The 143283-nt window shown below is 46.5% G+C and overlaps 8 protein-coding genes across 9 annotated transcripts; 5 read left to right on the plus strand and 3 right to left on the minus strand.

The window, feature by feature from the left end:
- The first annotated feature begins 2018 nt into the window (after positions 1 to 2018).
- On the plus strand, positions 2019 to 7104 carry LOC112889441 (UPF0061 protein AZOSEA38000). Its single transcript, XM_025956081.1, is given in 9 exon segments — positions 2019 to 2302; positions 2305 to 2453; positions 2564 to 2673; positions 3677 to 3733; positions 3816 to 4115; positions 4916 to 5163; positions 5264 to 5570; positions 5658 to 5931; positions 6478 to 7104. Coding segments are annotated over 9 exon segments (1881 nt in total). The 5' UTR covers positions 2019 to 2121; the 3' UTR covers positions 6733 to 7104.
- Positions 7105 to 9609: 2505 nt separating this feature from the next.
- LOC112890178 (chlorophyll a-b binding protein 1B-21, chloroplastic) lies at positions 9610 to 10933 on the minus strand. Its single transcript, XM_025957056.1, has 4 exons — positions 10679 to 10933; positions 10498 to 10600; positions 10117 to 10405; positions 9610 to 10015 (listed from the first exon to the last, which is right to left on the minus strand). Exons 1-4 carry the CDS (start codon positions 10867 to 10869, stop codon positions 9864 to 9866), a joined length of 735 nt encoding a protein of 244 aa, XP_025812841.1. The 5' UTR covers positions 10870 to 10933; the 3' UTR covers positions 9610 to 9863.
- A 2620-nt stretch (positions 10934 to 13553) lies between these two features.
- On the plus strand, positions 13554 to 15248 carry LOC112891205. 2 transcript variants are annotated; one of them, XM_025958150.1, is made up of 2 exons: positions 13554 to 14172; positions 14478 to 15248. In XM_025958150.1, the coding sequence occupies exon 2, from the start codon at positions 14587 to 14589 to the stop codon at positions 15013 to 15015; it is 429 nt and encodes a 142-aa protein (XP_025813935.1). In that variant the 5' UTR covers positions 13554 to 14172; positions 14478 to 14586; the 3' UTR covers positions 15016 to 15248. The 2 variants fall into 2 exon arrangements, with proteins under 2 accessions (XP_025813935.1, XP_025813934.1); XM_025958149.1 differs by having other exon boundaries at positions 13555 to 14172; positions 14425 to 15248.
- Positions 15249 to 18079: 2831 nt separating this feature from the next.
- Positions 18080 to 22789, plus strand: LOC112888873 (beta-glucosidase 24-like). The gene is made up of 13 exons (XM_025955240.1): positions 18080 to 18270; positions 18359 to 18428; positions 19628 to 19686; positions 19769 to 19844; positions 20159 to 20236; positions 20308 to 20395; positions 20539 to 20794; positions 21236 to 21351; positions 21479 to 21696; positions 21785 to 21816; positions 22013 to 22115; positions 22195 to 22303; positions 22421 to 22789. Exons 1-13 carry the CDS (start codon positions 18136 to 18138, stop codon positions 22587 to 22589), a joined length of 1509 nt encoding a protein of 502 aa, XP_025811025.1. The 5' UTR covers positions 18080 to 18135; the 3' UTR covers positions 22590 to 22789.
- Positions 22790 to 23187: 398 nt separating this feature from the next.
- On the minus strand, positions 23188 to 26683 carry LOC112888872 (CDK5RAP3-like protein). Its single transcript, XM_025955239.1, has 9 exons — positions 26400 to 26683; positions 26136 to 26230; positions 25947 to 26041; positions 25714 to 25849; positions 25483 to 25632; positions 24862 to 25371; positions 24472 to 24680; positions 24159 to 24291; positions 23188 to 23557 (listed from the first exon to the last, which is right to left on the minus strand). The coding sequence occupies exons 1-9, from the start codon at positions 26593 to 26595 to the stop codon at positions 23417 to 23419; spliced, it is 1665 nt and encodes a 554-aa protein (XP_025811024.1). The 5' UTR covers positions 26596 to 26683; the 3' UTR covers positions 23188 to 23416.
- A 200-nt stretch (positions 26684 to 26883) lies between these two features.
- On the plus strand, positions 26884 to 27635 carry LOC112888874 (thioredoxin-like protein Clot). The gene is made up of 2 exons (XM_025955241.1): positions 26884 to 27117; positions 27210 to 27635. The coding sequence occupies exons 1-2, from the start codon at positions 26976 to 26978 to the stop codon at positions 27470 to 27472; spliced, it is 405 nt and encodes a 134-aa protein (XP_025811026.1). The 5' UTR covers positions 26884 to 26975; the 3' UTR covers positions 27473 to 27635.
- Positions 27636 to 31779: 4144 nt separating this feature from the next.
- LOC112891191 (60S ribosomal protein L31-like) lies at positions 31780 to 33921 on the minus strand. Its single transcript, XM_025958123.1, has 2 exons — positions 33756 to 33921; positions 31780 to 32296 (listed from the first exon to the last, which is right to left on the minus strand). Exons 1-2 carry the CDS (start codon positions 33848 to 33850, stop codon positions 32017 to 32019), a joined length of 375 nt encoding a protein of 124 aa, XP_025813908.1. The 5' UTR covers positions 33851 to 33921; the 3' UTR covers positions 31780 to 32016.
- Positions 33922 to 47324: 13403 nt separating this feature from the next.
- On the plus strand, positions 47325 to 59050 carry LOC112890101 (4-hydroxybenzoate polyprenyltransferase, mitochondrial-like). Its single transcript, XM_025956956.1, has 8 exons — positions 47325 to 47741; positions 56843 to 56978; positions 57133 to 57254; positions 58101 to 58170; positions 58253 to 58402; positions 58491 to 58626; positions 58724 to 58820; positions 58945 to 59050. The coding sequence occupies exons 1-8, from the start codon at positions 47374 to 47376 to the stop codon at positions 59012 to 59014; spliced, it is 1149 nt and encodes a 382-aa protein (XP_025812741.1). The 5' UTR covers positions 47325 to 47373; the 3' UTR covers positions 59015 to 59050.
- The last annotated feature ends 84233 nt before the right edge of the window (positions 59051 to 143283 follow it).

Below are 143283 nucleotides of genomic sequence, written 5' to 3' on the forward strand. Positions count from 1 at the left end.
ACCTTTGTTACAAGATGATTTGCCTATGTTACTAGAAGATTTTCCAGCTGATTCTTGTGATAAAGAGTTGTGTGTTGATAGTTCTATTAGTCATGTGCCACAACTTGTTGATAACTGTGATACTTTTTCTTTGGAACCTTACATTTTGGAGGAAAATAAATCTTTTCTTCCAATTACAAGTGCACAAGATGAACTGAAATTATTGTCTTCTTTAAATACTCTGGGTTATATTGGATTTGATGTTCTGTGCAATCTAAGTTGTTTGGAGGAGAGAATTTTTGCAAATTCTGACTTGTCATGGTTGTCTCATAATACGTATCACTTTATTGGTAAATATAACTTTAGAGGAGAATATATGGTACATCAAGTGTATATTTGTTCAAATCTAAAATATTCTTTAGTTGTGCATCAATGTGATCAAGTAGCAGGGTACAATACCACTAATCCTGTCATGTTAAGTTTCTCTAGTTTTATTTTAAAGAAACAGGTTCAATTCAAAGAAAGATAGCATTATTGGTTGTTACCTATGACATCTTCAACAATTACAGCCAAACCGCGGACAGTTTGCTTCCAAGAAGGGAAGAATAATGTGGGCATAATACGCACGGATACGACCATTCAAGAAGAACATACAGTGAGCTTGTTCCTATGCACTTTTACTAACTTTGATAATAGATTGCTACCTATGAAAATTATTATAGTTAGGAACAATAAAGAAGCCCAATAAGTATTTGGAGGGAGGCGTGGAGGAGGAGAATTCGGTCGTCCAAGCCAAGCGAGAGGCCACAACATATCAAATTCGACTCCAACTTGGAGACCTATACGAGGCCCACCCTAAAACAACGCCCTGGTCACATACGGAGTCCAAATTCAACGTTCTGCATATGTATGTATGGAAAGCTAAGGAGATAAGCTTTCCAATAGTACCGGTTCCACCTTATTATCATATCTGAGTTAATGGGAATCTTCGAAGCAAGTGAACGCCCAGAATCTATTAGGTGTTGCGCCGCCTATTCGTAGATTTTGTTCCAAATATACATACCTTGTACAAAATCTTCAAGCTTGATAAGAAATGTCTAATAAGAAAATTATCGAAATATAATTAAGTGAGATCATGTTTTGAAAAAATTTTATTGTAAAAAACTCAGCAGTGCAATTCAAATTTAATTTGGATACGTGACTTAGATTTATATTTTTATGTTCTAAATTTTTTACATGCAGGGTAATATCGTGCATGAGCGAGCTCTCCCAGGACTATTTCTTATACACGTGATTAATTAATAAAATAAATTATGTGGTTAGCTTGTTGAGCTGATGGCTCATTTAACCGTGCATGGAAAACCCATCTTGAGGTGATGATCGTCGATTTCAGCTCCAGTGGTGATGTATAACTAGGGATGGTAAAAGGTTTTAACTTTTAGGATAGATAATTTTGTGACCAGGTTTTAAAAAGATCAGACTCTAATTTTATAAATTTTAACCTAATAATATGATAATATATAAGATTCAAGTTAGATTTCTAAAAATAACAGTAGGAGCATGACCCGTTACCAGCCAGCCGTACGTATAATCCCACGCTGTGCAATGCAACAGACACATCATCGTGACTGCACTGACTGCAGGCCGTCAGGCGTGCCGTGGGCCGCGTGGCCCTCTCTGTCTGATAAGGGCCCATCTCGCGCGCGCTGGCAGGCCGTACCGAGTCGGCAGCCTGGCGTCTGGCGTCGGTCCGGCCCATGATGTGCGACGGGGGTAACGACGGAAGGGACGGGCCACGCCAGCGCCCAGCCCACCGACTGACGGTCCACCGAGAGAGAGAACGGGCACGACACGGTAACAATGGCACGTACGGAGCTCGCACGTTTGGCCACGTTCCTCTCCGCACGCCCCACGTGTGAACCCCAGGTCCAGCCCGCCGTCCTAAACCTACAAGGCGTGCCAGCCAGGCCAGGCCGCAGATCTTTCGAGCCGATCCACCACCCCTTCTCTTACGGCTCGGCCGGCCCGCGCCGCTTGCCCCACACACCAGCAGAGCAGAGCAGCACGGGGGATGGGGGATTGACCGACCCACCACCCGCCCCTCCGCCCCCGCAGGCCAAATACGCCGCGGCACGCGTCGCCATGCCGCCCCAGTTCCCCACCGCCCGCCGCCTCCTCACCAGGCAGCTCCCGCACCGCCTCCTCCCACCCCCTCCTCTCCCCTTCGCGCCCCCTCGCGCCCTCCGCCTCCCTCCGGCGCCGCAGCCGCTTCCCCGAGGTGCGCGCCTCCCCCCGCTGCTCCGCGGCATGGCCTCCGCCGCCGCCCCGCCCCCGCCCCCGCCCCCGGGTCACGGGCCGAGGCGCCGGCCGCCGAGGCCGCCCCGCGGCGGCTCGCGCTGGAGGAGCTCTCTTGGGACCACTCCTTCGTACGCGAGCTGCCCGGGGACCCGCGATCCGACACCGTCCCGCGGGAGGTCCGCCCCCTGGCTCCTCCTCCTTCCTTAACGCTCGCTGCTTGGTTCTCGTTTCCTTTGTATTTTGTTCGATTACCTGATCTACTGCCTGGCTTGGCTTGCCGCCGCAGGTCCTGCACTCCTGTTACTCCAAGGTGTCCCCCTCGGCCAAGGTGGACGACCCCAAGCTCGTGGCGTGGTCCGACGCCGTCGCCGACCTCCTCGATCTGGATCACAAAGAGTGAGTGAGCCTCGGATCCTTGTCGTTACACTTCTCGATGATAACTTGCTCCTGCGTGGCACTACGGGTGAGACCTGGCAAGTTAACGCACCAAATTGCCCCGCATTTTAGCACTCCAGATATCACCTGTGGACAGTGATTCCGGAAATGTGCCCTGATTACTTCCATGATGCCTTCATCTCTTCCGGAATCTAAATTCCAACTTCTTATATAGTAGTAAAATTAGCTGTCGGTTTGTAGCTATACTCAAATTGTGTCCTTAGTTTACTTTAAAACTTTAGTCGGCCTTTTTGAGAGCAACTAAGGACATCTCTTTGTTCAAAAGTAACCAGTTGAGCTCATAGTGACCAAAAGGTAAAACGTATGGGTAGAAAAGAAATTGGAAAAACATCCAAGGTACTATGAAGTTTTCACAATTTTCGTCTATCATAACTAAGGACCTGACAAGAGCTTATGTGCTATGGAATTGCCATTTTTTGAGAAAGAAAAAGTGTGGCTAGACTTTTGGGTCTTTGAACATATTAAAGGGCTCTTCATCTTATTTGCCAAACAAATTTTGTTCTTGACCACTTCATTCACTAGAAGAGATGCCATAATGCCAAAACTTTGCATGACATGGTGGTTTCTGTCATTTCACATATATGGTCGTTCCATACAGCATTGGGCCCACATAACATCTGCATGATCTTTGTTTATATTTTAGCAAGATATTCCAGTTAGCAGATTCCATTCTAGCAAGTATGATTAGGGTTAGCTGACTTATTACTCTTAAGGTCTGTGATAAGCATTTTAAAATATTGGCTATGAGTCCATTTGACCTACAATCTCTTTGCATTAATTATATTTACTTCAAACACTCAGGAGCTATTGAAATGTGGTTATTTTTTTCTCCTACCTTTTCTCTTGCTATCATCCAATTCTCAGTAATCTTTTTTTTTGTATCCTTGTTGATATTGGAGAATAGAAATTCATATTTGTTTATGTGCTTTGTTACGTATTTCAGGTTTGAAAGACCTGACTTTCCTCGGTTTTTCTCGGGGGCAACTCCACTGGTGGGAAGGTTTGTGATATCCTGCATATATCCTTAATATTTGGTTTTGAACAGCTAAGTAATCAACCTATTGATGTGGCTCAACCTGCAGTTTGCCCTACGCTCAGTGCTATGGAGGACATCAGTTTGGCGTATGGGCTGGTCAGTTGGGGGATGGTAGAGCGATAACTCTTGGGGAGGTTGTAAACTCTCGAGGTGAGAGGTGGGAGTTGCAGCTCAAGGGTTGTGGAAAGACTCCATACAGCAGATTTGCGGATGGTCTTGCTGTCCTACGCAGTAGCATCCGTGAATTCTTATGCAGCGAAGCTATGCATGGTCTAGGCATTCCTACAACACGTGCTCTCTGTCTAGTTGAAACCGGCAAATCAGTTGTCCGAGATATGTTTTATGAGTATGTCACGATATCTTCATTTTCTAATCTACACGGTTATATCATTTCTCATTGCTGTGCCCCAATTCTGTCAGGTAATTTTCAACTAATTTAGTCATAAATAGAAGGGGGAAAGGGATAAATGGCTGTAGGCGATCCAGGTTATTTTAAGCTGAACGAGGTAATGGTGACAGTGTTATCTGTAGCGTCCAAAGCATATGAATCAAGCCTACTTGAGCCTAGCTGATGAAAACAGTGGTTCAACTATTCAAGATCACTGTTACTTATTTATTTATTTCTGCTGCGGACATAGTGATTAAATTTCCCTGAATGACAGCATGCGTCATAATTTATTTGCTTGCTGCATGTACATTTGGCAGTATGTTGATTTCTGTTCTTCTTTTATTGTTGTTTACTATTCCTTTTTCTGTTCTTATTTACCTTGATATGATCAGGAAGCATGAAACTTCCCAGAATTTATTCATGAACACGGGGTGAACGGATGTAGTTTGTGGATTAGGTTATTTCATTTTATTTCTGCAAATGAGGCTGAGTCTCATGCATGCACATATCACCAGTTTGTGCTGTAGCCTGTAGGATTATGTTCCTTATAATTTTGTTTTATTTCTGCAAACATGGACGAGTTGATATGTTGTAAAGGGAATGTTGTGGTGTAGATAACTTTTTGCCAATACACTTCCACTATCTGCAATTTATAACTCTGAATGAAAGCAGTTAAAATAGTTTAAGGATCATTTCCTCTGTATACAGTGTACCTATTTAGATGCTTCTGGTGTTTAATCGTCATCTTACATACACAGTGGCAATGCAAAGGAAGAGCCAGGCGCAATTGTTTGTCGTGTAGCACCGTCCTTTTTACGTTTTGGTTCATACCAAATACATGCTTCAAGAGGCAAAGAGGATCTGGAAATTGTTCGTCGTTTGGCAGACTATACAATACATCATCACTATCCGCATCTTGAAAATATGAAGAAGAGTGAAGGTTTATCATTTGATGCAGCTATAGGAGATTCTCCAGCAATTGATCTTACATCCAATAAATATGCAGGCAAATATCTTCTTGTCATATTTTCTTTTCTTTCAGTATTCTCATCGATCATTTGGAGAACTAAACTTTCCTCACTTCACTTGCAATCTGTTTGTAACAGCCTGGGCAGTTGAGGTTGCAGAGAGGACTGCTTACTTGATAGCCAGGTGGCAAGGTGTTGGCTTCACCCATGGTGTACTCAACACTGACAACATGAGCGTGCTGGGCCTGACTATTGATTATGGACCATTTGGCTTTCTGGATGCCTTTGATCCTAGCTATACTCCAAATACCACTGACCTTCCTGGGAAGAGGTATTGTTTTGCAAATCAGCCTGATGTTGGTTTGTGGAATATTGCTCAGTTTACTGGACCGCTATCATCTGCTGAACTTATTAGCCAAGACGAGGCAAATTATATAATGGAGAGGTGAGTTTGTTCCTCCAATCTGAATTAACTATTTGCAGTTGACATCAACTACTTATTTGTGTGAACATTGATTTTTGTGTGTTGCAGGTACGGGACAAAGTTCATGGACGAGTACCAATCTATCATGACCAGAAAATTGGGCCTGACCAAGTATAATAAGCAGCTAATAAGTAAGCTGCTTAACAACTTGGCAGTTGATAAGGTTGACTATACCAACTTTTTCCGGCTTCTTTCGAACGTCAAAGCGGATCCTGGCATTCCAGAGAATGAGCTGCTTGTGCCACTGAAGGCTGCTCTCCTGGATATTGGGAAAGAAAGGAAGGAAGCATGGATTAGTTGGGTGCAGACTTATATTGAAGAGGTAGGTCACATATTATGTTCTGCTAATTTTTTTATCCGTATACACATTTTTTCTATGTTGGTATTTTTGTTGTCCTTGGTGCTTGGATGTGTTTTTGGAAATCGCTGCCATTTTGTGAAGTTGGAATGATCATTTGGAAACTGAAGTAACATGTCATGGTTCAGGCAGAAATTTGCACTGATTTTTGGCAGTTGCAGGCTTGCTGCCCTTGTGCTTCTGGAAGTTTACTTACATTTCCACTGCATGCATATGTTTTAAAGTCCGTCTAATATTGACCTATTTTGATTTTCTATGCTGTAGAATTGTCATTTGCATGAGGTCCAATGTCAAATAAGGTTTATTGTGTTCTATACTTGGTGCCAGACTTGAACATTACTACAGTTAATATTTGCCAGTATTTTTTATAATCTTGTATCGTTCACTTGATGTCTGTTAACATTTTTTTTATATCATATGACCCTGTGGTATCAATGTTCAGAGAAATGCATAGTGCAAGTGATTATCTTAACCTCTTCAGTCTAACGGGGTTATTCATTCTGTGTGTAGCTGGTGGAGAGTGGCATTCCTGATGAAGAAAGGAAAGCTGCGATGAACTCTGTAAATCCAAAGTATATTCTCCGCAACTATCTCTGCCAGTCGGCGATCGACGTGGCTGAGCAAGGTGATTATGAGGAGGTTCGCCGGCTGCTGAAAGTAATGCAACATCCGTATGATGAGCAGCCGGGGATGGAGAAATATGCACGGTTGCCGCCCGCCTGGGCATACAGACCGGGAGTGTGCATGCTGTCCTGCTCTTCGTGAACCCAGCATAAATGCCAGTGTTTTATCACCTTCTTTCCTGTATAGGGGATTCGGCTTTGTGCTATGATGTGTAAAGCATCACATGCTATTTCTACCGGTGATGCAAAGAGTGTAAGAAGCTTAGTTGCAAGTTCTGCACTATTTGTCATATTGTAAGATTAGCGAGGCTCGATCAGGAGTTGCCGTGAAGCTGAGCACCTGGCCTGTACCCAGTTTTTTGATATGTAATTTTCTGGTGCACGCCTCATTTCCTGTAGGGAAATGAAAATTCGGTGGTACAAGAGCCTGGCTCCTGTTTTTACCGTCAATCTGGCAGCGCTTGTCACATTGCCAAGTCGTTTTGCCATCTACCGTTTGTTCAGTTGGTTATTACAGTTTTGCTCCATTCTCAGATTCTGTCCGGAATTTTACCCGGCAGGATGAGGTACAGGCTTCTGAGGAACAAAGGAAATTATCTCGGCAAAAGTAATAGATAATCTTATGTAATTATATGTCATCTTGAGATGATTTCAAGATGACTTAATAGGTAGACAATCTCTAAAATAGATTATTATTTTTATTGTTTTATAGTAGTATCATTCCTTTAATTGTGGAATGAAAAAAGTAGTATGAAAAAGTAGTATGAAGATAATAACTCGTTCAACGGGGAGGTCTTTAATTTTAACATATGAGGTAATTGTTTGGCGAAGCAACCGTTCGAATCTCTCCTTGCCTTCCTCCCTCCATATCATCAAATATTCTAGATGGAACTGCACGACAGTGCATGAACTAAACTGTCTGCGAGATCGACATTGCTACTTTTCTCCAAACTATAAAATTATTATGTTCCGTGACACATAATGTTTAACTTTGTGCTATCTCCGTCCACTTGTTCTTGTTTGGATATTCCGCATCCTTTTTCCTTATTTATATACTCGGCCAATAGGGGTGGAAAATGGCTTGTGGATATCCAAATCCGTTAAAACGTGAAAGTGTTTTAAAAATGGTATTTTAAGGGGGATATATTCGAATTTGTTTTTTATGGTCTGAATTCGTATTTGTATTTGAAATAAATGTGGATCTGGATGGACATAGATATTATGCGTATTCGTATAGCATAAGCACCTCTCTAAACCATGCAATAAATATAATTTTTATATAGTCTGAAATAAATATATTTGCTGATGTAAAATACTTTCAAAATTTTATTTTATTGTTTTAAAATATCTTATATGATTTACTTATTTAATAATATTTATTTTTCTTTATTAAAATGTTTTTTTATAAAAAAATATTTTTAACAAATGATCTTTGTCAATTCATTTTATATTTAATCCAAGCATGCATGTGTTATGATGATTTTATTCTTCCAAAACTATTGATAGAACTATTGGTTAGCATTTGTCAAATACATACTATGTGATTCCTGGTGATCCATATAGCCCAACAAAATGTTGCGGCCTGTCAGTATGTAGAGTACGTCATAGAAACTTAGCATAGTGAGACTTGAAGAAAAAATATGGTTAATGCATGGTTTCTACAGAACTATAAAACTGCCGTATTTGTTCCCATTCCAATTTCTCCTACAAGATTATCCTTCGTCAAATGACAACTTTTTAAATATCACATGAAGTTTTTGATCTTAAGTGGCAATTTTGTTTGCCAAAGTTTCTATTTAACTCTAATTCCACTATTGACTGGATGCTTATACATTGAATAGATTGTGAAAGAACCATTTTTATGTCAAGATCAGAGAAAAACATCTCTGTTTTCATGCAAATTAATGTCCATGATTCTTACCACTAGGTTGTGCCATCCTGAGAACTTGTTCCCTACTAAGGATCTCGTAAAGGAAATATTAAGTTGTGTTGTGCTAAGGATATCTGCAACAGTTATATATATGTTTCTTTCGAACAATATTATATGAGTTAGGATACCGGGATTTCAGTGTCTGGTTACCCAGCCATATCTTCCAAAAATCTGGTCTGGGATTCTGAGTTAATCAACTTGAAGCAGCCCAAGTTAAGAAACTCCTCTTTCACTCTTATTAAACCCATCCAGAAATGTGAATCACCTGGTTCCTTATACACTTTCCTAACGGTTTCTTCTTAAGCTATTTATTCCCTAGCAGTTGCTGCCAAATTCCATCTTCATTATAGAGTCCTTTGCACCAGTCATTTTGGCTGCAGAGAATTTTCTTCTTGTCACCGAAACCTTATTTCCCGATCCTAGAGTTCGTCCAAAGTGGAGCTAGTAATGTGTCCAATCGGCTTGTATTATGGTTCCCATCAAGCAGTAATCTTTTGGACTTCACAGCATCCTCAACGAGCTGTTGGAGTTTATTCATGTCCTCAATTCTTTCAAACCTGTCACTATATAAACATTCCAACAAATCATGTGTGAGTTTAATTAGTTTCATCAAGATCGACAGAGGCATAGATCCACACCCTAGCTGAAAAATGCTTAGCGATGATCTCATCATTGTATAGAACACGAGCCAATGTCGACTTGCCAACGCCACCATTACCAAAAACTGCGAAGACCAACAAATCCTCCTCTCCTGTCTTGTTTCAGTACTACTAATTAGTTTGATAGCTGTTGGGTGCCTCTGTTTGTCTCTGCCATAGATTCTGGGTTCAGACTTCAGAGACCAAAGGGACTGTCCCCCACAGCTCCATGTGTCTGCAGCATATCTCATTCTGAGATCAAGGAAATCAAAGCTCCTCAAGCCTGAGATGGGAGAGAGTCTGTGCGTGCTTGACCCGTGGTTCGTGAAGCATTCTCACGTGCGGACGTGCTCGTGAGGTTAGAAGCACTTGATCAGAAAAGTCACAACAATGGAAGGCAAAGGAATTCGGCCCCAGAAAAGAGGTTTTGATCTTACCAAATCCAGTTTGGTTTTGGAGCAAAAGTTGGGTGGATTCACAAGAGTAACCGCTACTTAATCATAATAAGCTTTACATTACAGTATTACACAAGGGGTTCCCTCCCGGCCAGCCGGAAAGTCGCCGCCGTCGTTCGTTGTACAGTTGCTGCACGCACGCACGCAGGCAGTGCCCAGTAATCCACACACAGAAAACACCATCGATCCAGTACTCTCCCAGCGCAGCCCGTCCCGTCTCATCCTCTTGGCTCGCCGCCGTCGTCTAAGCTCAAGGGTAGATCGTTCTGGGGATGATGATGTCGCCGATGTTGTTGTGCCACGGGTCGGCGAGGTGGGTGGCCAGGTTCTCCAGCGGCCCCGTGCCGGGGTACGCCGACTGCTGCACGCAGAACCCCACGAACGCCAACATCGCCAGCCGGCCTGCTCATGCACGACGCCCAGATAATTCGCTAGTGTTCGCGGCACATCAGGTGCTTATTGGTTTCAGTACAATGAAGATCGAGGCCGGGAGGCTCGCTTACCGTTCTTGATCTCCTTGAGCTTGTACTCCTCGAACTTGACGGGGTCCTTGGAGAAGCCGAGCGGGTCGAAGGCGCCGCCGGGGTACTTCTTCTTCTCGGGGTCCTTCTCCATGGTGCGCTGGTGCTCGGCGAAGGCGATGGCCACGAACTCGATCACCAGGATGGTGGGCAGCGAGCCCCACGGCACCGGGTTGCCCAGGTACGTGGCCTGGCCGCCGGGGACGGCCGCCCACTCCTGCGCCTTCACCCAGTTGCCAAGGCCCAGCGCCTCCGGCACCAAGATCCCGGGCTGCGCAACCCAAACAAACAATTGCAGAGGTCAGCTAGCTGGTCCGTGCCACGGCGTCACCATGTTAGCAAGTAATCAGCTGGGCGGCGTACCACGGCGAGCATGGCCCAGCGGCAGTGGTAGACCTCGGACTCCTTGAACCGCTCGAAGTTCTCCGGCACGGTGGCGAGGCCGAGGGGGTCGAAGCCGAAGTCCCTGGGTAAATTAAAGGCATCGTCAGGTCAGAGAATCTGCAGAGCACGCCGCTCCTCGACGCCGCCGCCGCTAGCTTACCCGGGGGAGGAGCCGTCGAGGTGGGCGGGGCGGGGCTGGCCGGGCATCCACTCGGCGGACATGGTGACGCGGCCGGAGGTGGTGGCGTTGGCGCAGAACGGCAGCCGGCCGGAGCGCGACGACGGCGCCAGCAGGCTGGGCACGCCCACGGCGCTGCAGCTCCGGAGCCCGCTCGACGACGCCATCGCCATTGCTGCTGCTTCCGCTGATCCTGAGGCCGAGACGAGAGTAGGGAGGAGTGGCGGTTGAGAGCGGAGCAGAATCTGCGGCTGCTATTAAGAGCACCAGCGGCCGGAGACGAAGCGGGATGGGGGATATCCAAATGCCGCCCGCCATTGGCGGCGATATCTGTGTGACCGCGCGCCATTGGGCCACGTGGCAGCGGGGTATCTTTGGCCGTCCGACGTGGCACTGGCGCGGCCCTCCCAGAAGGAGCTGAAGCTCCGTGCTCGCAATCGCAATGGCTGGTCTCTCGGCGCCGTGAGCTGCGGGCCACATATCCGTGGCCTTGCTCACTGGAATATCAGCAGAGCAACTCAGTGCAAGTGTGCAACTAACTTTTATCCACCAATCCAAAAGGGGATCAGGTGGAAAGATATTTTTATTGCTCCCCAGGTTGTAAATTTTGCTCTAGTTGGGTGTTGTATTTCTTTTATTTGCAAATGTCTGAAACCGTGTTAGAAAGGTAAACTCTAGAACACCTTAATTGGAACTGATGATGAAACTATCATCAGCTTCTGGCAGGTTAACTGCGAGTCTGTGTCAAACCATCACCACTGATTTTTATATTTGTCGGTTCATATGCATGTGACATTTTTCAATCAAATATCTCTAGTTTTGACCATTTGGAGACAACTATTTTTGTTGTTTAGGCGGATGTGGCATCTTCTTCTGTAATAAAATAATTTTACGCTGGCAACCATGTTATAAGAATAAAACCCTAATTCACTGGTAAATGAGCAACGCTGTTTCCAAGTTTGCGCGTCGACACAGGTTTGGTTTGGATGCCAAGCGTTTGCAAGGTTTGGGAGCTCCTTTTTAATTCCCTATCTTTGAAGGAAAAACTTTGTCCCAAACAGGGCGGTTGTTCTGGTTGAGTCTTAACCCAGAGTTCCTGATCACGGAACGAGCACGCTTGCGTGCACCAAATGGTGAGGTGGATCCCTCCCTCCGAAGCAGAACAAGTGTGCTAGATGGTGTTGTGCCATTTGTCTACAAGCCCAAACAGGGCTTGCAAATTGTAAAGTTGCATTGCAAATTTGCAAGCCTGTACTTTTTCAGGCTTTTGGTTGGGTTGCAGATGCAAAAAAGTCCTCGAAATACGGTCGTCTCATACACTTGTAAGCTAAGCATCACCAGTATTACAATCTGCAACTGCGATGAGCAGCTTGCTCCGTGTGTTTTGGGACAGGGCCGTGCTGGATCTTCGCCACACATTTAAGCAAGCTCCAGATGCGCTGGGCTCGCCCCGTACCTGGGCCCAAACTGGCCATGTTCTTTCTCTATGCCGTCTCCCCACGCCAACTGATTTTTTGGGTGCTCATCTTTGGTTGTTAAAGCTGCCAGGCCCACATAATCTTAGAGTCACCAAAATTTCAAGAAAACAAAAGGCGATGCACAGACGAAAAAATAATGAACACCGAAACTTGTCCATGCTGTCCTTGCTGCATAGCATGAATTTTTTTTCTCACAATGATGCGGAGCATTTACTCTTGCTATGAATGCACTCCCTGTGTCATAAAAATTGTGGTCTGGGGATTGTACTGGACCACGTGCTAAACCCATATGTCCAAAAGTTTCCCTTCTGTGTATATTGTTTACTAATAATAGTAATATATTGTTTACTAATAATAGTAACAAGGGTGTTTGGTTTTACAAGAGCTTATTTTAAGTCCGTCACATCGGATGTTTGGATGCTAATTAAGAGTATTAAACATAAACTAATGATAAAAGGCTTATTCGCGAGATGAATCTATTAAGACTAATTAGTCCGTAATTAATCCAGTAAATATAGACTAATTATAGATTAATTAGGTTTAATAGATTCATCTCGTGAATAAGCCTCCGCTTGTGCAATTAGTTTTATAATTAGCTTATGTTTAATCTTTTTAATTCGTATTGAAACATTCAATGTGATATAGTTTAAAATAAGCTCCAGGAAACCAAACAGCCTCTAACTGGAGTCGGAAATTAAGGATTGTAATTTTGGTACACACCGACAACTACCGAGATCAGTTGAATAGTGCCCCATCTTGGAAATTAAAAGGGTTTCTTGGGGTAAGTAAATATTGATTTTACCTCCCTTTTACTACATTTTCTGATCCACCTATCTATCAATATATCCAAAAAAATAGTAATGACCAAAGGTGCATATAGATGCCATCTGTTTAAGAAGCATAAATTTTTGTAAGAGAGTAAGTGAGTAACTGACTAATATAGGCGTGTTATTTTTTATAGAAGCATCCTCCGTTGTTGGTGTTACTACAGCTCATTACAAAGTTTAGGTATCTTATAAACAGTAACACCATTGCGATTGGATCAGCTTCTACAACACATGTAAGAACACGTGTAAGCACTTATATTGATTCAGAAACACACCCGTCAACAACAAACGAACGAACACATTCAGTAGAAACTTTGAACTTGGAATAAAAAAAAAGAAGAGAAAATAATGACAGAGCGTTGAAACAGCCAGCCTTTGCGGTACTATGAAACATGCTGATGGATCTTGGCAGCAGCAGGTCATTACTAGCCCCAGGTTTGGTTGTTCCCCGGCTGTCAGTCTTGGGATCCTTGCTGCCCCTTCTCTCACCTTTCGATGTCCCCGAGAGCACCAGAAAAGATTAGAAGTGACCTTGTCACTACGCAGTACTGGTAAATGGTAATTAAAGCCGAGGCCTCCGTAATTATATATATGAATAAATTGGCATCTGTCAGGGGCTACTGCAGCAGCGCCCAGTGGGGGAGTGGAGTGCAGCTCACTCGTTTTCAACGGTTGGTAAACAAAGCGCAAAACTGAGCAACCGAGTGACAGCTCCACACAAAAGCAACTCCAGCAAGCAAGCCAGCACAGGCCCCTCCCTCCCTCACGGCCTCACCCTCTCCCCCCTCTCTCTCATCGCGTGGTGTGTACAGTGTCCTGCCGCTGCTGTCCCGGAGGGGAGCTCACAGCTACTGTTAGAGGGCAGCTCAAGCACCAAGGAGTCCAGCGCCCAGGCTCCATAGTCTCCGTACCCACAGCACCGCCTGCTCGTTCAAGAATCTTCCAGCTTTCCCCAAACAGCGCCAACCTTTGGCTATTGGCCTCTGCTTCCTGATCTGTGGTGGGCTCCCGGTGTCTCAATCTCGGTCCAAGATCAGTGCCAATCTATCTCAAGCACCCTTTTCCCCTTCGGTGCTAGCAAAAAAAATTTCCCATCTTTTGACCGCTGGAGCTTGGGGAAATGGGTTTTGCAGCAGCATGTTTCTTGAAGGGCATGCTAGCTTGATGCAAGGTCAGCTTCTTTCTATCTCCTCTATTGCTTAGTAAACCATTTGAATGGTTCTGCTCTAATCTGTTCCTAAAATTTCTGTGTTCTACTGGTGCATTCCCATCTGAGTTTAGAGATTTATTGGGGGTATTTGTTTCTTGAACTTATTGCTATGGATCTAAGTGTAACTCTGAGATTAATCTATCATCCATTCTTGAATATTCAATCATGTTCTAGTTGGGTTTTACAGTAGGTTCATTGATATTTCTCGTGCAGATTTCTAGATTGTTTTGGCTGCTCTAACCAGTGAGAAATTTTGTTTCAAAAAGGAAGCAACAAGACAAACTGAATAGGCCGCATCTAGATATCTTCATTCACAGCTTGTAGCTTCAGCTGTTGCCTGGTACACACATCTGGAGCCTCTGCTGAATTGAATCAATGGGTAGGGGGAGGGGCAGAGGGAGGAAGCAGCTCACCAATGGCAGGATCCATGAGGACAAGGGGAGCAGCGGTGAGGAGGTCGTCGTGCCTGCAAGGAAGAGGAGGGGGCGGCCCCAAAAGCGCGTCGCCGCCGAGAAGATCATTGAAGCGGAGGTGAAGAAACTGGAGGAGGCTGATGACGGCGATGAGGACTATGTGGTGGGAGCAGGGGATGGTGCCAAACTAAAGGGTTCCGCAGGGGTTGGTACCAACAAGAGGAACAGGGTGCCCAAGGAAGAAGAAGAAGAGGGTTCAAATCTTGACATGGAGGAGAACAGCTCCAGTACTCGGTCCAGCAATGATGAGTCGACCAGGTCCAATGGGTTCCGGCAATCTGGTAGCCGCCGGAAGAGCACGCCACGGCGGGCGGCGGAGGCGGGGTTATAGTTGAATTTGAATGGAATTGATTCTTGACTATCAATTAGGCAGCTGCTCTTCAATTTTGCCACCTTCATATTTTTAGTAGTAATCTTCAAATTTTTGTCATCTTGGTATTTGCTAGGTCCTGCATGAGTGTAAACATATAATGATTGCAAGTCATCAGAAGTTTTGCTGATGTTGAAGAAAATGTATGAACTACTGGAGTTCCACATCTAGTTGCTATATGCTACTGTATTATCCATGTCTTCTTCTCTTGTGGACAGGTTGAATAGTGAACTGATTGGTAAGCACCACGTTTTGCTTCACATCAGCAAACTGTGCTAGCATAATTCCTTACAACTTTGATTCGGCCAATGGGCCTTTTCATTGCCATTTTATCACAGTTATGATTGTTTGGTTGTATCATGGGTTCCTAGTTCTTACCAAATCAGGATATCATGAGTTTTGACTTAGCTTGCCCACCTATGCCAAGACCGGGATGTTTGTTCTGCTCACGGGTGAAGCAAGGATATCTTGGACTCATGGATTGTGTTTGTTTGTCATCCATTCTGGCTTGTAGCTGTAGAAGAGTGTCAACTCATGTATCTGCAGGACTGGAATTTCAGCTGGAGTCCTGCATGCAATCTCCTACCAATTGTTACTGTAAGTAAGTATGTAGTCCAGAACTACCTTAATGAAGCCCTTAGGCTTCAGGTGTTTGTGAACTAGCAATCCATGTCGTCTTGAAAGCTAATGATTCTGCAGTGATGATGTTGTCAAAGAATGTGGCGTTGCATTTTTGTCGCTGTTGCGTGCAGTATAATAACACAAGTATTTAGCTCCCTTCTGAATGCATCAACAGTGAAGCTAGGTAGCCACGAGCCCACAACCAACCTAATTCACCACCACTACTCAGTAGTGTCATTGTCGTCCAATAACTATGAAAGGGTTCAGACACCATGATAGTGTTTCCACTGAACTCTTGATGGCTTGACGAATGTGAAGGAACAAACCATCTGATCCTCGACTGCTTAGTTGGTTTAAGTGTAGAACATGTACATTGGTTCAGAACCATCTGGTTCATCAGGAACACAATGCATATATGAAACAAGAATGTTGTCTAAAGCATATGTACTTTTAAATGTAAAATAAGAGTACTGTTGCCCATCCAAACTTAGGATGTTATCGGCAAACCAAACTCTCCCATTGTCACTCGCCATTCTTGCACATGTCTGAATGTGTGTAACCACATGGTCACGTCAAGATTTGCCACAATCTGGAACTCGGCGAGTGGAGACAAAACTTTGCAACGCCATTTCAAGTTCCACTTGTCCAAAATGCGGTGCATCGTGCCGGATTTGGCAAGTACGATGTGCCTGAATCCACCCTTACCGTGGAAGTTGGCCGTCGCCAATGTGCTCAGGCGGACCCCCTACCTCCCCAAAATCAATGATACCCTTTAAGTTTCTTCCCTTTTTAGGAACGAAGAATGAAGAATAAGAGAGGAGGAAGAAGAGAAGGGAGACGAGCCCATTTTTTATTTGGCTGCTGGATTCGCTACTGAGTGTGCTGACGAGCAAATGTGGTATGGTTGGGGATGGATGGAGGGGCTCACTACTCCGGCAAGCCGTAGTGCCGTAGCATGCTTCGTGCTTCGTTGACCTGTTCTGGCTTTTTTTTGGATAGGTTTGAGTATATTATGATTTTTGGGAGATCATGGTGGATGGCGATGCAATTGGAGGCACGCACTTTCTGCCTCCCACATCGCCGATTCTAATGCTTGGGAATGTTGCTTGTGAGGCTTCACATCACTATCACTGCTCTGACCTCTAGAGACGTTCAGATTAAATATTCCTTTCTCTCTATCAAAAACTAGAATTCTAAGAATACGAATCAACAAATGAATCATTTTTGCCATGTCACCACTGTCACTGTATCTGTATTAGACTATTAGTTGGTGCATAAACCTTAAAGAGGTTGTCAACTTCTTTTCTCGGAGAAGAAACAATGACTGTTGGGCTGCTTTTTGTATGGTTCTGAAGCTAAGCCTCTTTGCTCTGGGTCTCCAAGCGTGATTATAAGCTACTACACTACAGGCTGAACAGCATCCAATTTTAGGCTCTCATGTTCTCTATATATAAGCTAATAGAGCCCGAGCACGAGATAGAAAGTAGGCCGTGACGCTAGTACTATTTTGTTTGCAAGTACTTAGTCCACAACCTAATTCAACTTGTATAGTAAAGCTGAGCAATTCCAAAGGCTTCCTCTCTAAGCCGGTAAGCCCTCGCGTACAAACTCATGAACAGAAGAAGAGACTAGGCTTCCCTCAAGACACTGATCAGCATTATAACAGCCTTTCAAGTGCATTAAGGGCACTCACTTTAATTTCCCTAGAACATTCACTAAAGAAATGAGTGGTTTTACGACTAAAATACACATATTTTCCTAAAAATAGAAAATAATACCAATCTTGATATCCAAGGGCATAATTATTTTTTTTAGATTGAGCCCCCCTGCATTATCCTCCAAGCGTTGCCACTCAAATTTCTTTTGATTTTCTATACAACCCACTTGGCCTCTTGCATGGCCTATCTGGGAGGCTAAACAAAGGCGTCAAAGCATCGGAAAAGGCGAAAGCTGGATTCTTTCCTCACCCCCCTCAATGCAATGGTCCTGTGCTAGTTTCCCTTTTCTACCACCGGAGATCTTTGAAGTTTTCTATGACTGTGAGCAATGCATTCCAAGCATGGATTGCACCCAACACCCCAAAAATAGTGTTTTCCCCTTCGAGTATGTACACATCTTTGTGCATACTTGAAAGTACACTTTTGCCTCTTAGATACACCTTCAGGCAAGCACCTGGAAATACAGCTGAGCCACTAAACAGCAGGCCGGCCGCGCGCCATTTGTCTAACGGAGTTCAGAAGACAAGGGTCACTCATAGATTATGCATCGACAAGACAAGGTCTTCGCTGGTCACTCGGTGGCACCACTGGAACCATTTGGTGAGACAGCTGGGCATGTGGATTTCCTGGTTTTTCTCTGCTACCAAACTGCCTCCCACAAGAACCAGACAGCCTATAAATAGAGCGCGCCCTGGCCGGTGAACAACACAGAGCTGGCCGGAGATGCACTGCAAGCGCAGCCATGCCTCGGCTAGCGCTTCTGCCCTTGCTCTTGCCTTTCTTCTTCGCGGTGCCAACCGCGAAGCCAGAGAAGATCATCTCAAGGAGCCAGTTCCCCAAGGGCTTCCTCTTCGGCACAGCGTCGTCGGCCTACCAGGTAAGTAGTTCTAGAAGCATCTAGAGACTACGCTGGAACAAGTGGTATGTGGTTTTGCTCCGATACGAGCTTTGGATGCTTGGTGCAGTATGAAGGAGCTGTGAGGGAGGGCGGCAGAGGGCCAAGCATCTGGGACACCTACACTCACACTCACCCAGGTCACTTGCTCCATTCAAAAGCTCTCTGCTCATGCGTTCTGCCTGCCCCTTGTCTAACACCGTCAAGCAAATGCATCGCCGATATATCATTAGGCCTATGCATAGCATGTTCAACAGGTCTCGCTTTAGGGAGCAAATGGTCATACAAGCTTGGTCTGAGACATGATTAAGCTACATCTAAATTTTAACTGCTTCCAGTTCGAGTGCCATAAAAAAAAATGGTACCAAACTAGAATCTGTGCATTGGAGGAAGAGCATGCAAATGACATGCCTGATAAAGTAACACTGTGACACCCCCCACAACAGTTTGCTTTTTTTTTTTATCGCATCTTCCCAGCTCTCACTCAAACTAACCATCAACAGGCTGATCACGAGACCATAAAAAACTGGGGCCCACATCACCTAAAACCCAAAACAGAATCTTAAATGAAAAAAATAACATACCTTGTCGCTCAACTTCCGAACAAACAAGCACAGACAATCTGTTGAAAATCAACTGGAGATAGCATAAAGTAACACAGCTTGATGGCACGATCAGCCTGTTTCCATAAATAATACCTAGTTTAACTGCTTCCCTGCCATATTGTATAAAATACGGCAAATCAAGCTAAGGAAACCTGATATACATACAAGCCTGATGTAAACAGATTTTTTTTTGGTCTTAACCATGAAATGTATAACATCATGCAAAAAGGGCATATGATTAAGCCTAGGAAATCACTTCATCAAATTGGTCAGTTGATCTGTTCAAAACTAGAATTAGCTCATTCAAGGCACGTTTTGGCTGTGCTTTCCAAACAACCCATGCTGATAGATCAGAACCTGTGAGGACCACCAATCTACCGGTCTACGACAAAAGCACATAGAAACAAAAGGTGCAAACAAAAAGATGAGGATCTGAAAAGGTGCAGTAGCTAGCTGTATGAACACTTTCAATTGCTCTACGTCGAACAACAAACAACACAAAGGAAAACGACTGGTCTATTTTAAGGTCAAAAGTTAACCCAATCCATGGATGTCTCATGTCTGTCAGAAGTCGAAAAGTCCAAACAGTTCACTATAGCAGCATGTTTCCGAAAACAATGCTCCGTCTAACTATCGAAGAAAAATCCTAAAGGGAGAACAGAGCAGCTTGTTTACGTCTGATCTACAGCCCAGTGAATGGTACATCGTTCTAAGCCCCAAAAGTTTGTCAACAGAGAAGATAGCAAATGGAAGCAACGGAGACATAGCAATCGATTCCTACCATCGTTATCAGGTATTAAGGAATAATGGCCATCCTATCTGCCCATCAGTTTTCATTTTCCCAGCATTTATCAGATGCCATTCACTGAATGCAGGAGGATGTCAAAATCATGAAGGATATAGGCTTTAAAGCCTATAGATTTTCTATTTCTTGGACAAGAATTCTGCCTAGTAAGTGCTGAATCTAGCCTATTCCCATGCACACAATGTTTCATATTCTCAGCAAATTGTTAAAGAATCTTGCTCGGCTGCTCTTGAGATTAAATAAAACCCAGATGTGCTGCAGGCACATAAATCCAACAACTTTGAACATATCCCAGCCAACCACTTTTAATTGTTGTTATTGTAAAATTTTGAAAACTTTTACTTTGATATGCAGCAAACACTAATGCAGTTCTAACAGAGCAGATCTAGATCAAAGAAAAAAAACATAGATTGATCCCAGCCTCTAGTTGATGAAATGATGGATGATGGCTTGGATGCAGATGGAAAACTGAGTGGAGGGATCAACATGGAAGGAATAAAATACTACGACAACCTCATTAACAAGCTAATTTCAGAAGGTAAATACTTGGAATATAAATAGTTAAAGACTTTATATCTCTTTTCATCTTAATGTATAAACAACATGCAGGAGTTGAACCATTTGTGACCCTTTTTCATTGGGATTCCCCACAAGCATTAGAACAGCAGTATGGTGGCTTCTTGAGCCAGCACATTATGTAAGTAAACTCGACGAATCAAGTCCTCTAACTAGTCCTCAACAGAGCCAAAACTGAGAATGCTATGATCAATGATAAGAATGCTATTGAAATCAAAGGAAAACTAAGAATCATGTCTTAATATGCTGAGTTATCATTACCAGGGAAGACTTCCGTGACTATGCCAACATATGCTTTAGGGAGTTTGGAGACAGGGTCAAGAACTGGATAACTTTCAATGAGCCTTGGAGTTTCAGTGTTGGTGGCTATTCCAGTGGTATATTAGCACCTGGCAGATGCTCCTCTTGGGAAAATTCAGGATGTAGCATTGGAGACTCTGGAAAGGAACCTTACATTGTAGCTCATAACCAACTTCTCGCTCACGCTGCAGCCGTTCAGGTGTACAGAGACAAATACCAGGTATAGATTCAGTTTCCTAATTGTGATTACTTCAGAAAAAACAAATCAAATATCTTACAAACTGCATTCTGGCATGCCAAAAGCATGTGTTTGTATTGTGACAAATCATATAATTCTGATTGAAGATTTTTACACACCTAAATGGTCTTCAAAAGTAGAACATATGACAGCAGATATTATAGAGAGCCATAAAGCCACAATATGCTGCTACAAACAAGAGATGGTAGTGCCAGGCATCTCCTAGAATCTAGAGTTCTACTTGATGATGGACAACAAAGCTAGCACATCAAAGGTGTCTAAGACAAGAGACAAGAATTTCTGAGGTTCAGCCAACTTGTTTAGACAGCTAACCACTGAAAACACTAGTACTCAATTAATCATCTTCATATACTTAGCCAGCTTCATAGTTTACGCTTACAACGAGAATCAATAATCATACAGGGGAAGCAAAAAGGAAAAATAGGAATTACTCTAGTCAGTAATTGGATGATTCCATACTCAAATTCCAAGAAAGACAAGGACGCTGCCAAGCGTGCACTGGAATTTATGTATGGCTGGTGAGTTTTTCTTCAAATTCTGTACTAGATAGACTTCAGCTTTCATCCTTGAAGTTTCCATAAAAACAAATCTGAAAAAGATTCTTGTAAAAAACTTATTTACATAATTCAGTGATAATTTGAACAGGTTCATGGATCCTTTAACTAAGGGAGATTACCCACTCAGTATGAAAACACTAGTTGGTAATAGATTACCAAGATTCACGAAACAACAGTCAAAGGCAATAAATGGATCGTTCGACTTCATCGGTCTCAACTACTATACAGCAAGATACATTCAGAACACCAACTATAGCAACAATAGAAACAAAAGCTATAATGCTGATTCACTGACCAATCAAACAGGTAATCAAGTAAGCCATATTATTTCTGTTCCACACTTACGTAACTTGGGTGAACTAAGAGTTTTCTCTACCTGTACTTTTAACAACAGTTGAAAGACATGGGACAGCTATTGGTCCAAAGGTATACCTTTCTCAAAAACAAAAATTATCATGCCTCATGTTTCATAATTGTGTAACTGGGTTGATGATAAAGGACTCATTTAAGATTATGTTCCACAGAGATGATAAAGAGTTGTTTTATAGATAACCAAGTCATTTCACATAGAAAACTAGAAAGTGATGCATAGGAATGAAAACAACAAAATATTTGTATCCAGGCTGGATCTCCTTGGCTCTACATCTATCCAAAAGGTATAGAAGAGCTCCTGCTATACACCAAGAAGACATACAACAATCCTACAATCTACATCACAGAAAATGGTACAACAGCCTAACCGCATTTTATAACAGCTTATCCAGGAAAACAGAGCAGTAACTGATAAACATACTCATGATGCAGGTGTTGATGAAATTAACAATGAAAACCTACCACTTCAAGAAGCCTTAGTTGACAATACCAGAATAGAATTCTACAGGCAACACCTATTCCACATTCAAAGAGCCCTCAAGTAAGTTTGATGCTTGATACTAGCAGATGCATAGATGAGTTGTTGATCACTGAATTTAAATTATGCTATAATTTAAGTATATGTACCAACATTAAAAGTACTTTTATGACATGGCAGGGAAGGAGCTGATGTACGAGGATATTTTGCATGGTCGCTATTTGACAATTTCGAGTGGATGGATGGTTATACTGTGAGATTTGGTATTAATTATATCGACTACAAGGATGGTTTGAAAAGATATCCAAAGCATTCCGGCAAATGGTTCCAGGATTTCCTTCATAAATAAAATTTTGCACCGTGCATGTCAAAAGTGTTTCTATGGAGAACCATCATCAGTGTAACATCCACATTTTGTTGTCTATCCAGCTTCCAGTTGTATAAGTGATTCTCATTAAGTCAAGATGAGATAGGTGATTGGATTGCAGTTTTTCTCGAACACGCAGGAGAGCTGCATATCAATATACTAAGAAGAGAGATTGGATTGCAGTTTCCCTGAGCATGCTAGTATTTCTACAATTCTACAGTAATACTAAAACAATGCATATACATAATCCACTGCAGTGCATTATCCTATTCAGAAAGTCGAAACTTAAAAAAAAACATACTCATCTTGACCACATAATGTCCTTCATCAATTACCATCATAAGCCATATTATATGTTGCACACAACAGATACATATCACTGAGGAACATCAACAATTCAAATCATTAAACTTAAGGCTGCACCAAGTGAAGCCTTGTAACTGGCAATTTTCAAGAAACAGATAGCATAGGATCTTTAATAATCCTAAAATTTGACAGTTCTGCTTTCCAACTGGCCCTGTATCAGGGGAAAAAAAGCACAACACTGACCAAGGTGTGGTGAACTTTTATAAAACATTGATTGAAACATCATTCGTTGAGAAATGAAACCTTTGGTAATCATACATTACTTTCTTCGTCGCTTAACTGTATCCATATGGTGAATCTGATAATTTAAGTCAAACTCATACATATGCATTTTCAGAAAATATCGAGCAACATGAGCAGGAAATCTAAATTTCAGAAGTATATACCACGAGATAATAACCTTACGATCTCAATCTTATTTGATCCAAGAACAAAAAATACAGTCATCCAGCTAATTGACTAACACTTGAGCTCAGCAAAGTATTGATCTCTCCAATTATATGCACCGGCCTGCCATCAAAAACAGATGATAGTGTTGCCTCACACAGCTTCTTTAGTTCTCTTGTTTTTGTAATTGCAGCCTCCTGTAAAATATATAGAATGGCAATAACTAGCAGGCTCAACCTTTAGCAAATTAAAATACATTTGTTGGCCACGTAAAGCACAAGGAGACCTATTAGTGTTTTCGTTCATTTATATAGCACATAATGGACTAATGGATAAATAATTTTGATTTGCACAGCCAACCATGAGCAAATATGAAATATAAGAAGTCATATTACAACACTAGGATGTTGTTTCTTAATCCAATTTAGGTCACAGCTTTTACAAGGATCAATATCAAGTGTTATTTCATGATGCTTTTAGTACGCTCAGAATAAAAGCATTGTGTAAAATGTGAAACTGGTTTCTGGACATAGTACTTGGTCAGCAATTACTCGGGGCACATCAGAAAGATATTAAGCCAAATGGAACAGCGAACAATGTGAAAATTCAGAAGTGGTCTTTTCCATCATCCACAAGCAAATGAACTGTCTTGTGGTGTGTTTGGGCAGCATAAAGTTCGCTAGCAAATAGCCAGGATATTTGCCTCATCCATCAGATAAACAACATTTTACAGTGTGTCAGCAAGTACCAAACAAGCATTGTGCTCTAGTTAATTAATCCAAGGAAAAAATCACTTACTTGCTTCGGCCATGATGACGACAGCGCATTCTGCAGCTCCATGCGCTTAACGGATAAATCACCTAAACCTTCCCGTAGTTTTACCTCATGATGCTTCTTCTCTTCTAAAGTAGAAACTAATCTGTCTAGAAACCTTGTAGAGAGGAAACAAAGAATATTCATTTAAAGAAAATGTAGAAACTAGAAACATAATGCACTTATTGTGGAAAAACTGCTGTAACATGCAAGTCTTTAAGTCCCTGAGAAATCACCACTGTAGTAGACTAGAAGTATTGAAAGACATAAGCAAGTGTGAAGCTTCATAATCTTTTACCTTTTAGAGTTAAGGATCATTATAAGGTCAAGAGTCTTCTGGTTAGTGAGCAATGAGATTGCTGAAGAAACCTCTACAAGCATATTCTCCAAACTATCAGGAGCATACTGCTGGAGAACAAAAGGTGAGACAGCTTGCACTTGATGCTGTAGAGATGATGTATCACCATTCCTCATCTCCCCTAAGCGTTGAGTCAAAAATGATTTTACCTGTTTCAGTTATTATAAATAAATGAGCTACAGCACTATGGTAAAGAGGATGCATCGGGGAAACAATCTCATACAACAACAATACTTGTCAAATACTGAATTTCTAAAAGACAACATCAGTATTCATTATAGCCAAGAAAAAACTTCAAAACAAGAAGGCTTCAAAATGATGAAAACACACCTCAAGTAAATCATCTAGAATATCATTCCTGTATTCCTTCTCCAGCAAACGACTTCTATCTTCAGATAAAATTGGAGCATTCTGAATATTAGCATTATGATGCACACTTTCTTCAGAATCATCAGCGGTGATGTCCCAGCAAATCCCAGACCCAGATGAAGAAAGACCCTCTTTGTTCAAAGATGGGTTGTCCGAGACACTAACATTATAATTTTCAGAACCTGCCAGCTCTATGTTAGCATCAATGATTTCATATGATCCAAAACCGTCACCAGATTCTTCAACTGGTTGTTCAACAGCACCAATATCCCAATCAATTTCATTGGCATCCACAGAAATGTCCCAATCAATATCTTCTGCAGGAACATTGGAGTCAATTTGTTCCACAGACCCATGAGATTTCAATGCCTCCCCAGTAGAACTTTCGACCTCATTATATACTGAGACATTGAGAGAAGGAGGACTTTCCTGCAACTTTTTCAGATTGTGCAGCACAGAATCACAATTTCCCTGAGGTTTAGAAGAACAAAGTGGTTAAAATAACCATAAAGTTTCTAGCAGAAACTTTTTTGTTTACCAGTAGTAACTGATACTGTATGTTCTACATAGTCCTGAGCCTACCTTGTCCTCAGAATGGCAGTCTCTAACAAAAGCTGTGTAGTGCTCAATGGCCTTTGAGACAGGGTCACTGTTCAGCACTTCCAAGATTTTGCTAAATGTAGATGGAAGTGTCTTTGCAGACTCTATTAGTTCTTCCCGCACATTTACTCCCTGCAGATGAAAGTATGATGTGGTGAGCAACTTAATGGAAAGACACATCCCACTCAGTGCCATTCAGATAGAGAAACTGACCTGCAAACCAAGCTCCTGGCAAGCTTCTACATATCTAGTAGCTGACATAGCTGCGAGACGCTTAATGTCAGCCTCCCTTCGATCGAGCTCAGCAAGCTGCTGCTGAGTCTTCTGCATCTGCTTTCTCTGGTATGGACTTGGGACAGACAAAAGATCAAGTTAAAATTTAGCTGTGGCCACAGTGGGTCAGGCATAGTAGCCAAGCCAAGAACAAGGAAGAAGAGAAGTCGTACATGTCGTAGTTCACATTCTGAACCATGATCTGTGCCGCCTCTCCAAGGAAGACATGGTCCTTCTCGTAAGCTTTCACAATGGACTCCCATTCACCCTATGCATAGCAATTGTATTAAAGCGTATGCCAGTCTCCGGTGGCATATGAAGGTGCAACTGCCTCGTAAAAGATAAGAGAAGCAAACTCGTACCGCGGATCCCGTCAGGCGGCCAAATATGTTGCGGCTCTCCGTGTTGGAGTCCAGTAGGATGCTGTATATCTTCTTCGCTTCAAGATACCCGATTTCTAAACCAGGAAAACGAAGCACAGGCAAACAATTACACTCCACGTACAGAGAAACTAGAGAATCAAGCTGAAGCTGGGGGCGGAGGGGTGATTGGGCGAGGGTTTAAAAGCGCGACGAATCGAATTCGCCGAATCTCTACGCCGGTCGGGAGGAGTAGATTTCAGTTACCTTCGGGCTCGAGGCCGAGGAGCGAGGGGTGCAGGTCCCGTGGAAGGGACGGGAAGGCCGCGGCGATCCGGGCGCGGATGCCGGCGAGGCGCTTCCGCCAGTCCTGCGGCACCCGCTTGCGGTCGACGAGCCACTCCTGGAGGCGGCCGAAGGCGATGTCGATGGGGAGGTTGCGGATCTCCGACGGGTCGTGCATCGCGGCGGCCGCGCGGCAGGCGGATCGCCACCGGAGCCGATCAGGGGGGCGGCGAGAGTGATGGACTCCGTTGGACTCGGGGGCGCAGGCCTCGCAGTCCGCGTGGTGGTGGCTGTGCGGGGCTGTTTGTTGGGCTTGAGTACGTGTTGGGCTGGTTCAGCCCACCGGACCGGGCCCAAACCACCCTCGATTCCGGCTCGCGTACGCGACACGCGGATGGGGGAAGCGGGCCCCACCCGGCAGCGTGCGAGAACACCGGGAGAGGAATCACGGCACGCACCCCCGTAAGGGACGAAGATAAAAGCCGGCGGCGGCCGTCCTCTTCCTCCGTCTCCCAATCTGCTGCTCTGCTCTGCTACTCGACCAGCCGGGGCGGCGAGATGACGGTGGAGAAGGTGGACGCGACGCTGGCCGACTTCGGCGCCCACTTCGAGCGCCTCTTCGCGTCCCCCGACGGCAAGGTGAAGCTGCTGCTCTTCCTGGCGGACCGCGAGCCCGGCTCCTCCCTCACCTGGTGCCCCGGTAAGAGGAACTCACCCACCCTCGCCTGTAAGATTCTCTTCCCCGGCGGTAGTTCGCCGTGCTCACCGCCGTTCGTGGTGCGCCGCCCGCAGATTGCAACGTGGCGGAGCCGGTGATCTACGAGCGGCTGGAGGCCCTGCGGGGCCGGGACGCGGTGCTCCTGCGCGCCTACGTGGGTGACAAGCCCACGTGGCGCGACCCGGCGCACCCGTGGAGGGTGGACCCCAGGTTCGCGCTCACGGGCGTCCCGACGCTGATCCGCTGGGAGGGCGGCGCCGCCGCCGCCCGCCTCGGGGACGAAGAGGCGCACCTCAAGGACAAGGTCGACGCCCTCCTCGGGGCCGGCGGCAACTGACGGATCAGGCTTCCCGTTTGGGATCCATCTGCCCAATCGAGCTGGGATCCGGCTATAGTTCAGTTCATGTATGAGGGAGGAACCTGTTCGTTTCAAAAAAAAAACAGAGGCTGGGAAATAATAATCAAGATATAATAATAATTACGAGTGACTTTCCGATTGATGAGCAAGATTGCTCCACAATTCTCACTTTCTCAGCATATATAATTTCTAAGAATTTACAGGGTGTATGAATTCAGTCAAAAAATGGCAAAGTGCGTATGAATTTACAGAATGAAGTCCTTCAGACTTGCACAATCGCTGTTCTGTTGTGCAAACTAGTCGACGACAAGAGCGACGAGCATTGTAAAACAGCAACATACATTTAGTTGCCAACTTAAGTGATCGTGTATAAACAACAGTTAATTGTGATTGGAGGGGGAAACCACTACTAGTGCCAAGGAAAATGGAAGATGCTTTATTAATGCGAATTGTTTTTTCATGACATGGACAATAGTTCATCTCCTCGCAAATCTGACCACGCATATGCAGTCTCCAACAACAAAACTTGTTAGTCACCCAACCCTAGGGATTTGGACAACTGCACGTTTTCATAGTCGCAGCTAGTGTTGCAATTCACAAAGATCCTAACACGATTGCAGCAGTAGTCATAAGTAACAATGGCATCCTTGGGCGTGTAAATCACAGCGTCAACATAAGTATTCTCTTTCAGAATCACAGCCTTTGCTTCCCTGCGCTTCTTTCCCAGCAGCTCAGGGCCTCAGGCCATGCCTTCTTGCCACCTTCAGATGCAAAAGTTTCGGAGTATTAATAAATGCAGCATCTTTTTTTATTTGTCACTGTAATGTCAAAATGAAATGGATAATTTTGTCAATGTTGAAGAAACATGAAACCAAAGTCTTACGGCAATAAGGATATGAAGGATCCTGGACCCAGCACACCGATTCAACATGGTATGACATGGTTCCTATGGAGTAGCTTTTCTTGTGTTCATGCAGTGGATGTGGGGTGAAACTTATTTATACTCAAAATTTTGTGACGGTTAAATGTTACACGATGGTCAATTGGTCAGTAACACAAAGGATCCAAGCCAGTTAATTATGAAATTAATTCAGATTCAATACAAATCTACTGAATCTCCTTAATATAATGCATATCCTTGATTATGATGTAAATGACGCATTACGTTATTACTACAACTTTTTTATGCCATATAAACAATAAATAATTATATTATGTTTTCAAGTTAGTAAAAATTTTAACCTTTCCTAAAATAAAAAAAATAAATATTGTTCTCAGCATTAACTTTGACATTAGTGTTTTTTTTCTAATATTTAGTGCATAGTTAGAAACATATGCAAATTTCAATAGATTGTTTAGGCAACAAATAATAGCCAAAACAAATAGGATTAATTAATGCACTAAGAGAACATATATCGTCAGGGTGGAGGAAAAATCCGTTGTAAAATTTTTTAGGTAACACATAGATAGAAATCAACCATCTTCTGTTGTTTGATTTTAGTATATTTTATTCGAACCCTCTACAAACAAAGTATATTTAGCACATTATTGAAACATATGCATGAACAAAAAAAGTAAAATAAAAGCATAATTTAAACTCTTTATACATAGTCCATATATGTACACATTGAATCGCTTGGATAGGAAGCATACTGAAATAAATGTGATTTGCATATTATCCAAGGTTTTTCTATACAACTATTCTCATAAACTTTTTAAAAAATAACGTTAATTATGTGGTCATTAAGTTGCACATTGAATGCCGTCGGTTGGTTTATCTAAAAACAGTAGCGATATATTCATTTGATGTTTTATCTGTGTTCAACTATTTATTTTGAAATGGTTCACTATTGAAAATATCGCCACAAGACTAACACCTGTATTTTTTTTCCTAGATGTAAAATAGTTTTATTTCAAATCTCTGCCCAGCAATTAGCAAGGAACACCTGAGTTCATGACAGACCTTCCTAACTAAGATAGTGAATAGGAATTGCCATGCTCATATGACATCCAATGGGGGGCATCCCAGCCACATCGACACCCTTGCATGGAGGCCCATCATCAAGGCGTCTCGGCAGCTTTCACTAGAGCCACATCACCCAAAATATTATTCTTTGCTAGGTACATAAGAGAGAGATTGGTGGGAACATGAGCTCCGCTCCCAAAAGAGGGAGCCAAATATGACGCAATGGGTTTGGGAAGCATTGAACTCCTTGTATTGTAGTTGTAGGGGCCGCACCTTTGTTTATATGAACTAGAAAAAGCTCCAAGCGTGGCTTTCAAGTTATTGGTCTCATCCTTGACAATTCGGTTAATCTATTTCTAATTAGGTTATAACAAATCTTGATCATCTACAATGACAAACCAAATCATATGAGGATAAGATCTCATGTACATCTAGATGTTTCTGTTAACACCAAAAACGAAAGAATAATGCACTGCCTCAAAGTAGTATTCCGTCGCGCTAGCAGCTACCACCGTGAAGCCATCCATCTAGTCTAGTCCCAGCAGGGTAATGAGTAGGGTCGGTACGTAGCGCACGCAATACCTATAGCAGTAGTCAGTAGAGGATTCAAGATAGCAAGTCTGCACTTATTAGCTGCCGCTATTTTACGGGCATATAATTGCTTATCATGTTAAGCTGATACTACTTATGTTCATGGTTCAAGTGACAACAGAGATGGTTCAAATGGCAATAAGAATTTTAAGATTGATGATTTAGACGATGATAAAGAAGGATGGGATAACAAATAGTGTTCTTCCTCGATGTTATGAAAGCCTAATGTCGATATGTATCCGTGCACCATCTTTATATCTGTTATCTATGCTTCTTTTGTGACCTCTTGTATGAAGTAGAAATGCTGTGAATAAAAACAGCCACCAGTAGCGACGTAAAATTGCAGAGTGAAGAATGCTTTATTAAGAGATGATTCTTTTGCGCGGCCTGGCAACAGTTTATTCCATTAGCAGATACCGCCTACAGGTACATGCATGTGCATCTGCAACCCTCAGCCAAGTAACCTGCGCATCATCCAACCATTGGGACTTGGAACACCGTGGAATTATCATAGTCACAGCCAGCATCGCAGTTCATAAGGAGCCTAACACGATTGCAGCAGTAGTCATCAGTAACAACGGCATCTGGCGGAGCATAGACCACAGCACTGACATGAGGATTCTCTTTCTGAATCACAGCTTTTGCTTCCATGCCCTTCTTTCCCACCAGCTCAGGCCAGGCCAACTTACTGCCTCCTACAAATGTACAAGTTTTGGAGGATTAAGACATGGAACGAGCTCAATACGGCACTGCGTGATATCGAATCGAAATGAAAACAAAGTCTTACGGCACTTGGCGTTGGAAGGATGATTGGGCTGGCAGACCCATTCAGGATGGTACGACATGGTTGCAAGTTTTTCTTGTGCAAAGTATTGTGGAAGATGTGGAGTGAAACCATATTTATACTGAAAAAATGCTGTGAATTGTTAATGCTGCATGAAGGACTCAAATGGAATTTACGAGATTATATATTCAAATTTCAATACAAATGCAGGAGATCGTACTGATAGGATGCCGGAGTAAACGAGAATCATGTTATAAATGCCATATATGAGCCAATCAATTACCTTGTGCGGTTTTAATGTTGCAGAATTTGTTTTGCCCCATAACTAAGAATAAACACGTTTATCTTAGGACTAGTGTTTTTAGTTATATTTAGCAGACGATCAAGTATGCTGATATAAATGAATTAATTGTACCATTAATAATATCCAACACAAATATGATGAATACGATTAAGATAATACATATCTGCTGCACGGACGCATATGACACACCAAACCATAATTTAGAATTCAGATGCCACGCGTATGTTGTGAAGCAAGTATCTTATGTTTTTGTCTTAGAAGACTTATTTTGCCTGCTGTACAAAAAATGTACCTTACCATCCTTCCCGTTGTCAATTTTGACAAGTACTTTGCCATTGGACGCTTCAGATGCCCGCTTGTTGAGATCCCATGGATCGTTGCATCTGTTCTGCTGCCCATAGCCTTGAGTGCAAATGCACACGTTCTTCCACGATTTCAGGGGTGACATCCTCTTGAATCTTGATAAACACACTCTCGATAGTTATTACCGCATCAGGTAAATGTGTATTTTGGAGACTGGACACCAAACACAAATATTACTGAACGGGGCAGTATCGCGTTGGCAAGTGTCTGTTGATAAAGCAAGCGCAAATCCACTACCTCCTAACAAAACAAGGGGAAAAGAGTTCGCACTCATCGAATTCAAATGGAAACGGGACATGATTCATGATATTCATCAGACATCTAGCATAGCTGCACAAACGATCTGGATCCACAAACCGCCCAGGTATCTTGAAGAGTTCAATACCAAGCCGAGAAAGCGATGGAGACATCAAGAGACACCGCACGTTTCCTCATAAGGATATTGAACATAGTGCTAACAAACTCAAAAACACCAAAATTTGCTTTCATAGAGGCAGGCAGGTACACGGGCAGATCTACTCATCGTCCTCGACAAGCTTGGTGCCCAGGCCCTTTAGCCCCTCCGGGGGGATCTCGGCGACAGTGACAAGAGAGTAGAGCTCCTCCTTGGCATCTTCCTCATCGTTCCTCTTGCGTGCAATCCTGACACGGACGCGCCTTGGCACACTGCGGATACCACTGCTCCAGATGTGCTTGTTGAGCTTCACATCGACCCTGACATCTGTGGTGCCCATCGCCTTCTGCGCAAACTTCCTGATCTCCTTGATGGCGTTGGGGGCCTTCTTCTTGAAGGTGCTGCAGCAAATCAGGTGAGCTGTCAGTTACTGATCAATTATCATATACGGACCAGAAAAACATCATAAAACAGGAGTGGCAAGCATGGAGAACAAAACTGAAGTGAAGCAACACGACCATGAAAAAACATGCAGATCAAAGCATCAAATTGAACAAGACACTGGACTAATACATCCAATGGTTGTAGGCACCAAACTCGATCGTTTGTGCACTGCTAAAGTATTGTGCAAACAACCATAAACAGATCAAGTAAAAGGACAAACTAATCATCCAGGAAACAGGAGCACAAACAGCAGCATGTCATATTATACAACACATAATAGAGCTTCAAAACATGATTCACAAGGCACCACAAGAGAATGTGACCAAAAATAAAATGGAAAACAAAAAGAAGGCATCAAATTAGAGACATTTCCTGCCCAAATGGAACACATGGTAGCATTTGAAGTAGCAACACGTGTAACGATGAGCAGATTCCACTCTGCCGGGCATGTAACTGTGCACAGCCACAAGATTTAAAAGACAGGCACCTGACTATACCCGGAAACCATACATTACAACAAGGAGCTACAACGTAATCAGAGTGCTAGTCCAATTGCAGCTACTAGTCCAAGATATAAAGATCAACCAAAGGAAATGTGCAGCCAAACAAGCTTGGCTTGCATCAACCAACCTCCAGGTGATCTATTCCCATCCATGAATATGCCATCACAAGCACAAAAGCAAGATTCACTCATGAGAGGAACAATTCATTTGTTGAGGAGCGAAAGTGGTCATGTGAACTTTTACATATTAATTTCTCAGGCTCCATGTTGAGACCTGCAACACACTCATGCACAGACTCTGATCTGTAAACCTATCTTAATTGCACTAGCCTTGCCAAATTGACATCTGGAGCAAAACTGAGCAGACAACATCATAAATAAACCACGTCAATTAAGCACGAACATAGAACACAAGGCAGCCATAGTAATGAAGGCACAAACTGCAGCCATTTGTCTTCCTAACGATGCAACAAGTAACGGGGCAAACACAGCACGCAGGGAGTTAGAGAGATTTCCTGCCCAAATGTAGCACATGGTAGCATTTGAAGACGCAACACGCGTAACGATGAGCAGATTCCGTTGTCCCGGGTAATGTAGCGTGCACAGCCACAAGATTGAAAGGCAGGCACTGGACTATACCCGGGGGCTGTAGTTGCTGAACAAACAAGAAGCTACCACACGATCAGAGAACTAGACAATTGCAGCGCGCCAGCCCAAAACGTACAGATCAATCACAAGGAAATGCGAGATCACACATGTTGAACACGACTACAAGACCCGGAGCCCAGCGCCCCACCGAGCGATTCGTTCCCATCCGAAAATCTACCGCCACGAGCAAGATCCGTTCACAGCCAGCATCGGGAAGCTCAGGAGGATGGAAGAGGCGAGAAGCACGGAGGTGTTGGCAACCATACCATCCGTGGAGGCGCTTGTGGAGGTTGATGGTGTACTCGCGGGTGATCACCTCGTCCTTCCTGGCCCCGCCAGGGCGCTGCTTCTTCTCCGACATCGCTGCCCTCCCTCCCTGCTCCCTCCGGCGGCGGCTGTAGATTAAGAAACCCTAGGTTTAGCCCCGCGAGGTCTTGCTGGATCGCGTCGTTATATTAGCGCTGAGCTTTCGCATTGGGCCGAGCCGCTCCGCCTTGGTTCCAGCGTTTGGAGGCCCACTAGTCGAGCAGTCAATTGCGGGTGAGCTCACCTCGTTGCGGACGCTATCTACGTTTTCCTTTTGTGGAAGCGTAGAACTAGTCTTACGTGTACGCTCCAGAAAAGCGCATTTTGATCATTTTTCTTTCCACCCTCGCCGCGCATTGTTTAGTCCATACAAAGACTGCATCAATGCTGGAACGGACCAGCATTGTCCTTGTTAGGTTTACATTCCAATGGCCAGTTGAAGAACAAGGTGGCATGGCATGCTTTTGCTAAATTTTCAAATTGTCTCACTATTTCGTGGCTAAAACCACAATTGCCACACATGGTAAATATCATGGCTTTGCTCTTTTTTCTTTGCATAAAATCTGTCAGTGTTAGTTTTGGCAGCAGTTAGCAAGCTGGCGAGAAATACCAGGGCAATGAATGCCGTGCAAGGTTGGGCTCACCAAAAATTGCTCTTAATCCATGGGCATCTCGCAACCCATATGGGTCAACGTTGAATTTTGTGTTAGACCAGCTTGGGTGTTTATTCAAACAAACTCTAAGAATATGACTCTTACATGACAAGAGAATATGGGCGATGAGTTGGTGTGAAATTGGGTAAGTCAAATTGGCCACATGGACACAGATGGCCAAGTTATTTTGAAACACCATTTCTATTTTTTCTTCTTAAAGGAACAGGCATGAACAGGCTTAAAACTCTATCCTGGAGAACAACTTATGCTCCCAAATAATATTATTTAATAGAAAATTGTATTTTAGGTGTATGAGTTTTGTTCTTTTAAAAAAAATATAGTACCTTGGCATTTGAAATACCGATCACGACCTATTGGCATTGCATATGCCAAAGATGCAAATTTGTTTTTTTTTTTTTGCAGTTTTCTCAATTCGTACCATCTAAAGTACAAGTTTTCCATTAAGGGAGAATATAGTTGTCATAAAGCATCTCATATATGCATTTATTGTCTACGGCAAACTTTGTCATGGAAAGCTGTAATCCGCAGAACTCACCCTGACACGTCATTTGGCTATATTATGGTCTTGCTCAAGAGTAAAACTCCTTTGGTTTTGATAGGTCTGGAAATTTTGCGTAAGGATGGGCTGTAACTTTGGTAAATCAGTCTATATGACTTTGGTCCTGTGAGGCCTAGCGCAACATTTTTCAAAGCTGAAGGGAATTTAGCTATAAGCTATTGGCCGCCACAACAGTCGCTAAACCCTACCTAGCAGTAGCTGAAAAGCTGAATTGATTTACAAATTACGACAGCAGGTTGAAAATCTCGAGAAATGCAAGGAATCCTGCCGTTGAATTCAAACGCGCCATGCATGGTGCACATAATTGATCAAAGCATTCCACAAAACTCAAAAAAGAAAAAGTTAAGTTGGTCCAAGCAGAGTGTATGTGCATCTACTCCCGGAAAATCCGGATCGATCAGAGCTTGTGGCCTACTGTTTCAGGTCTGGTCTCTTCTTGTATTGCTGTCTTGCAGACTTGCAGCCCAGCTACCTTGTCTCTGTTGATATCAAAGTGACAGTGTTTGGGTGAAGCATATGCATTTGGCATGGCTATATATTCCTTTTGAGGTTGAGGTAGGTTCCATAGCTCCAACATACTGCCTACATGATCCAAAACTGCAACGAGATTCCGCCTATCTGTAGTCTTGGATGCATTAGACCACCAATGAACTTCTGTCACCACTCATTTGGATGGCAAAGATTCACTTCAACAGTATGGTCATTGCCTGACAGGAATATACTAGTACTATTCAAGTGTCAAGGTAACTAACCAGATTTACTCTAAGCAATACATAGCGTTACCATTGGTACTATTGTCTCCTTTTCTCTATAAATAGCCACTGGCCGTGCGAGGATGCACACACAAGTCTGTCAGTACTCTCTAGTCACCTTCCGCCTTCTCGATCTAGCCATGAAGCTTTGGAGGTCTTCCCTTTTCTCATACCCACAAGGGCACCCTAGTCGACTGCCAATTAAGAGGTTGAATATGATGGTCCTCTGTGATCTCTGAACTCTTGGATGACGCTATCCCAAATGAGCTTTTGGTTGAGCCTACAATCTTTTCCTGCCATGTAACATTGGGCGCTTCTTCATCTTCTTTATGGAGGATGGGGAAATCCTTATGTTAGTGATTGTCAGGCTATTGGCCTTGCAAGGCCAAGGTTCTGGCTTGCTGCATGGCAGGCAGTGCTGCTGATCCATGATGATAGGCTCACCCCTTATGTTGACTATCCCTTCTGAGCTTGTAAAAAGTTTCGTTTAAGAGTTTGAACTCTCTCTCTCTCTCTCTCTCTCTCTCTCTCATTCATTTGTAGTGAACTAGTGATTTGATTCCCTCAAGGTAGTAAATCTGGTCATGTTAATATTTATGCCCTTTTTCTGCACAATTCTATAATAATAGATCTTGGTTTTGAGACGTTCTTGCAACTATTGGTTCTTCTTTGCCGATCACGATTTTATCAACGTGAAATTCAACAGGCATACTCTGAAAATCTCGAGGGTGTTGCTGAAATGCTCTGTATGCATCTACAATGTGTGATACCCACTGATGTTCCTTGTTTCTTTTTCATCATGAGCTTTACAGTGTTTCTTAGCAATCTCTAAAGAGCCATGCTTAGTCACGTTATGCCCCCCATTCATACAAAAAATAAAAGAACATTGCGTGACTTTTTTTTCAACTGACAAAAAAAGCCTAAAACTCTCATTACAGAGAAGGCTTGTATTGTTAGAGGATGATGCAGAGGAGATTTTTGCCTTTCTCCACATGGAGATCTGAATTCTAGTCATGGTTGTGGATTAGATGATTTTTGCAACAATGCAGATGGGCAACATATAGTTTCTTAAGTGGAACAACCATGATCGATGAAAAGTATCTTACCGTTCTTTGATGTTGTTAATTGTTAACATTTCTCTGCAAGTGGTACGGTTCTAATTCTAGTTATGATTTTGCGATAATCACGGGCACTATCCAGAAACGGATAAATTCTTGATCAGGACAACCATATCTATATTCTCAATTTACAGCAGGTTCTTCTGTTCATATATCAATTGTCAGTTAAGTAATGAGATAGCTTGGTGAAGTCAGTAGTCGCTTAATATGTGTCATTCGCTTGCCTGATTAAACTATCATTTCAGACGCTCTACCGTTATGAACGTCTGATCATAACACTCTCTCTTGGAAGCTGTTCATAATACAAAATTACATAGTTCTAACTTATCATAACATATTGTTGTAGTTTGTTGACTTGAAGCGACAGCTGGTTCCGCTGTCTTTGGATACCAATTATCAGGTAAAGAATGGAGTTATGAGAAGCCATTTTGAATATCAATGACCAATGGCTTAATTTGTGGCATTCGGTTGCCTGAAACCAGCACTATAGTTGTTCCACGCCACATATGCTACGAGAAAAAGCCCAATTTAAACTAACTGTTTACTATAAACCTAGCATTGGTATCCCTTGATTTTGAAACTGGAGCATATCACCCGACTTGATCAATCACTTTTGCTCATGATAAATAAAAATGTAAAAAAAAATAAAATGCCAGAAAGCAGAAACGATAACAGCGTAATTCAAACAAATGGGTATATTGATTAATTTCCAACTTTCACCTCCGCTCCTCCCCTCTTTACAGGTGGAAATTAACATAGACGGGGGAGAAACGGCAAGGCAAATCAAATGAATAGATCAATCAACATGGCCAAATAATCCAGATTAAACCCAAATTAAGGTACATGTATATATATAAAACATGAATAGAACTGAACCGCAGCCATGCGCATGCTTCCTCCTCCTCGATCCTCTAGCAGTTTATTACTGGAGGTAGTAGGCGAAGAAGGAGAGCACGGAGGCGCCGAGCACCGCGCCGACGGCCGGGAAGGCGGCCGAGGAGGCGCTGGTGGGCGCGGGCGCCGGGGCGTCGGCGGCGAGGGCCACGGTGGCCGAGGCGGCGGCCACAAGGACGGCGCAGGCGACCTTCTTCATCTCCATCTACCACGGCTTGCCGAGGATCGCTAGCTGTCGTCGGTCGGAGAAGGGCTGATTGATTAGCAAGCCTGATCAAGGACGATCACACTTGCTAATATTCCTGCCGCGCCCTTGCTTGCAGCTAGCTTGCCTGGGGGGAGGAGGGCAGGGGGGCGGGGTGGGCTCTTATAGCTTGGATTGGTTGGAGGAGACGAGGGGTAGGTAGGTGGTGGGGTGGCCGCCATGTGGGGGAAGGAGCGACGTGCGGGCATGTGCGATGAGTGGACGGGAGGTTTGTTGGGGACGAACTGCAGCTGTTCCAACGGAACGAGTCCCTCCTCTCCTTGGACGCGTTTGACTGTGTATCTCCTCTTGGCGCGTGAGATTAGTGGGCCTAATTCATCATAGGAAACTGGAAGCTAATTTGGGAGCTAGTAGCTGGCCCGTACTACCATGGCAGTTGATCTCTCGCTGTAGTTGAAGGTTTCAGAAGTCAGAATGCTGGTACTGCCACGCGGCATCAACCACTGCCCCAAAATCGAGTAGTAGACGATGATCGGAAAAAAATGGCAGTAATAAAAAGATCTAGAACAATCGTGTCATGACGTGAGGCACTCGACAGACTTGGAATTTGCTGGACCAGTTGCCATGCATTCGTGTTTCTCTGATCCTCTTTTCTTACAAGAAAGTATTGTAATTTAACTGGATTTTGCAACATATGGAAGCCGGCCTCATGGTTCCCAAGGCTGGCAAAGAGGATGTTGACAACTTGTCGATGCCGTTTGTCCTTGCTGGCCTGCAAAGCCGCAAGCACAAAACCAGTTCAACGACGACCCTGCTCAATCAATGGTAATGACGCTGGCCATCTGTTGGCATCTCCATTTGTCTCATGGTTTCTTTGTGAGGCCAAATTCTTCAATGTTGTGGCTCTAGTTTACAATTTTGTTTTCTCTCAACTACGGTGCCGTCACCCAAGGTATGTACAAGACAACTGGTTTGGGAAAGGGGGGTAAGGAAACTCATCAAGCTGAAATTAATTAAAGTTTCAAATAAACCATCAAGTTTACAGACAAATCAAAGCAAAAATGGAACGGCCGTCAACGATGTTCGATTAGTCCTGATCAGGCAGGCAACGCAAGCTCTGGAGTCGGCAGCCATTCGCCATCATGAGGAGTTGAGGACAACCCATGCCATTTGCTAGCTTGCCACCCGGTCGAAGGTCGGGGGGGTTAGTACGCGTGCAGCCTGAAGCAGCAGCAGGCTCCGTTCACGCATGTGCAGCAGGTGGTGCCGACGAAACACATCCGTGATCCGTACGCTCGGTTGCAATGTTAAACACTCGGCTTAACCGACCAATTAGCACCATGCATACGCTACTAATCATCCTGACAGCTAGCTAGCTAGAGAGCGATTCTTTTGTGCATGGCATGACGGCAGGCAGGAGACAGACAGGATAAACTACCAGTACTCTTATCTCTATCTCTTACAAAGCTAGTACGTACAGATTCGAGTAAGGGATCCCTGCTTGTAATAAGCTTGAATGCTCTTGCAAGTTTGGAAAGAAGAGGGAGAAGAAAGGGAAAAAAAAGCCTCTTTACGACGCACAATACTACCACTTGGTAGTGTGTATAATAGAAAAGATCCAACCATCCATTAGAAGGGGTAAGATTGTTATTAGTAATTTAATATAAATTAAGGATAATTTTTTGTAATTCTGTCTATTGCAACCATTTTTGGCATATTGGAACACTTTTAGGCTAGTGGTGTAGGGGTGAAATTTTGTAGTGAAATGATTTGAACATATTACTCTTATACTATCTATACTACCTAGATATACTACCTCATACTACTAATCAGAGCCTGTTTAGATCACGCCGTAAAGGCAAAATTTTTTGCAAAAACGGCGTTTTTGTCTTTACGCATCTAAACGGACCGGCGCATTTTTTTTTTCATTTGAACCCCGTAAACGCAAAATTTTTTTGCGACGGAATCTTGCCAATTTGAAGTACTAAATAAAGTCTATTTACAAAACTTTTTCAAAGATGGGTTGTAAATCGCGAGACGAATCTAATGATGCTAATCAATCCATGATTAAACAATAATTAGCGGATGGTTACTGTAGCATCACTGTTGCAAACATGGATTAAGTAGCCTCATTAGATTCGTCTCGCGATTTACAGCCCATCCATGCAAAAAGTTTTATAAATAGACTTCATTTAGTACTTCAAATTGGCAAGATTTCTTCAAAAATTTTGCGTTTACGGCTTTTTTGCGTTTACGGGGTGAGAGCTGTAAACACAAAAACGTAAACTTTTACACCCCCATTTTGCGTTTACACCTTTTTGCGTTTACAGGTGAACTAAACAGGCCCTCAATGTTTCAGTGGTATAGAAAAAATCTCGACCGTTCGATGTTTATATACGAGTTCTTTTCAGACAGTATATAGTCGTATTGTACGCCGTAAAAATCTAAAAAAAATACGTTTGCAGCAGCTACTCAGGGTGGTTGAGTGAGTGAGTGGCCAACCCAATTAGAGATCATGTTCGTCTCAGCCTGGATCGACAAATAAATCAGGCCGCCCAGGCCCAAGTGCGCCGGCCCTTTTTCTACCCAAGGTAAGCGTCTTTGGACTTGTTTTATCCTTTTTTCTCTGGTGGATTCACGATTCAGCGTCTTTAGACTTTTAACCGCCTCCCTTTTGCAAAGAAAACGAGAGTGAGTTACTAGTGCGGTCGTAACCGCAAGTCCGCAACGCGTTCGGCGAGCCGCCACCACCACTCATCCAGCCCAGCGCCTCCGCGTGCAGCCGGCTGAACCCCACAAGCCACGACCCCACGACACGGACCCAGCCCCTTCCCCGTGTCGGTGGCGTCGTGCCAACCTGCCGCCGCGCGTCGGGCCAACGCACCCGGCCGGACCCCGCGGCGTCCAGGCGGCGCACCCCGCGCGCGAGCCGTGGGCGCGCTCCGCGTCAAACCGGCCCGCCCGTCCCCACGCGGAAACTTTGCCGAGCCGCCTCGCGACCATGAACAAACGAGCGCGTCTCGCCGCGCCGTGGCGTGCCCCCCGCGGAACGCAACGCGCGGGCACGGAGCGGAGAGAAACCCGCGACCGCGACCGCCGAACCCACGGCGCCCGCCGCGGGCGACGGCCTATATAAACCGCGCGCACAGCACCCTCCTGCTCCCTCATCCCAGCATCGCAGCACACACACCGCGCGCCCCGCCGCCGCCAGAGCAGAGTCCGCTTCGCGCTACTAGCAGGTTTCAAGCTCTCTCTCGGCCCCGATGGCTCCCCGCGCCGCCGCCGCCGCCGTGCTGCTCCTCGCCGTGGCCATGCTCGCCGCCTGCGCGTCCGCGCAGGAGTTCACCACGGCGCCCTCGTCCGCGCCCGCGCCCGCGCCGGTCGCCGGGGCGGCGTCTGCTCCGGCGGCCTCCGCCGTGGCCGTGGCGTCGTCCGCGCTGGTATCCCTGCTCGTGGCCGCGCTGATGCAGTAGGACCAGGCGTGTGACGCCGCTTGTATTACATACTAGTAGGAATACGTAGCTTTCTCTTGCAGATTTGAGTCGTGCGAGGCCTTGCTGCTATTCGTTATTCTTTTTGTACCATATATATGTATCTCGTACTATGTATACTCTGTGCCTTACATACATATGAATAAAGTTGGATGACCTTGTCGTCCTCTCCTATGAAAATTTGTTTGTGGGTTCCTTGCAAATCAAAAGCTTTTGATACTCACTTCTGCTTCTTCAAGGATTTTTCTTTTTAACTCCGTCATGAATGCAATAGGATGGAGGACGGGTTAGTTCGGCCCGATTTTTTTTATGAAACAGGAGGAGGATTCCGTACTGATTATATATATATTGAAACATAAAACAAAACACAGGATACAAAAGGATTCTAGCGTCTTTAAGAGACAAAGAAAGAGAGAAAGAAAATAAGAAAAATTACAATAAGGCTTTCAGCCATTCACTACCGAAAAAAAGATCTTTGCCGAGTGTTAAGTATTTTGCCGAATGTTTTTTTCGGGCACTCGGCAAAGAGCGTCTTTGCCAAGTGACTTTTTCTGACACTCGGCAAAGATAATTTTCAAATCATATTTTGAAGTAGTAAACTAATTCAAATAAAAATATTTTCAACTACAAAGTTGTATAACTCGTCAAGATGCACAATTCTTATTTTGGACATTTCTTCATTTAACAAAATAAATGTAAATTTATTCGCAAAACATATATATCTCTCTCGTAGTTTATGAAACTATAAGAGAGATATATAAGATTTGTGAACAATATTAGAATTATCATATTAGAATTATCATATCAGATGAAGAAATAACAAAACAACCAAAATAAACTTTGTAGATCTTGAGAAGTTATAAGATTTTGCAGTTGGCAACATTTTAATTTGAAGTCATCTTATTAACAAAAACTACATCTGAATATAGAAAATTTAAAATTCGAATTTTGCAAATGATCTTGAATGGAAAAACCATCAAAATTAAAGTTGTAGATCTCAAAAAGTTATGAAAGTTTGTAGTTGACAACTTTTTGATTTGAAATCATTGTGTCATATTAAAATACATTTGAAGTTTTCAAATTTGAAGTTCAAATTTTGTAAACGATCTCGGATGAAGAAACTACCAAAATAAAAGTTGTAGATCTCGAAAAATTATGCCACTTTGTTGTTAACAACTTTTTCATTTGAATTTAGTTATTATCTCAAACAAATAATTTACACTCGGTTAATTATAATATGTGGAGAATAAAAACGTAATGTTGACACACGTGGTTCAATGGTGCAGTGGTAGAGGGAGTTGTTTGTGTGCAGGAGGTCGTGAGTTTGAATCATATCATCGACAACTTATGAAAAATTGCTGAAAAAAAATATGCAACCCATTAGATGTGTAACTGGTTGGCTGTGCATGCTTCCCCTAATTTTTTTTCCTGTTTCATCTTTTGGATTTTTTTCCGATTTACATTTTGCCGAGTGCTTCTTTTTGCCGAGTGCTTTTTGGCACTCGGCAAAGACGTCTTTGCTGAGTACCCTTTGCCGAGTGTTACACTCGGCAAAGCCTTTGCCGAGTGTAATCGGAGCTTTGCCGAGTGTCCCCTGATTCCGGTAGTGATTCAGACGTCACTGCTTTGTGTCTCGATTTTGCTCTTAGTTTGGCACGATTTTACTGTGAACCCTGGATAATCCGGTGCCAAGACCAAGGCTATCATCGGAGCATCTAGTATAAAGACGACCTTAGGGACTTAGACAAAGATGCCTCTAAATTTTTGAATCCGGTACAAGCATCCGGTCACAGACGACCCAGAAGCAAGAAAAATGTGTCTTTCAATTCTAAGTGCGATAAAAGCATGTGCCCATTGAATACATGTGTGAAGTCCCTTTCAAAATCTGCCGGAATGATGATTTCGCTTCATCTTTACAATGTTGCCAGTAGCATGCTGTATTCCACTAGTGCAGAAAAAACCTTTTATCCACCCCTTTAGTCCCGACTGAGGTTGGATCCGGGACTAGTGAAAATATTAGTTTCGGATCCAATGGGTAGGGTGGCGGGAGTACTCTTTAGTCCCGGTTGGTCCCCTTTAGTCCCAGTTGTTGTTACAATCCGGACTAAAAATCCTCCAGGGATTAGTTTAAAAGAATAGCATAGCAACTAAAGTCACATGTGCTATGTAGGTAGGGTGGCAAGAAAGTTATATGCGAGGCAAGAGGTCTCGAATTTGAATCCCGCGGGGCATAAAATTTTTTAAGCGTCACGGACCTTTTAGTCCTGGTTGACATTAGGTGCAGGCATGGCATCAAAGAAATTTGTGGTTATCCTGCAATGCCATGGTGACCTCGAAATTAAAGGGCCACAGACAAGGATAAAAAAGATTGGGTATGGTTGAGAAAAAGCCCCAATCACTTTCATTTTCACATTTGTACTTGAAATCAAAGTCAACATCTGGAAAGCCATGTATGAAAATAATATCGGGTATATATAATGGGATGTCGAGACCTTAATCTGGGATGTAAAAATTGGAGCAATCGGATCTCAGTCATGTTGATAAATGGTTCTGGGAGTAATAACTAGTACATGAACACATAATAGTGCGGGCATGATTTCAAATGTTTAACTAAGCATGGCTGAACAATAAGAGTTTGTTTCATGTTAAGCCATTTTTAATTTATTTATTAGCATATTGCTCTAGCTTTCTCCTAAACGTTGGGAAAAAAGACCACAAAACCGCAAGCGCACTAGGAAAGAAACACATTGTTGGACATATATGAGAATAAAATATTGAAAGGTCACTTAAAATATTGTGAAGTCACTTAAAAATCATGGCTCACACTGGACGACAAAAGCAATATTGCCGTGGGCTTGGCGCGCAACGTCTCTGCTGTGGCTGAGAAACTAACGGCCCAAAGCAGCGGGGAGCTCAGTTCTCAAAGTTTGTCTCAACGACCAGCGTAGAGTGAGCGAAAGAAAGAGTCAGCTAACCCAGGCCATATAGGAAGGGGTGGCCACGTTGAGGCCCAATAGCTTCTTATCTTTGGGCTTACAGAACAGTGGGCCTTAGGATAAGAACAGGAAAACGTAGTGATTCCCAGTCCAAATATGGGACATCAAGAAAAATACACTTTTCCCTATTTTCATGGTATTTTCCTAGGCAAGAAAAATACGATAACGGTTGGATTGGAGGTTTCCTTGTTTTCACACCTACAGACCGTCGTCAAGTTGTGCTCTATCAAATACATGACATAGTAGAGTATATTGTGGATGTATATATATATACTATATATATACTCGCGTGTAGCTACTCTCACCATCAGTATACCAATATATGTGTCCATATACTCATTTATCACTTTGATTATATTCATATACTAATTCTAAGATACTTGAAAAGGATATATAAAAAAATTCAAAAGCACCCCTATTTTTTAATATATTATGATTATATCTTAATACTAGTATATGAAAATTAGTATGTCCACATACTGCATGTATGGTCATATACCCAATGTATATACCATCATAGATGTTCTAGTATAATCATATACTTCATGTATATACTCTTCGTTGGATCAGATACGTCCTACGTCATGAGATACACATGTGAGAGTAGCTACAAGTGCGTGTAGAATGGATTTTTCCTATATATATGCACGTGAAGTATATGATCATTCTAGAACATCTATGATGGTATATATGTTGTATATGTAACCATACATACAACATGTGGATATATTAATTTTTATACACTAGTACTAAGATATAATTATAATATATTTAAAAAAGGTTGCTTTTGAAATTTTTTGTATATATTCTTTTGAAGTATTTTAGAATTACTACATGAACATACTCAAAGTGATAAATAAGTATGCGAATATACGCACAATAATATATTGATGATGAGAGTAGTTACACGCGAGTGAGTTAACTCTCTCTATATATACTATAGAAACTCATGTATTTGATTTTTGAAGCTATGCACAAACATCGAGCTCCCAGTAAACCCAAGAATAATCAGCTCAGCATAGGACTTGTTTGGCATATCAATATGCACAAGCACTACCCCCTCATGCATGATGGGATCAATAGGTCAGTACGTATATGCGCCAAGGAGAACCGGAAATTCCGTTCATCGCATATGCTACTCCACGCAATTCAATTGCAGAAGGGAGTGCCGGCCGCTGCGGCCGCCGCTCGGGCTTGCGCGGCAGGAGGAGTGGGAGCCAGGGGAGGGGGGAGGGGGTGGAGTGCCCGCCGGCAAGGGGTGGGAGGTGGGGGAGCGACCGCCGGCGAGGTCGCTGGCGGCCAGGGTGGTGGTTGAAGTAGCGGAGCTTAGGGTTTCAGATTTCGGGTTTCGGGAGGGTGGGTTGCCGGGGGACGGTGGTCATCGACGACCTTAGAAGAGGGAGGAGGAAGGGAAGAACGGCGGCGGTGGGACGCTGCTGCCGGGGGCGGCGGCTGCACAGCCGGTGGGCCGGGACCGGGGCGGGGCGGGGCGGGGCGGGGCGTGGAAGCTAGACGATGGGCGAGGGCGGGGCAGGCACCGAGCGGTGGGATCTGGCGGCGGAAGCCATCGGAGACTGGGAAGACAACCGGTGGCGGGGCAAGCATCTTCTACGACGCGTCGCTCCCCACTCGCATATGCGGGGAATAGAACCCCCAGTCCATCACAGAATGTTAGGTGTACTATTAGCGCCTTCGGGCCACTGGGCGAGCTTCACTTCGGAGATGGTGAAGAGGTGTGCGTGGCGGTGAAGACCCGAAATCAGAATTGTAGAAAACATGCAATCAGGAGTACATGTTATTGATCTGACCTTTCGGAATTTGGAGATGACCATTATTACACCGGTGAGCTAGGCGTTCTCCTGGATCAGCAAGCATGCACTATTGGTGGAGGCGCAACGGCCAATTTTTGTCCAGATCATGCGCCCAGCGCCCATCTTATTTTTGACTCTTGCTGATATGTTCCCCGTCACCGATTCCAAGATATACAGCCCCGATATGAATTGCGTATGTGATAGATATTGTCGAAGAAACATTATATTCAACAATTGGCTTGGTCATTTGGTGAAGAAAAGTCAACGAGAGTCAGTAACAAGCCACCGCCGGCTAGGCTACGGTCAACCGAATACACATGCATGGCATTAGATTTAGAGAGGGAAAGTCACTTCACATGAGGCACCTGAATGACAATGACCTCTGGCCGATACTCCACCTAGCCGGCCGGCCGAATACACCGCAGCATGTTTTGGTTTCTCAGTAAACTTTAATCGGATGTTTGGATTATTAAATATAATCTAATTATAAAACCAATTGCATGAATGGTGGGTAATTTGCGAGAAGAATCCATTAAATCTAATTAGTTCATGATTTGACCATATTGTGGTACAGTAAACATATGTTAATGATAAATTAATTAAATCGTGCTACATTCATATGGTGAATTAGCAAGGGTTTATGCAATTAATTTTATAGTTAGCTTATATTTAATCTTTTTATTTAACATCAAACATAACAATTAGCCCCTGCATCAAATACCCCCTTAAATAAAATAGCGGCTTCCATCAGTACTGAATTGGCCATACTTTGAACTGTGTGCATTCACATGTGACCAACAATGTATTCTAAACGAGATGAGATTGGATAGATGCGCCCAGTCTCAACTTGCTTGCATTGGGTTGGGGGAGCGAAGCTTCGTCATGCACATATAATGATTGTGCGGCTGCTAACTTGTACTACATCGATCTCAGTGTTTGACAAATGACAAAATAAATAAAGCAGCCGCCGCATTACGTACATACAGCTGCCTGCCGGTCGAACGAAGACGGTAGCTGCCCAAAGTTTGGAGCTCAAGGCTAGAGCCTGCTACTACTTTGCTATCTCTCTCATCGATCCATGGCATTCTACCGTGGCTCCGCCCTCTCCCTGCAGCTACAACATACTAGAATCCTCCCTGTTAGTAGTAGTGTCAAACAGTCCCGAGCCTTCTGCGGAAACACACGGGATTTTAGTAAGATTTACCGCGTGCCGGCGTCGAGGATACGTGAGGGTGAGGCCACACATCATGGACATGGGATCGTCTCGGCCGCCGCCTTATCTCCAGAGCCTGTACAGCAAAAGGAGTCTCCACTACCAGGGCAGCAGCATTCGCCGGCGGCGTCGTGGGTGGAGCGCTGGCTCCCCGCGGCGGCGAGGCCCTACGCGTTGCTTGCGCGCCTCGACAAGCCCGACGCCATTTGGTTCTGCGCATGGCCCTGCTTCTGGTTTGTCGATCACTAGCTGCTATGTTTGTAATGTTAGATCGATCACGTTACATTTTTAATGTCCAAGTTCTCGATGTGATGTTAGTAGCAGAATTTTCACTCTCATTCAAAGTGAAGATGACACTAGTTGGGATTTTTTTCTGGGTTTACTTCTCAAACTCTACCACAATGCCATACCCTCTAGGGGGTTGGGGATACTATATTTATAGGCTGCTAGCCAGCCAAGAATATGCTAGTTGCTAGTCTAAGATGCCAAACTAGATGCTGTCCTAGATGCTGTCCTAAAAACAGTCAAGATGCTGCTGTCCTAGCTGCTCTTAAAACTGCTGTCCTAGCTGCTCTAAAGCAGTCCAAGATGCTGAGAAATGCTGAGAGAAACACCCTGCCCACAAAGACCAAGTACAGAGACTTATTCCCATCATTCTCCCCCTAAATCTTGTGCGTCGTCTTGTGGGAAATCTGGACCATCCCAATCTTGGAGCAGAGCTCCATGAACCTGATCCTCCCAAGAGGCTTGGTGAGCAGGTCTGCAAGTTGGTTCTTGGTGTTGATATAGCCTGCCTTGATGCTCCCTTCCTCCAAACAGCCTCGGATGAAGTGGTACCTCACCCGGATGTGCTTGCTCCGTTCATGGAAAATGGGGTTCTTTGCCAGGGCCAGAGCGGACTTGCTGTCCACTCGGAGATCCACCGCTCCAGCGTCTCTGCCGAGGAGATCACCTAGCAGTCGATCGAGCCAGATCGCCTGAATCGAAGCGGTGGAGGCCGCGATGTACTCGGCCTCACAGCTGGACAGAGCTACCACCTGCTGCTTGATCGACTGCCAGCTGACGAGGCACTTGCCAAGGAAGAAGAGGATCCCACTGGTGCTCTTGCTGGTGTCAATATCGCCGGCGTGGTCGCTGTCACTGTACCCAACGAAGTGTGCTGCTCCAGGGCACCTCGGGTAGTAGAGGCCGTGGTCGAGAGTCCCCGCAACATAGCGGATGATTCTCTTCACAGCCTGTTGGTGCTCCGTCGTCGGTCGCTGCATGAACCGACTAAACGTAGCCGACGGAGAACGCCAAGTCCGGCTGTGTGTGGGCAAGGTAGCGAAGGCTCCCCACAGGACGCCGGTACTGGGTAGCATCCACCTCCTCTGCCCTGCTATCGCGGCTCAGCTTCAGCCTTTCCTCCATCGGAGTGAGAGCTGGGTTGCAGTCGGTGAGCCCAGCTAGCTCAACGACGCGCTTGGCGTAGGCAGTCTGCCGAAGTGTGATCCCGGAGTCGTCCTGGTGCACCTCAATCCCCAGGTAGAAAAAGAGAGGCCCCAGGTCACTCATCTGGAAGGTGGCCTTCATCTCTTCCTTGAACGCCGCCACCTCCGCAACCTTGGTGCCGGTGATCACCAAGTCATCGACGTAGACGCCCACCAGCAGGACATTTCCTCCATTGCCCCGTCGGTAGACGGCCGCCTCGTGCGGGCTTTGCTCGAAGCCCATCCTCCTGAGCGTGGAATCCAACTTGGCATTCCATACCCTTGGTGCCAGCTGCAAGCCATAGAGGGCCTTGTGCAGGCGCAGCACCTTGCCCTCCTTGCCGGGGATCGCGAATCCCGGCGGCTGGTGCACGTAGACCTCCTCCTTCAAGTCGCCGTTAAGGAACGCCGACTTGACATCCATGTGGTGGACACGCCAGCCCTCCTGGGCAGCCAGCGCAAGGAGGAGTCGCACGGACTCCATCCGGGCAATGGGAGCGAAGGCATCGTCGAAGTCGATCCCCTCCCGCTGCAAGAAACCTCGTGCCACCAAGCGAGCCTTGTGCTTGATGATGGCGCCGACTTCATCCCTCTTCAGCTTGAACACCCACTTAAGGGTGATCACGCGGTGACCACAAGGGAGATCAGCAAGCTCCCAGGTGCGATTCTTCTCTACCGCATCCATCTCCGCCTTCATCGCGGCACGCCATGCCGCGTCTTTCTCGGCCTCTACGAAAGATCGAGGCTCACCGTCGTCGCACGCAAGCTGCAATTGCCCCTCCAGGTTGTGAGGCACTAGTCCCGGCACTAGCTGGTCTCCAAGAAGATCCTCCATCGTACGGTACCGCAACGGCTCACCGTCGTAGCACACGTCGATGTGCTCCTCATCGTGAGAGAGTGGGGTAGCGAACTCCACCGGGCTGGGCTCGACGTGAGCTAGTGCTGGAGTAGACATGACCGGAGAAGTGGATGTCGGTGCTGGCGTTGCCGACTGAGATGGAGCCGACGAGGAACTCGTCTTAGCCAGAGTCGTGGCTGGAGAGCATGGTGTCACCGGCTGTGGTGGAGTCGGCGAAGACGATCTCGTCGCAGCCTGAGTCCTAGCTAAAGAGCGTGGTGCTGCTGGGGTAGAAGGCGCCAGGGACAGTGAAGGCTCGGGGACTGGGGTAGGCACGCTCGTCGAAGAAGGGCTGCCTACTCCCCCAGCTCCCTCGAAGTGGAAGTACTCGACAGTGAAGTCGTCGTACGCCGGAGTCGAGCCGTCGTCCACTGCCTTGTCCCACGCCCATCCCCCACCTTCATTGAATACAACATCGCACGCGGTGCGCACACGCTGTGTCCTCGGGTCGAGGATGCGGTAGGCCTTCGAGCCCTTCGCGTAGCCGATGAACACTCCCAGAATGCTCCTGTCGTCGAGCTTGCTGACGTGGCCAAGCTCCTTGGCGAACGCGAGGCAGCCAAAGACCCGCTGGTGGGAGACCGCCGGCTTACGCCCATGCCAAGCCTCGTATGGCGTCCTGCCGTCGAGTGCCTTGGTAGGCGAGTGGTTGAGGATGTAGACGGCCGTCACCACGGCCTCTCCCCAGAAGACAGCCGGCATCCCCCTCTGCTTGAGGAGGGCCCGGGCCATCCCTACAACCGTCTGGTTTTGCCGCTCGACGACGCTGTTCTGCTGCGGGCTGTACGGCGTGGAGTAGTGGTGCTGAATGCCTTCTTCAGCGCAATACAACACGAATTCAGCCGCCGTGAATTCGCCGCCGTTGTCGGTGCGCAACACGCGCAGCTTGCGGCCACACTCCGCCTCCGTCACAGCTTGCGTGCACCTGATGGCGTCCGCAACCTCTCCCTTGCTGCCGAGGACCATCACCCACATGTAGCGGGAGTGGTCGTCGACGAGCAGCAGGAAGTAACGTCGTCCTCCCGGTGTGGCCGGTGTCACCGGGCCACACAAGTCCCCATGAACGAGCTCGAGCCGCTCCTTGGCTTGGAAGCTCACCTGGTGGGGAAACGGGAGCCATCTCTGCTTCGTCAACACGCATACGTCGTAGAACTGCTCCACATGGTCGAGGCACGGCAGGCCTCGCACCATCTCCTTGGCACTGAGCCGCTTTAGGGCCTCGAAGTTGAGGTGCCCGAAGCGCTCGTGCCACTGCCACGCCTCGTCGTCCCGACGAGCAGTGAGACAGAAGGGTTGTGCCACCTGCACATGAAGGACACAGAGGCGGTTTGCGCCCCTGGTTACCTTGGCAATAAGGCGACGCTGGCGATCCCAAATCCTCATGACTCCGTCCTCAACCATCACACGCGAGCCGTGCTCATCTAGCTGTCCCACGCTGATGATGGAGTTCCTCAACGCGGGAATGTAGTAGACTCTGGTGAGCAGCCTGTGCTCACCGGACTTGGCGGTGAAGACCACGGAACCGACGCCCTTGATCTCCACACCGGAGGCATCTCCAAACCTGACGAGGCCTCGGACGCTGGGGTCAAGCTCGGTGAAGAACTCCCGTCGGCCAGTCATGTGGTGGGTGGCACCGGTGTCGAGGCACCACCCATCGGTCTTGTCATCGCCGGAGCCGTCGCCGAGAAGGGCATGTGCCTTCGGCTCGTCAAGGTGGAGGAGAGCCGCTGCGGCCGATGTCGCTGGAGGTAGCTCGTTGCTTGTGTGTGCCAGGAGCAGAGCTGGCTCCTCCTCCTCCGCCTGTGCGATGTGGGCCTGGCCGCGTCGTGGCTGTCGACAGTCCCTAGCCCAGTGGCCAGACTTACCACAGTTGCGGCAAACATCATCCTGTGCCGGCTTGCGCTTGCCGACGGCGCCACCTTAGGCACCTCCGCGCGCGCCATCCTCGGCACGTCCTCGAGCCCCAGCCTGGGCGCCACCCGGCACCTTGCACGGCTTGCCACGCTTGCGGCCGTCTATCTTGGAAGAAGGCTCCCCCTTCTTCCCGTCACCTCGACAGACCTCCCACTGCTTCCCAGCGAAGTGGAGCTTGCCGCCAATGGTGACAGGGTCTGAGGAAAGATGTGGCTCGTCGGCGTCGACGACCTTGAGGCGACCAATCGCCTCCTCGATCGACATCGTGGAGAGGTCCACTAGAGACTTGACCGAGCAAACCATCTGCTTGTACTTCGGGGGGGGGGGGGCAACGAAGAGCTTCTCGATAGCTCTTTCCTCGTCGTAGGAGGCGTCACCGAACTACACCAGCTTCTGCCTCAGGGTGTTGAGACGGAGGGCGAAGTCGTCGAGGTCCTCACCCGACTTGAATGCCAGGTTCTCCCACTTCTTGCGAAGTGTTTGCAGTGTGGACTTGCGGGCGCAGTCGCTGCCGATGCATGCCGCAGCGATGGCGTCCCAGGCCTCCTTGGCAGTCTCCTTCTGTGTGAGCGAGAACTGCATCTCAGGCGGGACTGCAGCAATGAGGGCGTCCATCGCCCGTCGATCCTTGTCGAAGTCGACGTCGCCGTAGTAGACCGCCTCCCACAAGTGCCGCACTTGGAGCCTGATCCTCATGATCGTGGCCCACTCGACATAGTTGGTCTTGGTGAGGGTAGGCCACCCACCGTCCCTTACGACGGCCTGGACCCCGTAATGGCCTTGGCGCCGGTCTGGGGAGAGGGAGTCGCCCTGCCTGTGAGGGGTGCGCTCTCCGTCGAGCCTACCGCGTCGTCGGTGACGGGCCATCTCAGCCTCCAGCTGAGCAACCCTCTCCCGCAACCGCTGGGCCTCCAACGCGCGGCCATCAGGTGCGCCTCCGCCCGGAGCACCGCTGCCGTGCGCGCCTCCGCCCGGAGCGCCGCAGCCGTGCGCACCTCCGCTCGGAGCACCGCCGCCGTGCGCGCCTCTGGCAGGAGCTCCACCGCCGTGCGCGCCTCCGCCCAGAGCGCCGCCGCCGTGCGCGCCTCCGGCACGAGCTCCACCGCCGTGCGCGACTCCTGGGGCACCGCCGCCATGCTGGCCTCCGGGGGCACCGCCGCCATGCTGGCCTCCTCCGGGAACGCCGCTATAGGCGTGCTCGGCTGCCCACCGCGCTGCACGCTCTCGAGATGCATCCATGGCCAGCAGCTCGAGGTCTACGTCGGCGTTGTCGTTAGCACAGACAGAGCTGCTGGCATTGCTGCGCAGAGCATCAGCCTCTGCTGCCGCCGCACGTGCTGCAGCCGCCGCTGCTTCCACCTCCACCTCTGCTCAGGCTGCTGCCAGCTCTGCTGCTGCCAGCCTCGACGCCCTTGCCGCTGCGGCAGCGGTCTCTGCTGCTGCCCGCTCGCGCTCCTCCGCTGCAGCGAGTTCGGCCTCCTGCTGGCGCCGCACGTTCGAGGTGACCGAGTGCCGAGAGTATCTTGCGGACATGGCGCGCTGCGGGGGGCTGCTGCTGCTACGTGGAGTGGATCCTCCATCAGGCAAGCTGCTGCTTGTCTGTACAGAGGAAGGGGGTTGAGCAGGAGCAGCCGGAACTGCTGCTGCTGCCGCTTCTGCTGCCGGCAGGGGTTGCTGCGAGGCTATGGAAGGGGATGAGCAGGAGATGCTTAGGCTACAGGATAGTACGGCCCTGATACCACTTGTTAGTAGCAGAATTTTCACTCTCATTGAGAGTGAAGATGACACTAGGAGTTGGGAATTTTTTCTAGGTTTACTTCTCAAACTCTACCACAATGCCATACCCTCTAGGGGGTTGCGGATACATATTTATAGGCTGCCAGCCAGCCAAGGATATGCTAGTTGCTAGTCTAAGATGCCAAACTAGATGCTGTCCTAAAAGCAGTCAAGATGCTGCTGTCCTAGCTGCTCTTAAAACTGCTGTCCTAGCTGCTCTAAAGCAGTCCAAGATGCTGAGAAATGCTGAGAGAAAACATCCTGCCCACAAAGACCGAGTACAGAGACTTATTCCCATCACTCGATGCTAGATCACTTGGCCATGATTCCATGCCACGTCGGTCAGATCTAGTATTTTGAATTTCCCCTATTTCCCTTAAAGAAAATATAGAAGTTCGTAGATATAGAGTCATTTTATTCTATTGCCTCCTAGGAGGGCAACACGTTTTACAAATCTGTCCGTTTAGATCTAACTCAATATATGGTCAGTCCATATTTATTTTGATGAAACAATCCTATATTCACTTCTAACTATATCCGTATCTTTTTGGATTTTTGCGATGTTATCGGAATTGGATTAGACGTAACTCTTCCCCTTATCCTCAAGGTTCAGATTCAGATCGGATCGGACATAGAATTATGCATGCCACTTTCATCTAATAATAGCCATGTCAACTAAGAGCTTGTTTGCCACGGCTCCTCGTAGCTTCTGCTTCACCTGATCTGCCACGCAACACTATAGTAATGAGCCGGATCTTAATTCGAGTAGAAAAAATGAACGGGAGTAGTGAAGCCGCTTTTTGGGCTTCCTCAACTCTGGTTCTCTTGCTACTGCAGCAAGGAGGCACTGAGGCAGTTTGTGAGAAGGCCAAACAAATGCAACCTAAATTAGATGGAGTATCTTAACTAACTTCTAGGGTGGGTGGGCGCACTTCTTTTGCCATTTAATCCAACAAGAACTTGCTGTTATGTTTCAGCAGTTACACACTTGCACTTATATATTGACAAAAATCACCACCCTTGGACTGAAGAATATTAGCCATAACGACTAATTACCGGTTTTGAGAGTGTATCGCCACCACAAGCCGGTGTAGACCCAGCGCTTCGCCTATATCATTTTTGACCCAGCGCTGTCAAGTGGCTGCGGAAAGAGCCTCGCAATACAGGCATTGCAGGAGCTCGTGGTTGACGCTGTCCGAGGAGAATAAACAAAGTAGGCCAAGAATGAAAGTGAGAGGAGAATAATCGCGTAAAAAGAGCACCGGAGTCAGCTACCCCGTGTGTTACGTCCGGCCGACAGCTGATGGCTGATGCGATGGGGCATCTCCAACGGCGTCAGTTCTAGAGTTACGGGACTGCTAACGTGACATAGATCCTTTTCAATAAGAATTAGATATTTTAAATCTATTAAATATTCGAATACGAGTAGTACTAGTCAGTATAGAAGGAAGCTACTCGGTACAGCTGAAGTAGGACTCCTAAACTCGTACTAGGCTAGAAAATCTGTAATCCTCCCCCCTGTATATAAAGGCGGACAGTGACCCCTCCAAAAACATCAACAATCTTATGCAATACAAACCACCACACGTGACGTAGGGTATTATACTATTCAACGGCCTAAACCTATCTAAATATTGTGTTGTGTGCACCTTCGAGTTTCTAATCTCGGCGACATCCTGCCTAGAACTCTACAACCTCGGGGTATCCCTTGATAGGTTGGTGGATAAAATACCGACAGCTAGTGCGCCAGGTAGGGGTGTTCATCGAAGATTCCTGGAGAACGTGATAGCGTCATTCAAGTTAGCCGTCGCGTTTGAAGAAGGCGCGACGTTTGTCTTCGGCTCCTGGATCTGCGTCGCTGATAGCGTAGGTAACTTTCATCATTACCTCATGGATACCGAGAAGCCGGAGACACCTGCACCTACTCCTCGTAGCAACATCGACGAATTCGTTGATGATCTGGACAAGATCCAGTTTCCTAACCCAATCTAGAGCCATGGGAATGAGTTCGGGTTCCACCTGACTTCTAGTTCGTACTCCAATTCCCGTTCGGACTACGCAACTCGGCAATAGTTTATCAGGAGGCAATGCAGTCCTAGTTCTTATCCATACTTGAGAAGAACCTGGATCACCTACTTCAACTCGGAAAAGAACAAGAAGGCACCGCATGTTGGGAGGCAACCGTCTTGTCGCCTCCCCCGGCTATGACTCGGACACTGATGATTGGATGCCGTCTAACAATCACATCAACCCTAAGCGCCTAATAGGGTCTAACAATCACATCAACCCCATAAGACAGATTCGTGTACTAGAAGGGTATGAAACCCTCCGAACTGCTCGACAACGAGTCTCACCTCGTGGCCTGTCTCGGTGAGCTCCTGTTCTAGGAAGGCAGGCTCCTCTCCACCATTGAGGAAGAAGGAGGTTCAACTGTGCTGGTCACTTCAAGCACCGGAGACTACACACCAGAGCGAGAAGTCTTCATGGCGGATATTGAGGAAGATCAGTACGCCAACGACCTACCCGGAGATTTCTCCGCTGATGAAAACACCTCCGACTTCCCCAAGAAGACGAGCAGCAGAAGGCGCAGCGGATAGCCAAGAACGCCAAACGTGCCCAGCGCAGGCAGCGAGCAGCTGAGAGAGCGGGATGCCAACGCACAGCTCGGAACCTGGGCAATGAGTTTGCAGTGGTCGATTGTCGCCAGTTCAACATCCCGTTGGCCAATATCGCAGAAGCAACTTTCCTCCTGCGTTTCCTGCATCCATGCCCAGAAACTGCGGAAGCCCTCAAGCTCACTCAGCGAGCTTTCGTACTACTTGACGATACAATTACTCCAAAAAATTGCACTTGTTATAAAAATTTACATTTACACGCTGAAATTATCAGGATCAAAGTTTCAGAAGAAAAGTAGAGAAAATGTATCAAAGGTTCTGTACAAGCGATGAGTTCATTGTGGAGAAAAAGCGTAATCAAGATTAGGACAGTTACGTTTACTACGGACAAACTTGAAAATGTAGAAATGTTAGTTTCCTTAGGAAAAATTAGGACAAACCAATATTTTTCCTCACGTAGAAATGAGAAACTAAATATGCAAGATCATCAGTTGTGCTAGATTCCTATATTAACTAGTATGAAGGCCTTGTCTACAACAATTTGTGTGTATTTTTATTCTGGTGTCAACATGTTAGTATATATTAATATTACGTGGATATGTACACAACACTTGTTGTCTTTATTATGACAAAGAGAGACTGCATACTTTGCTTTATTACAGGTCAATTGCAATAGCAGCGAACAAAGCGGAGCTCCCCGACATGAAAATGCTGGCACTCTTTGGATTTGGCTCGGTTATCTTGAGGGGTGCTGCGTGCACGGTCAATGATCTTCTCGATCGAGACATCGATAAGAAGGTCACTTTTCTTTTCTTTTTTTACTTTTAGAGTGATGTTTTTAGTTGTTTTCTCTTGTCCCGTTCTTTTTAATGTCTTGATCGATCAAGAAGATCATTGAATCTTCCTAGGCAGTTGCATGGCATCTAATATAACTGGCACGTTTCTCTTGTAGGTTGAACGGACAAAAAGCAGGCCTCTTGCATCAGGTGCTCTAACCCCTGCTGAAGGATTTTACTTCCTCGTATTTCAAGTTCTACTATGGCTCGGTTTTCTTCTTCAACTAAATAACCGTAGGTATGTTAGACATATCTTCATTGCGAGTGAGTCTGACTGAAATGCATTTTTTACTATGTTTGGGGCTATTTGGTTTTGTAATTCACAGACACACTAAAAATATATTATTTTGATAACTGAAAAACGCTGAATATTTGGATAATGTGTATGAAGAAGGACAAAAATAAAGTAAATAAGGAAAAATAAGAGAAAAAAACTGAACAACGAAAACATAGAATGCACACAATAGTAGATGGTACATTAAGGTGAAGCATGGGGCAAATCAAGTTTTATTCTTAATTCTATGGCAGCATGCCAGCGTGCGGTGAAGCAAAATTTGACCAAAACTTAATCAAATATTAAATTTACAAAGGAAACTAGTTTCTTTTGTGGTGAAAACATAATCAAATGTCAAATTTACAAAAACATAGGCATCTACGTCTCATTTTATAAAGCATGTGGTGAAAGCAATTATATATAGTTTTGACATAGATGCTTAGTACAAAACACTCTACAAAACTAACAACAAACACTCTAGAAAATTCGACTGAAATTTAATGAAATATCAAATTTTCCTAAAATTTATCTAGATTAAAAAAAAATGGACTTGCTGGAACCCCTACATGTATACGTAGTTTCCAGAAAGGCATGATTCATAGAAAAATATTTCACTCGTTGGATGACATGGAATGACACAAAAGAATATTTACATGTTAGAAATTAATGTGTGTTAATCTACATTTCACTTAATTCTTTATCTCCCTTGATAATCCCTCTAGTACTGTTTGCATTATATATGAATTGTTTTTTTAACAATATACATACACTAATATTCACCTGTAATTGTTTGTCATTTTCTTGCTACAGCCTTATTATTGGAGCTTCTTGGCTTGTTCTGTCTTTCTTTTATCCCCTGATGAAGAGACTCATACACTGGGTATGTATATGAAACACAATGAGGCTTGGATTAAATGCATTCTTGCTGACACACTCGCCCTTATTTAATCCACTCATATCAGCCTCAAGCCTTTCTTGGCTTCACCATCAACTGTGGCGTTTTCCTAGGATCGGCTGCTATTAAAGAAAGCTTAGATTATGCAGTCCTCCTTCCAATATATTTTGCTGGCATATGTTGGACACTGGTATATGACACAATATACGCACATCAGGTATTTATGATATATTGTTTTGTTTTATAGTTGTAATTTTCCCAATGGAAACCATTTTGTGAGGTTCTTTTACACGCATGCATTGCAGGACAAAAAGGATGACTTCAAAGCAGGAGTTAAGAGCACAGCCATAACTTTTGGAGATAATACAAAGTACTGGCTTAGTGGCTTTGGTGCTGCATGCATTAGCAGCTTAGCACTCACTGGCTACAATGCTCACCTTGGTTAGTGCTCAGCATCACATTTGTTATATGATATTTAGTAAAAGCATTACAATTTCACATTAGATTAATGAATACTTACCCTAATCATGTGGAACAGCCTGGCCCTACTACCCTTTCCTGGCAGCTGCAGCTGGACATTTAGCATGGCAGGTTTCAACTGTTGACTTGTCGAACAAATCAGATTGCCACAGGAAGTATGTACCCTCACACTCAACCTTTGCTGTTTAATTAAATATATGTTTTTTGTTTGTCATGTACTTATTTGGTACTACTAGATATGGAATGCTTGAACACTCTCTTTTAATTCCTACTTTGCAGGTTCGTATCGAATAAGTGGTTCGGAGCATTCTTATTTGGTGGAATTTTATGTGGAATACTTGCAAAATGATAAAAGGAGGCGTGTATTGTCAATAATTCTTATTCACAGTAATCAGTTTATGTAACACCCTAATGTAAAATTTCAAGATTTATAATGGATTTAATTTGGCTCCATTAATTTTCTAAGGATTTATTTTTCCTAGCTTGCATTTAATTTAATTAAAGTACACAAGTAATTAAAATTTATTTTAGGGTCAACATGATTGTGCATTCATGCTGGTGCATATGTCTTATTGGAATGAGTGCACAGGGTTTGAATTTAAAAGTTCATTTGAATTCAAATAGATTTAAGTTTCAAAAGGATTAGAAAAGAAAAGAGAAAGGAAATTAGAGAAGCAGTCCAGCCCAGGCAGCCCGGCCTGCCTCCTCTCTTTCCCTTGGGCCGGCCCTTCCTCGCGCAGGCCCATTCTCTCCCTGTCTCTTTCTTTCCCTCTCGCACTTAGCCAGCCCGCTCACCCGCCTCCCCACGGCCCACTCTCCTCTTCTCCTCCCGCACGTGGCTAGCTTTTGCTTTTCCTCGCAGTCCACCTCCTCCTCCACCTTGCGCTCGGCCCATCTACGTCCGAGGCCTAGCAGCGCCCGCGCGCGGCGCCTCCCCCGCGGGCAGGTGGGCCCCGCATGGCAGCTGCTCACCCGCGCACGCCTCCCTCTCTCTGGTAGTCCGGGCCCACGTGTCGGTCCCTTCTCTCTCGCCTCCACCGGCCGCACAACGACCCGCCGCGATCTCCGCGCTCGTCCCCTCCGTCCCACACGCCGAGAATGACCCAGCCGCCCTATAAGTCGGTCGCCCGACTGCTGCTGAACCCTAGCCCACCGGAGCGCCCCGCAAACCCTAGCCGCCGCCGCGCATTGGAGCTCAGAGCGGAGCCGCCTCTGCTCCGCCGTGGTCCGGCAGTTCCGTTGCGCCTCCGGCCGATTCAAGCCTCGGTGAGCACCACGTTTTCCTCCTGGTCCTTTTGCGCTAGTTTCGATAGGCCGTAGCCTGCCCCTGCAGCCGAAACACCGCCACCGGCGTTCCGCTGCCGCTGCTCTGGCGCGGTGACAGTCCTGCGGCACTACACAACCCCGCTCAGACCCGGTTTTGGGTTGTTCTTGCACGGCGCACGCACCCACAGCCTTTTACCCCCGTTTACGAGTCCAGAGCAGCGCGTGAACGCGCATGCCGGCGAGTCACGCTGTGCAGACCCGCTGTCGCCCTTGTGCTTGCCACCCAGAGCCTCGGCGAGCCTCGCTGTAACCCTAGGTGGGTTATGCGTGTTGTGCCGAACCTCCCTGACCCTTTTCCCGCTCGAATCCCAGCCCGGAGGGCCGAGTTCGGCCAGCTCCGGCGAACTTCCGCCGCGGAAGCTCCAACTCCGTCGACCAAGCGCCACTGCCCCGCCCATTTTGAATCCTGACCGCCCGATCCGTAGCAGACGTCTAGGATTAGGTCGCGGTTTGTTTAGATCTGAGCCGCGGGATCATGATCCAACGGATCAGATCCATGCGTACCGGTTCGGCCTCATTTTTAATCCGAGCCGTAGATCCAGATCCGACGGCCGACATCCTTAGATACCGTTTCGACCTGGCTTTTTGTTAAAGAGCCCCTGGGTTTATTTGAAACTAACCCGCAGTCCAGCGCAGTTCAAAAGTAATTGCAGATCAGCTCAATTTTTAGCGTTTAGGCCCCTGAATTCTTTAGAAATAGAACCCGCAGTCCAGACCTAGTAGTTTTGCATGTTAGTCCCTGCGTCTACCCGATAATTACATTTAAGTCCTTAGTTTTTGCATAGAGCCCCCTGGAAACTTCAGTTTTCTCGCAGTAAGCCCCTAGACCCTATTTTAGCCCTAGATTTCGCGTCTTAGCTCCGTTTTAGGTGGTTTTCACGCTCACTCGATCGTTGTAACGTGTAGAATAGCTTTAGCTCAGGTTTATGTGCTGTTCTATTGTATTGTTGTACTATTTATTATCTTTTGCCATTGTTTGCATGTATGTGCATGTGTGGACCATGTTTTGGCGTTGCGATCGTGAGTAGACGTTGAGCCATCGGAGGAGTACCAGGAGCCACCTTCTTCAGACGTGTTTGAGCAGCAGCCAGGAGAGTTTGAGGAAGGCAAGTATAACATGAACATCCTATCATGTTTTAAATACAATTTTATACTGCATTTTAATACTGTATGACTATAAGGATCTCCTAACCAGTGTTATCCTTTATATAAATACCTGGAGTTGCATTTTGGTTAGTTGTGCTAGGTGCTGTGCTCTCACATATTTTGGTCTTTTTTAATTAATTTGATTAATGGTATATGCAACTTGATTCTGAGAGTGGCCCTGTGTGCTGTGTGCTTGAGCGGCTCACGTCTCGTTAAAAGATGTTTTTATAGAAACTTGGTTTAGGGGGCCAACACGGTGCTTAGTGCTTGGTTGGCCACTCTCCATAAGGACCGGTTCATAGAGCGACAACCTGGGACAACCGCGCAACCACAAGACTGGAATGGGATGGTCTTGACTTACTAATTAGGTCATTTTGGTTTGGGAGTAACTTACCTGCGGGGCAAGAGGGGTGGTAAGCTTCAATGGTCCCTGCTCCTCCGGCTTGGTCTGTGCTGTGTGCTTGTACCCCCGTGTGGTGGGCCCCATCATCGCTGATCCAGAAACCTAAGCGGTTACACCTTACTAACGTGATCCTTTGTAATGATCTCGTAGTATGCTTGCTAGTCATCTCACCTAAGGAAGTGTGATGAACAACTAGCGTAGCTCACGACTTGTGGGTAAAGTTGTGCAATCTCTCGAGAGTGTAAAACTGGTATACTAGCCGTGCTCATGGTCATGAGCGGCCCAGATTCTCCGTCTGATTAGTGTAGTTTATCCTTGGTGGTTTGGTCTGGATTTCAGTAGACTCATGATTAATTTTGATTAACTATTATGCAACTTGGGTTATGGTAATTCATCCACTGGTAGTAAATAGCTTTAATAAAATTTGCCAAGATTAAAAGCTAATGCAGTTGAGTCAGCTAATTGTAGAGCCTCATAACTCGTGTTATACTTGTTGAGTACAAGTTGTGTACTCACACTTGCTTTCTCCACTCTTCTGTTCTCTTTGGGATATCTTCGACTGCTGCTCAGTACCAGGTGACGTGGAAGACTACATCAGCGGGCTTGACGACTTCTAAGCGTTTGTCTCCCAGCCGACGTCCCTGTGGCGCCCTGTTCTTCATGTACTCATTTTACGCTTCCACATTCCTTGAACTGATTCTTGATTCAGTTGTAATAAAGATATTCATTTACAAATTATACGCTTTTATTTTGAGATATGTGTTGTGATATCTTGATGATTCTGCTGTATATATGCATGACTTGATTCTGGCACCTGTAGGACGAAGCCTAGATAGAAATGGTCGAGTTTAGGGATTTTCTTTCTCTTGCCTTGCTTCCGCAAAACTCAAACATTAGTTTCTGCTTCTATGCCTTGAGCTCTAAACCTCGATTTGCTAACCCTCTCTGTATTTTCCGAGAATTAGTCTGATATCTTCCGCAGATGTTAGCCTGTGATTTTCTGCCTGTCCTCATAAGTCTAGGATGCCTTTGCAAAAATAAAAAACACGCTAGAGCGTATGGTTGTTTTAGTTGAGTGGTGTGATAAACTCGGCTAATGTTTGAATATTGAGTGTTTGTGATTTTGCAAAATATTTGATTTGGATTTTTGGTTGATTGCATAGTTTAGAAGTTAAACTTGCTCATGCAAACTGACTTTAATGCAAACTTTAATTAAGTAATAAAATTGAGATAGACCGTTGGGGGGTAAAACCGTACACTCTTTACTCTCTACTTTATCCTGCCAGAGTTTTCTTTCCAGAATCGTACAATATCTGTCTCTTATAAATTTCGTTCTGCTGCAAATAGATGGTGAACACCAGGAGCACCGACACCGCTTCTGGCTAGCAGGGGCAGAACAACCAGGGTACCGACCAGCCGATGCCGATGCCTCCGCCCCTAACTCCGAGCAGTTCTTCCAGCTCCAGATGCAGATGATGGCCACTCTGAACAACACTGTTCAGACGCTACAGCAAATCCACGCTCAGCCGCCACCTCCCCCACCGCAGTAGCCCCGCGACAGGCATGCGGACTTTCTGAGGGGTCACCCGCCGACGTTCTCCCATGCGGCCGATCCACTCCAGGCTGACGACTAGCTTTGTTCAGTGGAGCGCTAGTTGGATGTCGCTCAGTGCGATGACAGGGAGCGAGTTCTGTACGCAGCGGGGTAGCTGCAAGGCTCAGCTCTCGATTGGTGGGAGTCCTACCCAGCACGGGACCGCGACGCCCTCACTTGGGTCCAGTTCCGGGAGCGTTTCAGGAACCACCACATCCTGCTGGAGTGATGAAAATGAAGCACAAGGAGTTCCTTGCGCTTAAGCAGGTAAATTAGAGTAAAATCTTTCCGCAATTTCTTTTTGAGCACAAGCCCACCCTTGTTTATCGCCGTGAAATTGGAAATGCTGAGTAATTCCCATCTTCTTTTTCTGGTATTTATCATTTCAGGGAGCTATGTGTCACACGTGGTTTAAGAAAGGTAACCGGATGTATCCCATATGTGTGCCAGGATCAAGTTCCGCACATACAGTAGACGTCACAAGCGAATATCTGAAGCAATGCATTAATGAAAAAGAATATAATAGTACTTTATTACATGACCGACACTCTTAATCTTAAACGAATAAATAAATGTCGATAAATAGCAGCGGATTTCAACTTCACAGGCAGTTGATTGGGAGACATACGCCTAGAAATCTCCAATATCTTCAGGAAACTCCGGAAAATTATCTTGTTCTGAGCAGCATTATTTTTAATAAAGCAAGTGTGAGTACACTTATGGTTGATACTCAGTAAGTGGAGGGAATAATATGACATGCAAGGCCAAATCAAGGTAAAGCTGACATGGTGTAACTGCGGTAAGCAATTTTAGTTGATCGAGTTTTATTAAGCAAGCTTAACTAGGTGCAAGTAAATACCAACCCTTAAATAAACTATCTGAGGTAAAACAATCCATATCACAAAGATAAACAAACAGAACCTGCAATTTAGATCATCTTTAAGTTTAATTATCATGTGAGGTCTAAGCCGCTGTTAAGCGTGAGCACGACTGATATATCAGTTTTCACTCTGCAGAGGTTGTACACTTTACCCACGGCTCATGTTTCCCTTGATGCCCGGGTTTGCAAGACCCTTAAACACTTCCGAGGTGAGTGGCAGGGATTCACTACAAGGCTTTTACAAAGACTCCCTAACTTATGACAATCCGCTAAAGTTTCAGGCCGCAGTGGTCATAACCCTCCCTAATGAGGAAGACGCCTTACCCAGGATCATATCTAAGCCTCAAGAGGACCAGGCTATACCCCATCAACGCACTCCCCTCTTGCCCTTTTCGGTAAGATCATCACAAGCTAGAGTTTCTAATTAATTAGCCAAGACCAGAGCCATGTAGTACTGTGGTTGTACTGTTTTCCTGGGTGGTTCTCCATGTTCCAATTCATTCAATAATCTTATTTATCGCCATAACAATATTCCAAGGACATGAGGAATACAGGAGGTAGCATGGTTTCCAACCATCCAAAATCTACTTATAAGCAACTAGCGTAGTTATAACATAAATAAAACAGTCCAGGTTTAAACAAGGAAGTTTAAATGAAACTAGGCATATCCTTAATTTGGGATTCCAACATATTCTAGACACATGCATGCATATAAAGTAAAGGTGTAATTGTGATATTAATAGGACTGAAACATGATCAAGGACCACTTGCCTTCGTTAGCAAACTGCTGCTGCTCAGGAAATTCTTCAAAGTCTTGACCCTGCGGATCCTCGAACTGCGCACTGTCTAACGTCGTACACAAGCACATACAAACAAACAAGTAAAATAAATAAGAAATAGTACACCAAACAATATAAACAGATCAAAATAATATTTTCAAATCATTGTATAAGTTGTAAGGATCGCGTGAGCGCAAGAATCGATGAAATCGGAGTTAAAACGGAGAAGTTAGGGCTAAAACTGGGTTCTAGGGACTTATCTGCGAAAGATTTGAAACTAAAAAGGCCTAAAACAAAGAAACCAGGGGCTAGATCGAAAATAAACCCTAGACAGAAGGGTTAGATTGCAAAACTGATAGGTCTAGGATGGCGGGTTCTATTTTGGAAAACTGCAGGGGCCTAAACACAAGAAAAAGGACTAAAATGTGAATACTTTTGAACTGGAAAGGACTGCGGGTTGATTCTGGAAAAACTCAAGGGCTAAACTACAAAAGTGGCACGGTTGACCGGTACTGGAATTGCTTGACCCACCGGTGGAACGGATCTGGGCCGTTGGAGCTAGATCCAACGGCCGGGCGGCACAGGGCGGTGTGGGTACGGCGGCGGGGCGCCGGCGGCGAGGCGGGGACGGCGGTGAGCGGCGGCGCTTCGCCGGAATTTCACGATTTCGCGCTTCCGGCCACGGGTTAGCCTCGGGTTTGGTTGGGGAGGTAGAGCACAGCGTGGGGAGTCCAATTAGGGACTTTGGGAGGGGCTAGGGCGGCCGTGGGCGGCGGCCGGCGGCGAGAGGCGGCGGGGATCCTTGGTGCGTGCCGATCGGCCACGGGAAAGGCGGGGGAGAGGGAAAAAGAGGCTGGTGAGGGTCCTCACCACCATGTGGTGCTCCGGGGGTGGTCGTTCGACGGCGGGACGCGGTGGAAACGACGGCGCGGCGGCGGCCCGAGGGGCGGGCGGCAATGGCGACGGCGGCGGGCGCGGCTGCTAGGGTTTAGGGGCGCAAGGCGACTGCGGCTTGGGGAAACCCCTAGGGTTTGCGCGGCTCTTATAGGGGGCCGCGGGGATGCCTGGGCGTGCAGGCCCGAGGCGGAGGGCGGCCGGTGGCGCCGCGTCTGACCCAGCCTCGAGCCCGAGCCTGGCTCGAGGTCGGGGATGACCCCAACGGGTGGGGGCCACCCGCTAGCGGGGGAAAGGGGAGAGGGAGAGGAAGACGCGGGTGGAACGGGCCGGAGTGAGGAGGTGGGCCGCGCAGTGGGGAAAAGAAAGGGAGAAAGGAAAGAGGCCGTGGGCCGAGCTGCCAGGGGGGAAAAGAAGAGAAGGAGAAGGGAAAGGAAAATGTGCCGGCTGGGCTGGGCCTAAGGAAGAAAACAGAGATGGGGAGAGAGGGAAAATAAAGCAATTGCTTTTAAATTTGAAAATGAAATTTGAATTCAAAAGAAAGATAAGCAAGATTTCAATGCAAAGAGCATGAGATGCACAATCATATGGTTTCCCTATATTTATTTTTATACTTAAGGAAAATTGTTTATCAAAATCCTATGACCCTTTAACCTATCATTTTATTCAATTTTTGTACTTTGCAAAATTTAGGGTGTTACAAACCTACCCCCCTTAAAAGGAATCTCGTCCTCGAGATTCGGCTGGGCTAGCAAAGAGCTAGGGAAATTCTGCCTGTAACTCATCTTCTCATTCCCACGTAGCCTCATCCTCTGCGTGATGACTCCACTGAACCTTACACATCCGAATCCTCTTACTCCGGGTGATTCTTTCCAACGTGTCCAAGATTTTAACCAGGTACTCCGTATAAGTCAAATCTTCCTGTACATTCAACTCCTCCAGTGGCAACTGTTCCTCTGGTACCCTCAAGCACTTTTTCAACTGTGATACGTGGAACACGTTGTGCACATCTGACTGTTGCTCAGGTAGCTCTAGCTGGTATGCTACCTCGCCTTTCTGCTCTAGAATTTTGAACGGACCAATGTAGCGGGGTGACAACTTCCCTTTGACCTTGAATCTGCGCAAACCTCTTATAGGTGACACTTTCAGATACACAAAATCCCCTCCTTCAAAAGTCAACTCTCGTCGTCGAGTATCTGCGTAACTTTTCTACCTTGACTGAGCCACTTTAAGATTCTCACGGACAACCTGTGCCTACCTTTCAGCCTCTTTAATAATTTCAGGCCCGAACAACTGGCTTTCCCCTATCTCACTCCAATACAATGGAGTTCTGCACTTTCTGCGATACAATGCCTCAAATGGTGCCATCTTCAAACTGGCCTGATAAGTGTTGTTGTAAGAGAACTCTGCATACATCAAACTTTTATCCGAGCTGCCTCCATATTTTAGGGCACAAGCCGTAAGCATATCCTCTAACACCTGATTTGTCCTTTCGGTCTGCCCATCAGTTTGTGGATGATAAGCGGAGCTAAAATTCAACTTCGTATCCATCGACTCATGCAACTTCCGCCAAAATTGAGACGTGAACTGTGTTCCTCTGTCTGACACTATCTTTTTAGTTACCCCATGCAAACACACAATTCGGGAGATATACAACTCTGCCAATCATGCACCTGTATATGTAGTCTTTACCGGAATGAAATGAGCGACTTTGGTCAAATGATCCACTATGACCCATATGGAATCGTAACCATCACGTGTTCGTGGCAATCCCACGATGAAATCCATACCGATTTCTTCCCACTTCCACTCTGGCACCTTCAATGGCTGTAACAGACCGGCTGGCCTCTGATGTTCTGCCTTGACTCTCTGACACACGTCACACAGTGCCACATGAGCTGCGACATCATGTTTCATACCATGCCACCAATATCTCTCTTTCAAATCCTGATACATCTTAGTACTGCCAGGATGGATAGAATAAGCTGAGTCATGAGCTTCCTGCAAAATTTTCTCTCGGAGCTGATCCACATCGGGCACACATATCCTCTTTCTGAACCATACTATTCCGTGTTCGTCTTCGGTAAAGTCTGGTGCCTTGCCTGCTTCTATCATCTCCGTTACCTCTTGTATCTTAGGATCCTCAGGTGTACCCTTCCGTATATCTTGCTCGAGGGTCGGCTCCACCTCTATAGTGATTCCTTCTGTATGAGCGACGAACTCCAAATTGAGCCGTTCAAATTCTTTGCACAATTCTCGAGGCATCTGGCTAACCATGATCGCATTCACATGACTCTTGCGACTTAAGGCATCAGCAACCATATTTGCCTTCCCTGGGTGATAGTGTATCTCCAGATCATAATCCTTGATGAGCTCCAACCATCTTCGCTGTCTCAAGTTGAGGTCATTCTGAGTGAAAATGTACTTCAGACTCTTATGATCAGTATATATCTGGCATCGGTGACTCAACAAATAGTGCCTCCATATTTTCAGAGCATGTACCACTGCTGCTAATTCTAGATCGTGGGTTGGGTAGTTCTGTTCATGCTTCCTCAGCTGGCGAGACGCGTACGCAATCACGTGTCCCTCTTGCATCAATACACAACCCAGACCCTGCTTAGATGCGTCGCAATAAATGTCGAAACTTTTGTAAATATCAGGCATAGCCAACACTGGTGCAGTTGTCAACCTCTTTTTCAACTCCTCGAAACTGTCCTGACATGCCTCTGACCATACACATTTCTTGTCCTTCTCTAATAGTGATGTAAGGGGTTTCACTATCTTAGAGAAGCCTTCAATAAACCTCCTGTAGTATCCCGGGAGTCCTAGGAAACTCCGGATTTCCGAAACTGTCGTTGGCGGCTCCCATTTCAACACATCTTTTACCTTCTCTGGATCCACTGCAATACCTCCGTCTGTGATGACATGACCCAGAAACGAGACCTCATTCAACCAAAATTCACACTTACTGAACTTGGCATACAGCTAGTTTTCCCTAAGTTTCTACAGGACAAGCCTTAAATGTCCCTCGTGCTCCTCTTCATTCCTAGAGTACACCAGAATATCATCAATGAATACCACCACAAACTTGTCAAGATACTCCATGAACACCTTATTCATCAGATACATAAAGTAAGCTGGAGCATTAGTCAGCCCAAATGACATCACCGTATATTCATATAGCCCATATCTGGTAGTGAATGCTGTCTTGGCAATATCCGAGGGTCGTATCCTCAGTTGATGATACCCTAACCTCAAATCAATCTTGTAAAATACCTTAGCTCCCTTCAACTGATCAAACAAGTCTTCTATACGTGGCAATGGATGCTTGTTCTTGATAGTCACCTCATTCAAGGCCTTGTAGTCAACACACATCCGCTGTGTACCATCCTTCTTTTCAACGAATATTACGGGTGCTCCCCAAGGTGAAGAGCTAGGATGGATGTACCCCTTATCTAACAATTCTTTCAGTTGTTTCTTAAGTTCCTCTAATTCACCAACTGACATTCTATATGGCCTCTTAGCAATAGGTGCAGTACTAGGTAAAAGATCTATGATAAATTCAATATCACGTTCAGGTGGCATACCTGGCAAATCATCGGGGAAGACATCCAGGTACTCGCAGACAACTCTGATATCCTCCATCGAATTTGCCTTCAACTGATTCACTGCACAATCTGCTGTTGACGAGAGTGTTGCAATGAACTCGAACCTTTCACGTTCCTGTCTAGTGAGAACCACTGATCGCTTGGAACAATGAATCACTGCGTCGTACTTTGTCAACCATCCCATTCCAAGAATAACATTAATACCACTTGACGGCAAGACTATCGGGTTTGCACAGAATTCCTTGCCCATGATTTGTATTTTTATCCCGAGACATCGATACACAACCCTCATATTTCCCCCAGGTGAATTTACTAACATGGAACTAGGCATGGTGCATAGAGGAATGGAGTACTTAGCAATGTACTCAGCAGAGATAAATGTATGTGATGCTCTAGAATCGAATAAAACTGATGCAGGGGCTGAGTTGACAAGAAACATACCAAAGACAACGTCCTGAGCTTCCTGAGCGGTCTCCGCAGTGACATGGTTCACACGCCCGTGGACAAAGTTCTGCTGACCCTTGTTATTCTGCGATGTCTGATTGTTGTTTCTAGGCTGCTGCTGCTGCTGCTGCTGCTGCTGCGGGGTCTGCCTCTGTCCACTGTTGTTGAACTGGCCTGGAGTGTTCTGGCCATTTCCCTTGGGACAACGGTTTGCATAGTGCCCCGCTTCACCACATCTGAAGCAAGTATTACCACCGGCGGGAGCAGTAGCATTGTTTCTCATCGGTGTGCCCGTAGGAGTGTCCTGACGATTCTGCGGAAAATTTGAACGCTGCACTGGTTGTCCTGCATGTTGAGCTTGCTGCTGCTGTTGACCCTGTTGGTTGAAGCACTGGTACTGATTCTGCATGAAGTTGACATTCTGTCCTACTGGGCGGAAGGGTGTTCCTTGCGGAGCGTTGAAACGAGGACGTGCATTGCTGCTGAACTGTGTCGATGACTCGTACTTTCTCTTCTGCTCACCCATCTCCTTACGAGCATGCTCCACCATGATGGCTTTGTCCACCATCTTCTAGAAATTGTCAAAAGTGTGCACCATTAATTGATACTTGATAGGACCTATCAGACCCTCCCTGAAGTGATCCTGCTTCTCCTCATCATCTACGACATCTGCAGGGGCGTAACGAGATAGTTGGATGAACTTGTCCCGATACTCGCTCACAGACATTGTCCCTTGTTTTAATGCAAGGAACTCTTGTTTCTTGAGCTTCATCAGGCCCTTGGGTATGTGCTGCTCCCTGAACTTGCTTTTGAACTCCTGCCAGCTGATGGTGTCAGGGTTGTCATGAGCTGCTGTGTAAGCATCCCACCAATCTGCGGTGGTACCTTCCAGTCTGCCTGAGGCGTAAAGGACCTTCTCCCTGTCGGTGCACTGAGCGAGGTTGAGCATCTTCTCCACTATCTTGATCCAGTCATCAGCTTGAAATGGATCCAGTGAGTGAGAGAATGTGGGAGGCTTGTGACTCATGAACTCCCTATGTCTGTCTGTTGCTGGTGGTGGTGGAGGTGGTGGAGCTTGATTCATCTAAGCCTGCATGTTGGTGATGGTGTTCGCCATGTTGGTTAGCAGCTGAGTCTGGGTGGCGAGAAACTGCTCCATCCCTGCGGGTGGCGTCTGGTGTGGTTGGCTTGGTTGCGGATCGGGGTTGGTGTTGTTGCGCGTCCTCCGTCGCGGCACTGCAGGCTGATCAACTCCTGACCCAGACCTGGTGTTCACCATCTGATTGGGTTAGAAAAAGGAGACTCATGAAATCAATCATGGAAAAAGGGTTGGAACAAGGGTAAGATAAAGATAGAAAAGAAATAGACATCCCCAAAATTTGTACTAAACTATATATATGTATTAATAGCTTGATATGATTGTGGTCATCACTCCACAACCTATCGCAATCATTACAAAGATCCAAATCACACTATTATCACAAAACCAAGCACACCTTCACATTAATCTAATTTTAACACACTATTAAGATCATTCGAACTAGCAATTATAAAAGACTCTTAGAAACTCCTACCTAGAAAGAAAATATACTCCTATCTTAATTCCTAAATCTATCCTCTAACGATAGCTGGTGCGGTAGCCATGCTCTCCATAGTGAACGCGCTTGTGAGGAGGTGACTTAGGCAAGTACTGCTTCGGCTCGTCACTGTCGTGCTCCGGGGGTAACACTGGATCTCCTCTCAGCCGAGCCTCCAGAATTGCCTTCTCCCTGATGGTCTTCATCAGCTTTTTCTTGACCTCCTGGATCTTTGCCCTGGCTGCGTCAAGATCCGTGCTGAGAGCGGCGACCAGCTCCTGCGTAGTGTCCATGAGCAGGCATCCTTCCACAGGGGGTGGGGTAGGAATCTTGTGGCAGAACCAACCTGAATTATACCGGCTCAAGTATGGGAGTCCACTTCCGAGGGCTCCAACGTGCTTCAAATGGTATAATCCCTTGGCCTGTCGGGTAACGTCCCGATAAACCACCAATACACAGGATCAAATAAGGTTACCTCACACGAAGGTGAGTCCAGAGATACAGTCACCATCATATTTTACATCACAAGAAATTACATTACAAGAGTTTCTAAAAGTAGTACGAAGTTTCAAATCTAGAGAAATGATTACAAACTGTTAAAGCTATGGTTTTTGGCAGCGGAAAACATATGCGATGATTTACAGCATGTCATCAAGACGGATGTCATGCTAAGCCTAGACACGACATCACTCAGGGTCATCAGTGCTGGCCGGGGACGGATCCCAATCCACGGCCAACCTTCTGAAAGAGAACAGGGCCAAGACAGGGGAAGAGTAGGGGTCTTCAAAGACATTACCTGAAAAACATAAAACTAGCAAGGCTGAGTATACTAATACTCAGCAAGGCTTACCCGGGGTTGGGTATACTTTAGCCCATAACTAGACTCATGAAGGCTTTGTAAAGGTTCTGGGTTTATTTTCAGCTGAAAAGCAACTAAGATTATAACCTACTTTCAAGTTTTAGCTTTCAGATTCTAGCTTGATTAGCCATTCTAGGTAAGCACCTATACTAAACAAGCAAGATATAGATTATCATCCATCAAGATTCTTTCATCAACAGTTACACTTTTTACTCGATGTGGCAGAAGGAATAAGCAGTCTCATTCATCGTGAGAGGCGGACGATTCCTGAATCGAAATTCAACCTTGCAAGGTAAACCTAACACACACGCTTGGAACATCCAAAGATCGTTCCGAAGCAACCGTTTGCCTTTCATTCCGGGTCGTGGAATAGGCCACCACAAGCGACTTGCAGGACCGTACGCACACCAATTGTGCAGGACATACGTCTGTAGCGCGACTACAAAACCCGTATTCCTGTCTGCCACACGGAACGTACTCCCACAGGTTGGTGCGTGAGAAAAACCAAATTAATCGAGTGGTGGAAGGTATGTCCACTTGCCGGGCCGATTGGTTACTAGGCTTACCGCTTTACCATATTTCACGGCATGTGGCTAGTACTTTCAAACGCTTAGCCACCACTACCACACATTTCGACCTTAAAACTTTTATCAAAACAGACAGGGTAAACTTCCAGGTCATGACACAGCACATGAAGAATGTAAACATTACAACTCCTATATCGCGCGAGTGACAGGAAATCACCCGACTTCTACCGGTCCTATTAGCAGAGCATCTATTCGATATGAACTCAGGTGCAAAACATTGGTTCCTAGGATTCATGCATCTAGGGTTTCATCTCAACTCTTAGACTTAATGCAAGGTATAATATAAGTATAAGATTGCATAATGTAGTAATCTGAAATACTGGGTTATGCACCGGGGCTTGCCTTTACTGGTGGGACTGAAGTTAGGGATGTTAGCATTGTTGTCTTCCGAACTTTGGTTCGGGGCTTCCGATAATCCCTTGGTGACGTTTATTTGGTCTTCAGAAACATCCTCTGCAGACTCCTGGGAGATCTTGCAGGTACCGTTTGCAAAAGTAGTCGTATCTACATGCAATGCAACATTACATTCAAAGTGTGCACATAAAACTATCTTACTTCACAATAAAGTTGCAATCCAGCACTCATATAACACACTATTCACATCACAACCAAAAAGATCTGAAACTAAACTTAGATAGAGTTTTAGGTGGACAACTAATTAGAATCGGCTACTTGTTGAGGGTTACAACAGAGCCGACTGGAAACAACAGGGGTTTAGTCGATTGAAAGGTGCGTCGGTTCCCTAATTGATCGATGAAAGCATCGATTACTTCAGCAGAGGGGTGATTCCTAAAGCAGTTGTGTCTTAATTGAGATGTGCTTAAGTGTTATCCTGGGTAACTAGGTGTGGTTGTATCAGCTTGATTACGTAGCACAACAATTGAGTGACATACAGCCGATTGGAGTGTGATTGAGGGTATGTGACTGATAGATATATAGCCGATCTCTCCGTCGATAAATCGGCTGATAGAGGTGTATGGATAAAGATGGGAAAACTAAAGATTGATCGGCCATATTAGATTGATATGGAAGATAGCTAGAATCGGCTTGGATTGGCCGATAGCAAGAATCTTAAGATTGTGTGTACACCTTTTATACATCGATTATGTGCAGCCGATGTAGGACAAAACAAAAGAATTGTATCAGCAGTAGCCGATACTAGAAAGATAACAAACATATCAGCTAACCAGCCGATGGTAGAAGCATATCAAAAGAAACGCATCGGTTGACAGCTGTTACACAGAAGCATCATAGATTCAAAGAAAACGGATGCTTAGTGACAGAGCTGATAGCCGATACTGAAGCATAGCTGCAAAGATGTATAAGCTAAGCAGCAGATACACACGAACTAACAGGGATTCTTATACGAAAAGGACCTTAAGGAAACGGCAATCAAGACAAGGGCAACGTCTTGATGGTAGAGATATGAGCACTTGTGTGAAAGATTAACTAGATATTGCACATCTCTACTTAAGACATGCATTCTATGATTTACCTTTCAGCCATAATATATGCATACAACTCAAGGTACAAATAAAGCATTCCTTTCCTAATATTTAACCTAGATCACAAATCAAGACTTTCAATTCAAGAGCACAACATAAAACTTGTAAACTTTGACCTAAGGATTCAAACAAAACTAATTTTGTATTTTTATGAACTTCTTACAAAATTATATGAAATGTAGAAGTTCACTGATTTGAAATAAAGAAGGCTCTGGAAAACTCACAGAAAACACCCTAGAACTTTCTAAATCGAAGCAATTAAGTCCCTGGTCGGGAAAAACAGAGAACAGGAAGATAACGACGATATTCCGACAAAGGAGTCGCCGGCATTAGGAAGATTCAGTGGATCAGGGCAAACCTTGGGGTAGTCTTGGTTGTGGAGAAGAACGAGTGGAAAGTGAATTCCCATGGCGAATAGGATCAACGAAGAGAAAAGCTCGACGATGACGAGATTCCTTGGGTGATGAAGAAGTTTGCCGGGAATTGTAGTGGGTGGAGAATAGCCGGAGGGATATTCCTCACGGTGACCCGTGGTGACGGTGATCGGTTGAGCGATCGACGGGGAGGTAGGAACTGCTGGACGTCGTGGGCCCCTGGAACAAGATGATAGAGCCGGATTGGTTTGCTATGCCAACTCCTCTGCGAACCTCAGGGTTTTCCTGCTGACGGGTTGAACTTCCTCTGCCCACGCACATGCGATGCTAAAGCATGGCCGACCGAATACCTCTGCTCGCACAAGAAGAAACCCTCCTTGACCTGACTGCTCCGGTGCGTGCACTGCCGGCATACTTGCGCAACCATTCGCAAGGCCGCCGCTCCTGTTCTACTTCCACACCATCGGCCTCCAACTTGCTTGCGCGTGGTCTGTTGCTTTGCATACGCACGCGCCTGCAGAAACGAGCCGAGTCGGCCACTGGTAGAACACTCTCGCTCGCATCCGCGGACGTGCTAGTCCAAATCCGTTCGGACCTTCGCCTTCGCTTCGCTGCCTTTCCTCCGGCTCGCCGCGCCATAACCGCCGCCTTCGCTTCGCCGCTTCTCCTTTCGGCTCGCTTCGCCATAACCGCTCCTCTGCCTCTGCTGCTCCTCTACTCTCTTGCGCGTGTCTCAGCTGCACGCACGTCCACTCCTTGCTACTTCTCTTCTTCCGCATCTGCTGGACCTACGTTCGCTTCGGCCTTGTTGCGCCGCACCTGCGCACCATTGCCCTGCACACCATCGCAACATCCGCCCGACGGCGTCCTGCACCCTTGATGCCTCGTCCAGCAGCAGGACCTTCGCATTCTTCAGCACCGCACGCGCCAGCATATCGTCAAACACCTTGGCTGCACCCTCGATACGGCTAAACTTGCACCACCCAGAGATCACCGTGGCGTAATCAGGGTCGACGCCACCACGTTCCCGCATCTCGCGCATGACCTCAAGAGCCGCCTGGACTTGGCCGTGCGCCTGCACCATCAGCCGCTCGCCCGCTCACGCGCGCCTGTCCGGGCTGCTATTGCTCCACCCGTGCGCCTAGGCTGCTTTGCTCCTGCACCGCCCGCGGGCCGCTCCTGCGCCGCCGTCGCGCACACCTGCTGTCTCACCCGCGCGCCTGGGCCACTCCGCGCGCCACTGCTCGCTCCGGGCTGCTCGCCTCCGCTCGGGTACCGCACCCACGCCCGCCTCGCTCTGGCGCCGCCCTGCCTCGGGCTCGCCCGCGCCTGAGCCCGCGTCGGCCGAGCTAGCGCCGCCAGCCGCCCAGCGCCTGCGCCGGGCCCCGCTCGCGCGCCCGAGCCGTGACCGCCCGAGCCTGCTCCGCCTGCTGCCGCAGCCCGGTGCCGTATGGAGGAGAGAGAGACGGCTGGGGTGGAGATAGGAATGGAGGCAAGAGAGAGATAGGCCACCGGTGGAAGAAGCAAAGAAAAAGACGCCAGGGGAAAGGACAAAGAGAGAGAGAGGAAGAACAGAGGAGGAAGGGAAAAAGAACTTCCCAAGGACTTATGCATAATTTAGAAAAACTGCAGGGACCTTTCTGTAAAGCAAAATTTCCCATCAACCCAAAACCCTAATGAAGAAATGCCCAAAACGAAAGTTGGAGAGTTTTTCAAACTCTACAACATTGCTTTAGGGCCCAAGTTCAAAAACTCAAAACTTATACCTTTACACGGGAAATTTTGAACAAAAGTTGGATTTGAATTAATTTTGTCCTAAAGAGTGTAACTTTATAAAATCTAGGATCTAAATGCAAGCATTTATGACACCTCATGATGACGGGATAGACTCGTCATAATGATTGGATAGACATGTCATGATGACTTGCATCTTTTACACTTTAGTCCTAAGTAATTTTGAGAATTACTTTTGTAAATCAAATACTTGCGTAAAAGGACTTGTACTTTTATAAAATTACATAAATACCCTTATTTTCACGAGTTTACCCAAAATTTTTATACAATTCAACACATACTTTTCAAGTGAAACTTTTGGATAAAAATATATTTTACAGGACATAAAGTAAGAAAAACATATTTACAAAACTACCCTTCACTCATTTTGAGATTACCTCCCATCCAAATACATTTTGCAAAAACAACCCTAGGTTTTTCTGTAATTATAAAAATACCCTTTTACTTGCACTATAAATTTTCAAAAACTTCACATAAATACACACAAGCTTTACACTAACAAATAATGTGCCTAACTTTCAAGTACATGAACTGTCACAAATCTGCGCACAAGTAGCTCCTCTCTTGCGCTGCGGAAACTGCTGAAACTCAGTGCCCTGGAGCTCATCCTTTTAAGCGTGGCAGAGGTAGTAGAGTGCCCTCCTGGCAGCCTCACTAGTCCCTGCCTCCAAGGTCCTCCTGGGCACCTCGTCAATGTGCCTGGAGTACTCCACCCAGCAGCCAGGTCTCTCATCCGGGACACAGATCAGCACTGACACCAACCACTCTTCCTTCTGCTGTGCATTCCTGAACAAGTGGGCCTCATAATGCGGCTTCCGCGGAAAGCCAATCCTCTGCATAGCTCTCCAGAGAAGCACGGGGAATGGACCCTCAGCAGAGTCCAAGTGAAGTATCTGCTTCTCATAGTGAGGCTCAGGTGGTGGTGTGTTTGTGGCGGCAGCTGGCTCTGGATCATCATCTGGATCATCGTCGTCATCTCCTGGTGCACCTGAGTCATCATCACCACCCTCATCCTCATCTCCATTTGCGGCACCTGAATCACCACCATCTCCTCCTACAGGGCCCTCATTGCTGCCACTTGAGACCTCTGGATGGTCCTCTGGCAACTCCATGGGCTCCTCCTCAGTGTCGGTGTCCACCCATCCCCCATCGGAATGATCGTGGTAGTAGTATCCGTCCTCTGGGTCTGACACCTCCTACGAGTGATGAATCCGATGCGGTGGTCCACGGGAGCTCTTACAGGCAGTCTGCTTGTTTCTGGCCATCTGTAACAAAAGTGAGGGCAGTGCAAGATAGAGGACATTTACAAAAAATGCTTTGAGTTACCTTAAAGCAAGATTGCATTTTTGTAAAACATCAACACACTTGGGAGACAAGCATGAGCTGAAGGAGAAAAAGATAGTGATGTAATAAAGAAATAAGCAGTTTTCAAAAGCAAGCAGGCAGAATCTTGGTTTCTAAGCAAGATAAGACTTAAAATTCGACCATTACTAGCTAGGCTAACGTCCTACAGTCAACACGGTTCTAATACCACTTCTGTCACACCCGGTTTAAGAAAGGTAACCGGATGTATCCCATATGTGCGCCAGGATCAAGTTCCGCACATACAGTAGATGTCACAAGCGAATATCCGAAGCAATGCATTAACAAAAAAGAATATAATAGTACTTTATTACATGATCAACAGTCTTAATCTTAAACAAATAAATAAACGTCGATAAATAGCAGCGGACTTCAACTTCACAGGCAGTTGACTGGGAGACATACGCCTAGAAATCTCCAATATCTTCAGGAAATTCCGAACAATTATCTTGTTCTGAGCAGCATTGTTTTTAATAAATCAAGTATGAGTACACTTATGGTTGGTACTCAGCAAGTGGAGGGAATAATATGGCATGCAAGGCCAAATCAAGGTAAAGCTGACATGGTGTAACTGCGGTAAGCAATTTTAGTTGATCGAGTTTTATTAAGCAAGCTTAACTAGGTGTAAGTAAATACCAACCCTTAAATAAACTATCTGAGGTAAAACAATCCATATCACAAAGATAAACAAACAGAACCTGCAATTTAGATCATCTTTAAGTTTAATTATCATGTGAGGGTCCAAACCGCTCTTAACCGTGAGCACGGCTGATATATCTGTTTTCACTCTGTAGAGTTTGTACACTTTACCCACAGCTCGTGTTTCCCTTGATGCCCGGGTTTGCAAGGCCCTTAAACCCTTCCGAGGTGAGTGGCAGGGATTCATTACAAGGCCTTTACAAAGATTCCGTAACTTATAACAATCCGCTAAGGTTTCAGGCCGCAGTGGTCATAACTCTCCCTAATGAGGAAGATGCCTTACCCAGGATCATATCTAAGCCTCAAGAGGACCGGGCTATACCCCATCAACGCACTGCCCTCTTGCCCTTTTCTATAAGATCATCACAAGCTAGAGTTTCTAATTAATTAGCCAAGACCAGAGCCATGTAGTACTGTGGTTGTACTATTTTCCTGGGTGGTTCTCCATGTTCCAATTCATTCAATAATCTTATTTATCGCCATAACAATATTCCAAGGACATGAGGAATACAGGAGGTAGCATGGTTTCCAACCATCCAAAATCTACTTATAAGCAACTAGCGTAGCTATAAAATAAATAAAACAACCTAGGTTTAAACAAGGAAGTTTAAATGAAACTAGGCATATCCTTAATTTGGGATTCCAGCATATTCTAGACACATGCATGCATATAAAGTAAAGGTGTAATTGTGATATTAATAGGACTGAAACATGATCAAGGACCACTTGCCTTCGTTAGCAAACTGCTGCTGCTCAGGAAATTCTTCAAAGTCTTGACCCTGCGGATCCTCGAACTACGCACCATCTTACGTTGTACAAAAGCACATACAAGAAAACAAGTAAAATAAATAAGAAACAGTACACCAAACAATGTAAACAGAGCAAAATAATATTTTCAAATCTTTGTATATGTCGTAAGGATCGCGTGAGCGCAAGAATCGATGAAATCGGAGTTAAAATGGAGAAGTTAGGGCTAAAACAGGTTTCCAGGGGCTTATCTGCGAAAGATTTGAAACTAAAAAGGCCTAAAACAAAGAAACTAGGGGCTAGATCGAAAATAAAGCCTAGACAGAGGGGTTAGATTGCAAAACTGACAGGTCTAGGATGGCGGGTTCTATTTTGGAAAACCGCAGGGGCCTAAACACAAGAAAAAGGACTAAAATGTGAATACTTTTGAACTGGAATGGACTGCGGGTTGATTCTGAAAAAACTCAAGGGCTAAACTACAAAAGTGGCATGGTTGATCGGTACTGGAATTGTTTGACCCACGGGTGGATTGGATCTGGGTCGTTGGAATTGTTGTTAAACTACAAAAGCGGCACGGGGCGGCGCGGGTACGGCGCCGGCGGCGAGGCGGGGACGGCAGTGAGCGGCGGCGCTTCGCTGGAATTTCACGATTTTGCGCTTCCGGCCACGGGTTGGCCTCGGGTTTGGTTGGGGAGGTAGAGCACGGCGTGGGAAGTCCAATTAGGGACTTTGGGAGGGGCTAGGGCGGCCGTGGGCGGCGGCCGGCGGTGAGAGGCGGCGGGGATCCTTGGTGCGCGCCGATCGGCCACGGGAAAGGCGGGGGAGAGGGAAAAAGAGGCCGGTGGGGGTCCTCACCACCACGTGGTGCTCCGGAGGTGGTCGTTTGACGGTGGGACGCGGCGGAAATGACGGCGCGGCGGCGGCCTGAGGCGCGGGCGGCAATGGCAACGGCGGCCAGCGCGGCTGCTAGGGTTTAGGGGCGCAAGGCGGCTGCAGCTTGGGGAAACCCCTAGGGTTTGCACGGCTCTAATAGGGGGCCGCGGGGATGCCTGGGCGTGCGGGCCCGAGGCGGAGGACGGCCGGTGGCACCGCGTCTGACCCAGCCTCGAGCCCGAGCCTGGCTCGAGGTCAGGGATGACCCCGACGGGTGGGGGCCACCCGCCAGCGGGGGAAAGGGGAGAGGGAGAGGAAGACACGGGCGGAACGGGCCGGGGTGAGGAGGTGGGCCGCGCGGTGGGGAAAAGAAAGGGAGAAAGGAAAGAGGCCGTGGGCCAGGCTGCCAGGGGGGAAAAGAAGAGAAGGAGAAGGGAGAGGAAAATGGGCCGGCTGGGCTGGGCCCAAGGAAGAAAAGGGAGATGGGGAGAGAGGGAAAATAAAGCAATTGCTTTTAAATTTGAAAATGAAATTTGAATTCAAAAGAAAGACAAGCAAAATTTCAATGCAAAGAGCATGAGATGCACAATCATATGGTTTCCCTATATTTATTTTTATACTTAAGGAAAATTGTTTATCAAAATCCTATGACCCTTTAACCTATCATTTTATTCAATTTTTGTACTTTGCAAAATTTAGGGTGTTACACTGTGACGGTGATCGAGTACCGTGATCGTTTCCTCCAGCTTGCTCGCTATGCCCTCGCTGAGGTCGCCAACGATGGCGATAAGCTGGAGCGCTTCAAGGAGGGGCTCGATGATCACATTGAGTACGCGCTCATGAACCACCGCTTCGACAACTTCAACCATCTGGTTGACTCTACCCTCAACACCGAGCGCAAGCGCTGGGAGATTGAGGACAAGAAGAGGAAGATGGCTCCTGCTGCAACTGGCAGCAACACTCGGCCTCGGTATCAGTACCAGCAGTAGCAGCAGCAGAGGCAGATCCAGCCATACCAGCAGCAACAACAGCAGTACGTGCCTCGTCCTCAGCAGCAGTAGCAGGCGGGACAGGGACAGAGGCTCCCAGCACCTCCGGCACGCTCAGCTCCACCGGCTCCACCAGCTCCGCGGCAGGGAGTGCCCACTCCTCTTGCCGGACAGCAGGCTCTAGCTTTTCCACGGGCGTGCTATCACTACGGCGAGCCGGGACACTACGCCAACGTTTGTCCCTGGAAGGCGCAGTCTGGACAGCAGGGGCGCCCAGCTCTGCCCAAGGCGCCATCACAGGGCAGGGTGAACCACGTGATGGCCGAGTCGGTGGTCGAGGCTCCCAACGTGGTTATTGGTACGTTCATGGTTAATACCCACCCTGCTACAGTACTTTTCGATACTGGTGCTACGCATTCCTTCATTACTCGGTCTTTTGTCGAGCATCATGGCATTCATACTAGCACATTAAAGAGGTGCATGTTAGTATCTTCACTGGGAGGGCAGTTGAGGTCTCATATTTTTTATCCCAGAGTCAGTGTTGCCATAAGGGGGGTAGAGTTCAGTGCAAATCTGATGGTGCTAGACACCAAGGGTATCGATGTGATCTTGGGGAAGGAGACCCTTGCTAGATGGGGTGTCAGGATTGATTGTGCTCAGAGGACTGTCCACTTGTCAGCACCGGATGGACAGGAAGTCACAGTCAGTGCTTCGGAGGCCTCTGGAATTCTTTGTCAGATGGAGGCTAGACCCATGGATGGTATTCGCATGGTGTCTGAATTCCCGGATGTCTTTCCGGATGATTTGCCAGGTATGCCGCCTGATCGCGACATTGAGTTTTCTATTGATCTCTTGCCTGGCACAGCTCCTATTGCTAAGCGGCCCTATCATATGGCACCCGTTGAGCATGAGGAAGTTAAGAAGATCGTCGACGAGTTGCTAGCCAAGGGCTATATCCATCGTAGCTTCTCTCCTTGGGCTTTTCCTGTATTGCTTGTAGAGAAGAAGGATGGCGCGAAGAGAATGTGCGTCGATTATCGGGATCTGAACGCAGTCACCATCAAGAACAAGCATCCATTGCCCCGTATTGAGGATCTTTTTGATCAGCTTCAGGGTGCTTGTGTATTCTCAAATATTGATCTGCGTTCGGGTTATCACCAGCTGAAGATTCATCCCGAGGATATCCCGAGGACAGCATTCACCTGCAAGTATGGGCTATACGAGTATACGATCATGTCCTTCGGCTTGACCAATGCTTCGGCTTTCTTCATGCATCTGATGAACAAGGTTTTCATGGATTATCTGGACAACTTTGTGGTGATATTCATTGATGATATCCTGGTATATTCCAAGTCAGAGGCAGAGCATGAGAAGCATCTGAAGCTCGTGTTGCAGAGGCTGAGAGAGCATAAGCTGTATGCCAAGCTCAGCAAGTGCAAATTCTGGATTGACGAGGTCCCATTCCTCGGTCATGTCATCTCCAAGGGAGGTATTGCTATGGACCCCGGCAAGGTGAAGGATGTGCTTGACTGGGTGGTGCCGCAGACAGTGAAGGAAGTTCGCTCCTTTCTGGGCTTAGCAGGATATTATCGGAGGTTCATTGAGAATTTCTCCAAGATTGCGAAACCTTTGACTTCCTTACTAGAGAAGGGTGTGGATTTCTCCTGGACGGATGAGTGTCAGTTGGCATTCGAGGAGCTAAAGAAGAGGTTAACTATGGCGCCAGTCCTTACTCTGCCAGACCAGAGCAAGAGGTTCACAGTATATTGTGATGCTTCGAGAGATGGTCTTGGTTAGGTCCTAATGGAGGAAGGCAGAGTGATAGCTTATGCATCATGGCAGTTGCGCTGGCACGAGCTGAATTATCCCACTCATGATCTGGAGTTAGCCGCAGTTGTGCATGCTTTGAAGATATGGAGGCATTACTTGTTTGGGCAGAGATGTGATATTTACACCGATCACAAGAGCCTCAAGTACATTTTCACTCAGAGTGAGTTGAACATGCGGTAGAGAAGATGGCTAGAGTTGGGCAAGGATTATGACCTGGAGATTCACTATCATCCGGGCAAGACCATTGTTGTAGCAGATGCTCTGAGTAGGAAGAGCTATGTCAACATGGCCGTGGCTTTTCAAATGCCTCAGGAGTTATGCGAGGAGTTTGAGCAGTTGAGTCTGGGTTTCTTGCATCACACCTCGAGTGCATTGTTCGAGGCAGAACCCACTCTAGAGGCAGAGATCAGGCAGCATCAGAAAGAAGATAAGAAGCTACAGGAGATCCGTGAACTGCTCAAGAGTGGCAAAGCACCTCATTTTAGAGAGGCTGATCAGGGTACCTTGTGGTACAAGGGCCGGATATGTGTGCTAGATGTAAAGGATCTCAGGAAGCTGATTCTGAGTGAGGCTCATGATACAGCATATTCCATTCATCCGGGCAGCACGAAGATGTATTATGACCTCAAGGAACGATTCTGGTGGTATGGGATGAAGCGTTCCGTTGCGGAGTACGTGGCTATCTGTGACACTTGTCAATGTGTCATGGCAGAGCATCAGGGACCAGCAGGTCTATTGCAGCCTTTGAAGATTCCAGAGTGGAAATGGGAGGAGATCACTATGGACTTCATTGTAGGATTGCCTCGTACGCAGAAAGGGTACAACTCTATATGGGTAGTAGTGGATCGGTTGACGAAGGTTGCCCACTTCATTCCGGTGAACACTACTTACTCCGGTGCTAGACTCGCAGAGTTGTACATCTCCAGGATCGTCTATCTGCATGGTGTTCTGAAGAAGATCATATCTGATCGAGGATCTCAGTTCACTTCACGGTTCTGGGAGCAGTTGCATGATTCGTTGGATACGAAGCTACACTTCAGTACCGCCTATCATCCTCAGACAGATGGGCAGACAGAGAGAACCAACCAAGTGTTGGAGGATATGCTTCGAGCCTGCGCTATTCAGTATGGTACCAGCTGGGATAAATGCTTGCCGTTTGCAGAGTTTTCATACAACAACAGCTATCAGGCCAGTCTGAAGAAGTCCCCCTTTGAGGCCTTATACGGGCGGAAGTGTAGGACTCCGCTGTATTGGGATCAGATTGGCGAGAGGCAGGTGTTCGGTCCGAATATTATTGAGGATGCAGAACAGCTGGTACAACAGGTACGAGAGAATCTGAGGGTCGCACAGACTCATCAGAAAGAGCTATGCGGATGTGCGTCGTCGGGACCTGACCTTTGTAGTGGATGATCATGTATATCTGAAGGTCTCGCCGATGAGGGGAATCCGCAGGTTTAATGTGAAGGGGAAGTTAGCTCCTAGATACATTGGTCCGTTCAAGGTGTTGGAATGGAAGGGTGAGGTAGCATACCGCTTGGAGTTACCTCCCAATCTCTCAGGAGTGCATGATGTCTTCCATGTATCTCAGCTGAAGAAGTGCGTGGAGTTACCTCCCAATCTCTCAGGAGTGCATGATGTCTTCCATGTATCTCAGCTGAAGAAGTGCGTGAGGGTGCCGGAAGAGCAAGCACCGTTGGAAGGGTTGGAAGTGCAGGAGGATCTGACCTACACCGAGCATCCGGTGAAGATTCTGGAGACGTCTGAGAGAGTTACCAGGAACAAGAAGATCAAGATGTGCCGTGTTCAATGGAGTCATCACACAGAGGATGAGGCTACTTGTGAGCGAGAAGATGAGCTGAGGAAGACATATCCCGATCTCTTTGCTAGCTAGCCTATCCGAATCTCGGGACGAGATTCCTGTAAGGGGGATAGGTTTGTAACACCCTAATATAAAATTTTAAGATTTATAATGGTTTTAATTTGGCTCCATTAATTTCGAAGGATTTATTTTTCCTAGCTTGCATTTAATTTAATTAAAGTACACAAGTAAATAAATTTATTTTAGGGTCAACATGATTGTGCATTCATGCTGGTGCATATGTTTTATTGGAATGAGTGCACAGGGTTTGAATTCAAAAGTTTATTTGAATTCAAATAGATTTGAGTTTCAAAAGGATTAGAAAAGAAAAGGGAAACAAAATTAGAGAAGCAGTCCAGCCCAGGCAGCCCGGCCTGCCTCCTCTCTTTCCCTTGGGCCGGCCCTTCCTCGCGCAGGCCCATTCTCTCCCTCTCTCTTTCTTTCCCTCTCGCGCTCAGCCAGCTCGCTCACCCGCCTCCCCACGGCCCACTCTCCTCTTCTCCTCCCGCACGTGGCCAGCTTTTGCTTTTCCGTGCAGTCCACCTCCTCCTCCAACTTGCGCTCGGCCCATCTACGCCCGAGGCCCAGCAACGCCCGCGCGCGGCGCCTCCCCCGCGGGCAGGTGGGCCCCGCATGGCAGCTGCTCACCCGCGCACGCCTCCCTCTCTCTCTGGTAGTCCGGGCCCGCGTGTCGGTCCCTTCTTCCTCGCCTCCACTGGCCGCACAATGACCCGCCGCGATCTCCGCGCTCGTCCCCTCCGTCCCGCACGCCGAGGATGACCCAGCCGCCCTATAAGTTGGTCGCTCGACTGCTCCTGAACCCTAGCCCACCGGAGCGGCCCGCAAACCCTAGCCGCCGCCGCGCATTGGAGCTCAGAGCGGAGCCGCCTCTGCTCCGCCGTGGTCCGGCAGTTCCGCTGCACCTCCGGCCGATTCAAGCCTCGGTGAGCACCACATTTTCCTCCTGGTCCTTTTGCGCTAGTTTCCATAGGCCGTAGCCCGCCCCTGCAGCCGGAACACTGCCACCGGCGTTCCGCTGCCGCTGCTCCGACGCCGTGACACTCCTGCACCACTACACAGCCCCGCTCAGACCCGGTTTCGGGTTGTTCTTGCACAGCGCACGCACCCACAGCCTTTTACCCCCGTTTTCGAGTCCAGAGCAGCGTGTGAACGCGCACGCCGGCGAGTCACGCCGTGCAAACCCGCTATCACCCTTGTGCTTGCCACGCAGAGCCTCGGCGAGCCCCGTTGTAACCCTAGGTGGGTTACGCGTGTTGTGCCGAACCTCCCTGACCCTTTTCCCGCTCGAATCCCAGCCCGGAGGGTCGAGTTCGGCCAGCTCCGGCGAACTTCCGCCGCGGAAGCTCCAACTCCGTCGACCAAGCGCCACTGCCCCGCTTGCATCATGAGATAACAACCGTTCTTCAAGCCTTCTCAAGTACGCTTACTCCCGTTCTTCCTTCTTTGTCGACTTCTATAATTAACTAATGTAAGTTAATTAACTAATGTAATAAAAAACTCACTAACTAAATTGAATCTCATCCACAACTCTAAAGTAAAGCCTAAATTGAAACCCTAATTCAATTGTCACTAGCAATTTTTACAAATTAATGTAGTCAAAATATAGATTTCAAGAAATTTTTCTAGTCATTAAAGTAAATATATAATTATATAGAATTTTTCCTAGTCATTAAAGTCACCATGCAATATACATTAAATTTTCAAGAACTATGTCTAGTCACTAAAGTCAATAGTAAGTTTCTGAAAATTAATCTAGTCAAAACAACCACAATACAAATTACAAATTTCTAGAAATTTTCTAGAAATGTACATTTTTGTAGACGTCGACGCGTGAGGGCAAGGATGAGGAGCGAAGGCGGCGGTGCCGGCGAGGATCGGACGTTGGCGCGTGAGAGAGTACATAAATGAAAATTCACTAGCCAGTTAAATTATTATACACAAATACACACATACACATGCCACACATACACTATGCATACGCGCACCTTACACACACATGCACATACAGACACCTCAATTTAAATAAAAACATCTCACACTGCACACACGGGCCCACTCGCACACACACGGCCCACACGAGCCAACTCACATACACACACATAGTACACAGTACACACACACTCACACGCGCCGTGACGGCGGCCGACAACGACGGCCAGCGCTTGCGCGCAGCACGTACGGGGGCAGCAGCGCGGTAGGGGAGGCGACAGGGAGGGGGCTAGGGCGCGTTGGGACACAGCGTGATGGAGGACGACCTTGGGGCCAGGATGGGGCAGTGGCATAGCGCGAGGTCGAGGTGCAGCGCGGATGGAGAGAAGGGCCGGGATGGCAGCGCGGATCGAGGAGGTTGTGGCTTGGGGCTTTGGCGGCGGAGATCAAGAAGTGCTAAGTATTGGAGAGAAGAGGAGAGGAGAGGCCCACTGGGAGTTTTGTAGGTGAGGGTGGGGGTCTTTAGTCCCGGGTGAAGCCACCACCCGGGACTAAAGATCCTTTGGTCTTAGGTGGTGGCTTCACTCGAGACTAAAGGCCTTTTTAGACGGGCCATGGTGAAATTGCACCTTTAGTTTGAGGTGAATCTACCACCCGAGACAAATAGGCCCCTGTTTCCAGTCTCCCACCAATTCTTATAAATTGGCTGTTTTCATTTATTTCTTTGATAAATGGGCCTGGCACCTCCTCAGATTGCCACGTCACTGATCCAGGGTGAAGGAAACACACTCAAACTTAAAGACGGTTTGATCCAATGACCTGAAAGGCACTCACCATGGATTGAAGGGCCCACCTGCATGCAAGACTCAGGCAAACATCTGAAAACTGCCTCCCTGGATGTCATGCAAATGTTGATCATCAATTCGGTGCAATGGAGGGATGAGACATGCCAGAGTCAGGCTGACCGGCCTTGACCAGGACGACCGGCCTCCAATTGCTTTGCTTCGGACAAACGCCACCTCCACCGACACTAGGAGCGCATCAAGACCATCCAAGAGAAGGACGGTGCCACACGGCTGCCATCCCAGCTTCACCGACTACATCCTCAGCGTTTCTACACTATATATAGGGGTGCACATCAGCTTGTAACACACACACACACACACACCAAGAAGTTCTCTTCATTCATTTCACTTTCTAGAGTTAGGTTTAGTAGTGTGGCAGAACCAACCTGAATTATACCGGCTCAAGTACGCGAGTCCACTTCCGAGGGCTCCAACGTGCTTCAAACGGTATAATCCCTTGGCCTGTCGGGTAACGTCCCGATAAACCACCGATACACAGGATCAAATAAGGTTACCTCACACGAAGGTGAGTCCAGAGATACAATCATCATCATATTTTACATCACAAGGAATTACATTATAAAAGTTTTCAAAGCAAAACATTACAAACTGCTAAAGTCATGGTTTTTGGCAGCGGAAAACATACGCGATGATTTACAGCACGTCGTCAAGACGGATGTCATGCTAAGCCCTGACACGACATCACTCGAGATCATCAGTATTGGCCGGGGATGGATCCCATTCCTCGGACCAATCTTCTGGAAGAGCACAGGGCCATGACAAGGAAAGAGTAGGGTCTTCAAAGGCTTTACCTGAAAAACATAAAACTAGCAAGGCTGAGTATACTAATACTCAGCAAGGCTTACCCGGATTGGGTATACTTTAGCCCATAACTAGACTCATGAAAGCTTGAAATGGTTCTGGGTTTAATTTCAGCTGAAAAGCGTTAAAGGGTAGATCCTTAATGTCAACTTTTAGCTTTCAAATTCTGTGTAACTATTCAATTTAGATGAGCACCTATAGCTATTCAAGCATGGTAAAATCTTTGGTCAAACATCATCTTTGATAACCATATAATTGCTCTTGTTACTCTATGTGACAAAGGGATTAAGTAGTCTCAATCTTCGTGAGAAGCGGACGATTCTGAATCGAATTTAACCTTGCAAGGTAAACCTAACTCGCACGCTTGGAACATCACAGGGTCACTCCGAAGCAACCGTTTACCTTTCATTCCGACTCGTGGACAGGTCCACCACAAGCGACTGCAGGACTATACGCACTTCCAAAGTGCAGGATGTACGTCTGTAGCGCGACTACAAAACCCGTACTCCTGGTTGCCCTTGCAAAACGTATTCCCACACGTCGAACATAAGTAACCAGAAGAAGCAAGACGAGTGGTGGGAGGTATGTCCACTACTTGGGCCGATTGGCTACTAGGCTTACTGCTTACCATATTTCGCGGCATGTGGTTAGTACTTTCAAACGCTTAACCCCGATCACCACACGCTGCGACCTTATCAAATTCAATAACACAGACGGGGTATCACCTCAACCATGATACCTCACAAAACTCCCGTCCGGCATCCTTATAGTGATACCAGAAATGTAAACATTACAACTCCTATATCGCGCAAGTGACAGGAAATCACCCGACTTCTACCGGCCCTATTAGCATAGCAGCTAGCCGGACTCAAGTGCTAGTATTCAATACATTGGTTCCTAGGAGAATGCAACTAGGGTTTCAAGCAATTCCTAAGAACTTAATGCAGAGATAGATATAATAATATAAATTGCAGAGTAAATAAAGTAGGGTTTATGTCCGGGGCTTGCCTTTACTGGTGGGGCTGAAGTCAGAAATGTCAATATCTTTCAAACTTTGGTTCGGGGCTTCAGTTAATCCCTTGGTGACGTTCATTTGGTCTTCAGGAACATCCTCTGCAGACTCCTGGGAGATCTTGTAGGTACCGTCTGCGGAAGTAGTCATATCTACATGCAATGCAACATTACATTCAGAGTGTGCACACAAAACTATTTTACTTTACAACAAAGTTGCAATTCAACATTCATTTAACTGGATATTCTCATAACAATCAAAAAGATCTGAACTAAACTTAGGTGAAGCTTTAGGGAGACAACTAATTAGAATCAGCTACAGGTTGAGGGTTACAACAGAGCTGATTGGAAACAACGAGGGTTTAGCTGATTGATGAGTGCATCGGGTTCCTAGACGATCGATGAAAGCATCGATTACTTCAGCAGAGGGGTGATTCCTAAAGCAGTTGTGTCTTAACTGAGATGTGCTTAAGTGTTATCTTGGGTAACTAAGTGTGGTTATATCGACTCGATTACGTTAGCACAACAATTGAGTGACGTATAGCCGAATGGAGTGTGGTTAAGGGTATGTGACCGATAAGTATAAAGCCGACCTCTCAGTCGACAAATCGACTGATAGAAGTGTGTGGATAAGGATGGGGAAACTAAGGATCGATCGGCCATGTTTGACCGATACGGAAAACGACTAGAATCGGCTTAGATAGGTCGATGGCAAGAACCCTAAGATTGTGTATACACCTTTGATACATCGACTATGTGCAGCCGATGTAGGACCGAACAAAAGAATTGTATCGGCAATAGCCGATACTAGAAAGATAACAATCGTATCAGCTAACCAGCCGATGGTAGAAGCATCGACTGACAGCTGTTACACAGAAACATCCTAGACTCAAAGGAAATGGATGCTTAGCGGCTGAACCAAAAGCTGATGTTGAAATGCAGCTGCAGAGATGTATAAGCTAAGCAACAGATGCACATGAATTAACAAAGATCTTTATACGAAGAAAATTTTACGGAAACGGCAATCAAGCCAAGGATAACGTCTTGACGGCAAGGATATGAGCACCAGGGTGATAGGATTAACTAGATATCGCACCTTTCTGCCTAAGACATATATCCTATGATTACCCCTTTAGCTACAACACATGCATACAACTCAAGGTACAAATAAAGCATTCATTTCTTAGTATTCAACCTAGATCACAATTCAAAGACTTTCACTCAAGATCATAACATAAAACTTGCAAATTTTGACCTAGGGTTTCAAACAAAATTGATTTTGTACTTTTATGAACTTCTTACAAAAATCTATAAAATGTATAAGTTCATTGATTTGAAATAAAGGAGACTCTAGAAATTTTACAGAAAACACCCTAGAACTTTTCTAAAACATAGCAATCAAGTCCCTGGTTCGGGAAAACAGATAACAGGAAGATAACGACGATATTCCGGCAAAGGAATCGCCGGCATTAAGAAGATTCAATAGGTCAGGGCAAACCTTGGTTGTGGAGAAGAACAAGCGGAAAATGAATTCCCGCGGTGAACAAAATTGGCGATAGGATAAGCTCGACGATGACGAGATTCCATGGGTGACGAAGAAGTTCGCCGGGAAGGGTTGTCGTGGGTGGAAGATGGCCTGTTGTCTTGTACACGCACGCGCTTGCTGAATCGAGTCGAGCCGGTTACCGTAGAACACTCTCGCTCGTATCCGCGGACATGTTAGTCCAAACCCGTCCGGACCTTCGCTTCGTAACTTCTCCTTCCGACTTGCCGCGCCATAAGCGCCTCTCCGCTTCCACGAGGTTCGAGGTTTGCTCGCACCTGGACACCTCCAAACTCTCCACGAGCAGTCCGTAGTGACGTCGGACTTCGTCCGTTGCCTTCTCCTCGACGGCTTCTAATGTCCATCACGTGTGACCCTCCTGCACACCAACTCGGTCGCGGCCTGAGCTCGCCCAGCGGAAATACCGTCATGCGCTGCACGCGCCGCTCTGCACGTCATCACCCTTTGTGCGAGTCGGTCCCGAGCCGCCACACCTCACCTCCATCTTGCGCACGCCCGAACCGCGCGCGTTCTTGGTCATGTCACATCTTGCTTACACCGCTCGCATGCCGTAGCCGCAGCTCCACTCGCACGCGCGCGCCAGTACCACGAGCCTCGAGCCTGCTCCAGCGCTGCCACACCAATCCCCTTCTGCTCGCGCGCCGCCACGCCGCCATCCTGCGTAGCTACTCCTCTTCCCACGCAAGCACAGTAATAAACCTCCTCCAGCTAGGAAGAAATAACTTGTGATCCTCTAATTTCTTTTGTTCATTTCTTATCGAGGCTGGCCTGGCGTGGGGAAACATTTCGTCGAACAGCTTGATGGCATCGTCTCATACGCCGTTGTCTGGCTCTGCGCGTCGCTCACGCGTTAGCGCCGTGCCCACACTAGCGCTCGCCTGCCGCCTGAGCCAGCGCGCCCCTGTCGCCAATGCTCCGCTCCTGGGCTCTCCTGTGCCGCGCTCCAGCTTCCGCTCGCGTGCGCCCCTGTGCGTTCACGCGCCTGAGCCGCGCCAGTGCCCTTAGCTACGCCGCTCGCCCGCACCACTGCCGCTCGGGCCCCCCGCTTGCGCCACCGCCTGGGCCGCGCTCCGCTTACTGCTCCCGCTCCGGCCCGCCGTCGCTAGCTTCCGCGCGCTCCAGTGCCTGCGCGCCGGCTTCCACGCGCGCTCACCCGGCCTGCTCCACTTGCTCTATGGACCCACGCTGGGCCGCTCCGCGCGCGCTGCGCCTCCGCTCCACGCGCAGGTGCCCGCTGCTGCCTGAGCCGCTCGCCGCCTGCAGCAGCGCTGCCGCCAGCCGTCCGCTTGCGCGCGCTAGAGCCGCTGGGCACCGCCAGCCGCCCGCTGCCACGTGCCTGATCCGGCCCCGCCCCGCGCGCCTCCTCCTTCGTTTGCTCTGCCGCCTGGAACCGCCCTGTACCAGTGGAGGAAAGAGAGAGGGAGGGGAAAAGAGAGATGTTGCTGCCCGTGAAAGGAAGAGAAGACCAAATAGAAGAGGAACAGAGGGAAAAGAAGGAGGAATTGATTTCCCCAAGGACTTATACGTAATTTCAGAAAACTGCAGGGACCTGTTTGTAAAGTAAAATTTCCCATCAATCCAAAACCCAAATGAAGAAATGCCCAAAACGAAAGTTGGAGAGTTTTTCAAACTCTACATCATTGCTTTAGGGCTCAAGTTTAAAAACTCAAAACTTATATTTTTACACGTGAATCTTTGAACAAAAGTCGGATTTGAATTGCTTTTGTCCTAAAGAATGAAACTTTATAAAATTCAGGACCTGAATGCAAGCATTTATGACACATCATGATGACGGGATAGACTCGTCATAATGATTGGATAGACATGTCATGATGACTTGCACTTTTACACTTTAGTGCTGAGTAAATTTGAAAGTTACTTTTGTAAATCAAATACTTGCACAAAAGGACTTATACTTTTATAAATTACATAAATACCCTTATTTTCACCATTTTACCCAAAATTTTTACACAATTCAACACTTGCATTTCTAATGCAACTTTTGGATAAATATATATATATATATATATTTTTTACAGAGATTAAAGTAAGAAAAAATATATTTGCAAAACTACCCTTCACTCATTTTGAGATTACCTCCCATCCAAATATATTTTGCAAAAACAACCCTAGGTTTTTCTATAATTACAAAATACCCCTTTTTACTTGCACTTTTAAATTTTCAAAAGTTTCACATAAACACACACAAGCTTTATACAAACAAACACATATTTCACACTAACAAAATATATGCCTAGTTTACAAACACATGAACTGTCACAGCCTCCCCCCTAAAAAGAATCTCGTCCCGAGATTCGGACAAAAGACTCTTTAAGGGAAGAAACGCAAATCATCCATCAAAAGTAACAGAAAGCAATCACACCAGGGAAGATTGATGTTGACGATAAAAGTCGTTGAAGTATGACGAGATAAGAAAAAGAAAGGTGATCAAGTTCTCATAGAGTTACGATCACAACAGGAGGATGATAAATGTCGGCGACATTCATCATAAAACTTATGGATAGCAAGTGAGAATAGTACGAAAGATTGATAAGTGATGTTTGAAACATTCTTGCTCAGAGTTTATTATCTGAATAGTTTAGATGATGTTGGTTGTAAAACATGCATATTTATACTGATGCAATCAAGGGATAATGATAAAATGCTCCAGCTCAGAGTGCAATGCTCGATATATAACCATGTATGTGATGCACTGTTGAAATGTATGATTGCATTTATGGTGCAACATGAGGATGAAGGATTTCATGCACGACCGAAATGGTGCATATGACATAATGCAATTACCATGATGCTGACCAGATGATGCATACACCATGATGCAAGGATGATGATACTTGCAATGTGTGCACATATGAAATGCATGAAGTATGATGCATACCCTCATGAGTTGATGATGCACACGACTCGCACCCTGCAACCGTTCTCTCGTAACTAACACCGGGGTAGTTCTATATCCTTAGACGAAGATCAGAAGTTAGGACACTAGTAAGGTTGCATAAGAAGAGATTGCAGTGGGGTTATGTCACATATACCTAGTCACCAGTGCGCTCCTAATGGCTCAATCATGTGACTGCAGTGCACATGAGGCCTTAGGTTCCGACACGGCATCATGGTCATGTGATTAAACACCACCACAAAAGAGGAATAGCAACCCTGTAGTGCCAACAGCAACAAGATAGATCTTAGGAAACCGAAGACAACCCAAAGTTGCACCGGAGGCACACCCGTTAGTTAGTCTACGGGTTTTCGATGATGATGCAACACCATGCACTGACCAGAAATGGTATATGTTATAATGCATGACTTTTGCTGATAGAATTGTATTCAAAAAGTAATTATGGTCATAAATTTTTTTAATTTATCCAAAATCATCTGAGCAAAATTTTGAAGGTGCAATTTTCAGATGTTGTAACCAGAATAGCCAACAATATAAGGTACAACATCAAGAGAGGACAGATGGATTACTGAATGATGGATTGAAGGGTTTACTGACAGTTATCAAGGTTTAACCATCAAAAGAGAAGTTCAATGGTTCTGCCGAAACAGATTTAAAGCAAAATCAAGGTTTTGATTTGGCTGTCAAGCTAAGATCGGTGATAGGGTTCAAACATAACCCAATTCACCTGATTCACAATAGATTTTCTTAACTCTAAGATAGCCCAGCAGATTACATTAACTCCTACAACACAAAGTCTAGGTAGGCATTCAGATACAAGCAACACATTTCAGTACACCAACGTAACAAACAAGGCAATTAGGTCAATCCAAGACAACATGATGTATGCACGTTCTATCGTCCTCACAAACAAAAATAACTGCCAAGTAATCTTGGTCTTACGTGGTTAATTACGGTGGCACAATATAAATACGTCTCTCCCTATAATATCTAGTCGATAATCCTAACCGTTCAGAACCTATCGAATCGTGGTTAGCGTTCCTGCAGAAAACACAATATGTATGTATTGAACCTTTCATGCCAGCATGTCATGAAAGCATCCTCAAACATTACTGTTCACTATAGAAACAACATCTGTACAATTACCGCCATACAGACAACGTTAACATACATCGTCGAAACAACGTATTCACAGGGGTATCGCAAAATGCGGGGGTGTCGCTGTTCATACCCCATACCTAACTATATACTCCCAATATAGTCAACTGAAGTTGGTATATTGGCAGCATCTCAAGTAGGCCACTATTTGAGAAATAGCGTTCGGTTCGCATCACCGACGGGAAGGCCAAGCTCCCTCAGTTGGCAGAGGATCCTTACCTCCTTACCTCATCATCGAAGGTGTCGTTACAGAATGTAAGGTTGGGTTGTGCATGAATTTAAGTTTTGACAGAAAAGTAATGCTGGTAGTTAAGGTTATATATATATATATTATAGCCACCTCTATTTCCCTTATAACCATTACCCTAGGGCTCTACGTACTAAGCACGATCCTTAACGAATCCAACGTAGTTTTGCCAAACATTTTGTTGGTCAAACTTTTATACTGAAAGCATTTTTAAGGTAAAATGTATCTCCAGGGTAACCTTATAGCTCTGATACCAGCTGTGGCAGAACCAACCTGAATTATACCGGCTCATGTACGCGAGTCCACTTCCGAGGGCTCCAACGTGCTTCAAACGGTATAATCCCTTGGCCTGTCGGGTAACATCCCAATAAACCACCGATACACAGGATCAAATAAGGTTAGCTCACACGAAGGTGAGTCCAGAGATACAATCATTATCATATTTTACATCACAAGGAATTACATTATAAGAGTTTTCAAAGCAATACATTACAAACTGCTAAAGTCATGGTTTTTGGCAGAGGAAAACATACGCGATGATTTACAGCACGTCATCAAGACGGATGTCATGCTAAGCCCTGACACGACATCACTCGAGATCATCAGTATTGGCCGGGGATGGATCTCATTCCTCGGACCAATCTTCTGGAAGAGCACAGGGCCATGACAGGGAAAGAGTAGGGTCTTCAAAGGCTTTACCTGAAAAACATAAAACTAGCAAGGCTGAGTATACTAATACTCAGCAAGGCTTACCCGGGATTGGGTATACTTTAGCCCATAACTAGACTCATGAAAGCTTGAAATGGTTCTGGGTTTAATTTCAGCTGAAAAGCGTTAAAGGGTAGATCCTTAATGTCAACTTTTAGCTTTCAAATTCTATGTAACTATTCAATTTAGATGAGCACCTATAGCTATTCAAGCATGGTAAAATCTTTGGTCAAACATCATCTTTGATAACCATATAATTGCTCTTGTTACTCTATGTGACAAAGGGATTAAGTAGTCTCAATCTTCATGAGAAGCGGACGATTCTGAATCGAATTTAACCTTGCAAGGTAAACCTAACTCGCACGCTTGGAACATCACAGGGTCGTTCCGAAGCAACCGATTACCTTTCATTCCGACTCGTGGATAGGTCCACCACAAGCGACTGCAGGACCATACGCACTTCCAAAGTGCAGGACGTACGTCTGTAGCGCGACTACAAAACCCGTACTCTTGGTTGCCCTTGCAACACGTATTCCCACACGTCGAACATAAGTAACCAGAAGAAGCAAGACGAGTGGTGGGAGGTATGTCCACTACTCGGGCCGATTGGCTACTAGGCTTACCGCTTACCATATTTCGCGGCATGTGGTTAGTACTTTCAAACGCTTAACCCCGATCACCACACGCTGCGACCTTATCAAATCCAATAACACAGACGGGGTATCACCTCAACCATGATACCTCACAAAACTCCCGTCAGGCATCCTTATAGTGATACAAGAAATGTAAGCATTACAACTCCTATATCGCGCGAGTGACAGGAAATCACCCGACTTCTACCGACCCTATTAGCATAGCAGCTAGCCGGACTCAAGTGCTAGTATTCAATACATTGGTTCCTAGGAGAATGCAACTAGGGTTTCAAGCAATTCCTAAGAACTTAATGCAGAGATAGATATAATAATATAAATTGCAGAGTAAATAAAGTAGGGTTTATATCCGGGGCTTGCCTTTACTGGTGGGGCTGAAGTCAGAAATGTCAATATCTTTCGAACTTTGGTTCGGGGCTTCAGTTAATCCCTTGGTGACGTTCATTTGGTCTTCAGGAATATCCTCTGCAGACTCCTGGGAGATCTTGTAGGTACCGTCTGCGGAAGTAGTCGTATCTGCATGTAATGCAACATTACATTCAGAGTGTGCACACAAAACTATTTACTTTACAACAAAGTTGCAATTCAACATTCATTTAACCGGCTATTCTCATAACAATCAAAAAGATCTGAACTAAACTTAGGTGAAGCTTTAGGGAGACAACTAATTAGAATCAGCTACAGGTTGAGGGTTACAACAGAGCTGATTGGAAACAATGAGGGTTTAGCTGATTGATGAGTGCATCGGGTTCCTAGACGATCGATGAAAGCATCGATTACTTCAGCAGAGGGGTGATTCCTAAAGCAGTTGTGTCTTAACTGAGATGTGCTTAAGTGTTATCCTGGGTGACTAAGTGTGGTTATATCGACTCGATTTACGTCAGCACGACAATTGAGTGACGTATAGCCGAATGGAGTGTGGTTAAGGGTATGTGACCGATAAGTACAAAGCCGACCTCTCAGTCGACAAATCGACTGATAGAAGTGTGTGGATAAGGATGGGGAAACTAAGGATCGATCGGCCATGTTTGTCCGATACGGAAAACGACTAGAATCGGCTTGGATAGGTCGATGTCAAGAACCCTAAGATTGTGTATACACCTTTGATACATCGACTATGTGCAGCCGATGTAGGACCGAACAAAAGAATTGTATCGGCAATAGCCGATACTAGAAAGATAACAATCGTATCAGCTAACCAGCCGATGGTAGAAGCATCGACTGACAGCTGTTACACAGAAACATCCTAGACTCAAAGGAAACGGATGCTTAGCGGCTGAACCAAAAGCTGATGTCGAAACGCAGCTGCAGAGATGTATAAGCTAAGCAACAGATGCACATGAATTAACAAAGATCTTTATACGAAGAAAATTTTACGGAAACGGCAATCAAGCCAAGGATAACGTCTTGACGGCAAGGATATGAGCACCAGGGTGATAGGATTAACTAGATATCGCACCATTCTGCCTAAGACATATATCCTATGATTACCCCTTTAGCTACAACACATGCATACAACTCAAGGTACAAATAAAGCATTCATTTCTTAGTATTCAACCTAGATCACAATTCAAAGACTTTCACTCAAGATCATAACATAAAACTTGCAAATTTCAACCTAGGGTTTCAAACAAAACTGATTTTGTACTTTTATTAACTTCTTACGGAAATCTATAAAATGTAGAAGTTCATTGATTTGAAATAAAGGAGACTCTAGAAATCTTACAGAAAACACCCTAGAACTTTTCTAAAACATAGCAATCAGGTCCCTTGTCCGGGAAAACAGATAACAGGAAGATAACGATGATATTCCGGCAAAGGAATCGCCGGCATTAAGAAGATTCAATAGGTCAGGGCAAACCTTGGTTGTGGAGAAGAACAAGCGGAAAATGAATTCCCGCGGTGAACAGAATTGGCGATAGGATAAGCTCGACGATGACGAGATTCCATGGGTGACGAAGAAGTTCGCCGGGAAGGGTTGTCGTGGGTGGAAGATGGCCTGTTGTCTTGTACACGCACGCGCTTGCTGAATCGAGTCGAGCCGGTTACCGGTAGAACACTCTCGCTCGTATCCGCGGACATGTTAGTCCAAACCCGTCCGGACCTTCGCTTCGTAACTTCTCCTTCCGACTTGCCGCGCCATAAGTGCCTCTCCGCTTCCATGAGGTTCGAGGTTTGCTCGCACCTGGCCACCTCCAAACTCTCCACGAGCAGTCCGTAGTGACGTCGGACTTCGTCCGTTGCCTTCTCCTCGACGGCTTCTAATGTCCATCACGTGCGACCCTCCTGCACACCAACTCGGTCGCGGCCTGAGCTCGCCCAGTGGAAATACCGTCATGCGCTGCACGCGCCGCTCTGCACGTCATCACCCTTTGTGCGAGTCGGTCCCGAGCCGCCACACCTCACCTCCATCTTGCGCACGCCCGAACCGCGCGCGTTCTTGGTCGTGTCACATCTTGCTTACACCGCTCGCATGCCGCAGCCGCAGCTCCACTCGCACGCGCGCGCCAGTACCGCGAGCCTCGAGCCTGCTCCAGCGCTGCCACACCAATCCCCTTCTGCTCGCACGCCGCCATCCTGCGTAGCTACTCCTCTTCCCACGCAAGCACAGTAATAAACCTCCTCCAGCCAGGAAGAAATAACTTGTGATCCTCTAATTTCTTTTGTTCGTTTCTTATCGAGGCTGGCCTGGCGTGGGGAAACATTTCGTCGAACAGCTTGACGGCGTCGTCTCATACGCCGTTGTCTAGCTCTGCGCGTCGCTCACGCGTTAGCGCCGTGCCCACACTAGCGCTCGCCTGCCGCCTGAGCCAGCGCGCCCCTGCCGCCAATGCTCCGCTCCTGGGCTCACCTGTGCCGCGCTCCTATTTCCGCTTGCGTGCGCCCCTGTGCGTTCACGCGCCTGAGCCGTGCCAGCGCCCTTGGCTGCGCCGCTCGCCCGCACCACTGCCGCTCGAGCCCCCCGCTTGCGCCACCGCTTGGGCCGCGCTCCGCTTACTGCTCCCGCTCCGGCCCGCCGTCGCTAGCTTCCGCGCGCTCCAGTGCCTGCGTGCTCGCCCGGCCTGCTCCGCTTGCTCCATGGACCCACGCCGGGCCGCTCCACGCGCGCTGCGCCTCCGCTCCCCGCGCGGGCGCCCGCTGCTGCCTGAGCCGCTCGCCGCCTGCAGCAGCGCTGCCGCCAGCTGTCCTCTTGCGCGCGCCAGAGCCGCTGGGCACCGCCAGCCGCCCGCTGCCACGCGCCTGATCCGGCCCCGCCCCGCGCGCCTCCTCCCCCGTTTGCTCTGCCGCCTGGAACCGCCCTGTACCAGTGGAGGAAAGAGAGAGGGAGGGGAAAAGAGAGATGTTGCTGCCCGTGGAAGGAAGAGAAGACCAAATAGAAGAGGAACTGAGGGAAAAGAAGGAGGAATAGATTTCCCCAAGGACTTATACGCAATTTCAGAAAACTGCAGGGACCTGTTTGTAAAGTAAAATTTCCCATCAATCCAAAACCCAAATGAAGAAATGCCCAAAACGAAAGTTGGAGAGTTTTTCAAACTCTACAACATTGCTTTAGGGCTCAAGTTTAAAAACTCAAACCTTATATTTTTACACGTGAATCTTTGAACAAAAGTCGGATTTGAATTGCTTTTGTCCTAAAGAATGAAACTTTATAAAATTCAGGACCTAAATGCAAGCATTTATGACACGTCATGATGACGGGATAGACTCGTCATAATGATTGGATAGACATGTCATGATGACTTGCACTTTTACACTTTAGTGCTGAGTAAATTTGAAAGTTACTTTTGTAAATCAAATACTTGCACAAAAGGACTTATACTTTTATAAAATTACAAAAATACACTTATTTTCACCATTTTACCCAAAATTTTTACACAATTCAACACTTGCATTTCTAATGCAATTTTTGGATAAATATATATATATATTTTACAGAGATTAAAGTAAGAAAAACATATTTGCAAAACTACCCTTCACTCATTTTGAGATTACCTCCCATCCAAATACATTTTGCAAAAACAACCCTAGGTTTTTCTGTAATTACAAAATACCCCTTTTTACTTGCACTTTTAAATTTTCAAAAGTTTCACATAAACACACACAAGCTTTATACAAACAAACACATACTTCACACTAACAAAATATATGCCTAGTTTACAAACACATGAACTGTCACAAGTAGTCTAGGATTTAGAGTCAAGTCGAGCTTGTCTCGGGATTTCGGAGTCGTTATCGGAAGTCTGGTACAGCTCTTGTATCTTTTCCTTTGACATTTTATCAATATAATTTATCTTCTTTATCTTTTCGAGTTAGCTTTACTTTTCGCATTTATTTATCTTTCCAAGTTATCCAGCTTTTATGCGGATGTCCTTTCCTCTAGCTTAGGCTTTAATACCCTTCTTGTTTATCGGGATCTTATCTTGCGGGTTTTCTCGCCTAGACTAGGGAGCTTAGGTTAGTTCCCTAGGTTGAGGGAGATTTCTCTTGTCGGTCACAACAGAAATCCTAACGCTAAGTGCAGACGTGGTGTCTAACTTAGTGTTAGCTAGAAAGTGTGTTCCACCCTACGGAACAGTATTTAGGCGGTAGGTGGTGACAGCCCTATCCGTCCCTTGTAGTCCACCATGTTCGAATGTTTTCATAGCAGTAGTTGCTATTTGCTATTGGACTCCCCTCTCACCCGTTTCTGCAGTCCTTCCTCTCCCTAGCCGCCGAAGTAAGCTCTTGGTTCCCGCTAACAAGTTAGAAGCAAGGTTTAGTCTAGTGAGGCTAGCTCGATAGTTTAGAAGTATTTTAGGAGTCTTTCCTGGTCATTGTCCTCTCAGCTGCTTACCGCTCTAAGGTTTAGAGTCTCCTGTGACAGACGGTCATCAGTTGCCATTATCTTATCTTATCATATCCGGCTTACCCCCACTAAGTCGGTTGATATCTCTGGTAAAGTTTATTACTCGCTTCTTCGATACTCTTTAACCATAGTGCTTCCCCGAGGAAATTTACGATACCCTGGAATTCTCCAAGGTGAAGTGATACAACGGTAATTCTGTGCACTTGCAGAATACATATTCTATTGGGCATAAGAAACACCAAAAAGCATTTCTGGCGCCATTGCCGGGGAAGCAATTGGCTAAAGATATTGTTGGATAGTTTCACAAAATTTACTGATTTATTTCCGCAAATTTTAGCAGGCTTACCATTGCTCTCTTTGTCCTTGTAATATATGCAGAGCAGTGCATGACCGGTTTCGATCTACCATACAACTTCAACCCGAATCTAGAAAGAATTGGGTGAATTGTCCGACGTAGAGTCGTCCCACCTCACGAAAGACTTTTCTATGAAGAATACGGTATTATTCATGAGAGGATGCCTCCCTATTCACCTCAGTCAAATGAGGTTGCCAAAAGAAAGAATCGTACTCTAACTGGTTTGGTTAATGCCATGTTGGATTCAGCGAGAGTTTCCAAGGAATGGTGGGGTGAGGTTATATTGACTGCATGTCATGTCCTAAACCATGATCCTACAAAGAATAAAGAGAAAACACCATTCGAGGAATGGGAGCAGAAAAGGCCAACCCTTTCATACTTACGTACATGGGGTTGTTTGGCAAAGGTTAGTGTGCCAATAACCAAGAAACGTAAGCTTGCACCTAACACTGTGGATTGTGTCTTTCTAGGTTATGCTTTTCACAATGTTGGTTATAGATTTTTAATAGTAAAATCTGGAGTACCTGACATGCATGTTGGTACAATTATGCAATCCAGAGATGCTAAATTTTTTGAAAATGTTTTTCCCATGAGAGATGAAACAAGTTCATCTAGGCAAGAGATGATTGAGGAGGATATTTCTACCGAGTCAACAGTGCACAATGAATTTACGCTTATTGATCATCCTAAGGAGGATAACAATGAAGCTCCTAGAAAGAGCGAGAGATAGAGGACTGCAAAGTCTTTTGGTGATGATTTCATTGTATACCTCATGGATGACACACCTAGTAGCATTGAAGAGGCATATTCATCTCTAGATGCTGACTACTGGAAGGAAGCAGTATGGAGTGAGATGGATTCTATTATGTCTAATGGTACTTGGAAAGTAGTCGAGCATCCTTATGGATGCAAACCTGTAGGATATAAGTGGGTGTTCAAGAAGAAGCTTAGGCTGGATGGTACTATTGAAAAGTACAAGGCTAGGCTTGTTGCCAAGGGTTTTACTCAGAAAGAAGGAGAGGACTTCTTTGACACTTTTTCACCTATTGCTAGATTAACCACAATTCGAGTGTTACTTTTCTTGGCAGCCTCCTATGGTCTTCTCGTTCATCAGATGGACGTGAAGACATCTTTCCTAAATGGAGAGTTGGAAGAGGAGATCTATATGGATCAGCCAGATGGGTTTGTATCAAAAGGTCAAGATGGAATGGTGTGCAAGTTATTGAAGTCTCTATATGGCCTCAAGCAAACACCTAAGCAGTGGCCCGACAAGTTCGATAGAACTTTGACATCTGCCGGCTTTGTTGTGAACGAAAGTGATAAATGTGTGTACTATCACTTTGGTGGGAGTGTAAGAGTGATATTGTGCCTGTATGTGGATGACATACTAACTTTTGGGACAAGCCTTAATGTGATTAAGGAAGTCAAAGAATTTTTGTCTCAAAGTTTTGAGATGAAAGATCTAGGGGAGGCTGATGTTATCCTTAACATAAAGCTAGCAAAGGTTGGAAATGGTGGGGTGATTATGTCACAGTCTCACTATGTGGAGAAGGTTTTGAGTCGCTTTGGGTATAGTGACTGTAAACCTGTCTCAACTCCTTATGATGCCAGCATAATTTTGAGGAAAAATAAAAGCATAATGACAGATCAACTGAGATATTCTCAGATTATTGGTTCATTGATATATTTAGCTAGCGCTACGAGGCCTGACATCTAGTTTGCTGTGAGCAAAGTAAGCCGGTTTGTTTCAAGACCGGGAGATGATCATTGGAATGCTCTTGAAAGAGTAATGCGCTATCCAGTAGGGACATTGGACTATGGTATTCACTACACCGGGTACCCTAAGGTACTAAAGGGTTATAGTGATTCAAACTGGATCTCTGATGCTGACGAGATAAAAGCCACGAGTGGTTATGTGTTCACACTCGGAGGTGGCACTGTTTTCCTGAAGTCTTGCAAGCAGACCATCTTAACGAGGTCACCAATGGAAGCAGAACTCACAGCATTGGATACCGCCACTGTTGAGGCCGGTTGGCTTCATGAACTCCTTATGGATCTGTCGATAGTTGAAAAACCGATACTGTCAGACCCGAGGCTACGGGGCTGTGTACATAACATAGTTTAAATAGGGTTATGAGATAAAGCCCGTCTTATCTCTTATTTGTGTTGTTTTCTACTCGTTTGAGTAGGAGATAACGCTAGTCGGTACACATGGAAACTACTCGAGTTATACCCTGGTACGATTCCTTGGCTAGTATTGACTAGATCCGTGTAACCTTGACCTCTTGAATATATAAGGGGGGCAGGGACCCATTTAAAGCACGACATCAATACCTAAGGGAATACAAACAACCATACAGGATGTAGGGTATTACGCACCTCGCGGCCCGAACCTGTCTAAACCTTATGTTCCTTGCACCTTCGAGTTCCTGATCTCGGCGTCTCCTCACCTAATCTTACCACCTAGGGTATACCCCTCGGTGGGCAGCCGGTAAAATACCGACAGCTGGTGCGCTAGGTAGGGGAGCGCATCGAAGATCCACCGGCAAACTCGATGGCATCTTTCCAGTTCTCCAGGTCAGTACCTTCTCAGGGTATGACATTTGTTTTTGGCTTGTGGGTCTGCGTCGCAGATGGTGCGGGCAGTTTTTGTCGATTCCTCATTGACATGAAGCCAAAAACGCCCGCGGCGGTTTCTCAAAGCGACCTTGACAAGTTCGTTGATGATCTCGACGACTTGCCAATTCATGGGTCCACAATGAGGATCGAGGAGGAGTCTGCTTCCAACGCGACTTCATCCGGTGCTGCAACAACTTTCCTTGGGTTGGACTTGTTCCAATCTAAGGACTCGCGTAGCCGATCACGACTCAGCCTACGCGATTTGGAGGCCAACACCTCCGAGTTCCTCTCCATATTGGAGAAGGACTTGGATTCTCTACTCCAAAAGCCTGAAGCGACCGCTCGTCGGGGGGCTTCGGGTTGTTTTGGTGCCAACAGTCTGATGATCACCTCCACCCCAGAGGGACGTTTTGTGCATTGGAAGGGCATGAAACTTTCTAATCTACTCGAGGCTGAAGATCGAATTGTGGCACAACTCGAGCCTTTGCCTTTTCAGGAGGGCAGGCCGTTAGGCACCATGGTGGAGTCGACCGAGCTGGTCGACGCAAGCTCTGACAAGCTCATCTCATGCCAGGTGCTGATGGCGGAAGAAGGCGAGGACGATGGCGACTTGCCCATCGTTGAATTTGATGCGGTATCTGAAGATGAGGCCACAGCCAACACCGGCGACGAGAACGACGCTGATTGTAAGGCACGGAGGACCCGGAACAGAGCTCGCACAGCTCGCCGAAGGCGGGTCAATGAGCGCATCCGATCCATGCATCGCGAGCTTGATGCCGAATTCGCTGCCGTAAGTGAGCGAGGCTTCAGGACTCCGGTGGCCAACATTGCCAGGGTTACGGCCATATTCGAGCGCAGTAACGATCCGAACATGCTTCAAGCACTTCGTTATGTGCAGAGGGCCTAGATTTAGCTTGATCAGCAAAACCTGGCGTCTACCCTCAGGGAGGAGCGTGTGGGCGAGAGCTGAAGCTAGGCTCACAGCTGAACGGCAGGTTGCCATCCTCGACCTCAGCGCAGCAACAATGACAACACTCATGGGAGTCAGGCCCTTGGCAGGAGGCAGCAGCCACCTCCAGGAGGTGACCCGCGACAGGCCAATCATCGGCCTCCTCCAGAAGACCTGCGCCAACACATCAACGAGGGCCGCGACGCGCGGTCCGTGATCGATTCCAGGTGCAAAGTGCGCGAAGAAGTCGAGACAGAAGGTACTGACTGCAACGACCGTTTGCCAGATTTCTTCGCACGGTTCAGCAGTTAGAAGTACCTTGAGGGCTTCAAGCCGATCGGCAACACCAAGTACGATGGCAAGCAAGCTCCTCAGCAATGGTTACGTTGCTACTCCACCGCCATTGAAGTCACAGGGGGCTCCAACATCACCAAGGTCATCTACTTTCCGATGGCTTTGGACCCTGTGCCGCTCATATGGTTGGAGAGCCTCAGCAACAACTCGATCGACTCCTAGGAACGGCTCAAGAAGGTCTTCATCGACAACTTCCAGGGGGCGATCGCTCGTGCAGGTACTCGTCACGATCTTGCTCAATGTAAATAGGAATGTAACGAGCTCCTACGATCCTATACACGCCGTTTCTTCGATGTCCATGCCACCATTGCGAATATCTTGGAGGAGGACATAATCGACTGCTTCTACAATGGCATCACCGATCCAGGCATCTACAGAGACTTCGGGTGGAACCGGTCGAAGACTGTTGCGGGGCTTCGTGACATGATGCACGACTAGTCCGAGCAGGAAGAGAAGATGCAGGAGCGGTTCCCGAGGCGCAATGATAGCAATCTGAGCCGTCCAAATGACAACCGCAATGACAAGAGCCAGCGGGACTATTCGGGTCCACCCCGAAAGCGCAAGCCAGATGATCTCATCACGGCTGTAGATCATCCCTCACGAGGCAAGAAGTCGACGACGCAGGAGGAGTTCGAGAAGCTCCTGCAGAAGAAATGCCCATGGCATCCAGGTGCCAATCACGCGGCAATCGATTGCTACCACCTCCGGAGGACATTGAGCAATTCCGATGGCGGCAAGAAGAACAAGAAGCCAGTGGAGAAAGAACCGGAAGATGACAACCAAGGGGACCAAGGGTGCAACACGAAGTTCCAGGATGCTTCAAAGACCGTCAACATCATCTTCGGGGGAGATGGAGACTTCGGTTCCAGGTGGGAACAAAAACTGCTTCTCCGGAGATCATGTCCGTCAAGCCGGCAGCACCACGACCACTCCGCTGGTCAGAGGTGCCCATCTTGTTCTCCCACGATGATCAGTGGACAAGCTTTTCGGAGCCCGGTAAGTTCCCCCTGGTCCTGGACCCGGTGGTGGCAGAAGTCAGGCTCACCAAGGTGCTCACCGACGGTGGGAGTGGTCTCAACCATATCTTCACCAGCACTTTGAGAAAGATAGGTCTGGACTTCACGGAAATGCAGGTTCCAAGCAAGTCTCCTTTCTACAGCATTATCCCAGGTAACATGGTGCACCCACTTGGCATGGTGGTTCTTCCAGTCACTTTCGGCACGAGGGAGAACTACCGCACCGAGTTCATTAAATTCAAAGTTGCTAACTTTGAATCTTCTTATCATGCTATACTGGGTCGTCCGGCACTCACCAAATTCATGGCAGTGCTGCATTCTGTTTATCTACTTTTTAAGATGCCAGGACAAAGTGGGGTACTCACTCTCTGAGGCAACTTGAAGAAGTCATATGATTGCAACCAGGAGGTGATCCAATATGCTTCAACTACGCGTGTGCCAGATGCTTCAGGGGAAGTACTCGCGGCCGCGCAGCAGCTTTCGCAAGCCTGGTTGGAGATCCCTTCAAGAAAGGCTAGCAAGTCGAGCATCCAGTCGACTGGTGACGTGGCCCTCAAGTCGATCCAGCTCTAGGAGGGTGACTCATCTAAGACCGCCGTCATCGGCGCGGGCTTGGATGAGAAATAGGAACTCGCGTTCGTCAGTTTCCTTCAGGCTAACCGAGACATATTCGTGTGAAAACCGGCGGATATGCCAGGGGTGCCCATGGAACTAATCGAGCATAGTCTGAATGTACACCAATAGTCTGTGCCCAAAAAGCAAGATTTGCTCACGACAAGTGTGAGGCAATCAAACGGGAAATAGCTAAACTCCTCGCGGCTGGCTTCTTCAAAGAAGTGATTCATCCAGAGTGGGTAGCTAATTCTGTCCTTGTAAAGAAAAAGAATAATGAATGGAGAATGTGTGTTGACTACACCGATCTCAACAAGCATTGCCCAAAGGATCACTTCGGGCTACCGCGTATTGATCAAGTCATCGACTCGACGGCGGGTTGCGTACTCCTCTGCTTCCTTGATTGTTATTCGGGGTACCACCAGATTGCACTCAAGGAGGAAGATCAAATCAAAACTGCGTTCATCACTCCGTTTGGGACGTACGCCTACAAAACTATGTCCTTCGGGTTGAAAAATGCAGGAGCAACCTATCAGCGCGCAATTCAGATGTGCTTTGCTGATCAGCTGCATCGGAACATTGAAGCCTACGTGGATGACGTGGTCATCAAGACCAGGAATCCTGATAGCCTGATTGCAGACTTGGAAGAGACGTTCAGCAGCCTACGCAGGTTTCAGTGGAAGCTCAACCCAACTAAATGCGTTTTCGGAGTACCATCAGAGAAATTGCTCGGGTTCATCGTCAGCAACCGAGGAATTGAAGCCAACCCTATGAAGATTTCTGCCATCACTGATATGGGGGCTCCGGCCATAATCAAAGATGTGCAGAAGCTAACAGGCTGTATGGCAGCCCTGAATAGGTTCATCTCCCAGCTCAGGGAGAGAGGACTACCCTTCTTCAAGCTCCTGAAGCATCAAGACAAGTTCCAATGGAAGGAGGAGGCCGAGCGAGCCTTGCAAGACCTGAAGCATTACCTTCAGTCTCCTACAGTCCTTACAGCACCATTGCCAGGAGAAGATCTACTACTCTACATTGCGGCAACAACTCATGTTGTCAGTAGTGCTATTTAGTAGAGCATAGCGAGGAAGGCCATGCATTTGGGGTGCAGAGGCCTATGTACTTCATCAGCGAGGTACTCTCCGAATCCAAGGTACGATACCCGGCAGTTCAGAAACTTTTATATACAATTATGATTACATCAAGAAAGTTGCGCCATTATTTCGATGAGTACAAGATCACTGTGATTACGGATTTTCCGTTGGCGGATACTCTCCATAATCAAGATGCCACGGGGCGTATATCAAAGTGGGCAGTGGAACTGGGGGCTTTGTCTATCGACTTTAAGCCACGCACTGCAATCAAGTCTCAAGCTCTAGTCGATTTTATGGCTCAGTGGAGGGAGAATCAAATCCCAACTCTAGTCGAGAAGCCAGAGCACTGGACCATGTACTTTGATGGGTCTCTCAAGCTCGATGGCGGCGGTGCTGGAGTTCTATTTATTTTTCCAAGAGTCGAACAATTTAAGTATGTCCTCTAGATCCTTTGGGAGGTATCCAATAATGAAGCTGAGTATGAAGCACTCCTTCACGGGCTACGTTTGGCGATATCAAGGCATCAAGCAACTTTTTGTATATGGTGATTCACTTCTAGTCGTTCAGCAAGTCAACAAAGAGTGGGACTGCAACAAGGAGATGATGGACGCTTATGTATAAGAAGTGCGCAAGCTGGAAAACAAGTTTTCTGGCTTGGAGGTTCATCATGTGGTATGGGAGCATAATATTGGCGCAGATATACTATCCAAGCTGGGGTCTACTCGTGCACAGGTTCCAGCGGGAGTCTTTGTCCAGGAGTTAAAATAGCCATCCATCAAGTCCTCATCTCAGGTAACCACCGATGCGGGCCCTCAACAACCTGATCGGGAGGTTATGATGCTTGGTGAGGACTGGAGAGAGGCCTATATTGATTTTATCCAGGATCAAAGACTACCAGCAGGGATGGATGCAAGAAGCACAGAGGCAGCTCGTGTCATGCGCAGAAGTAAGGGGTTCGTCCTAGTTGACAGCAATCTTTACTGGCATGGCGCACGTTCAGGTATTCTCATGAAGTGCGTCACGAAAGAAGACGGCTACGACATACTGCAGGAGATACATGAGGGAGTTTGCGGCAACCACGCAGCTTCAAGAACGCTGGTGGGGAAAGCATACAGAGCTGGTTTCTGGTGGCCCACCGCAGTGTCCGATGCTGAGGACCTTGTGCAAAGATGCCAAAACTGCCAATTCTTTAGCAAGCAATCTCACGTCCCAGCTCATAGTCTCATCACCATACCGCCATCCTGGCCGTTTGTTTGCTAGAGCCTTGATATGATTGGGCCCATCACAACGGCGCTAGGCTGTTTCAGCCATGTATTGGTGGCTATCGACAAGTTTACCAAGTGGATCGAGTACAAGCCGATAGCCAAGCTCACACCAGATCGAGTTGTTGATTTCATCTCCGATATCTTGCATCTCTTCGACTTCCCGAATACCATCATCATTGTGGCAGAACCGCCTGAATTACACCGGCTCAAATACGCAAGTCCTCTCTCAAAGGCTCCAACGTACTTCAAACGGTGTAACCCATTGGTCTGTCGGGTCTCCGCCCAATACAACCACGGTTCAACAGGATCGATGCAGGTTTACTCCGCACGAAGGCGAGTATACAACCACAGTACAACTCATTACTTTTAATTTACAAAAAAGTAAACGTTATTACAAGCCTTGTTCAACTGCAAATAAAATTTATACAAACGATGTTTAAACTGACAAGCTCGACAGCTTGTCCATGTGTACAGCGGAAGGAAGACAAACGTGCGACTACTCTCGCCGCAAAGGTTGACACCATGCTCAGCCCAAGGCCTGGTGTCATTCAGGAGGGTCACTGCCAGCCGGGGACGGGTCCCACTCCTCGGACTAGCCAAAAGGAACAGAAGTTGGCCATGCAGGGTTGTCCGTGGGGTTCTTAAAAGTTATACCTGCAAATGATACTAGCAAGACTGAGTATTCTAATACTCAGCAAGGCTTACCCGGGGTTGGGTATACTTTAACCCGTAACTAGACAAATGATGGCATTGTAAAGGCTCTGGGTTCATTTTTAGCTGAAAAACGACTAAGAGTATAACCTACTTTCAAGTTTTAGCTTCCAAATTCTAGCTTGATTAGCCATTCTAGGTAAGCACCTATACTAACAAGCAAGATAGAAATTATCATTCATCAAAATTGTTCCATCAATAATTACACTTTTTTACTCGATGTGGCAGAAGGGATAAGCAGTCTCATACATCGTGAGAGGCGGACGATTCCTGAATCGAGATTCAACCTTGCAAGGTAAACCTAACACACACGCTTGGAACATCCAAAGATCGTTCCGAAGCAACCGTTTGCCTTTCATTCCGACTCGTGGATAGGCCACCACAAGCGACTTGTAGGACCATACGCACATCACTCGTGTAGGACATACGTCTGTAGCGCGACTACAAAACCCGTATTCCTGTCTGCCATGCAGAACGTACTCCCACAGGTCGGTGCGTGTGAACATAACATAAAGATCGAGTGGTGGGAGGTATGTCCACTTACCGGGCCGATTGGTTACTAGGCTTACCGCTTTACCATATTTCGCGGCATGTGGCTAGTACTGTTCAAACGCTCAGCCACCACTACCACACATATCAACCTTATCAACTTTTAACGAAACAGACAGGGTAAACTTCCAGGTCATGACTCAGCACATGACCCTGTCCGTCATCCTTATAGTGGTTGCAGAATAGTAAACATGCAACTCCTATATCGCGCGAGTGACAGAAAATCACCCGACCTCTACCGGTCCTATTAGCGGAGCATCTATCCGATAAGGACTCAGGAGCATTACATTGGATCCCTAGTATTCATGCATCTAGGGTTTCATTACAACTCCTAGACTTAATGCATAAGTATAGATAAATAGACATAGATTGCAGTGTAAATAAAGTAGTGGGATATGTCCGGGGCTTGCCTTCTTGAGTGGGGTTGGGGGCAGGAGTGTCAAAGGCTTCCAAACCTTGGTTCGGGGCTTCAATTAGTTCCTCGACGACTTGCGTTGGGTCTTCCGAAAATCCTTGGTCTTGTCCTAAGACCAATTCGTAATCTCCGTCGTCGAGTGTCGTTAACTCTATATGAGATGCAATAATTTAAGTAAGACGAGATTTAAATTTAAGATTTTACAAAAGTTGCAATTCATCAAGTCAACATACAAGAATTCATGAAATAAAAGGGTTTAGGCTTGAATGACTCCCCATAAGTGAGTCATAACTTAGTACTAAATTTATTGCAAAAAGGACTAGATCATTTGAAATTTGAATTTAAATTTGAAACCCAAATTTAAATTCAAACTTGAAATAAAAAGGATCATAAGGTTTTAGAAAATTTAACCATACTCTAATCATTAACACATTAAAGAATGGTAAAAAGATTTTTATCTAACTAGGTTTATAAAACATGCTTAGTTAATATTTCAATTTGAATTGCCCAAATTCAAAAGGAGTTAAGTTATAAAACAAAGTTGAGTTTGAAATTTCAACATAAAGTCACACATAGCTTATAAGATTTATATGCCAAAAATCATGAGAAGCAAGGTTAAAAGGTAAAGGTTATATACCAAACACCTTTTAACCTTGGATTTAAAATAGAGGTAAAAGTATTTTGTTTCAAACTAAACTTCATTAGCAAAAGTTATAGGGTTTGAAATCTAGTTTCCAACAAAACTAATTTTGCAATTTTTGGATTTTCCTGTGATTATCTACGAATTTTGTAAGGCAGAAAACATACACACATGAAATAACAAAATCAAGAGAGGGGAGGGGGTCTGGATTTAGGCGCTCAGGTCCCTGAAAGAAGTCTCCTTCTCACGAATAAGCCCCTGCCCGTCTGGACATCGCTCGGCCGCTCAACCTCCGGCGTGTTCTCGCCGGCAGCGAGGTCACCGGCGGGGAGGAGCCGGTCGGGCAGGGCCTAAGTGACCTGAGGAATGTTGTGAGGGTGCACGCGCACGGTGGACAACAGGGAAACCGAGGGATCGACGGGGAGGTGCGGCGGCCGTGGCGGCACGCCGCCGTTCCCGGTGAAAGGCCGGCGAACGTGGGGAACCGACGCGCGCACGAGTATCAGTGGACAAAGGAGAAGCGAAATCCATGCTTGGATTGGACAGAAGGGCGACGGTGCGGGCTGTCGATGACGAGGTCGATCACGGGCGGCGCCGGTGAGGGGCGGCTCGGGATGAGGCAAATCCTGCGAGGGGGAGGGCCGGGGCTGGCCTGGATCTAGCTGGGGAGCAAGGGGAGGAAGTGAGGAAGCCTAGGGCTCAAGGGATTGGGTCGGGACGGTGCGGCTGCGGAGAATTTCCGGTGGAATTCGACGGCGGCGGTTCGGTGTCGGGGAAAGAAGCAGCGGCAAAACAACCGGAGAGAAGGGGGCTTGATCCACTTTTATAGCTCCGCACGGCTGTAGGAAGGAAGAAGAAGGGAGGGGAGAGATCGCGCAGCCGGACGCCGAGCGGCGGGCGGCGCCGGCGCGCTCAACAGGGCGGCGTGGCGGCCGCTCGGGACATTGGACCGACGTGGAGGGAGGAGGGATGGCCAGCGCGGGTACTGCGGGCGGTGGGAGGAGAGATGGATCGACGCGTGGATCAAGTGGCAGAGGGGGCAGAGGGGCACAGAGCGGCGCTCAGGGCCGGGCGCAGGCGGCGGCGTGCAGCAGAGGAGAAGATAGAGGAGGAAGAGGGAGAGGTAGGAGAAGAGGACTGAAACGCAAAAATAGGGAAACACAGGGACTTCACTGTAAAGCACTTGTAACTTTTAAACAGGTGCTCAAATGGAGATGGTCCAAAAAGCAAAAGTGCATAGTTTTTCAAGCTCTACAACTTTACTTTAAGGTTCATCTACATAAGAGCAACAGTTTTGAAGTTATTATGAAACTTAGTAACATTTTCAATCTTTATGTAAATCCTATAAATAAAACTACACTACACATAAATCCAAGGGTAGTTTTACATATATTAGCGATTTAAATGCAAGTTTCCATCTTTTGCAAAACAATCCTCATGCTTTTGAACTTTTCCCTCCATTTTTACCCTTTTAGCATAAAAGGACCTCTAGATAAAATATAATTATAGAACTAAACACTTTTCCTTAGCATTGCACATTTTAAACACACCTCTACCACATTTTACACATGAAAACACACTCAAACTCTAAGGTGTGACCATGCTATTTACCTGAGTGTCACAGCCTTCCCCCCTAAAAAGAATCTCGTTCCGAGATTCCGGAACAGGATGGAATGGAATAATCAAGTTCGTAGGTTGACTTGGAAGAAGTCGGGAAAATTATGCTGAAGATAAGATTCGGTTTCCCATGTTGCTTCTTCTTCCGTATGATGGTTCCACTGAATCTTGTACATTTTATGGTTTCTCTTCTAGTACTCCTCTCTTTAGTGTCTAGTATTCTGATTGGATGCTCTGTATAGGTCGGATCAGGTTTGATATCGATAGTTTGGGAATCGATGATTTCGGTAGGAATCTAAACACATTTCTTGAGTTGGGATATATGGAAGATGTTATGGATGGTCGCTAATTGAGGAGGAAGTTGGAGACGGTAAGCTACAGGCCCACAGATTTCAAGGATTTCAAAAGGTCCGATGTATCGAGGAGCAAGTTTCCCTTTTACACCGAATCTTTGAACACCTCGGGTAGGAGATACTCGAAGATATACGAAGTCTCCGACTTGAAACTGTAAGGGTCTTCTTCGTATATCAGTGTAGCTTTTCTGTCGAGATTGGGCGGCCTTTAGATTGTTCTGGATAAGCCTTACTTTATCCTCTGCTTCCATAACTAGGTCGGGCCCAAAATTTTTTCGTTTGCCGGTTTGCGACCAACTCAAAGGAGTTCGGCAGCGGCGACCGTATAACGCTTCAAATGGGGCCATCTTAATGCTTGTCTGATAGCTGTTATTATAAGAGAATTCTGCCAGCGATAAACATTTATCCCAACCTTTGTTAAACTGAAGTACACATGCTCTAAGCATGTCTTCCAGAATCTGGTTTATCCTTTCAGTCTGTCCATCTGTTTGAGGATGATATGCAGAGCTTCGAATTAATTTAGTTCCAAGAGCCTCATGAAGTTGTTCCCAGAACCGAGCAACGAATTGTGCTCCACGATCAGAAATGATCATTTTAGGTATTCCATGAAGACGAACAATTTGATCTAAATAGATCTCGGCATACCTCTTGGCATTATAGGTAGTATGCACGGGAAGGAAATGTGCAGTATTGGTTAATTGATCAACGATTACCCAAATAGAATCATGCCTCAGAGAAGTGTTGGGCAGGCCAACAATAAAGTCCATATTGATATCCTCCCACTTCCACGAGGGAATAGGTAGAGGTTGAAGGATACCAGCAGTCTTCAGATGACTGGCTTTGACTCTTTGGCAGATATCACATTCCGACACATACTTGGCAATCTCTCGTCTCATACGAGTCCACCAAAAGTTCTGTTTCAGATCCTGATACATCTTCGTACTGCCAGGATGCATAGAGTATTTGGACAGGTGGGCCTCGTCCATTATTTGCTTACGGAGCCTATGGTCTTTGGGTACAACAATACGTTCGTTGAACCATAAAACTCCCTTAGGATCTACTCGGAAGCATTTATACTTCCCTTCTCCTTGCGTTATCTTCTATTTAATGATTCTGACCCCTTTATTACGCTGTTGCGCTAGAACAATACTATCTCTAAGTGTGGCTTCAACCGAAAGATGGTTTAAGTCACCTTGGGAAATGATCTCTAGGTTGAGCTTTCTCATTTCCCAACAGAGAGTCTCGTTGATCGTTTCAACAGATAGGCAAGAACAATGCGCTTTGCGACTGAGGGCATCCGCAACGACATTGGCCTTGCCTGGATGATAATGCACTTCCAAGTCATAATCTTTGATAAGTTCTAGCCAGCGCCTTTGCCTCATATTCAGGTCTGCTTGGGTAAAGATATACTTGAGGCTCTTATGGTCAGTGTAAATATGACACTTCGTACCCATCAAATGGTGTCTCCAGATTTTTAGGGCATGAATAACAGCTGCAAGCTCGAGATCATGGGTGGGGTAATTCTGTTCATGAACCCTAAGTGCTCGTGATGCATATGCAATTACTCGGTTGTCTTGCATAAGCACACAGCCAAGTCCAGTTCCTGATGCATCACAGTAGATGTCAAAAGGTTTTGATACATCTGGTTGAGCTAAAACTGGAGCAGTCGTAAGGTGATCTCTGAGAATATGAAATGCATCTTCGCATTTTTGATCCCATGAGAATTTCACACCTTTCTTTAGTAGTTCAGTCATAGGTTTGGCTATTTTGGAAAAGTCAGGAATGAATCGACGATAATAGCCAGCTAGACCGAGAAAACTACGAATCTGATGGACTGATGTTGGAGGTTGCCAATCCATCACTTCTTGTACCTTACTGGGATCAACGGATACTCCATCACCGAAAATAGTGTGGCCCAGAAGCTTCACTGTATTTAACCAAAACTCGCACTTGGAAAATTTGGCATACAGATGATGGTCTCTCAATCGCTGAAGAATAACATGAAGATGTTGGGCATGATCTTTTGAGTTTTTAGAGTAGATCAAGATGTCATCAATAAAAACTACGACAAATTTGTCGAGTTCTTGCATGAAGACAGAGTTCATAAGGTACATGAAATATGCTGGAGCATTGGTGAGACCAAACGACATAACCAGATACTCATATAGACCATATCTGGTGGAAAAAGCTATTTTGGGAATGTCGCTGGGCCGAATCTTAATTTGATGATAGCCGGAACGAAGATCTATTTTAAAAAATACCTTGGCTCCGGCTAACTGATCGAAGAGAATATCAATGCGGGGTAGGGGATACTTATTTTTGATAGTTACCGCATTGAGAGGACGATAGTCCACACATAGCCTTAAGCTATTATCTTTCTTTTTCACAAACAAAACTGGACAACCCCAGGGTGATGCACTCGGACGAATGAAACCTTTGTCTAAGAGATCTTGGAGTTGGATTTTCAATTCGGCCAACTCATTAGGAGGCATACGATAAGATTTCTTAGAAATAGGAGCTGTACCAGGTTGAAATTCTATGATAAGCTCGATATCTCTATCTGGAGGCATTCCAGGCAAATCGTCTGGAAAGACATCGGGATACTCACAGACGATAGGGATATCTTTTAACTTAACCCCAGTGGTAGCATAAGTACAAAGGTTAAAGTGTTGCTGTTGTGGGAGATAGAGAATGGTTGACTCATACTCAGGTGAATCTATTCCCACAATTCAAGAAAGGATATCTAAGGACACGTGATGCTGGGTCATCCAGTTCATACCTAAAAGGACATCCATTCCCTTTAGGTCTAATACTAGCAGATCTGTTTTGATTAGATGACTACCCAGCTGAATTGGTACCATTCTACAGATTTGATTGGACAAAATCTTACCACCAGGAGTTACGATCCTATAGGCTTCATTTATAGAATAGATATCCAAGCCCACTTTAGTCCCACAATCCATACTAATAAAACTATGGGTGGCACCAGTATCAAAAAGAACAATAATGGGATGATGGTTGATAGAAAATGTACCCGTCATTATTGGTGCCCCTTCAGGGAGTTCAGAGAGTGTGGTGAGGTTTACCCTTCCTTGGCGGACCTGGACCACCTGTCTCTTGCTCTTGCCCTTGTTGGTTGGATTAGATGTTTGCCCTTGGAAAGATTTCCTAGGTTGAGGGTGTCACACCCGATTTATAAGAACATAAATCGAGCAATCATATATGCGCCAGGATCAAGTCACGCATATATACAACAGATTATCAAGATATCACAACACATGTCACGAATAAAAGCGTATAAATTAATAAATGAATATCTTTATTACAACTGAATCAAGAATCAGCTCAAGGAATGCGGAAGCGTAAAATGAATACATGAAGAGCTGGGCGCCACAGGGACGTCGACTGGGAGACAAACGCCTAGAAGTCGTCGAAGCCGCTGACGTAGTCCTCCACGTTGCCGGGCACTGAGCAGCAGTCGAAGATATCCAAAATAGAACAGAGGAGTAGAGAGGCAAGTGTGAGTACAAACTCGTACTCAACAAGTATAACACGAGCATGAGGCTCTAAGGTTAGCTGACTCAACTGCATTAGCTTTTAGTCTTGGCATATTTTATTAAAGCTAATTACTACAAGTGGATGAGTTACCATAACCCAAATTGCATAAGGAATTAATCAGTATTAATTAAGAACTACTGAGAACCACCCAACCAAAACCACCCGGGGAATCTCCCTCGTCAAAGGTTGATAACCCCACTAATCAGACGGAGGATCTGGGCCGCTCATGACTGTGAGCACAGCTGATATATCAGTTTTACACTCTCGAGAGGTTGCACAACTTTACCCACAAGTCGTGAGCTACGCTAGTTATTCATCACACTTCCTTAGGTGAGATGGCTAGCAAGCACACTACGAGACCGTTACAAAGGACCACGTTGGTAAGGCGTAACCGCTAAGGATTCTGGATCAGCAACGATGGGGCCCACCTCCGAGGGTACAAGACACACAGCACAGACCAAGCCGGAGGAGCAGGGACCATTGAAGCTTACCACCCCTCTTGCCCACGCAGGTAAGTTACTCCCGAACCAACACAACCTAATTAGTAAGTCAAGACCGTCCCATTCCAGTCTTGTGGTTGCGCGGTTGTCCCAGGTTGTCACTCTATGAACCGGTCCTTATGGAGAGTGGCCAACCAAGCACTAAGCACCGTGCTGGCCCCCTAAACCATGTTTCTAACAAAAACCTCTTTTAAGGACGCACAAACCACTCAAGCACACAGCACAGAGGGTCGGCTCCAGAATCAAGTTGCACAAGATCATTAATCAAATTAATTAAAAAGGACCCAGATATGTTATAGCGCAGCAACCTAGCACAACTAACCAAAATGCAACCCAAAGGATATATGTAACGGATATAAAGGTGGCTAGGAAATCCTTATAGGTATACAGTATTAAAATGCAGTATGAAATTGTATTTAAAAAGTGATAGGAAGTTCATGTTATACTTGCCTTCCTCGTACTCTCCCGGCTGCTGCTCGAACTGCTCGGAAGACGGCTGCTCCTGGTACTGCTCCGGTGGCTCGACGTCTATTCACGATCGTAACAGCAATACATGGGCCACACATGCACACACATGCAAACAATGGCAAAATATAAGAAAACAGTACAACATTACATAGAGACAGCACACAAAACTAGTCTAAAGCTATTCTACGCGTTACAACGATCGCGTGGATATAAAGAACACCTAAAACGGAGCTAAGACGCGAAAACTACGCTTAAAACAGGATCCAGGGGCTTATTTGTAAGAAAAACAGAGAAATCAGGGGCTTCTGGGCAAAACCCGGGGACTTAAACGTAAATAAAGCATAGATCTAGGGGCTAGCACGAGAAAACTCAAGAGATGGACTGCGGGTTCAATTTCCAGAGAAGCCAGGGGGTCAAACGTGAAGGAAAGGGCCTGCCTGTAAATATTTTTGGGCTAGGGTTGGACGGCGGCTTGATTTCCCATGAACCCGAGGGCTCTTTAACAAAATGGCTCGGCTGAAGCGGTACGTTTTAACCTGGAGCGTTGGATCTTGATCTGGTGGCTCGGATTAGATCCGGCTCGCGAAGGGGTACGCGCAGATCTCACCCGTTGGATCTCGATCCTACGCTTCGGACCCTATCTTCCCTCGGATCTAATACACTCCGCTGGATCTGAGATGGGCGGCCTAGATTTAAAATCCCGGGCGAACCGGTACGCACGGACTCCGTCCGTTGGATCACGATCCTACGGCCGGGATCAAGGGGCTACGGATCTAATCCTACCCACTGGCCGCAGATCGGACGGCTCAGAAGAGGGAGGGGGGTCCGGCGGCAGCGTTGACTCGCCGGAGCTCGTCTCCACGGTGGCGCGCGGCTCGGGCTCGCCGGAGCTTGGCGTTCCCGCCGCTCCGGTGGCCGAAGCTTCACGACTTCTAGTCAGGGAGGACCACCGAGGCACGGGGAGGCGACCTAGGGCTACAGCTGGGCCTAGCGGGGCTCGGGCTTCACGCGCGACGGTGAGGGGCGGCGGTCATCACCGGCGAGCGGTGTTCCAGGGGCTGCGGAGGCCTAAATACTACGGCATCCGGTGCAACATGACCAGGGGAGGGAGGGGAAGCTCACCAAGGGCTCGCGATGGCCGGAGATACGACGGAGGAGAGACGACGACGACGACCGGCGGCGGAGAAGATCGAGCGCTCGCGGGGAGAGGTGATGCCGGGGTGGCCGAGCCCTCTGGGTGGCGGAAATAGCTCCGGAAAGTTCCTGCGGAGGTGGAAGAGAGGTCATGGAGGCATGGGGCTCACCGACGACGAGCAATTGAGGCGGCGGATGAACTTACCCGCGGCGGAGGAAAAGGGAACCGGCGGCGCTGGGGATCCTCGAGCGACGCAAGAGCTAGGATTAGGGTTCGGGGACGTGGGGCCGCTACTTGTAGGGCGGCGGAGTCACACTGGCGCGCGGGCCCGGAGAGAGCGGGTCGCCGGCGATCTCGCGGGGCCGTTGCGCACGGGGAAGAAGAAGGAGGGGGAGAAGAAGCACTGACGCGTGGGGCCACCTGACCAGAGAAAGAACGGAGGGGAGGGGAGTGTGCGGGGGAAAGCTGAGGGGAAAAGTGGGCCGGGGCGCGGCTTTGGGCCGTGGAGGGAAGGAGAGGGAGAGAGGGCCCGCGGGGGAAAGAGGAGCTGGGCTGCTGGGCTTTATTTCCTTTACTTCTTCTTTTCTTTTCTTTTTCTATATTCTAAGCATTCAAACCATTCCTTTTGAATTCAAATAAATTTGAATTCAAACTCTATAAACTCAACACAAATAAAACAATGCTGCAGCATGAATGCACAAACATTTTAACCCTATGGTAAATTTTATTTTCTTGCGAGATAAATTAAGAAAAATGCAGGAAAATTTATTTGAGCCCAAAATAAATTCATTAAAATTTAAAGAAATTACCTTCGGGTGTTACAAACCTACCCCCCTTACAGGAATCTCGTCCCGAGATTCGGATAGGCTAGCTAGCAAAGAGATCGGGATATGTCTTCCTCAGCTCGTCTTCTCGCTCCCAAGTGGCCTCGGCTTCCGTGTGGTGACTCCACTGAACACGGCACATCTTGATCTTCTTGTTTCTGGTAATTCTCTCGGACATCTCCAAAATCTTTACCGGATGCTCGATATAGGTCAGATCTTCCTGCACATCCAGCCCTTCTATCGGTGCTTGCTCTTCTGGCACTCTCAAGCACTTCTTCAGCTGAGACACGTGAAACACATCGTGCACCCCCGAGAGATTGAGAGGCAACTCCAAACGGTATGCCACCTCACCTTTCCGTTCCAACACCTTGAACGGACCAATGTATCGAGGAGCTAGCTTCCCTCGTACATTAAACCTGCGAATTCCTCTCATCGGCGAGACCTTCAGGTACACATGGTCACCCACTGCAAAGGTCAAATCTCGACGACGAACATCCGCATAGCTCTTCTGACGAGTCTGAGCGACCCTCAGATTTTCTCGCACCTGCTGTACCAACTGTTCGGCCTCCTCAACAATATCCGGACCAAACACCTGCCTCTCACCAATCTGATCCCAATACAGTGGAGTCCTGCACTTCCGACCATACAGGGCCTCGAAAGGAGACTTCTTCAGACTGGCCTGATAACTGTTGTTATACGAAAATTCTGCATACGGCAGGCATTTATCCCAGCTGGTACCATACTGAATAGCACAGGCTCGAAGCATATCCTCCAACACTTGGTTGGTTCTCTCTGTCTGCCCATCTGTCTGAGGATGATAAGCAGTACTGAAGCGCAGCTTCGTATCCAACGAATCATGCAACTGCTCCCAGAACCGCGAAGTGAACTGAGATCCTCGATCAGATATAATCTTCTTTGGAACACCATGCAGACAGACAATCCTGGAGATGTACAACTCTGCGAGTCTAGCACCGGAGTAAGTAGTGTTCACCGGGATAAAGTGAGCAACCTTCGTCAACCGATCCACTACTACCCATATGGAGTTGTACCCTTTCTGAGTACGAGGCAAGCCAACAATGAAGTCCATAGTGATTTCCTCCCATTTCCACTCTGGAATCTTCAACGGCTGCAATAACCCTGCTGGCCTCTGATGCTCTGCCTTGACACGCTGACAAGTGTCACAGATAGCCACGTACTCCGCAACGGAACGCTTCATTCCATACCACCAGAATCGTTCCTTCAGGTCGTAATACATCTTCGTGCTGCCTGGATGGATAGAATATGCTGTATCATGAGCCTCACTCAGAATCAACTTCCTGAGATCTGCCACATCCGGCACACATATACGACCCTTGTACCACAAGGTACCCTGATCGTCCTCTCTGAAATGAGGAGCCTTGCCAATCTTGAGCAACTCACGAATCTCCTGCAGCTTCTTATCTTCCTTCTGATGCTGCCTGATCTCAGCCTCTAGAGTGGGTTCTGCCTCGAACGATGTACCCGAGGTATGATGCAAGAAACCCAGACTCAACTGCTCGAATTCCTCGCATAGCTCCTGAGGCATCTGAAAAGCCACGGCCATGTTAACATAGCTCTTCCTGCTCAGAGCATCTGCTACAACATTGGCCTTGCCCGGATGATAGTGAATCTCCAAGTCATAATCCTTGACCAATTCTAGCCATCTTCTCTGCCGCATATTCAGCTCGCTCTGAGTGAAAATGTACTTGAGGCTCTTGTGATCGGTGTAAATATCATACCTCTGCCCAAACAAGTAATGCCTCCATATCTTCAGAGCATGCACAACTACGGCTAACTCCAAATCATGAGTGGGATAGTTCAGCTCGTGCCGGCGCAACTGCCGCGAGGCATAAGCTATCACTCTGCCTTCCTACATCAGAACGCAACCAAGACCATCCCTCGAAGCATCACAATAAACTGTGAACCTCTTACTCTGGTCCGGTAGAGTAAGGACTGGCGCCGTAGTCAACCTCTTCTTCAGCTCCTCGAAGGCACTCTGACGCTCATCAGTCCAAGAGAAATCCACACCCTTCTCTAGCAAGGAAGTCAAAGGCTTCGCAATCTTGGAGAAATTCTCAATGAATCTCCGATAATAACCTGCTAAGCCCAGAAAAGAGCGGACTTTCTTCACCGTCTGTGGTACAACCCAGTCAAGCACATCCTTCACCTTCCCGGGGTCCACAGCAATACCTCCCTTGGAGATAACATGACCGAGGAACGGAACCTCGTCAATCCAGAACTCGCACTTGCTGAGCTTGGCATACAGCTTGTGCTCTCTGAGCCTCTGCAACACAAGCCTCAGATGCTTCTCATGCTCCACTTCTGTCTTGGAATATATCAGGATATCATCAATAAATATCACCACGAAGGTGTCCAGATAATCCATGAAAACCTTGTTCATCAGATGCATGAAGAAAGCCGGAGCATTAGTCAAGCCGAAGGACATGACCGTATACTCGTATAACCCATACTTGCAGGTGAATGCCGTCTTCTGAATATCCTCAGGATGAATCTTCAGCTGATGATAACCCGAACGCAGATCAATCTTCGAGAATACACAAGCACCCTGAAGCTGATCAAAGAGATCCTCAATACGGGGCAATGGATGCTTGTTCTTGATAGTGACTGCATTCAGATCCCGATAATCGACGCACATTCTCTTCGCGCCATCCTTCTTCTCTACAAGCAACACAGGAAAAGCCCAAGGAGAGAAACTGCGACGGATATAACCCTTAGCTAGCAACTCGTCGACAGTCTTCTTAACTTCCTCATGCTCGACAGGAGCCATACGATAGGGCCTCTTAGCAATAGGAGCTGTGCCAGGCAAGAGATCAATAGAAAACTCAATGTCGCGATTAGGCGGCATACCTGGCAAATCATCCGGAAAGACATCCGGGAATTCAGACACCACGCGAATACCATCCGTGGGTCTAGCCTCCATCTGATGAAGAAATCCAGAAGGCTCTGTGGCACCAACAGTGACTTCCTGACCATCCGGTGCTGACAGAAGAACAGTCCTCTGAGCACAATCGATCCGGACTCCCCACTTAGCAAGGGTCTCCATTCCGAGGATCACATCAATGCCCTTGGCGTCTAGCACCATCAGATTTGCACTGAAATCTACCCCCCTTATGGCCACACTGACTCTGGGACAGAAGACATGAGACCTCAACTGCCCTCCCGGTGAAGATACTAACATGCACCTCTTTAACGTGCTAGTAGGGATGCCATGATGCTCAACAAAAGACTGGGTGATGAAAGAATGCGTAGCACCAGTATCAAAAAGCACTGTAGCAGGATGGGTGTTGACCATGAACGTACCAATAACCACGTTAGGAGCTTCGGCCGCTGACTCGGCCGTCACGTGGTTCACCCTGCCCTGAGCTGGGGCCTTGGGCTGAGCTGCACGGCCCTGCTGTCCTGCCTGTGCCTTCTGAGGGCAGACGTTGGCGTAGTGCCCTGGCTCGCCGCAGTGGAAGCACACCCGAGGAAATGCAGCGGCCTGCTGCCCGGCAGGAGGAGTAGGCACTCCCTGCCTCGGAGCTGGTGGAGCCGGAGGCGCTGGAAGCCTCTGACCCTGTCCCGCCTGCTGCTGCTGCTGAGGACGAGGCGGGTACTGCTGCCGCTGCTGGTACTGCTGGGGCGGCCTCTGCTGCTGCTGCTGCGGTGGATACTGGTAGCGGGGACGGGTGTTACTGCCCGAAGAGGATGGAGCCATCTTCCTCTTCTTATCCTCAATCTCCCGGTGCTTGCGCTCGGTGTTGAGGGCCGCGTCAACCAGCTGGTTGAAGTTGTCGAAGCGGTGGTTCAGCAGCGCATACTGGATGTGATCATCCAGTCCCTCCTTGAAGTACTCCTGCTTATCGCTATCACGAGCGACGTCAGCAGGGGCGTAGCGGGCAAGCTGAAGGAAACGGTCACGGTACTCCGTCACCGTCATCGACCCCTGAAATAACGAACACAGATAACAAGGATAGAAATCGCTCAATTGGTCAGGTTTTACGAAAGAAATCAAGGATAGATCAAGCTCAAAAGAATCTGTAGAGAATTCCATTCAAATTTACCTGCTTAAGAGCACGGAACTCCTTCTGCTTCATCTTCATAATGCCCTCAGGAATATGATGGTTCCTGAAACGCTCACGGAACTGGTCCCACATGAGAGCATCACGATCCCGAGCTGGGTAGGACTCCCACCAGTCAAGAGCGGAACCTCGCAGCTGCCCTGCTGCGTACAGAACCCGCTCCCGGTCGTCGCACTGCGCAATAACCAACTGGCGCTCCACCGAACGAAGCCAGTCGTCCGCCTGAAGTGGGTCCGTGGCGTGAGAGAAGGTCGGAGGGTGACCTCTCAGGAAATCCGCATGCCTATCACGGGGCTGAGGTGGCGGTGGAGGCGGTGGCTGAGCATGGATCTGCTGCAGAGCCTGAACGGTGTTGTTTAGGGTAGCCATCATCTGCATCTGGAGCTGGAAGAACTGCTCCGGGGTCAGTGGTGGCGGCATCGGCAGCGGCTGACCAGTACCCTGGTTGTTCTGCTCCTGCTGGTCAGAACCGGAACCGGTGCGCCTGGTGTTCACCATCTGATTCCAACAAACGAAATTTTATGAAAACGAGATATTGTGCAGCTGCGGAAATAAAACTTCGGACGGATATGACAGAAAGAAAGGAATATAGGTTTTACCCCCAACGTTCTAACTCAATTTTATTATTTAGTTCGAGTTGGGTTAGGTCGATTTGCATGAACAAGTTTAACTACTAGCCTATGCAGTTAACCAAAAATCCAAATCAAACATTTGCACAATAACAAACATTCAATATTCACAACTTAGTCGAGTTTTCCACACTACTCGACTAACACACTCGTGCTAGCGTATGTTCACCGGGGCAACCTAAACTTATAGCTTATAAGATTAAGCGACTCAGGCCAACGTCTACGGAAAGCTCAAGCTATTTCTCAGAAAAGGCCGGGAAAAATAGCAAATCTAGGGCTTAAGACTCAAGGAATAGAAGCAAAAAATGGATGTTTGGGTTTTGCGGAAGCAGAGCAAGCGAAAAGAAGTCCTAGACTCGACCAGTTCTATCTAGGCTTCGTCCTACAGTCGACCTGGCTCTGATACCAATCTGTCACACCCGATTTATAAGAACATAAATCGAGCAATCATATATGCGCCAGGATCAAGTCACGCATATATACAACAGATTATCAAGATATCACAACACATGTCACGAATAAAAGCGTATAAATTAATAAATGAATATCTTTATTACAACTGAATCAAGAATCAGCTCAAGGAATGCGGAAGCGTAAAATGAATACATGAAGAGCTGGGCGCCACAGGGACGTCGACTGGGAGACAAACGCCTAGAAGTCGTCGAAGCCGCTGACGTAGTCCTCCACGTTGCCGGGCACTGAGCAGCAGTCGAAGATATCCAAAATAGAACAGAGGAGTAGAGAGGCAAGTGTGAGTACAAACTCGTACTCAACAAGTATAACACGAGCATGAGGCTCTAAGGTTAGCTGACTCAACTGCATTAGCTTTTAGTCTTGGCATATTTTATTAAAGCTAATTACTACAAGTGGATGAGTTACCATAACCCAAATTGCATAAGGAATTAATCAGTATTAATTAAGAACTACTGAGAACCACCCAACCAAAACCACCCGGGGAATCTCCCTCGTCAAAGGTTGATAACCCCACTAATCAGACGGAGGATCTGGGCCGCTCATGACTGTGAGCACAGCTGATATATCAGTTTTACACTCTCGAGAGGTTGCACAACTTTACCCACAAGTCGTGAGCTACGCTAGTTATTCATCACACTTCCTTAGGTGAGATGGCTAGCAAGCACACTACGAGACCGTTACAAAGGACCACGTTGGTAAGGCGTAACCGCTAAGGATTCTGGATCAGCAACGATGGGGCCCACCTCCGAGGGTACAAGACACACAGCACAGACCAAGCCGGAGGAGCAGGGACCATTGAAGCTTACCACCCCTCTTGCCCACGCAGGTAAGTTACTCCCGAACCAACACAACCTAATTAGTAAGTCAAGACCGTCCCATTCCAGTCTTGTGGTTGCGCGGTTGTCCCAGGTTGTCACTCTATGAACCGGTCCTTATGGAGAGTGGCCAACCAAGCACTAAGCACCGTGCTGGCCCCCTAAACCATGTTTCTAACAAAAACCTCTTTTAAGGACGCACAAACCACTCAAGCACACAGCACAGAGGGTCGGCTCCAGAATCAAGTTGCACAAGATCATTAATCAAATTAATTAAAAAGGACCCAGATATGTTATAGCGCAGCAACCTAGCACAACTAACCAAAATGCAACCCAAAGGATATATGTAACGGATATAAAGGTGGCTAGGAAATCCTTATAGGTATACAGTATTAAAATGCAGTATGAAATTGTATTTAAAAAGTGATAGGAAGTTCATGTTATACTTGCCTTCCTCGTACTCTCCCGGCTGCTGCTCGAACTGCTCGGAAGACGGCTGCTCCTGGTACTGCTCCGGTGGCTCGACGTCTATTCACGATCGTAACAGCAATACATGGGCCACACATGCACACACATGCAAACAATGGCAAAATATAAGAAAACAGTACAACATTACATAGAGACAGCACACAAAACTAGTCTAAAGCTATTCTACGCGTTACAACGATCGCGTGGATATAAAGAACACCTAAAACGGAGCTAAGACGCGAAAACTACGCTTAAAACAGGATCCAGGGGCTTATTTGTAAGAAAAACAGAGAAATCAGGGGCTTCTGGGCAAAACCCGGGGACTTAAACGTAAATAAAGCATAGATCTAGGGGCTAGCACGAGAAAACTCAAGAGATGGACTACGGGTTCAATTTCCAGAGAAGCCAGGGGGTCAAACGTGAAGGAAAGGGCCTGCCTGTAAATATTTTTGGGCTAGGGTTGGACGGCGGCTTGATTTCCCATGAACCCGAGGGCTCTTTAACAAAATGGCTCGGCTGAAGCGGTACGTTTTAACCTGGAGCGTTGGATCTTGATCTGGTGGCTCGGATTAGATCCGGCTCGCGAAGGGGTACGCGCAGATCTCACCCGTTGGATCTCGATCCTACGCTTCGGACCCTATCTTCCCTCGGATCTAATACACTCCGCTGGATCTGAGATGGGCGGCCTAGATTTAAAATCCCGGGCGAACCGGTACGCACGGACTCCGTCCGTTGGATCACGATCCTACGGCCGGGATCAAGGGGCTACGGATCTAATCCTACCCACTGGCCGCAGATCGGACGGCTCAGAAGAGGGAGGGGGGTCCGGCGGCAGCGTTGACTCGCCGGAGCTCGTCTCCACGGTGGCGCGCGGCTCGGGCTCGCCGGAGCTTGGCGTTCCCGCCGCTCCGGTGGCCGAAGCTTCACGACTTCTAGTCAGGGAGGACCACCGAGGCACGGGGAGGCGACCTAGGGCTACAGCTGGGCCTAGCGGGGCTCGGGCTTCACGCGCGACGGTGAGGGGCGGCGGTCATCACCGGCGAGCGGTGTTCCAGGGGCTGCGGAGGCCTAAATACTACGGCATCCGGTGCAACATGACCAGGGGAGGGAGGGGAAGCTCACCAAGGGCTCGCGATGGCCGGAGATACGACGGAGGAGAGACGACGACGACGACCGGCGGCGGAGAAGATCGAGCGCTCGCGGGGAGAGGTGATGCCGGGGTGGCCGAGCCCTCTGGGTGGCGGAAATAGCTCCGGAAAGTTCCTGCGGAGGTGGAAGAGAGGTCATGGAGGCATGGGGCTCACCGACGACGAGCAATTGAGGCGGCGGATGAACTTACCCGCGGCGGAGGAAAAGGGAACCGGCGGCGCTGGGGATCCTCGAGCGACGCAAGAGCTAGGATTAGGGTTCGGGGACGTGGGGCCGCTACTTGTAGGGCGGCGGAGTCACACTGGCGCGCGGGCCCGGAGAGAGCGGGTCGCCGGCGATCTCGCGGGGCCGTTGCGCACGGGGAAGAAGAAGGAGGGGGAGAAGAAGCACTGACGCGTGGGGCCACCTGACCAGAGAAAGAACGGAGGGGAGGGGAGTGTGCGGGGGAAAGCTGAGGGGAAAAGTGGGCCGGGGCGCGGCTTTGGGCCGTGGAGGGAAGGAGAGGGAGAGAGGGCCCGCGGGGGAAAGAGGAGCTGGGCTGCTGGGCTTTATTTCCTTTACTTCTTCTTTTCTTTTCTTTTTCTATATTCTAAGCATTCAAACCATTCCTTTTGAATTCAAATAAATTTGAATTCAAACTCTATAAACTCAACACAAATAAAACAATGCTGCAGCATGAATGCACAAACATTTTAACCCTATGGTAAATTTTATTTTCTTGCGTTATAATTTACTTTAAATGCGAGATAAATTAAGAAAAATGCAGGAAAATTTATTTGAGCCCAAAATAAATTCATTAAAATTTAAAGAAATTACCTTCGGGTGTTACAGAGGGCAATCCTTAATAAAGTGGGACGGGCTTCCACAATTGAAGCAGCGATAGTTGCTGTTTCCTTGACTGGCTGGTGGAAAGCTTGGCCGTGGGCCTTGTTGTTGCTGGTGCTGAGGTTGAGGTGTCGGTGGTCGGTTAAATTGTGCCTGTTGTGGTGGTCTAGCTACCCATCTACCAGGCATATTATTTCGAGGTGGGGCTCGAGGAGCAGTGCTTGGGACCAACCGATACCTTGGGGGTTGCGAAGTTGCAGGCCCTATTGGGGTCTTCCTTTTCTTCTCCGCCCTGTGGGCTGAGATGCAGTCCTCCTGGGTGATGGCCATGTTGACCAGCTCATTGAAACTATCAGCCTTTACCAAATTCAGCCGTTCTTTAAGTTTGGTATTCAGGCCTCGACGAAAACGATCCCTTTTGCGGGCATCACTGTCCGCATGATACCCTGCATATTGGCACAAGTGGTTAAAAACTTGTGCATATTGCATCACGGTACGGGTTCCCTGAGTTAGATTCAAAAATTCATTGAGCTTTCGCTCAATGAGTCCTTCAGGTATATGATGTGCTCGAAATGCAGTCCGGAACTCATCCCAAGTGACGTCATGATCTGCAGGCTGCATGGCATGAAAGTGATCCCACCATAAACGGGCTGTGCCACGGAGCTGCTGGGCTGCAAAGAGCACCTTATTCTCATCTGAACATGGAACTGGCAATAAAGCGAATTTAGACTCGATGGTACGGAGCCAAGCATCGGCGTCAAGAGGTTCATCCGCCTTGTGGAACAATGGAGGCTGAGTACTAAGGAAATCTTGATAACTGGCCGATAGAGGTTCGTCTCGGCCTCGAGATTGCGGACGGAAATGGCCCATTTGAGCTTGTACCAGTTGATTGAGAAGCTCTGTTTGTTGGGCCATAACTTCGGCCAGATTTGGAGGTGGGGGTGGTGGTTGCTAAGAACCACTGGCCTGATCTGTCCGGAATCCTTCCAGGGTTCCGCGAGTAGCTCCAACCATCTGAAATAAAGGAGATATCCGTTATCAATTACATCCTTACTCCAAATTTCAGATGATATACAATTACCAAACAGAAATTTGATTCACATGCTCCATTCAATCCACTCATTCAGATGCAAGAAAATAAAGGAAGATAATAAAATATAGGATTTGGATTACTACATAAACACTGGTGATCCTTATATCTTACATTGGCACCCCTGGACTACTACAAGCCATCACTCAACTATACATGCCACATATACAACAAGTGGCCCCAAATCTAGGCAAACTACACACTACCTATTTTACACTTTACTACACTAAGTACAACTAGACTGACATCCATCCAACCTAAAAGTCATCTAAGTTACCCACTGATGAGTGGCTACCAGAAGAAGAATGATGGGGACTGATAACAGGGTCTCCGTGCTCAGAGTCAATTTCGGAGACTCCTTCGATTTCTTCCGGATCTTCCTCTTCTTCTTCTGCAGGTGCTGGTACTACAGGAGGTGCAGGCTGCTGTTGAAGTTCATTTATGTGCGCATTGGCATCATCAACTTCGAGGATAAGATCTTGGATCTATTCTTGAAGAAATTCAATGATCGTGTTGCGTTGGGTAATTATCGCATCACTTTCATTGATCTGGTGTTCCCGGTGCTGAATAGTCTCGTTCCGGGCAGCGATGATCCCATCTTTTTCTAAAGCCAAAGCTCGAAGTTGAACAACTTGAGTGATAAGTCTGTCAACCTCCCTAAAATGACTTCGCGCGGCATGAACCAACTGTCCCATTTCGCGAGGCAGTAACATTTGGTAGTGATACTGCACATTCGCAAACCGCATCATGCCCCGAAGTGCTTCTTCTGTAGGACCTTCTAGTCTGTGACTCTCAGGCATTACCCTGAGATTCCATTCTGACTCTTTGGGATTTGTATTAGAGAACAAACCAATCGGCTGTCCAGCCACTTCCCTTGGATGTTGACTGCAGAAAAGATAGATAGCCTCGAGTGCGGCTCCTTCAATAGTGTCCACAATGCGATAGCCCATCACAATAACTCAATGGGCTGCCACTGGGAATGGAAAGGATGTTGATGGATAACCAGTCGGACTCGGGCTCGGTGAACACCTTCCTCTAGATATTCAACCGCATCATACTGTGGAGGTTCCGTATAATCAAATATCCTTAAGGATTCCCAAAGTAAGCGAGGAAAACCTTCCCAATGCAAGGCATCTGTATGGAGATGCCCTGCCGGATCCAAAAGATGTTAGGAGGGGCTGCCATCTGCAACAAGAATGCAAATGGTGAGACTTGTTACCTTGCTGAGAAATCACAAGATAAATGGAATAAGATAGCTGAGTCTGATAACCGCAAAGGCTGGGAATCAGATGGATACTTAAGATACTTAAAACTTATTATGAAAATCTTATCAATCCATTCTAAAGGCTAACAACACACTATTCCCCCTTAACCAAAGCATACTTTGCATTCATTTATTTGATAATGCATGCATGTACTATTCATCCTCACAACCAAAACAACTGCCGAATAGCTTCGGACTTACGTAGTTAGTTTCGGTGGCATAATACATACGGCACTCCCTAATAACTAGTCGATACATCCTATCCGTCTTAACCTAGAAATCGTGGTTCGCGTACCTGCAGAAAAACACACACACACACACACACACACACACATATATATATATATATCATGAACCTTTCATGGCAGCACGACATGAAAGCGTCCCCAAACAGTACTGTTCACTATAGAAACAGCATCTGTACAATTACCGCCGTACAGACAACGTTAACATACGTCATCGAAACAACGTATTCACGGGGGTACCGCAAAATGCGGGGGTATGAACAGCGATCGCCATACCCTGCGCCGAACCATCTACTCCCAATATATTCAACCTAAGTTGGTATATTGGCAGCATCTCAAGTAGGCCACTGCTTGAGATTCAGCGTTCGGTTCGCATCACCGACAGGAAGGTCAAGCTCCCTCAGTTGGCTGAGGATCCTTACCTTCTTACCTCCGTTCGTAGGTGTCGTTATAGGAAATAAAATTGGATTGTGCAGGAATTTAAGGTTTGACGAAAAGTAGTGCTGCAAGTCAGATTTATATATATACTCTAATTGCCACCTAATATTTCCCATATACATCCCTAGGGCTTTACGAACTAAGCACAATCTTAACGAATCCAACACACATGTGTAAATTCATTTATTGACATATTTTTATTCTAAAAATACTTTTTTAAGAGTACTGTAATTGTAATGGTAAACTTACAGCTCTGATACCAGCTGTGGCAGAACCGCCTGAATTACACCGGCTCAAATACGCAAGTCCTCTCTCAAAGGCTCCAACGTACTTCAAACGGTGTAACCCATTGGTCTGTCGGGTCTCCGCCCGATACAACCACGGTTCAATAGGATCGATGCAGGTTTACTCCGCACGAAGGCGAGTATACAACCACAGTACAACTCATTACTTTTAATTTACAGAAAAGTAAACGTTATTACAAGCCTTGTTCAACTGCAAATAAAATTTATACAAACGATGTTTAAACTGACAAGCTCGATAGCTTGTCCATGTGTACAGTGGAAGGAAGACAAACGTGCGACTACTCTCGCCGCAAAGGTTGACACCATGCTCAGCCCAAGGCCTGGTGTCATTCAGGAGGGTCACTGCCAGCCGAGGATGGGTCCCACTCCACGGACCAGCCAAAAGGAACAGAAGTTGGCCATGCAGGGTTGTCCGTGGGGTTCTTAAAGTTATACCTGCAATTGATACTAGCAAGACTGAGTATTCTAATACTCAGCAAGGCTTACCCGGGGTTGGGTATACTTTAACCCGTAACTAGACAAATGATGGCATTGTAAAGGCTCTGGGTTCATTTTTAGCTGAAAAACGACTAAGAGTATAACCTACTTTCAAGTTTTAGCTTCCAGATTCTAGCTTGATTAGCCATTCTAGGTAAGCACCTATACTAACAAGCAAGATAGAAATTATCATTCATCAAAATTGTTCCATCAATAATTACACTTTTTTACTCGATGTGGCAGAAGGGATAAGCAGTCTCATACATCGTGAGAGGCGGACGATTCCTGAATCGAGATTCAACCTTGCAAGGTAAACCTAACACACACGCTTGGAACATCTAAAGATCATTCCGAAGCAACCGTTTGCCTTTCATTCCGACTCGTGGACAGGCCACCACAAGCGACTTGTAGGACCGTACGCACATCACTCGTGCAGGACATACGTCTGTAGCGCGACTACAAAACCCGTATTCCTGTCTGCCATGCAGAACGTACTCCCACAGGTCGGTGCGTGTGAACATAACATAAAGATCGAGTGGTGGGAGGTATGTCCACTTACCGGGCCGATTGGTTACTAGGCTTACCGCTTTACCATATTTCGCGGCATGTGGCTAGTACTGTTCAAACGCTCAGCCACCACTACCACACATATCGACCTTATCAACTTTTAACGAAACAGACAGGGTAAACTTCCAGGTCATGACTCAGCACATGACCCTATCCGTCATCCTTATAGTGGTTGCAGAATAGTAAACATGCAACTCCTATATCGCGCGAGTGACAGAAAATCACCCGACTTCTACCGGTCCTATTAGCGGAGCATCTATCCGATAAGGACTCAGGAGCATTACATTGGATCCCTAGTATTCATGCATCTAGGGTTTCATTACAACTCCTAGACTTAATGCATAAGTATAGATAAATAGACATAGATTGCAGTGTAAATAAAGTAGTGGGATATGTCCGGGGCTTGCCTTCTTGATTGGGGTTGGGGGCAGGAGTGTCAGAGGCTTCCGAACCTTGGTTCGGGGCTTCAATTAGTTCCTCGACGACTTGCGTTGGGTCTTCCGAAAATCCTTGGTCTTGTCCTAAGACCAATTCATAATCTCCGTCGTCGAGTGTTGTTAACTCTATATGAGATGCAATAATTTTAAGTAAGACGAGATTTAAATTTAAGATTTTACAAAAGTTGCAATTCATCAAGTCAACATACAAGAATTCATGAAATAAAAGGGTTTAGGCTTGAATGACTCCCCATAAGTGAGTCATAACTTAGTACTAAATTTATTGCAAAAAGGACTAGATCATTTGAAATTTGAATTTAAATTTGAAACCCAAATTTAAATTCAAACTTGAAATAAAAAGGATCATAAGGTTTTAGAAAATTTAACTATACTCTAATCATTAACGCATTAAAGAATGGTAAAAAGATTTTTAACTAACTAGGTTTATAAAACATGCTTAGTTAATATTTCAATTTGAATTGCCCAAATTCAAAAGGAGTTAAGTTATAAAACAAAGTTGAGTTTGAAATTTCAACATAAAGTCACACATAGCTTATAAGATTTATATGCCAAAAATCATGAGAAGCAAGGTTAAAAGGTAAAGGTTATATACCAAACACCTTTTAACCTTGGATTTAAAATAGAGGTAAAAGTATTTTGTTTCAAACTAAACTTCATTAGCAAAAGTTATAGGGTTTGAAATCTAGTTTCCAACAAAACTAATTTTGCAATTTTTGGATTTTCCTGTGATTATCTACGAATTTTGTAAGGCAGAAAACATACATACATGAAATAACAAAATCAAGAGAGGGGAGGGGGTCTTGATTTAGGCACTCAGGTCCCTGAAAGAAGTCTCCTTCTCACGAATAAGCCCCTGCCCGTCTGGACATCGCTCGGCCGCTCAACCTCCGGCGTGTTCTCGCCGACGGCGAGGTCGCCGGCGGGGAGGAGCCGGTCGGGCAGGGCCTAAGTGACCTGAGGAATGTTGTGAGGGTGCACGCGCACGGTGGACAACAGGGAAACCGAGGGATCGACGGGGAGGTGCGGCGGCCGTGGCGGCACGCCGCTGTTCCCGGTGAAAGGCTGGCGAACGTGGGGAACCGACGCGTGCACGAGTATCAGTGGACAAAGGAGAAGCGAAATCCATACTTGGATTGGACGGAAGGGCGACGGTGCGGGCTGTCGACGACGAGGTCGATCACGGGCGGCGCCGGTGAGGGGCGGCTCGGGATGAGGCAAATCCGGCGAGGGGGAGGGCCGGGGCTGGCCTGGATCTAGCTGGGGAGCAAGGGGAGGAAGTGAGGAAGCCTAGGGCTCAAGGGATTGGGTCGGGACGGTGCGGCTGCGGAGAATTTCCGATGGAATTCAACGGCGGCGGTTCGGTGTCGGGGAAAGAAGCAGCGGCAAAACAACCGGAGAGAAGGGGGCTTGATCCACTTTTATAGCTCCGCACGGCTGTAGGAAGGAAGAAGAAGGGAGGGGAGAGATCGCGCAGCTGGACGCCGAGCGGCGGGCGGCACCGGTGTGCTCAACAGGGCGGCGTGGCGGCCGCTCGGGACATTGGACCGACGTGGAGGGAGGAGGGATGGCCAGCACGGGTACTGCGGGCGGTGGGAGGAGAGATGGATCGACGCGTGGATCAAGTGGCAGAGGGGGCAGAGGGGCACAGAGCGGCGCTCAGGGCCGGGCGTAGGCGGCGGCGTGCAGCAGAGGAGAAGATAGAGGAGGAAGAGGGAGAGGTAGGAGAAGAGGACTGAAACGCAAAAACAGGGAAACATAGGGACTTCACTGTAAAGCACTTGTAACTTTTAAACAGGTGCTCAAATGGAGATGGTCCAAAAAGCAAAAGTGCATAGTTTTTCAAGCTCTACAACTTTACTTTAAGGTTCATCTGCATGAGAGCAACAGTTTTGAAGTTATTATGAAACTTAGTAATATTTTCAATCTTTATGTAAATCCTACAAATAAAACTACACTACACATAAATCCAAGGGTAGTTTTACATATATTAGCGATTTAAATGCAAGTTTCCATCTTTTGCAAAACAATCCTCATGCTTTTGAACTTTTCCCTCCATTTTTACCCTTTTAGCACAAAAGGACCTCTAGATAAAATATAATTATAGAACTAAACACTTTTCCTTAGCATTGCACATTTTAAACACACCTCTACCACATTTTACACATGACAACACACTCAAACTCTAAGGTGTGACCATACTATTTACCTGATGTCACAATCATGGACTTGGGATCAAACTTCATGGCCAACCAGTTCTGGGAGTTCTGTGAAAATGCGTGCATCGGGATCAAATATGTCTCTGTCGCACACCCAAGGGCCAATGGTCAAGTCGAAAGGACGAACGGCATGATAATCAATGGCCTCAAGAAACGACTCTATGAGAAAAATAGCAAGAAAGGAGGAAAGTGGATACATGAGTTGCCACATGACGTCTGGGGGCTCCGGACTCAGCCATCCAAAGCCACAGGATAAACACCATTCTTCCTCTTCTACGGCTCTGAAGCTATCTTGCTGGCCGACATCATATGGAAATCCCCAAGGGTTGAAATGTACAATGAAGGCGAGGCGGACGAAGCAAGGCAGTTAGAGCTCGATTCTATCAAAGAGGCTTACTGCACCGCTCTTGTTCAGTCAGCTCGATACCTGCAGGGGATCCGGTGGTATCACGACCGCAACATGAGGGACGATCGTTTAATATAGGCGATCTGGTCCTACGCCGCATCCAAGATGAGTCCGGCTTACACAAGCTCAACTCAAGGTGGGAAGGTCTATTCGTCATCAAGCAGGTTACAAGACCGGGGTCGTATCGACTATAATACCCCGAGGGCCAAGATGTCCCGAATTCTTGGAACATTCAGAACCTGCGCAGGTTCTACCCATGAGGAAGCGCGCGGGGATAGCTGTTCTCCGGACGCCTAGGCGGCCCTTTTCTTCCGAATCAATTTGGAGGCTACGTGTCACAAAATTCGGAATATAAATTTTTCTGTTGAGAGACGGAGGCTCCGGCCATGGCCACGTTCATGCTTTGTATGAGTCGACTTTCGCAGTGACCTTTGATGGTCGCTTGCGACGATGATCGCATTTTTTCCAACAAGTTCGATCTGTTCGATTGGTTTATACCTACCTTGTTGGATGGTCTCACACGAGGAGCTATTTCAACAACGCCCAGAGTTGTTGCACTCGGGGTAGTTTCGATTTCTTGCCATGAGCACGGCAGTCATGCGATGACGCTCGCGTTCTATCCCAACGAGTTCGATCCGTTTGATTGGTTTATACCTAACTTGTTGGACGCGCTCACATGAGGAGCGATTTCGACTAGACCCAGAGTCGTTGCACTCGGGTTAGCTTCATTTTTCTTGCCATATACACGACAGTCTCGCGATGATGCTCGCGTTCTTAACTAACTGGTTAGACCTGCTCGATCGGGTTGTATCTAACTTGTTGGATGGGTTCCTACCCGGCGCTGCTACAGATACTTCCAGGGTCGCTGCACCCGGGGTAGTGTCTACTACTTAGCCTTTAAATCTGGATGACACTTCAGTTGAGGCACATACAAGTAGAGACATCAAATAAGAATATATATACAAGGAAATGAGTACTTATTTTTACATCTTAATCCTGCAGTACACTTTTTACTATTTGTTTTGCTTCAGGTTGGGCTTCTTGGAGGTGCTCGTTGAATTGTTCCTCAGTACACTCCGCAGCCACTCCCTACGCAAATGTTTCTAGTTGAGCTTCCGGCCAAAAGGATTTCACAAAGGCAAGAGCGTGGCTGACACACGCGACCGGGGCTTCAGTGAGAAACTTGACAACCTTCTGTGGCGCTCCGAGAAGTCGCTCCAGCAAGAGCTGCTCGCCTACTTCACCATCTTCTTGTGGGTCCACAATGTCCACAAGCTTCTTGGCGGCTCCCCTGAGGTCCTCCAGCTCCTTTTGTCGCTGCTCCTTCTCTTCGCCCAGCGTCTTGATCTGCTGAAGGCTGCCGGCGAACTGTTGTTCGGTATCAGCGATGACCTTTTGCAGCCTCTCGACATCATCTGTATGGCGATACATCATATTCTTTACGTCAGTAAGCAGCTCTTCTTTATATGTTAAGATTTTCCTAAGCTCTGCAGTGAAGATATTTTCAGAATTCAGGATAAATTGTTAAGTGGAAGTGCTCGAGGGAAGTAAGGGCTTGCCTTGGTGTGCCTTCTTTTGTTCCTCGAGATTGCGCAGATCATTCTTGAGGAGCCACGTCTCTCGAGTCTGCTCTTGCTTTAGCTTGTCAAGTTCTCTCCGAAGATAGATGTTCTTCGTCAGCTCCTCGGATATGCGTTTGTCCTTGGCAGCTAGCTCCTGGTGGCCACTTACGACCGCTTTCAGCTTTTTGGTCTTCTTCTATGAATGCTTGATCACATTCTGCATAAGGAGGGAGATTAAGACAAGCAACTCGACAACATACACTGGCAGAAGAGTAATCATGTCTTACCAGGGCAAAATCGTACAACTCTTTGTAGGCCTTCTTGAAGGTTTTTATGTTGTCGTCCGTCAGCATTGGATCATCCACCAAATATATGGTGATGATGTTCTGGTAGCCGCATCCGGCCATCAGCAGGTCTCCGGGGCTCCTTGAGGTCCCTACGGCTTCTTCAGAAGGAGTGGCTTCAGGGGCCTCAACTTGTTCCTCACCACCAGCCCTGGCTTCGGCTTGCTGGGGCTCGGGGGGTGGCAGGTCGGGCAATGTTGTGTCCGCCTCGGGGGCTGGCTCCTTGGGCAGGGGCTTCTCTGAGGCTGGTGGCTCGAGGGCTAGGGCAGCTGCGGTAGGTTACGACTTGTGCCTCATCTCGCTTGAAGACCTAATGAAGCAGACTCAGTTATGTTATTGCACAAGTCGAGAAGAACAGTATGTTCATTGTGCAAGAAAAGATCTATACTTACAGCGAAGACTTCTTCATGACAGCCTTCTTCACTCTTAGAGCCTGGGGCGTCTCAACCATGGTACTCGTTGCTGGCGGTAGGGTCACACCAGCTAGTGGCGCGGTGCCCGCCATGGCAACGGCAACTGCTCCTGTCGCAGAAGCTGTTGGATCCGTTCCCACCACGGCAACGATAACCGCTCCTGTCGCAGAAGCTGATGGATCCATTCCCACCTCTTGGCACTCGGGTTCGGGAGGAGAAGCAGGCGGACTGCAAAAGGATAATGTTAGCATGCAACAATACCGATATATGACAACAAGGCAAGAAATTCATACCTGGAGGACTCCATTACTTGTGCTTTCCGTTTGCGCACAACCCGACGACCCTGCGGGATCGAAGGCAGAGTTTTGGTCAACTCCACGGATGGTCCGGGGGAGTTGTCCCTTCTCGCCTCCCCCTCGGCTTCCCTTTCTGCCAGGGGGCTTCCACCTTCAGTGGACTCGCTGCCGGGCAGAGCCTCGGCTACTCGAGCCCTCTTCGCTTCGGCTGCGGTGCTGGGGAGAAGGTGGTCCGGTCGAGGGATGTCGGGTTGTGGAGGGTAGCTCCTGTACAATTCTGTGTGTCCATGCAGAAGGATTTTAGTTAGCAGTTGCAGAACAGCAGAACTTGTTTTCAACAAAAAGTAGTCGAATACTTACTAGTTTTGGAGGATTTTGTGCAGAAAACAACTACGGGACGTAGGGAACCGCATCCACGTCCAGCAGCACTCGCCTAACCCAGGTGAGTGCGGCATCATCAGTTAGTTCTTCTGCGCACATCCGAGAGGAATCTTCAGCGCCTATGTACTCGAAGCCTAAGGTGTGGCGTTGTTGGAGTGGCTAGATCCAGCGCTTGAAGAAAGAGAACATTACAGATGCTCCGGTCACCCCTATTTCTTTGTGAGCTGCTATGATGGCCAGCAACTCATCGACTTGGTCCAGGTCTCCTCTAGGGAGCTCGGTGTTCCACTCTGGCCTCACGACTGGGGGTTTAACGGATTTTTCAGGAAGCTGGGGGGCATGGTTTTCGATGTAGAACCAGTGGTTCTTCCATCCAGGAATGTTAGAGGGGAATTTATAGGAGAGGTACCTATCGCCGGCTTGCTGTCTAAGCTGGATGCCGGCGCCCCCTACAATGGATAGGTTTTTGGATGTGAGTTGTGGTTTTACCCGAAAAAGGAAGCGGAAAAGATCCCAACGGGGTTTGATTCCGAGAACGGCTTCACAGAAATGGATGAAGATTGTGATATGGCAAATGGAATTCGGGTTGAGATGATGGAGCTCAAGCCCGTAGAAATAAAGAAGGCCACGGAAAAAAGAGCAAGCGGAGAGGGCCAGACCCCTTTCGGCAAAATGGTAAAATGTGACAATTTTGTCTACATTTTCCATGGGAAAAGGTTCGCAAAAAGAGGGGCACCAGTTGACAAGACTCTTGTCTTGGAGCAATCCTTCGGAAATAAGTTTATTGAGATCGTTGACGGAGCACTTACTGTGTGTCCACTCTCCGGTCGGCGGCTGCGCCTCCTTCTTCTTCCCATCCTTCTCAGGTCTCTTGGGCGCCATTTCCAGATCCGCTCGCCACGAGTTGTTCGGGGGCTGCGGGCAAAGGGGCGGGGAGATTTTGGTTGGATTGGGGCTCTCCAAGAGGGTGAAGGTGGAGTGCGGCTCTATTTGGGAGTTTTGGGAAGTTCTTGGCGGATTGCAGATTGGAAGCACAGTTTTAACTTGGCGTTACCGCGGGGTTAAATAACCAGCGGCTGGATACAGTTTTACTGTTTTCGAAGTTGAAGAGTCGTTTCAGGGAATATTCGGAAGATGAGGGTCATTTGCTGGATTGTTTAGATAAAATATTCAATTAATCATTTTTTTAGGGTTAACTGTCTTGAAAAAAGAGGTTTTTCGAATTCTAGATCTAACTTCCATCATTTGTACCATCACACCAGTTATTTATCATGGGGACATTTTTACACTGCATGCCACGACTTTTGGATCCTTATTTCCAAACCTGAGAGATTTGGATTCAAGACTCGGGGGCTGCGAGATACGTGGCATCAACTACTTATTTTTTCAAATTTATTTGAAAAGTAAGTAAGGAAGATTCAAAACTAATGCGACCCTCAGCCTGATTCTCCGATTCAAACTAAGGCTCGGGGGCTACTCCATATGGAGTGCGATTTTTCAATGGCACACCATATCAAAGAAGTAATTTGGGGCATGAGCACCTCATAGCTTCGTTGCAGCCAAGAAAGTACTCGAATAAGAACTTCAAGAGAATTCGAAGACTGCTTTGAAAGTACTTGAGAAGCCTGCAGTACTCAGCTACGAAGAGCTCGAGGTCTTGTCAGACCTGGGGCTACGGGGCTATGTACATAACATAGTTTAAACAAGGTTAAGAGATAAATCCCGTCTTATCTCTTATTTGTGTTGTTTTCTACTCGTTTGAGTAGGAGATAACGCTAGTCGGTACGGAAGGAAACTACACGAGTTATACCCAGGTACGATTCCTTGGCTAGTATTGACTAGATCCGTGTAACCCTGGCCTCCCGGATATATAAGGGGGGGGGGGCTGGGACCCATTCAAAAAATAATCAACAACATCAACACCCAAGGGAATACAAACCACCATACAGGACGTAGGGTATTACGCACCTCGCAGCCCGAACCTGTCTAAACCTTATGTTCCTTGCACCTTCGAGTTTCTGATTTCGGCGTCTCCTCCTCTAAACTTACAACCTAGGGTATACCCCTCGGTGGGCAGCGGGTAAAATACAGGCAGATACCGGCAATTCTAATGAACTATGATAATTAAACTGTGATTGTCAAGGTGAACAGTTCAAAGGATACCATGAAGTCATCCAGGCATATAAAGAGACGGTTGAAATCAATTAGGAAGTTGAGAAACTCCGGAGTTATAGCCTTAGACTATGTTCAAACAGCTAAGAACCTGGCAGATCAATTCACAAAAGGTCTTTCACAAAATGTGATAGATAATGCATCGAAGGAATTGGGCCTGAGATCCACATAACTCATTCTATAGTGGCAACCCATTCTGTGAATCATGATGGCGAAACAAACAATAGTATGACTGAGACAAGAGAACCTTTGTAAAAGGCTCATTCCAGGTGAAACGTGCATTTCACTTCTATTCTGTATGGTAGGTTTGCTTATGCCTTAATGTGTTCCGAGTGGTTTCTTTGAAACAAGGGAGTTGTTTTTCTGGAACAAAGATGTTATCCTAAGGAACATCTTTAAGGGGTACACCTGTATGAGTCTGACTATTGGTCATAATCTATGAGATTTGGGGATCTCTAGAAATCATGAAAGGCCAGGAGTATGACTTATAAGCTTCAAACCGCGGGGATGTTTATGCAGCCTAGTATCAGTGTAGGGCTTTGGTAAAGCTTGTTTGCACAAGACTGGCAATTCAAGGCATAGTCCATTATACAGTTTTGAATAAGTGTAGCCTTAGTTCTAGATGGAAGTTCAACTTAACAGTCTCTGTAAAAAACTAGTATATCAAAAGGGTATGAGAGCATTTTCAATGAGGCTTGAAATTCTTGGTGGGATTGTTGGAATATGTGAGCCTTTGGCCCAATATTTGCAATTAAAGAATTAAAAGCTCACCATTAAATGCTAGGAAGTTATTGTGTAATTCTGTAATAAAAGTGGAAGAGGATTTCAACCGTGAAGTTCTATGGTGTGGGGCAGATGTTTTCAACCAAGTTATGGACATTATGACCGCGATTCATTCACAATGATTCATTCTTATGATTGATTCTGCGCGAATTAATTGTTATTACTCTGTTTGATGGTGTTGATGATGTCCAAGTGCATCCTCTCGAGCCCAGACTCTCATGTATATCACCCGGTGTCTTCTCCTCTTTCAAATGCGCAAAAACAACTCTCTTCCTCCCTCTGCTGCTTTCCTGCATTCCCATCACCGGTGCTGCGCGCACATCTCCGGCGAGAGCAGGTGCCTCCAGAACCATTGCCCGCTGAAGGATCCTAAGAAAGACCAACTAACTAACGGCGGTCATCTACAGCAAATTAAAGGTAGTAACCGATAATAGAGCATATATAGTGGGCAACCGCGGCTATCGGGCATTCTTGATCATCAATCAGTGAATCAGTTCTCTTTCACCTGATGGGCCATCGCTCTGTAATTCTTGTGTGGCTGATGGTAGACTATCATCCATAACTACTACCTCCATCCCAAATTACAATTCATTTTGACTTTTCTAGATACATATATTTTATTTACTATGCATCTAGATTATGTTGTACTTGGCAAGGACTTGGATAGAGTCGGTGTTTTGGATCACCGACTAGTCAATTTTTGTTTGCACGTCTGGCTCGGATGGTGTGGAAAGAAAGACACAAGGGTCTATATTGGTTCGAACGGAACATCCCTACGTCTAGTTCAAGCTGCTCATGTTCTTGCACTTGCTTGCAGTAGGGGTTACAAACGGTCGAGAGAGGGAATGGGCTCCCAAGTTTGTG

This window comes from Panicum hallii, chromosome 4 (assembly GCF_002211085.1).
Source record: "Panicum hallii strain FIL2 chromosome 4, PHallii_v3.1, whole genome shotgun sequence".
Classification (NCBI taxonomy): Eukaryota; Viridiplantae; Streptophyta; class Magnoliopsida; order Poales; family Poaceae; genus Panicum; species Panicum hallii.

Excerpts from the sequence above, each read along its gene's own strand:
- LOC112890101 (XM_025956956.1), top strand. The coding sequence starts at position 47,374 with ATGGCATTCTACCGTGGCTCCGCCCTCTCCCTGCAGCTACAACATACT. Across the intron at positions 58,403-58,490 it reads ACACAATATACGCACATCAG|GACAAAAAGGATGACTTCAA; the intron begins GTATTTATGATA and ends CATGCATTGCAG. Across the intron at positions 58,821-58,944 it reads AAATCAGATTGCCACAGGAA|GTTCGTATCGAATAAGTGGT; the intron begins GTATGTACCCTC and ends CCTACTTTGCAG.
- LOC112891205 (XM_025958150.1), top strand. The coding sequence starts at position 14,587 with ATGGGTAGGGGGAGGGGCAGAGGGAGGAAGCAGCTCACCAATGGCAGG.
- LOC112888872 (XM_025955239.1), bottom strand. The coding sequence starts at position 26,595 with ATGCACGACCCGTCGGAGATCCGCAACCTCCCCATCGACATCGCCTTC. Across the intron at positions 25,850-25,946 it reads CAGAATGTGAACTACGACAT|TCCATACCAGAGAAAGCAGA; the intron begins GTACGACTTCTC and ends GTCTGTCCCAAG. Across the intron at positions 24,292-24,471 it reads ATGATCCTTAACTCTAAAAG|GTTTCTAGACAGATTAGTTT; the intron begins GTAAAAGATTAT and ends CCTCTCTACAAG.
- LOC112890178 (XM_025957056.1), bottom strand. The coding sequence starts at position 10,869 with ATGGCGATGGCGTCGTCGAGCGGGCTCCGGAGCTGCAGCGCCGTGGGC. Across the intron at positions 10,601-10,678 it reads CTCGACGGCTCCTCCCCCGG|GGACTTCGGCTTCGACCCCC; the intron begins GTAAGCTAGCGG and ends TAATTTACCCAG. Across the intron at positions 10,406-10,497 it reads GCTGGGCCATGCTCGCCGTG|CCCGGGATCTTGGTGCCGGA; the intron begins GTACGCCGCCCA and ends TGGGTTGCGCAG.
- LOC112888873 (XM_025955240.1), top strand. The coding sequence starts at position 18,136 with ATGCCTCGGCTAGCGCTTCTGCCCTTGCTCTTGCCTTTCTTCTTCGCG. Across the intron at positions 20,237-20,307 it reads TAACAAGCTAATTTCAGAAG|GAGTTGAACCATTTGTGACC; the intron begins GTAAATACTTGG and ends AACAACATGCAG. Across the intron at positions 22,304-22,420 it reads CACATTCAAAGAGCCCTCAA|GGAAGGAGCTGATGTACGAG; the intron begins GTAAGTTTGATG and ends ATGACATGGCAG.
- LOC112891191 (XM_025958123.1), bottom strand. The coding sequence starts at position 33,850 with ATGTCGGAGAAGAAGCAGCGCCCTGGCGGGGCCAGGAAGGACGAGGTG. Across the intron at positions 32,297-33,755 it reads CACAAGCGCCTCCACGGATG|CACCTTCAAGAAGAAGGCCC; the intron begins GTATGGTTGCCA and ends GATTTGCTGCAG.
- LOC112888874 (XM_025955241.1), top strand. The coding sequence starts at position 26,976 with ATGACGGTGGAGAAGGTGGACGCGACGCTGGCCGACTTCGGCGCCCAC. Across the intron at positions 27,118-27,209 it reads CTCCCTCACCTGGTGCCCCG|ATTGCAACGTGGCGGAGCCG; the intron begins GTAAGAGGAACT and ends CGCCGCCCGCAG.